The sequence below is a fragment of the Neopsephotus bourkii genome, unplaced genomic scaffold (genome assembly GCF_033783945.1).
Source record: "Neopsephotus bourkii isolate Nb327-2 ecotype Australia unplaced genomic scaffold, CSIRO-AGI_Nbou_v1 NB_1287, whole genome shotgun sequence".
NCBI classification, from domain to species: Eukaryota; Metazoa; Chordata; class Aves; order Psittaciformes; family Psittacidae; genus Neopsephotus; species Neopsephotus bourkii.
Window position 1 is genome coordinate 5,210,636 of NW_026901771.1, and position 144,179 is coordinate 5,354,814.

Here is a 144,179-nt window from a genome sequence, read left to right on the forward strand (position 1 = left end):
TAGTGTTACTGTGTGTTGGAAGGGATTTGATTGAACTGGCTGTTGCTGTTACAGTCAGTTCCTCAGCTGTTAGTTAATCTTTCTTCTTGTGGCATAGTCCTGGTCCATGCTTGGCAGGAGTTTCCTGCCCTTCCTCATTACCATTCTTTGGGCAGGGTCCCAGGTGTCCCTGTCTCCATCCTCACTTCAGCTCCCTATCTTCCCACCTGATCCCACCTGGAGCAGACCCACAGGAATGAGAATTCATTCCCTTCTTAGCTCCCTACTTCTGGCTTTAGCTTCCACCTCCCTCAGTTTCCTTACTTAGAATTACCCTAATCAAAGGGCAGCATATCCTTGACCTAGACTAAACAGATGGCATCTCCCTATGTAACATCCAGGCATGAATTTCACGTGCACACTGAAGGAGAGAGCTCAGACAGGTCTGTTCCCCCTCATTAGCTTTCCCTGACATCATGCTCCAAGTCATGGGGCACAGCAATAGTTGTGTGTCTGTGCAGAACTATCCATTTCACACCTGGATGCGGCCCTGGCAACACTCGCAACTAGCTGTGCCTGTTCTTATATACAGATCCCATGAGGCTGGGCCTTCTAAGATCCACAGTTTAATCACAGAGAGCTGACATGATGCTGAAAGTGATTTGTCGTGTCCATGCTGGCAGTTAAGTCATTGCCAGCAATTGCATCCAAACACAATAAATTGCTTGAGTGTGGACTGTTGATGGGAAAGTATCATGGCTCTCACTGCAGCACAGGCGCTAACAGCATAGGTTTTCACCCCAGCCAGGACTTTGAGCTGGGTATCTAATGGGCTTCAAGTCCTGCCTGACAAAATTCTCCACGGGTAGCACTTTACTGGGTAATACCTTGGGAAAACTTCACTCCCTCTTCTTTGTGAGAAATTAGCCTTAAAAGTAAGAACCTTCTGGTGGGGGAGAGGTGGAATTGTGATTCAGAGTATAAAAAGCAGATGATAGGTGTCTTTCAAAACAACTCGGTACTATAGGAAAGAAGAGCTGGAACAAAGAAGACTACCATCCTGCTTCCCTGCTCCCAAAAGTCTGGGAAGGAAATGTTCATAACCCAGAGCTTGTGTTTGTTTAAGAGTAGTTTGGGATTTACCTAACTTATTATAGCTTTAGTGCACAGCAGCCGTATCAGCAGCAACGACATGAAAAATATAAGACCCAGGCAAATAGAATGTGTCAATCCAAAGTGGTAACAACTGTCAGCTTTATTTATTTATTTGTTTTAGATCTAGCAGGGGAAAATACATATATTTTGGCAAACAATCACCCCCTTCCCAAGTAAAGCATGTTTTTGGACAGTACCTGTCACAGCAGCTTTCCCAAACAGAAATCTGGATACATGTTATTTTCATGTAATGGGATATTTTGACACTGCTTTCACATTCATTTCATTTCATGATCCTGGACATTCAGACTTTGTTCCAATGTCCACTACAGGTCACCTTGCAATTTACAGCCAAGGGACATGGATCGAACTTAAGTGTGATCAGGTGTTTATACTGTACTATACCAGGGGTTTTATTTGAGAAAGGTCTGCAACATCAGAACTGTTCATTCTAGAATAAGTGACAGAAAAATGTTTTCCATGAATAAAACCAATCTTTGACTGTCATGGGAGACGATGTTCTCTGAAGTTTGCTGGAGAAAAATAGAGCTTGCCTGGACATCACTGAGGTTTTTCAAGTGTGCATGGTTTCAGGTGAATTCAGTATTGTGGAAGGGGCCAAATGGAGGACTGTGAAGACTGATGGACTCATATTACCACCTACTAAGTTTCATATGAATAAACTTCCCTTCAGCCAGACCTAACCCTGCCAATAGGCCTTTTTTTCTCTCCAGTATGGTTTAGGGGCTAAGAAGACCTTCTGTCCTTTCAACTCCTTTACAATTCTACAAAACATGACAGCTTAACCGCATTGACTTCAATACGGTTGCTCGTATGTGGTACTTGGATTTAGTGAGCAGTGGAGTAGATCTCCTGAGCAGACCATGAGGTTGTATGTCAGCAGACTTGGGCTGATTGAATCCCTGATTTCATCACTGACCTGCAACATGATCATGGACAAGGTGTGTGCTGTCTACATGATTTGCTTCCTATATTCGTAGCTAATGGTCCTTACTCATGGCCAAATAGCTCTTGAAGTGTTGTCCCCTGTCAGTGTAGTGAATCTTATTTGTTAAGCACCAAGATGTACCTAACCCAAATGGAAGTATTTCACTAGCTGAAAATTAATTTCTTCACCTATTGTACCCATCGTGGTGGTTTCTGTGTGCTGCCCCATGCTTGGGCAGTCTGTTTGCATTCTGATGTCCAGAAAGAAGAAGCCAGCACCCCCTTTACATCCCACTCCTGGGAAGAGGATGTCTCAGATAGTTATTCTAGCTGGTGGCTTCCCCATCCCAAAGGACAATTAATTCCATTTTTCCCCAAATGCTTCAGCAGTTTTTGATATTCTCCCCATCTCTTAGAGTTTTTTTTAGTTTTATAGAGCTTCCTTTTCTTAACATAGCATTAAAAGGAGGAATAAAAAAGTAATGAAAAATGTGTCAGGGCAGAAAGAAGCCAGCAAGAGTTGCCTACTCTAACATGGGTGTCCTCTCCCCTCCCTGTGCACTAAGAATCTGATTTCTCAGTAGTCAGTTCCTTTGGGTGACCTACAGAGACCTGCCCAGTGACTTATATCTTGTGGTATGCTTCTCTTTCTTCCATTACCTTGTTGCCCCTGGGCAATGGGGAAAGAAAGAGGGGGATGATGTGATGTGAGGGCCTCTCCCACTCATGCTGAGGGAAACACAGCTCGGAAAAGCAGCTGAAGAGCAAGGGCAGCAAAAGCAATCTGGGGCAAGTGCCTTGTACCCAAGATAAACCTACTCTGAGACTGCAGGTCATCACTGGGAGGAAGATCCTGCTGTCACTGTGTAAAATAGGGCTTTGCTGGCCCTGTTTAGCCGCCTGATTTGATTCTTTAGAGTCTCCTAATCAGACACAACCTGATGACTGCTGATTGTTTCTTTACTAGTTCAGTACTTCAGCCCATTACTGTAGTTTGTGTTCTCTCTGCCACCCCTCCTCTGCTCCCTTTACCTTCCCAGAATAAGGCCTTAACCTACCTACATTTTCACCTTCCTGGGAAGTCCTGCCACCTCAAAACTTAAGCTCAATAACCCTTTTAAACTCTTTTTAAGCTTCCTTACCTAATCCTCCAAGCCAGATGTGCTTCTTAAAAATTTCTCACATGTAGATGCCATCTTTTCCAATTGAAAGCCAAGCCACTTCCAATTCCTTGTGCCACCTATTCGTAAAGGATTTAGTTATCTTACAAAAGCCATGCTTCTGATACTGGAAGTCTGGGATCCCAATCTCTACTGTGCGTAGACTTTGCAGTTTAGCTACTGGATTTCAAACAGATCTATATCATGATGATGTTCTCAATGGTAGGGTAATAATGTGTCCCTCCTTCAGCCTAGGAAATGGTCCTGCGAGGTAAACTGCATGTTTAAGTCATTGTAGTTTCCACAGGGAGCTTGGTTCCTTAGCTTTATGTGGATATCAATAGAAGGAAGGCTGTTAATTTTTCTGTATAGGTATGATCAGGGATGGGTGTGTGTGAAAGAGGCAGGGGAAGGGGCTGGACAAAGGTTTACAAAAATAATTAGCTTTTCTGCCCTCTCTTGCCAGCAGTGTCAACCCTTTTTATCACAGCTCAGCCACGTGAATAGTTGATTTCTCACTACAATGACAGAGGTGGAAGCAAACAGCAGGCTGGGGACAAGGAAGTGTAGATGAGGGCACAGTAGGGCAGCAGTATGGTTTTACAGCTGGTCCAAGTTTCAGTTCCACCAGCAGCCCATCTGCTTTGGGAGATTCCTGCACCCTTTCCTTTATTTCAGCCTCTGCTTTCTGCACCTCTGCACCTATCAGAGGCTTCTGTCTATCTTTCTTGCATTGCAGTACAACTGCAGTATGTAACTGAGGGAGCAGAAATCTCTGGTACAGTTGTGGGATGTTTTAAAATGTTAATAGAAAGCTTTTAACTGCTTCCCACCTAACAGCCCTAATTAGCAAGGCTTGTCCCAGATTTAGCAAGGCTGGGGACTGCTGCATCATCAGTGTAGATGAGGACTGAAGGTTACTTGTAGTCTTGGGGTTGTTGCTTTGTGCAGTGTCCTGTCATATGGGTGAGTTCCTGTGACTGCCAGCGCCCAGGGAGAGGACTGAGCTGCTGCCCTGTGTCTTCTCCATCCCAGGCTCCTTTCCTGTTGAGATGGAGTGTGCAATTTGCTCCGCAGCTGAAGATTCAGAGCAGAGCTTTTTGAAGAGCCTCTGTGCAATTAGTATGGCAAATTGGAGCATCCCAGGAGGATAACGGAGCATCATGCTCACCAGCAACAAGATCTCAGCTCCTCTGTACAAAAGGAATCTCATTTAATGTATTAAATATTTAATTAATGAACTGAAGCTTTAATGAGGTGGTGATGAAGATGGCAAAAAAGATACTGGGACAGGAATACCCCACCCCAGAGATAACAGTTAGCTACTATTCTCCCAGTAGTATTTTTTTCACTGGCAACACTACTGCCTGAGGAAGCTCTCAGTACCTTCAGGTCTCATTCTGTCTGGTTATAGAGAATTGCAGAGGTGGGATGTATCCCAGATGTGGGATGGAAAGCTCATTTATTGCCTTTTTTATTGAGCTGGAATAGATGAAGAAGCAAGAGTGCTATAACAACTGTGCTGCGTGTGGCAGCATAGGAACCGATAACATAAGCAGAGATGGCTTAAAAAATCACGTGTAGGGATGCTGTTGCTAGGTCAATGGAAGATCCATGTTTCTTAGAGAAGGGGAAGCAAGGGAAGGCATTAGGTTGAAAAGGAGTCCTGCTTCTTCCTTCTATTGGATTTACCTGATGTCACTGATGTTAAGTTTAGCATAAGTACCAAGATGCTAGTGATCTGGGCCAGATGTCTCCACAGAGGTGTTGAGAGTGGACCTGTCATTTCTGGGTTTATTCAGTGTGAAAGTGTTCATTTCTCCGCCTTCAGATGGAGTGCTATAAAGATTGTACCTAGCTCTGTCCTTGGGATGGGTTAGGCTCTCCTGCCTGGAGGGATAAGCACCAAGGGGCTAAGAGGCATTGAGGATCTTCTTCAGGCAGGAGGCACTAGAAGAGGAGGCCATAGGGAATACAGGTAACCTGACAGAAGAATGTGAGAGCCAAGAAAATTCTCACCATTTCCTCTTCTCTGCAAGAATTACTTTAGCTGATCAGCTCCTGTTATGGGAACCTTGGGATTTGGAAAGGAATAATAAAAGATTAATCGAGAAACTCCTGAATGAATTCAATAAAAATGACATATGGAGCGTGCACCGTGATGTTTTTATGATTAGGCTGGCAGATAATTGGAATGAGCAGATTCTGCCCCACGCTTGGTCAGGTCTGGTGTCTGGGAGATCCTTCTGGTTTCAGCGTTTCCTCACAAAGGAAAAGAAATTAGAGGAAAAGGGAAAGAATGAGAAAGGAGACAGAAAAATGCTTCTCTGTTCCCTTCAGGAGAAAGCTCTGAGAAAGCTGCTGGTTAAAATGCTTTTCAGATTTCAGAATACAGTCCTCTACAGCACAGGTTTTGGCTTGATTCACACATCAGCACCCTTGAAACCCAGGTCTGTGATCAGGGGCTTCTGAATGCTCAGCCTTACTCTCCTTGTTTCCAGCTGGTATTTGTGAGTGGCCAGGCCCAGCACAACAGCTGAAGGGCAAAATGTAACACTACACGCACACACATTTCAACCTCTGCAGTTGCAGATCCTTTCTCAAGCACAGCATCTCTAAGCCAGAGCCTCAGCTCAGAGCTAAGCCCTCTCTTCCCCTGGGTGTTATAGCACATTTTGCTTGGACATTGATGAAGACTTATCAGGATGCTGTGCAAAGTCTACCCTCTGCTGCTCCTCTTTGACAACCCTCTGTCCAGCTTTCCTCAGCCCCTTTCTAACACAATGAGCTTGCTTTTGATTCATGGCCCATTACAGCCTCCCTGCCCAGCCACAGCAGGTCAAATCTATCCCCTGGTGTATTCTTTGTGTTGGCACCAGCCACACGCTTATCAGGTTTGCAGAAGAGCTTCTTTCTTCTTACTACTAGTATCTGCAAAGGCACCTCTGTGTTCTGCCCTCAAATCCATCTTTATTGTAACACACATTCCTCGTCCCTCTCAAAGAAACCAAAATAACCCACCCCAAACCAAAAGCATAACTGTTGGGCACTCAGTGTATAGAGGTCTGTTTATTACTGTGACATGCATGGTCTCATTGCCTCCTTCTTCCCCACCTGTCTGTAGCCAACCACTCTCTTGCCTTATATTCAGATTTGAATTTGGGCAAAGACTGTCTTTTTCTTCTCTGCTTGTACAATAGCAGGTGCAACAGGACCTTGCTCCTTCCAAGACGGATCAGAGAGTGTTGCAGCTTTTGTGATAATAAGTGACAATAAAAGGTATTGACTGGTTCACACCATGAGGCTGTGATGAAATAATGAAAGGTTATATTATACCTTCTCTCTTAGAAAGACAAAAAGAAAAAAGAGGGGCAGAGATGCAGGATGTGTGGATTTAGTTTCTTTTTCCCTTTTTTTCCCTTGATGAACAGAATTCTCCAGGTGAGTTACTGAGCCCTAAGGATCCATACTCTCTTTTTAACCTATGTTAGTATCCTGCTATCTTTACTTTAAGGCCATCTTCTTAAGCAAATTCCTCTGGAAGATCTCATTTCACCCATCTGGGATGTGTCTAGGTCCTGTGCCTTGCTCTTGATCAGGTACAGAACCAGCCTGTGGATGACAAGTCCATATTGGAGACATGAATAGAAATAACCCTAACTAAATTAAAGTAGTGGCGAACTTCATGGATGCTAGTGTGGGCTAACAGTTTATTTACACAGCTTCTCAGGTGAACTTATACAGGCCTCTTGTAACTTCACTGCTACTCATATCAGCAGCATGTGAGACCAAGCTAGCTCATATATGCCCAAACTTCCTGCAGTTTACCCTGCATTCAGTTGCAATGAAGATGTACCCTCTGTGAAAGACAAGAGGAACATTTACCAAGGCTTTTAGCTTCCAGAACTCCCCTAGGCATGAGATTTCCTATGGAAATTATTTTCCAAGGGAAAACATGACTTTCTTTACTATCATAAATAAAGCACCATTTGACAGCTTTATAATGTTAGACTCTGAACAGAATGTTTTGACTTGGATTGCTTCAAACGTCTGTACTTGCTGAAGCGAATCAAAGCATTTGGCTGTACATTTATCTGACATTAAGCAGCACCTGCCCATGGGGCTGTGGTACCTCGTGGGAGTTGTAGTTTGGATGTGTTGTACGTGCATCTCTCTTGTGGACTGGTCTGCTTGTCTGAAATACACTGAGCTGAAGAGCGCATTCTGAAAATGAAGTGTTTGGTTTCAAGGAATGTCAAAAGAACATTGTTTGGATTGGAGAAGTGGAAAAATGGCTCTATTTTCAGTTGTGTTTTTTATAAGGTGTTCCTTCCGAGAAGTATGTATTTATTAAGCTTTTCACTCCAGCAAACGGTGGTGTTTTGCATGGGTTGGACCACCCAGTTCTATTCTTAGCTAACACAAGAGCTCAGTTTCACAGTAGGTGTAATGGGATTGATTCAGTCCCAGTCACCCCTGGGGTGGAGCTAAGCCAATGATAGTGACACAGTTAATGATTTTTACTCTCATTGCATGAAAAGATGTGTTTCTTTAGTATTTTCTTTTTGCGTTCTGGGAAGCAACTTTTTTCACTGGAATTTGGGAATCATTCTCGATGGACAGAGAGCAGACCTACTTTATGAGCAGTGTAACCCCAACCTTCTCATATAGATCCTATATGCAAAATTAAGAGAAAGAAAGCACCTTGCTCTGAATAAAATGTCTTGGGGGAGTGGGGCATGGATGATCTTTCCCTCCTTCTGTCTGCAGTGCTGCTGCCTCTAGACTGGTGCACCTACTGTTAAGCAACAGAACACAGCAGCATGTTAGTGGAGCAATGAAAACTAGTGTCTTCCCCAGCTGACACTGCAGGAGAGGCTTACAGGGAGATGAATTATTACCCCTGGAATTTGTTTGGGATGCGTAGGTTAAAATCTGGGGAGGGGAAGCAAGCCAGGAAATCTAAGTGTCGACAGGCAGGCAAGGCCTGAGTTATGTTTTCCATTTGAAGTGAGATACCTTTCCGGGGATCCCTTAGACATGGTCGCGTACAGGGGCAGCTCTGTGCATACTAAGCAGGGCTGCTTTAAGCCAGTGATTAGAATGCACCTATTTAATCCTCTGAAACTGCTGGATTAGAGTACGGTGCTCTGATTTATTTTGCCTGTTTGGGCTGTGTACACACTGTGTAAAGGAATTTGGATCTAATCTTTGCCATCGTTATAATTAATTAGATGCTATTCTCCAGCATGTAATGGTGGCGATAGAGCTCTTACATGGATCTGTGTGCTCCTCACAGACTCTGCTGCAAGAAGAGATCTGCTGGGGAGATATTTGCTAATTAATTGTTTAGTTCGTCACAACACCACGCTGTGCCAAGTTCAACCCCCTTATGCTGTTGATTTTAGCTGCCTGGCACCCAGGGAGGGATTTACCCCTGAAGTTTTTCTCCCTTTCATTTCCCTTCTAATGTTTTTTTGGACTGTGTTACAACTGGCAGCTACATGTGCATTTGTTCACGTGGGCAAGTGGCAGGCTTGAAGGGAAGGCCATCAGACAGCTATGTGCTAAGCTATTAGTTCAGCTGTGTTATTATTCTCTGAAAAGAGTTTCAGAGGGAAAGAGGGATGGAAAGAGCTTTTGCAGACAAAGAAGAGCATCAAGTTGGTGAAGAAGCTGAACCTCAACGAGAAGGGCTGAGTTCCTAGGAGTTAGGCAGACCTTCAACAACGAGGCTGTGATTTCTGGTCATTCACCATAGCAGTCTGGTAAGCAGGTATTCCTATGCCTACTACTGATCTGCATCCATTTGCCTGTGCGTGCATGGGTTGTGGCTAGGAATACCTGCAGAGGTAAATTAATCGTTCAGTGGTGTGTGGATGTTTATTACTGAGTCTGTGTGGAAACCTATCAGGAACAGGGTATTTGTGCTCATGTGTAAATCAGTCATTCTATATATGTGTGTTGGGAAGAGGGATACATGCATGCTGCTGGGAGCCACGATGTGTAATCTCTGTCACAGTGTGGATAGCTTCTACCATGAGAGTGGCTGCAGGCCTGAATGCCAGGAATTGTCTGAGTCTGTGGACATGACTGCATGTCCCCAGAGGTTTCTATTCACACCTGAGTTTATGATAACAGCTGCCAGGGTGCAAGTCTGGGTTTTGACTCTCTCCATTTAGGGTGTCTTTCTGAGTGTCTCTAGCTCCTTGTGTGCCCATGCAAGCAGTGTATACAGGGGTACCACAGGGAGTACCTTTGCTTCTGTACACATGTGATAGATGTGTTCTGCTCACTACTCCTGTGACTACACAGTGGTCTCTGTATGGAAGATACATACTCTTTCTTTCCATGGCAAACAACCTCTTTAAATCCCCTTATGTTCTCACCTGCTGCCTGCTTCCTGTGGTTCACAGACTAACAACTTCCAGTTACTTCTCTATAGCTGGTTATGGCTGGGTATACTTCCGAGCATGTAAGTCTTTGTTGAGACTGACAGGAAAGCACAGTGTATATAGCAGCAGCTGGATTTGCCTCACCCAGATTCAAATCTGAGTGGACCATCAGTGGACACAAGGTACCTAGGAGCCTTCCCAGACTAGACTAGGTGTTCAGTGGATTTAGAATAGGTTTGGATTTAGGCTTGGGATCTTTTCCGCCTCTGCTCCAGAGCATATTGTGAAGGCAGATTTTTAATGATGAGTTTCACACAGCTGTAGTGTCCACACAGGTTTTCCAAAAGGCCAGGGGCAGCAGTACTGGCACTTGCATTAAGAAGCTCTAACTGAGGGAGATCTGCTTCTTCCCAAGAAAGGGTAGCACAATTACCTGTTTCTACAAAGAAAGCTGAGAGAGAGAGGAAAAAGGAAAAAAAAGGGAAAGACACAGAAGTTTCATTCCCTTATGCTTTGGGTTCTTTGTAGTTTCTTTGCAAAGGTCAGAGTTGTCTGAAGAAATGGGAAATTCTCTGAATCCTTTAAATTCTAGTCCCTTTTCTTCTTAAAGTGGCCTAATTCCAGGGAGCTTAAAGTCTAACAAGGGATTTGATCCCACCTGGATCTCTCTCTCTTTCTATCTCACAGCAGGTTTGATGTCACTCAGATTGCTCATTTGTATTTTCTTTTGAGACAAAGCACTTTGGTTTCTCTTCCAGCTGTCATATATGTTCTTTCCTCTGCCTGTCTGGAAGACAACATTCCTAGAGAGGTAGCTAGCAGGAGAAATCTTTTCACTTTAATTACAGTAAAAGAGGTCAAGAAAAATGTATTGAGTTAAGCTTTGTTTGAACATCCCTGAGATGTGAAGAACTGATGTGTGAGAGGGCTGACCAGTCCACTGTGCCTCTGTTACAGCAAGAGATGCTGCAGCCCTTCTCCCCATTACAGCTATAGCTCTCCTCGTAGGGCTTTAGTGAACTTCATCAGGGGTATCTAGAGATTTTTGCCTGTGAGGTTTATGCATTCCCACAGTAAAGATGCCCAGCTTAGAAGGTTTCATCCTGCCTTTCCATTGATCATTCACTCCTATATAGTTGACATGCTTGTTTCCCCACGGCTATAGGAAAGCTAGCAATGGTCTAGAAGTCGCAGAGCTGTTTGAGTTTCAGAGTCCTTCGCCAGTGCTGGGGAAGAGATGGAGTCAAACACAGAGAAGGTTCAGCCTTGCAAACAGAGGTAGACAAAAGCCTTTAACAGAGGTGGGGCAGGGCATGGGATGAGGAAAGAAGTGGAAAGCCAAAATCGTGGGTACGTTTAGTCCTAATTTGGCAAAAAACCCCAAGCCCTCACAAAACCCAGGGAAAGAAGAGAGATAAGAATTACTGTAAATGTCAAAACGTCTTGAGTTTCAGTGTAGGTTCCTTTTTGAAATGCTCAGATGTTTAATTTTTCTGTTCTCTTCAGAGAAATGTCTTTGTTTTTTGAAATAGCATTAGCACTGATTGACATTAAGAAAAAACAAGAAGCCTAAGCAGCAGCTTGAATAACCCAGGGAAGAAACAAACCATTACATTTATATTGACCTAGTTTGGGATTAGGCCAAGATGAAAATGGTTGTGATTTACTTCCATTTTGTTGAAAACCTTCTCATAGTTTTGCTACTGTTTGAGTCAAACATTGGTTTTCTTACTGGGTTTTTTACTGAGACACTGCAAAAAACATGAAAAACCCTTCTTTGGTTCATTTGGCCCCTGGCTACTGCAGCTTCTCCTCACCCATCAGAAAGAGATGAGCAAACTAGAGGTATGTATGTCCCTGATGATATAGGGCCTATTAAGAAAAGACAGTATCCTCAAGTCATCCTTTCCTTAAGTGACACACTGTATCCAGTATTTTTATAGGACAGCACTAATTTTTCATAATGAGGCACAGCAAGCTCCAGCCCTTTAATAGACTTGTCAGGTCTCATGTATTCAGGATGAAATTAGCTCATTTGGTTCCTGTCTCTCACTCCCCTGTTGTGGCGCTGCTAAGATGCAGATGTACAGTGCCATGACCCTCTGCTGCTCCAGAAGGATGTGTCTGAATGTAGCCAGGAGGTCTGGTACTGCCATGAAGCCAAGGAACGCAAGCTGCTGCTGGGGTCCTGCAAATAGCACGGTCTGTGCAGTGACTGCTGCAGAATGACACAGGATCCCTGTCCATGTCACTCAGTGCGTGCCTATCTGTGTGCTGTCTCAGAACAGGAATGGGAGGGGAGGCCCTTTAGCCTGGGACATTGCTCTGCTTTGTCCAGTGTTAGAGAAGCCCCATCACTGTTCCTCTCTCCTATGGATGGTCCCTTCAGAAATGATGCTTACATCACCTCTCCTTCTTGAGGGCACAGTCTGGTGGGGCAGCCCCCAGCTCAGGAATTACAACAAGCACTTTGACTAGGGTGTCATAGCTCACCTCCTCTGATGGGGTCACCTTGATCCTACCAACAATGAGGGCTCAATGACAGCTAGTCTGTGAGGGCTCCTTAACCTAGAGACTAAGATCTAACAATTCACAGGCAAGCAGATGGCTTGGAGGAAAGGTGCAAGGCCAGTGGTGGGAAGGGATGTTTTGCAGGCTCTGGAGTGTCACCACACCAAGCAGCTAAGGGTGGCAGTGATGTTGGCTGGGAAACTAGCTGCTCTCCTGATGCTGAGAGGCTTATTGTGAAAAAATCCCACAGCTTTTAAATGGAATAATACTAAAAGAAAGAAAGATTTCCAGTATGTCACCAACACGCTGCAGACTGGCCCGAGAGAAACATTCCTCAGCAGAGTCTGTGACACCTACCATTAGTAATTCACAGCAGCAATACTCCTCAGAGACTCAAGCCCAAGCAGGCAAGATGTGGGCAAAATAAGCTTGCTCTTGTTGGCTCTGCTGGGATTTGCTGTGCATGCCTTCAGGTCCCTTCATCTCAGGGAAGGGCTGGTGAGACATACTCATCTAACACCATAGCATATTCTGACACCAAAGGAGGGAGGGATGAAAAGGAGAGGATAAAAATGGCTTTAGTTAGGGCTTGGTCCTGCTAAGCCATGCTCTTTGTCACCTTTCCCTTTGTGTGCTGGTAAGCCCATGCCACCCATCCTGCTTGCTTTCAGCTTTCCTTGATTCTGGCACAAGATCGGCTGAGAAAGTTGGGGCTGTTCAGCCTGGAGAAGAGAAGGCTGCGTGGAGACCTCATAGCAGCCTTCCAGTATCTGAAGGGGGCATATAGGGATTCTGGGGATGGACTCTTCATTAGGGACTGTAGTGGTAGGACAAGGGGTAATGGGTTAAAACTTAAACAGGGGAAGTTTAGATTGGATATAAGGAGGAAATTCTTTCCTGTTAGGGTGGTGAGGCACTGGAATAGGTTACCCAAGGAAGTTGTGAATGCTTCATCCCTGGCAGTGTTCAAGGACAGGTTGGACGAGGCCTTGGGTGATATGGTTTAGAGCGAGGTGTCCCTGCCCATGGCAGGGGGGTTGGAACTTGATGATCTTAAGGTCCTTTCCAACCCTAACTATTCTATGATTCTATGATCTTGCGGTGTAGTGGCAGAACACAGCATGCATGTGTGCAGTGAGGGAATGGTATGTGTGCTATGGGCACCCTTGCACCCAGTCTTATGTGAATGCCAGTCAAAACCCCATGCCAGTCCCCATCTAACAGCTGGCACAGCTTTGCCTGCCTTATTAACAGTCCACTTGTCTGGAATCTGCTCGCTGAGCAGAAACCGCTCCATAAATCCTCCCGCAATTTGCATTCCTCTCCGCTGTCGCTCATTACCACTGACCTCACTTCTGCTGCTGGAGCTGATCAGCCTCCCACCGTCCTGCCTGCGAGACGCCTCTCCATTACCACAACCTATTAGCAGCGGCAGCAGCAGTGCCTCCGCGAACGAACGCGTTACTGCTGAGTCAGGAAATGTGCCCGGCTCGACTCCTCTCTCTCCGCTCCCTCCCCAGGACCCCGGAGGAAGGCAGTGACAGCGAGCGCAGCTCAATTGCTCTCCCTTGTGCGTTTCCAAGGCCAGGCTCCGCGTCCTGGGGAGCTCAGTGGGATCATTGCTGGACCTGCACTCTTGCAGGCAGGGGTGGGAAATGAGGTGCATCGGCTGGCAGCATCTGAAACCAGCAGTGTTTGCTAATCAGCTGCGGGGATTCTGAGTTAGCAGCTCACCCACTTGGGACATGTGGATGGATGCAGGTTTCTAGTTTAATAGCAGACTCCTCAGCCCGCGGCAAGTGTGTCTCTTCTGCTTCCTTCCTCAGCAATGGAGGAGAAGCAAATGCCTACAGACACACACATCTCAACACAGGGTGCGTGAGGAGGCTGAAGGAGCTCAGCTGGGTTCACCTATCTCAGACCGAAGCAATCATCTATGCTAGGGGCTTGTGATGGGCAAAGAAAGCAGGGATTCATGCTAGTGCTCTCCTTGTGTGTGTGTGGCTCATGCTGCTTCTTTCCTTGCAGACATGGCAGCACCAGCTGAGAGTTGGGCTCCCAGGAAGAGGAGGCAAAGGCACAGCCATGCTCCTGGCCTTCAGTCCTGCCCCGTGCTGCAATGAGAGGCTGAGAAAGGGCTTGCATTGTGCTTGTGTAATGGACCTGTTGCACTATCCCTTCTCTATCATGCTGGGGCTCCCATAGCAAAGCACCATACTCATGGTTCCCAGAGCCTCAAAATAGTCATGTAATGCTCTTGGTTTTCAGTTCTCTGATCAGGCTTGGAATCCAGAGAGGCAGGAGATATGCATTGGCTTGAGTGCTTCAATTCAGAGCATGCAGAAGGAAAGGAGATGGCTGTTTTGTTTAAATCCATTCGAGAAGTTTTAGAAACTGAAACATGATTTTCAGGTGAGTTCCTTGGTCTCTGATTTCCTGTAAAAGTCCATGTGTGTTGTGAATTGTATGGAAATAGCTCATGTCACCCTTACTCTGTGAAGAAGGATTCATTTTAAGGGTAAGGAAGGGTTTTATTTTAGTGGGAGTGGAGGAAGAGGTGTGGGAAGAGAAAAAGCCTCCTGGTATTCCCCAAGCTCTTTTCCCTTCGGCCCAGACAAGCAAAGCCTTTCTTTGCAGGGGGAGAAGCATGTTTACTTAGTATAGCAGAGGGACCAAGATGCAGCCTTATTAAAACACAGCTCACGTATAGCCAGGGGTTTCATATATAGCTCTTTTGTTTTTTTTCTTAACCTTCCCTGTCTTGATGGAAACAAAAGGAGGAGAAGAGAAAGGAAAAAAAAGAGAGATAGAAAAGGAAGTGAATTACCTAATGGAGGTGCTCTGCCTGCATATTTAATACACTGATTTTATTGAATAGAAGGTGAAAAAGTCCACCTTGTTTGTTGCTTGCCTGTCAACCATGGCAAGAAGGCATCCTTTCGCCTGGCTGGTGCCTTTTATTAGTCAATGGTTTCCAGAGTGTAATTATACCATAGATCTGAGATGCATTATACACACAATTACAATTCCCCAGCCGAGCCTGTTATTTATTAACTGGGGATATACTTGTTCAATTGTTTTGGAGGGCTAAGGTTTCCCTTTGTTTCTTTCTCTTTCTTCCCTCCCCTTTAAACTGTAACACAGGTCCTTGCAAGAGGTCTGTCCTTTGTGGCTCAGTGGGGGGGAGCAGGGTGAATGGCCCATTTGCTGATAGCCCACCATGGCACCTAAAAAGCCTTGGCAAGAGGAGCTGCAGTGTGGGGCTGCATTTGCATGGACAGAGCAGAAAGCACTCAAAGCTCGCATGGAAAGTTTTCATTGCTGGAATCCTGGTTTGCTTTCACACAAGGGAAGTGACTTTTGGGCTTTACAAAGCTATTGTGGCTAAAAGGCTGGCACAGCCTTGCCAGAATCTGTTCCCTCCTGTGCATTTGTGTAAGTCTGAGTCCCATGTTTATGTTCGACTCAGTTTTGGCACACCTGGATACCCACTCAAAGCCTGTTTTGACTTCTTATGCTGAGACTACTTGAGAGCATCCCTTATTAAATTAGAAACCACGGCTTGGCCTAACAGTTGAAAAACAGATTTTAGGAGTCCTATGGGCAAACACCATGTCTTTCCAGATTTTGTGGGTTGCTCTGGGCATGCAGAAAGAACATATTGGCTTGCATTATTTCAACAGGTTCTGTTCCTTACCTCAGTCAGAACCCAAAGGGCAAAGGAGAATGGTGACAAAAGGCAGGGGTACAGTCTTGGCCACTTATTTTAGGGCTGCAGAGCACAATATAATTGGTTACCAGTAATTCAGGGCAAGGGTCCTCCTCACCTTGTCCTGTCCTGTCTCTGACAGCAGCTGGTATCAGCGGAGTAGAAAAGGAATAGAAAAGCATTGCAGCCCCTCTTCCCTCGGAAATATGTTTCCTGAAATGTAGTGAGCTCTGTTAAAAATGCATCCCATCCATCTATCATCCCAGGTTCTGTCCTGCTGGGATTTTTCCATTTCCACAATATCCTCGCTTTAATAAGGTGACCAGAACAGGGCGAGAATCATTTCCTTGTTATTAATTATTACCATGTCTGCTGTACAGCAGTGTGCTCAAGGGTGTAGAGCTATATTCCCAAGAACCTCCTCCTGAAGGGCATTTTATCTTCCCTCACACTCCTAACCACTGGTATGTCAGACCTGCCCTCCCAGCTTTCCTCTCAAGCTGTGCTTCAGCTCTTCTCCCCTTGACCCTGCATGTCCCCAGCTCCTCCTGTCATGTGCTTTATCCCTTCTTTAGACTCTGCCTGTAAGGAAACATCCTTCTAATATGACTGCAGAGGTAGATTTAAACTGATAGGGTTCACAGGTATAATCCTTGAGCAGGGTGCAATCTTTTGGCCATTAGAAGAGCTTGTTTCAGGTTAGCTGATGTCACTTGGTAAGCTCTTTGCAATACCCCAGCCCTCTACGCCTAAGCCCCCTTTCTCATATGGAGATAGTGGTGTCCATGCTGGGATTCATTCTGCTCAATTTCATATCTGCATCCCCACTGATATGACTGTGAGAGCTTTCTCTTGCAGACAAGACCTTAGATGGCACGTCAGGTTCTTGTTTCAGTGTGGCTAACAGCTTAATGTTTCTGGCAGCATTGGTATTAGGTGTTTGGCAGGTATTACTGCTACCACAGCTACTCCCTGGTGCCTGCCCCACTCTTCTGCTGGATGTATCCTGCCTCTGGAACCAAAACCAGTAGAGAGATGGTGTATCTGCTGCTTGCAGCCCAAGGTTCCAAGAGAAGCTGCTGGGGAAGGTGAGTTTGGTCTGCTGCTGTGTATGGCAGGAGAAGCTAAAGTAAGTTCTTCTGCAGGCAGCAGAGGCAAGCAGATTGATTTGGAAGCAGGCTGTTAAGAAGAGGTGACTTCTGAGACCATCACTACTGTTTGCTTATGTGCACCTGAGTCAGCTTCCCACAGTGCTGTCTGCTGTTAACTTACAGACATCCTGGCAGGGTTTTCCGTTGGCAAGGAAAGACAGCAGCTAACCTGGGAGAAAATCCTAGGAGAAACAAAGCAGCTGTTGTTTTCACGCGAGTCAGGAGCCGGGATCCAGTCCTTGCTTGCACGTTGTGAAAGTGGCTCCTTCTTTACAAGCCTTTTGCCCCTATGCAGTTACGATGAGTTAAGAGCCTAACTTTTGTTCTTTCCTATCAAAGATATGAGCCGCTTGGGGTTGGTTTTGCTTGTTTCCATTTACGCTGACAATACACTTGAAAGTGAAGCAGGAGGAGACCCTGCTATTTGGAAACAGCATCTGTATTTTACTCCCCTTCATTAAGTGAAATGCAATGTCCATAAACTACATTGTGCACAAAGGTCTCTTTCGCACCTTGATGCATAGCAGAGCATGGTGTTGATGACAGCTCGCGCATCTATTGGTTTTCCCTGCTAGGCTAAATCCAGTTGCAAAAAAATGATAGAAATAACTTTTAAAGGTCTTCGTTTCAAGTCCCAATACCTGCCCTATGTCTGAAAGATTGTAAAGATGAGATACTGGATGAAATGTGATGTGTGCACAGCATATGTGATTTAAGGTAGTGAAACCCAAAGAAATATGAGGAAAACAGGCCTGAATTTCAATGGCCATCTTTAAATGTCTACTTTGTGAGAGTTTCTAAATCTTCAGCTGAAGCCATTATTTAATAAGTCCATTTGTCCCTAGTGCCAGATTTTAAAATGGAATTCAGTAATTATACATCAGCCAGTGGAAATCTTCATACATAACCTTTTAATGGAGCAATTCTCATGCCTCTATACTAGGTCCCACAAAACCTTAGACTTGGGATTAAAATTCAGACTGCTAGTCAGTACATTCCACCAGATGTAAAGAACAAGCGAAGAACTGATTAAATTAGTAAATATTTAGGTTTTCATTTTCTTTCGCCAATCTCTATCACTTTCCGTCACCAGCAGTTCCTATCTCAGCTGAGCACACAAATAGTGCAAATTCATTTTGGATATGTTTATTTGTTAGGCATCCATTTGTTTGCATGAGTTATATGGCTTCCGTCAATTACACCCTATGTGGTTCATTATGTGAGATCATTTTGTAGTAGCGTAAGAGCATGAACCATAGTGTGATATCTAGTAGTGGCTGAGGGATAACGTTGCCACTACTCTTCAGAGAAAATAAGGGGTATGGGGAAACCTGCACCATTGTTGGCTTTGTAATTGTTACATGATAGTAGATTCAGTGTAGAAATTACTAAAAGTAATAAGGTATTATAGGGCTGGAGTCAGTGTTTTAGATACGAGTCTGCACCTCTCAGGGTATAATTCTTCCAGGAACAGGGGGACTGTGGTTTTCGTGGAAGACATTTTGCTTTTGTTACAGGAACGCTGCTGCTCATTTTCTTTTGGAGGCTTGCTATTAGAATGACTCCCTGAATAGCAATTACAGGAGAGCTGCAAAAAGTTCATAATTTTTGATTCAATGCAACCACTTCCCTGCTATTAAACATTATAGGAATACCACTACGTTCTGCATATACAACAATTAATTTGTCCTTGACCAAATCAGCAACAATGTTCTTAGGCACATATATCTTAGGAAGGAGAAGGTGGTGACTAATTAGCATGAGGAATATGATGAAGGGTTTATATCTTGTAGTGTCTTAGATCAAAGATGATGTGGGCTTGCTGTTCTCAGCCTGGATCCCTATGGGCATGTGTCTGTGTTAGGAAGCCACATAAAATCTGGCATAATTCAATATCATTAGCTGGTTCTGTTCAAGCAAAAGCTGGCTCAATAGGCAAGGGTCTCAGAAAAGTGGAGAGAGGCTTCAAATTCAGGGTAAGAAGCAGAAGTGTGTGAGGGGAGCTCAGGAACAAAAGGGAAAAAACAAAGAAAACAGGCACAGCCATTAATGGGGACCCCAGCTTTGGGGTAGAGAGAGAGCTGCAAGGAAGGAGTGAGGGGTACCAGGAGCACGGTGGGTACGGAGACACAGGGCTGCAGAGGTGGTGGGGAGAAGGGATGTCAAAGGAGAGCTGAGTGCACTATAATTAATGTTACGAGTTTTAAGGAGTGTGAAGTCACCTCAGCAGCAGCTCACTAGATGTATGGGATTAGTTTGTATAATAATGAAAGGGTAATAACCAGCATTTAATTGATACGGTTGGTGAACTGCCTGACCCCTCAGCCCAGCGGGCATTTAGATCATGTTCAGGAGCACACCAAGCCTAGCTAGTTCTTTATTGGGAGGGGAGGAGAGGAATGGGATGGGGGAAGGAGAGACTGGTGAGAAACATTTAATGAAAAGCAAAATGCAATAACTCCATGCTACATTCTCATGTTTCCCCTGATGTTTTGAATCAGGGGTGGGAATCTTTGTCATCCAGCACTGGCTTTGTGCATCAAAAGACGAAAAACAACTGGTACCAATCAAATGTGTGTGGGAAGAAATTCTCAGCTGAGTTGGACAGGAATGTATGCACCATGTCCAGCAGCAAAGAAATATACTATTATCACTCTCAGATTGTCCTCAGTGAAGGATGTGTTGCTGTGAAAGGCAATGATTTGTGTTTAATTAAAAATCCAATAGCAGCAGTGTGTCCAGCTTGGCACCTTGCCTTGTGACAGGGTCCAGTACTAGATGCCTGAGGAGGTACAAGAAACCCCACAGAGCACAGGTCCGGCTGCCTAAATTCAAGCTGCCTTCCTTCAGTGAGCGCCCAAAGACACCCGTAGGTAGACAAGCAGTTCTGTAGCTACTCTGGCTGCCTCTCTGGAGGGCTGTCCCATGGTTTTCTTCTCTCACATCACAGACATCTCAACAATCCTTTGGTATCTCAGGTAGTACAACAGGCTGATGTTTATATACTTGAGTCCTTCATGTTTATGGCATTACTTTGATGTGGCTATTTGAGATCAGCTGAAGTAGCAAACTGAAACAGCCTTCAGGAGTTTCTGTGGAGGTAAAACTGTCAGTGCCTCTGCCCTGCTATTGACAGACATTAGAATACTCTCTTCAATTAGTGATTTTATTCTAAACTCTATTTATTAGCTGTTGTCATTCTTGATCGTGCTTTGCAGCTTGCCCCACTGAGATCAGTGGTGCAGTGTACAGCAGAATACAATCTTACTGAGTGGGCTTTTTGGAAGCAGCTGAGTGGAACTGGAAGAGCAATTGTAATAAATGGAGAGAAAGGGGAAAGCTGAAGCTCCTAAACCTCTCAGGCTCATTTGAACTTCTTAAGCATAGTAGCACTGGTCCTTGTGTAAGGGTGCCGAGTTACAGATATTCCTACAATAGCATTTGAGTTCCACTGTTCAGCATTTTAGCATGTGCCTACAAACGTTTCTCTGTGCCTTTGCATGTGCACACAAACAAATTCACTATTAAAATATTAATATAAGGAATAATAGTGATAATGATTGCGGGACTGGGTGACCAGGTTGCAACAGCCATTATCTAGCCCTAGCTACAGACATTCTCTAGTGCCATTTATGAAATGACTGGCTCCAGGGAGCAGAGGCTGTGACCCTAGATAGTTTCTGAATAGAAGTGCTTAGGAAGACTGCCAGAAACAGCTCCTTGTTGAAGAACGCTGTTTTCCCCAACCATTGAAGCCTACATATTCTGTTGGAAGATAGCAGATGTTGCAGATTACTGAAGGAAGACTCCACTGGAAGTGGTTTGAAGCGTAGGCATTCTTAGTGTCTGGGACCTTGGTGAAAGACACTGAGCCTTCTGCGCAAAGTGTGTTGAGAGCAAGTGGAAACCTCAGCTTCTGAGCACCTCTTCCAGGCTGGACTTCTGATTGCCTCATCATCAGCTGTACAGAGGAAGGAGGAAGGGCCGATGAGTCTTACTGGGAAGCAATTGCTACAGCACCTTTTGATTGAGCATTGCATTATATTGAATTGAGGACATTATTATTCATGAAAAGCTATTCTAGAAAGCTTCAAAGAGGGCTGGAAAAAAATCTTCAGGTTTTAATACTAATTAGAAGAGCCTGTCTTCCAGGTGTGAGGTGTTTATCTGTGAAAAGCAGGAGATAGTGTAGCATGGAAGAAATGCACACTGGAGAATAGAAGATCCAAGAAATTGTTCAATGGATTAAATGAAAAAGAAAAAGAAAAGGAGAAGAAGGAAGAAAGAAACCCAGCAACAAAAAGGCAGATAAAAAAATGCTTGCACTGAATATGAAGGGTTTGCAAAAGAGCTCAGGGTTTATTTCCAAACTTGCAAAAACCCAACACTGAAAATCATATAATAACGTGGACTAATGAAGAGAAGGTTCTTTTATTTTTCTTCTTCCTATTAGCAGTGTTTGTCAACTTTATATTTCTCCTTCACATCAAAGAGCACTTGTGCCACGGAAGCTCAGAGCCAGCTTCAAGTATAGCCAAAATGGGCTGCTTCTGGAGCTGTTCCACTGCCTTAACCAAGCACTGACCTTAGTCAAGCTGCTTACTTTGCCCGTGGTTTTCCCTGGAGAATGTGGGTTTTTCCTCTCTTGGCAGCAGTGTCTACTCCAGCTTGAACACTGCCCAGCAGCAAAGGGCAGAGATGGACGCTGCTGTGCCAGTCTACCCTAATACATGTTCTTGGTGCCATCCTTCCACTGGCAGTGTCAGGAGCATCACTATGGCTCCAAGACCTCCCCCACTACATCTTTTTTTTGCCTCATATGGCTGGGCTTCTGGTTCTTCTAATGAGTTTGACTGAGGGGAGAAGGGGGGCCTGGGGCAAGAGGCCACTTTTCTGTGTGGTGCCATAGCTGCTGCTGCTGATTTATGTTCTCAGGCGTGCAATCTATACACAGCCATGGGGCTGCAGTGCTGTGACAGGTTTTTCTATACATGTCCTTTGCACTTTTCCTGCTGCTTTCTCTCCACTCTCTTGTGTGTTAAGGAATCATTACAGGTGCAGAAACCTGGAGAGAACGGATGTGCTTTCATAGCTGACTGAGTGACAGCTGGCCAGCTTTAATCACCATTTGATGTGCTCCTAGAAGGTAGTTTAAGTGGGGAAATCTTATTTTGCTCTCTCTATAGACATGAAATGTGGACATCTTTGTTTCTATGGTTCAGATGGTTCAGAACAGTACCTAGTTAAGCATCAGAAACTTGACCACTTATGATTGCCTACCCTTAGTCTCAGCTAGTGACAAGGTCACGTAAAGGAGCAGAAGGGAGAGCGGAGCAGGGATTTGACTCTTTCTACCATAGTGCTTTGGACTAGTCCTATCGCCCAGGCAATCCTCCCTCTCTGAACATCACTTCAGAGCAGAATTTAATGGAGAAAAAGAAAAAGCAAGGTTTTTTTTCAGTGTTTTTTTCCTTGTGGAGCATTCCCTTAGATGACTACAGAGAGATGCATTCAAATAGAACATTAAAGTTAAACGAGGCGGTACAAGGCTGTATTTAAAAATAACAGAAAACTGTTTTAAGTTCTTATTTGATAGGAGTTGGGCAGCTACATACCCTAGCAGGTCGCCATTCTAATGACAATCCCCAACAAGAAACACAGTCTGATAATGTGCTCTAAGACAGAAGATGAGAGCTGTATTCACAGGCATGAGGAACAGCAGGAGATAGCTGTTGTACAAAGATGCTTATTCAGAGAAGTTAGATCCCCCCCTCTTCCCTTGAACTTAGCATAACTAGATGCACAGAAAAAATATCTACAGCGTAGGACAGAAATTAACATTAAAGATATAATACCATCATAGACTTACTGATAAATCCTCACCTTTCATACTTAGTTAATTTCTCATCAGCTTCTCTTAAAAAAAAAAGAAGAATATAGCAGGACTTGGAGATAGGCAGTGAAAACCGTTTGGAGGTTTGGAAGGATTTTCTGATAAGGAGATACTGTAAAAGATGAAGGAAGATATTGTTCAGAGAAGAGATGAATAAGAAGGGGGATGTTAGAAGTATATAAATAATAATACTTAAAAAGGTTTCCGGCACTGGGACAAAAGGGTACCCTTTGAAATTAAAAGGCAACACAGATCTGGAAATGTTGAGAATATGAGTTTTTAATGGTGGAACCCTGTGGAACTCCGCTGAGCTTCCAGGCTTAGGGAAAAAAAAAAGGGGGGGAGAGAAAAGGAATCCATTTGTGTGGATAGTGCGAACATTCACAGTTACATTAGAGAAAATAAAAAATTTATAAGAAATATCAGCCCTTGAGATTCAGGGCATAAATCCAACCACTAACTGCCTGGGGTTATAAAGAAACTTCCCCAATGGACATATTAGTTAGTTATTTCCCATTTTAAGTGTTTTACATCTATCCTTGGTGCTAGCCACTGTCCGAGACAAGGTGTTACAACAGTTGGACAATTGGTTTGATTTGCTATGAAGGTTGTTACATCCTTGAAAAGAGTTGCAGCTCTCTCCCTCCTTTCCTGACCATCTCCAGCTGTGTCTCTGAACTGCTCTGTCTTGGTATGCCGCACACTGCTGACAGCAACACAACAGCTTCTCCTTCACTCTCTGGGTACTCTGATGTGTGGGTAACCCAGTGGCTGACACAGCCCTGATGTGAACATGGGAGACCAGGCACCCCACTGCCATCCTGGCTGCAGCAGGCTGATTCCAAACTGCTCTGGCAGGGACCTAGCCCACATAGACCTGCATCACAAGAGCTGTCCCACTGCTTTGGCCCCAAGGAGAACCTCTAGCTCCCCATTGGTACCCATTTCCAGCTCCCTTGCTGCAGTTTTAGCATCACTTGACCTCCGCACTGGGTTTTTTCTAGTTCACCACAATGTGGCAGCACTCATGCTAAAGCAAAGAAGCAGGAGATGCAGGCCAATGAGAAAGGCAAGGCAGATTACCTGGCTTGCTTTCCCTTCTCCCTGCCTGCTTAAATTTGTTCTTCATCTAATCTCCTCTGCCAGGCTATTTGAGATAATCACTGTGTCTTTTCTGCTGTTGTTCATCTATCCCAGTCTTTCTCATTTTTTTTTTACAAATAGTGCCCTTTTTCATTTACCTCATTTCTCTTCATGTGATACCTCAAATGGGTAAAGCTCTGTTCCTTCAAGGCAGAGGAGTGCAAACTGTTTGTAACCACTCTCAACAATCATTGGCCTGTGTTGCAGAATCTCGGCTGCTGCCAGCAATTAAAGCTATTTAGGAGTTCCCTAGTTAAAGTAATCATTTAGGGGAAGTAATTGCAACTTCTCACCCTGGAAGGAAGATGCTGTTTGCTTTTAACCTCAGGAATAGCTGTGACAGGTATACTAAGAAACGTCAGTCTATTACAGTGAATAGCTCTTTGTGTCTTTTGCAGTGGGTCAGCTGCAGCTGCTCTGGAAATGTTCTCACCTATTGTCCATCTCTTTGCACTAATTCAGGAACTGAATTGCTGCTCAGGACACTGAATTGCTATCCCTGTGCCTTCAGCAGCTGAAATGATGAGATGAGGAAGAGATGCAATAAATAAAGTATGCTGTTTCTTTCTAGAAGCAGAAAGACTCAAAAGGTAAAAGGGGAGAGGATCCTGGGAGCTAGAAAATAGGAGATGATATACAGGTAAATCCTGCTACATCCACTTAATCGTCCAATTTCACAGCCTCAGGGGAGCACTGTTTGCCTACATATTAATGCAGACACCCTCACCTAGAAGGACTGATCATACAGGATGCTGGTGGGTTACTGTGGTGAGTTAATTTACTCTTCAGACCTCTTTACTATGAAACTGTGTTAGTTCTTGACTTATTTCTGTACAATCACAGTATGACAGTGGTCATTGCTGGGAAGAGCTGCGGGGGCATACAGGCCTTCCAGCCTCCACCATTGTCATCTCTACATCACATTCTGCTTTGGTCCTCCTTCTAACATTTGGAAAAGGAGTGGAAGAGAAGTGGAGGAAAAGATCTTTGGTTTTAAACTATGCGTTGATTCCCTAGTTTCCTTCTCTGTTTGGCCAGGTCTCCTGACTTGGCACATTCATTTGTGCATTCAGTTCAGCTGCATCCTGCTGAAGCCTTCCTGACCTTAAGTGTAACCCAACATGTTACAGGCTCACTCAGATAAACACCTAAACCTAGGCTGAATAGCTAAGCAATTCCTCACCCCTCTCTTTACAAGCACTACTGAGCCCCAAACCTTGGGAACAAAAATCCAGGTTGATGCAAACACAGACCCACTGTCATTGAAGGAAGAGTTGGTGTACGAACTATTACAGGAGCTTGACCTCTACAGATCGATGGGTCCTGACAATATCTACCCAAGGGTGTTAAGAGAGCTGGCTACTGTCATTGCAAAGCTGTTCTCCATAATCTCTGAGAAGTCATGGAGATTGTGGGACATCCCAGAAGACTGGAAGAAGACAAATGTCACCCCCGTCTACAAGAAGGTCCCAAAGTTGGATCCAGGAAATTATAGGGCCATCAATCTTGCTTCTGTCCCCAGGAAAGTTATGGAATGAGTCCTCCTGGGGGCTATCACAGATCAAATGAAACACGTCACTGCGAAAAGCCAGCAGAGATGAACCAAGGGCAAATCGTGCTTAACAAATCTGTTTGTCTTCAATGATAAAATAACCTGCCTGGTTATTATGGAGCGAATGGTGGACATTGTCTACCTGGATTTCTCCAAGGTTTTTGAAACAATTTCTCACAGTCTCCTCCTGGAGAAACTGATGTGTTGTGGTCTAGACAAGTGGTGTGTGCAGCGGGTGGGAAACTGGCTGACAGGCTGCCCCAGAGGGTCCCCTTTTCAAACTGGGAACCTGTCACCAGTGGGGTCTCCAAGAGATCAACATTGGGCCTGATTCTGTTCAGTATTTTCCTAAATGACCTGGAAGATGGGACCAAGTGTACCCTGACCAAATTGACATGATACCAAACTGAGTGGGGAAGTGGACATTCTGGAAAGGAGAGCCACCTGCAGGAAGACCTGGGTAGGCTGGAAGAGTGGGATAACAAGAACCTTGTGGAGTTCAACAAGGACAAGTGTAAGGTCTTGCACCTGGGTAAGCACAATCCAAGCATACAGCACAGGCTGGGATCTGCCCATGCCGGGATCAGCTCTGTGCAAAGGTACCTGGGGGTCCTGGAGGACACAAGCTCAATAGCAGTGAGCAGTGTGCTGCTGTGGCAAAGAAAGCCAACAGGATGCTGGGGTACATCAACAGGGGCACCACCAGCAGGCATAAAGAAGCCATTATCTCACTCTGCTCTGTGCTTGTCAGGCCATACATGGAATACTGTGTTCAGCTTTGGTCCCCATTATACAAAAAACATGTGAACAGGCTGGAGAGGGTCCAGAGAAGGGCCCAAAGATCCTCAAAGGACTGGGAAGCCACGTGAGGAAAGGCTGAGAGAACTGGGTCTGTTCAGCCCAAAGAAAAGAGAGTTTAGGGGTGACCTCATCACCATGTTCCAGTATTTAAAGGGTGGCTACAAAGGAGATGGAGACTTTATTTTTACAAAAAGTCACATGGAAAGACAAGGGGTAATGGGTACAAGTTACTCCTTGGGAGATTCCAGTAGGATACCAGAGGAAAATATTTCCCAATGAGAACAATCAGCCATTGGGATAATCTCCCCAGGGGAGTGGTGGGATACCCAACTTTGGACACTTTTAAGATTCAGGGTTCTGGGACATCTTGTCTAGTCAGTGCTTTCGCCAAGAATGGTTGGATCAGATGATACTTGAGGTCCCTTCCAACCTGGTATTCCATGATTCCATAATTGGTTGAATTTGGCCTCAGATTTGGCAAAACCAAGGCTGGCACCTAGACTTCCACACAGCTTTTACTCTGCACAACCAAGTGTGGTAAGACTGGACCCAACATTACCTGTATGAGGGCAGCTAGACACCTTCCACCATACCTGACTGCATCCTCACAGAAGAGATTCAAAGAAGCCCCTGTTTTCCTGCCTTTTCCTGTCTCCTCAGTCAAACTAACATCTGAACACCTTGCAAATGTTACTATGTCCTTCCTGCTACTTCTGAAGTAGTTTATTGGCACTATTTCTCTCTCTTATGATTTAGGAAATGAAGATTTAGAGCCAGGTGGACTCACGTTGCCCAAGTCGTTCATAAAAATTGTGCCAGGGCTGAAAATAAATCCCAGCTCTCCAGTTTCTCTGCATAGTGTTTTGATTGCAAGACTGGGTTAGCCTTGGAATTTCTTATTGCCTGCCTTACTATAAAGGATGCATGAACTTAAATTCTCTGTTTAGCTCTTTATACTCTATCTGCCCTCTCTCATACCACAGTTTTCTGTTGGCATCACTGTAGTGGAAGATATTGCTTAAACGACATCCCTTTGAGTTGAATGAGCACTCTTCCACTCCAACTCTTTCCGCATTTCCTTAGGTTTGGTTTTGTTTTTAAAGTCCATGAACAGGGCTGTAGTGTAATGGTTTAACCTCAGCCAGGAACTAAGCACCACGCAGCTGCTCACTCACTCCCACCCCAGTGGGACAGAGGAGAGAATTGAAAAGGTAGAAGTGAGAAAACTTGTGGGTTGAGATAAAAGCAGTTTATTAGGTAAAGCAAAAGCTGTGCATGCAGGGAAAGCAAAACGAAGAACTCAGTCATTACTTTCTAGGGCAGGAAGGTGTTCAGCCATCTCTGGGAAAGCAGAGCTCCATCATGTATAATGGTTAGCTAGGAAGACAACACACTGTAACGCTGAACATCACCCCCTTCTTTTTTGTTCCCCCATCTTTATATGCTGAACATGACACCATATTGTCTGGGGCATCTCTTTGGTCAGATAGGGTCACCTGTCCTGGCTTTGTCCCCTCCCAGCTCCTTGTGCACCCCTAGACTACTTGCTGGTGGGGTGGGATGATGAGCAGAAAAAGCCTTGGTTCTGTGTAAGCACTGCTCAGCAGTAACTAAAACATCCCTGAATTATCAGCAGTTTCCAGCACAAATCCAAAACACAGCCCCATAGTAGCCACTATGAAGAAAATGATCTCTATCCCAGCCAAAATTGCACAGGCTGTTTTTGTAAAGTGTGAATCCTTTCTGAAGATAGCTTTTGTCTGGGATTCAGGCTTACATGAGAAGCCAGTGGGTCTGAGATCTTCAGTTTGGTTCTATTTTTGATGGCTCTCCATAAAAAAGGTGTGTTGTTGACAGGGCTATTGTTTATTACACTGCAAAGGCAGGAGCATGGTGTGATGCTATGATCTGAATCAGAACTTTCTCACTGTCACAGTCTCAGTTCTGTCACAGAGATCACCAGAACAACCCAGTACTGAGCCCAGCCATCTCCCTGTCCTTCCTTTTTCTCATACTGCAGAAAAGATGAGTTCACCTCAGTGTGAAGAAGGAAGCCTGAACACAGTGCAAAGGAGCAAGCTTCCAAGCAGGGCATAAAACCCCAGATTTGGCAGAATGCCCTTGCTTGGCATGGGTCAAAACAAGCATATGGAAAAGAGAAGTGAATGAGGAATGATCTGCTGGGAAGATTGGTACATGGTGTGGAGTCCTGCAAGACGGACAATTAGACAAGGGCTCACCGCTGTTTGACATGCCCTGTGCAAACCTGTGTGCTCCCATTCCCGAACTTTCCTCTGGACAGCGTTTACCAGGAGAACCCTGCAGGGAGCATCCTCCTTTCCCACCCTTCTTTTCACTCCCTTTTGCTTGTTGTCTGTTTTATACTCAGCCAAGCAGAATCTGCAGCGGTTGGCAAATTTAGCTGCTGCTTTGTTTTGCTTCCCTCCCCTCAGTCCATGTTTATCAGTTGTCTGTGCTCAGCCAGCAGCTGTTTTATGCTGTGGGTTTGCATTGACTGACCTGCAGCCTCAGTCTATGCTATTTTGGTCTGGGAGCTACCTGCAAACCCTTTGCTGTGAGTAGTCAATATTCGTGATTCAATATTCAGGTGGCACGACTGGTCAATGAGGTGACAGAGCCATGCCTTTGTTCCTTGATTAGATGACTGAACCTTTGTTAATTACCTCTGCCAGAAATGAAGTCTGTTGTGTGATTAAGTGGCTCTAAGCTACAGGCCTAAGATTTACTCCCTGTGAACTCTTGTTCCAAGGGGACTTTGCACGTGTGAGGGTTCTCTAAAGCAAGTACAAAGAGAGCATAGAAATGGCCAGAGTCACGTTCTGTTTCTAAGTTATTAAAAATGGTTGACCTGCATGTCTTTGCAGTACATTTGGCTCTAGTAAGGAAAGCCTGCCTTTGCAGAACATGAGCTCTCTTTTGGGACAGGTCCTCCCAGGATGTCTGCAGCACCAAAACCACATCATGCACCACAGTGTGGAACAGCCTTGCTAAAATCTCTGTACCAACGCAATAGCAGCACATAATCTTGTGCTGACAAGCAGATGGAGCAAGCTAGGAATAAAACAGCATCTCCCAATGCTGGGGCCATTTGTTCCATTTTTGATCTGGATAGGATGTGGGCAAAAAGGAACCTGTCTGTTGAATTAGCAAGAGCAGAAGCTACAGAGTCGAAGGTGGCTTTTAAGGGTTTTTTTTTATGCTGGCTCAATGCCACATAGTGGACGACAGATGGTATCTGATACCATCTACTGTCCTTTGGAGCAAAGTTAAACCACCAAAATATTCTGGACCAATTTTCAAGCAGCTGCATTAATTAATACTATGTTGGTTCTTTGTGTCATTTAGCTAGAGCATTTTTGACCCATTAATAAAACAGAGGATGCATAATTGTGTGCTCAGAGACACAGTATCATACCAGAGGAATAAATGAAAACCATATTATTTGGGTCAGATATATATTATCAATCATGCCAGTTGCATCTACTTTCTTCACTACGTAAGAAAGCAAGTAGAGGTATGCTGTTCCCTCCAAGCACAAGAAAGCTCAAATGCAACTGTTACACTTGACCTGATAGAAAAAGAAGCAATGATTTCAGTGTTTGCTTTGGGGTTTGTGAATATCAGTAATTCTCACCCCAATGGATCAGAGCAAATCCTCTGGCAAAAAGACACTTTCACCTGGTGTGTGGAAAACTTGGGTGATGGGTGGTTTATATATCCCTTGGAAAGACAGAAAGAACTGCTTTTTATTTAGCTCTCCATTCTCAACCTTTTTACTGGTTTAATGGAAAAAGGCCAGAATTAAGATTCGGAGCAACCATATATACAAGAACTGCCTTAATTTGAAACTCCAGTGTGATCTGAAAATGATGCATGATGGAAATTCCTCACAGACTGGTGCATTAGCATTAGTCACTGCAGTAGGAGTGGCTGGAGCATGTTAGAAGTCCTCGCTGTGATGGATGCGTGGCACACATTAGAATGAGAATCATTACTATGGACCAAGCAGAAAACACAGTAATTAAAGTTTCTGTGATGGACCCCTTGAAACACATTGGAATCTGAGTCACTGTGAGTCATGAAAGGGACAAGGACCTGAATATGCCTCATGCTTGCATAGGCATATTCAAAAGGATGAATGACTTAGCTGGCTGTTATATCACTTACTGGCAGTGCTGTGGATAGCCTCATGGATGTAGTAAATGGTGAGTCAGGATTCCTTGGCTCTGCTGCCAGCTCTGCTGATGACTCATTTTTGTACCCCTGAGTGATAAACTTCCCTCTCTTTTCCCCATCATGCACATGACACTGTATTTACCTCTCTTTATAAAGTAGCGAGACCTATTTCTGCCATGACTCTCATGTATGCCTAATATTATGCATTGGAAATACTCCCAATGCTTTTATGAATGAGTCTTCGGAGGGTGGAAGCTGTAGAATATGCAGATGTAAGGTGCCAAATATAATCACATCCCATCAGACTTATGTGATAGTTATTTCTGATGTTTGATGATGTTTCTCATTCTCAGCAATAGTTTAGTTTTTGGAAAGTCTGTGTGAGACTGGCCATCTGTTGAGGAACTCTTTCTGTTCCTTTCTGATGGACTCTAGCTTGGGTCCTAAAGATGAATGCTCCATTTCATGACTTTATCCACCTATCTACAGTATGTTCCCGAGCTAGTTAAAATTAAAATTAGCTATCAAAATGCTAAACTTGATAGCTCATTTATCTTTCTGTCTCCCAACTCTACACTACAATACAGCAGTGATTGATCTTGCGTCTTCAAGGTACTATATAGTATAAAAACTTAAGAGAAGATTAATTAAAAGCCGTCACATCCAGACAGGTTTTTAAATAAGTTTTAGATTTAGACAATATATCAGCCGAAGCAGAAAGATTCCGAGACCATAAGCCTGTAACTCCAAGTGAGTTTCGCTTTCCTTCGGGACATAGCAAACACCGTCTCGCCACAGACTAGCATCAAAGTCTGATTTGGCTGGGCAGACCCATGGCAGGTGGCAGGAGGCTGTCACGTTCGTGGACTCACTCTCCAGCAGTGGGGAACGTGATGTCCTTGAAGACTTCTGCTGGCTCAGGGGAGGATGTCAGGCTCATGGCTGGATAGCGAGTTGGAGACAGTGCTGAGGCAATTGGAGCAACTTGTCTGGGTGGCACATCAAAATGCAGTCGAGCCCAAATTCAATGACAGCTACATTTGAGCGGTCAGTGCCTGAGTGTGGGATCTACAGAACCACACAAAACAATCTAGTTTTATAGTATTTTTGGCCAAAAAATAAGACACAGGATTGCTGGTCAGCATGAGCTTTCTGGTGCCACTGCCTGCGAAGCTGAGCTACGCAGGGTCCTCAGAAGCCCTCAGCACTTGCACTTCTCGTGCGCGGAAGTCTGGGAATATCCAAAAACCTGGCTGTACCCTGAAGGGCTTAATAGAGGCTGAGTCCTTTGGAAAGACTCTTACTGAGTTACTCACTGGATGTCGGACTCCTGAATATCTGCCCTTCACACCACTGGGTGGAGTCCAAATGACATGAACTTGTCCCTTGCCCACCTTTAGCCTGAGATGGCAGACTCATCTTGAGAAAGACAAAATGGTGAAGCTCTTCCATTTTCATGAGTTTGCTTAAAGGGCAATATTTAATTCACCTGACAGCTGAAATATACTAGCGGAATGTGGGACGGTTGCCATGAGAGTGTTCAAGAGATCCCCATTTTGCTTGTACAGTGGCAAAATGCCTTGCTCGCATACGGCTGATTCAGGGATTTTGCCTTGGGGAGGACAAGGGAAGGGAAAAAAATGTATACAAGGTGACAGCAACAACTCTGCTTTACAAGGGGTCAGCAAAAATCCCTGCGGCATCAGCTGGGCCCAACTCTGTCCCGTTACACAATGGTGGTGTAACTCTTGGCAAAACAAAGCTCTTTAATTTACAGTGTTCCATTCATTGTCAGGTGTTAAAAAACCCAAAATATATCTTTTATCTGTTTCTTTCTCACTTTTTGTTTTCTTTCCACTTCAGTTATTTTCAATAAGTAGACAGTTTCTGTATTGTTTGGTCTATCCCTGCCACCGGCAATTAAATGTTTGTATGAAATAAGAGAACTCTTTTGAATTTGTACAGATTCAATATGCATGTTTAAACTTTAGTTGTCCAGGATACATCATGCTCTGGGTTTTGTTTTGTTGTTTTTTTCCCTGTGTATTTTGTAAATAGAATGTTTTACTTTCAAGGATGAAAAGCAATTTGAGTCAGGATGGGTACCAAAAACGCATCTCTCACTCTTCCACAACTTGGTTGTGTGGGGGTTTTATCAATCCCGAATTCATTGAATTTCCCTTAACTGAGCTGATGGTACTAGGTACAACAGAGAGAATCCTGCTGTTAGAAAGGTGGCTGTCAAAGAACTAATTGCTGAGGATATGGCAAACTTCTCATACTTTGTATCAAGTTCTTGTGTGCATCAGATGTGCACACGTTTTAATTCAGATGTTTCCTAGTCCTTGCTTCCCTTAGGAAAGAGCAAAGCAGAGAAAGAGAAAACAGCTATTGAAGAAAAAAAAATCAGGTGAAAAGGCAGTTGGGAATAAGGTAGAGTGAAAAACAAATGGAGTGTATGTGAAACACAGGATAGAAATGGGGAGAGGGAAAATAAAAAGGAAAAATAGACAATGCATCTGCAGACTATGGGCAATAGATCTGCAGCAAGTTGGGGATCTATGACATGCTAACATAAGAAAAGAGGTTTTATTAGTTGCCTATGGATGTGTTTCTTATTCTTCTCTAGCATGAGCCAGAGTCTCTGAGAACCATCTGAGCATCTCCTGACTTCTCTGCTAAGCCTCATTTGGAACTTAACACTTGGGCAATGCTGTCAGTCTTTTCATCTCTTGTCCTGTGGCTATCTGTAGTTGTTGGTGTGGTTTAGTCTTTGGTGTGGTTGATCTTCTGTTCAGTATAGTCTTCTGGAGACTTCGGGGGCTGTTGGTGTTGAAGGAGTGAAAATGCAGGAGGCGGATAGGAGGCTGGAATGTGTGTTTTCTAGAGCCACCCATACTTGCCACTTGTACATGCTTTGCAGGCAGTGCAAGTGCTTTGTCAGTGGTTTAGGTCCCCCTTTTCATTCTTCTGTGCCTATGTGCTTCTTCCTGCTCTAGCCTTTGTTTTTGCTGACAACTTTCTGCTCTTCTACCTCATCTCCTCTTTCACATCCTCTTTCTGCCTTTACTCTGCTAGCTGCACTTTCAAATGACAGTAGCCATGAACAAGGTCAGTGCAAAAACAGGGGACACATAATTGTTCAGGTCTTGCTTGCTCTGTTCATCAGATGCTGCAGAGATGTCTCTTTTCTCCCTTTCAGGGTCCTCTGGTTGCCTTTTGCCCTGGCCTTCCAGGTAGAGCTCCACTGATGTGCGAGTGTGGTTTCCAGAAGAGGTTGATGCTCTCCTTCTAGTAGGCCAGAGGAGGTTGCTATAGACTGACACGAAGGGCATCCTATAGAGGGCATTGGTAACAGTGATGCCTGCTGGGTTAGTATGGATGTACTAAATAACGAAATAGTTTCAAGCCCTGAATCTGTGCTGAGTGGTGATGACTCCAGCCTTCCTTTATGAGTTACATACTTTGCTTCTCCTGCAAACAAGTCACCAGGTTGGGGCTCTGAGAATCTATCAGAAATAGCAGTCATTCTCAAGTGTTCTCAGACAGATGAGTCCCAGACTATTCACAGTTTTGGTGGTCATCACCAGCATGTGGTAGGCACAGACAAGAGGTAGTGGCAGACAGAGCTGCATTATTCACTGGCTGAGGGATCAGTTAGGAAGTGTCAGACCTGGGATCCCAGGAGCTGTAGTAAATCCACAGGGCTGCTGATACAGGGGATAGTAGGAAATCAAAGCTTATCATCTGATGAATGTACAAGTCCCTTTCTCTGTTTCTGAAATCATCCATCTGCAAACAAGCACCAGTTCCTTGTTAAGTTAACAAGCACAGCTGGATTGGATCTTCTCTTTCAGCGCCCAGTAGAAATGAGGGGCCTGTGCTCCAAGCCCATAAGCCACATGTGGTTTCATTTAGATGCTAACGCAGGTCCACCTACTAAAGCCTTACAGGTTCCCCCCAGTGGCTTTAGTATTTACTCATAGAAATGCATACAGAAATGGAACTTCCAAGAGGAGAGTGGGGACTTGGAGGAATGGCTGTGGGTAAGTTATAGGCTATAATGTGGTATAGTAAAAGACCTTTGTACTATCTCTAAAACCTTGGGTAACAGAAAGAACCTGTCTCCTTACTGACTCATTTATTCCACTCACCATCACAGTTAGGTTTGCTTCTCTAACCTAAAGCAATTCCTTTCAGGCTGCTTTGTGTAGCTCTGCCTTGCTGTACATTGCAGGCACACCTATGGTATTAATCTTTCATTTGTGTATACTCCTGAGTGTCAAAATAATTTAACTCCTCTGAAAATCCAGAATAGAGGGAAATGGCCAATAATGTAAGCAGACACAAGCTCTTTATTTAGTATTTTTGACCTACAAAGGTGAAAAGCCAGAGAGCTTTCACTTAGGCTTGCTGTGTGAGACAGAAAGGAGACAGAGAGATGAAGTACCTTCTGCGAGGCTGGTTCTTATCTCTGTGGCAAAAGCTGCTTTTGGAACCCAGTTCCCCCTTCTCTCATTTTGGGCTATCATCTAGATCATGCCTGCTCTTAATGACATGCAGCAAATAAGAAGACAATTGTTTCTTATTGTCAAATGCATCTGAAACAAAAATCAGATTCAACAATAACAGCCTGGCTATTTTATGTCTGCCAATGGTTCAAAAGAGAACATGAGCTGTTTATGTCACTGATACAAGGCTCAAAGGCTGTGAGATTCCTAATGAACAAGGTTAGTAAAGAAAGAGAGTACCTTTTACTTGATCTCCAAAGGTTTATATAACAGGTTGTGAATCAGTTCCCCCAGTGCAGGTGAAGGTGACCACAAGACTAAATATTTCATGTTCAGGGAAGTTTGTGTACAATCTCCAACACACTTTTGGGAAATATTCACAAGACATCTACATAATAATTATTTTTAAGGTATTTTTGATTTTCAAAGTCATTGTAAAATCCTGTGCACATGCAAACGCAAGCACACAGAGGAATAGCAAGTGTCTGAAGTGAAGAGATAAACAGTAATGGAGGAGCACTTTGCCTGCTCTGCTATGCCAGGTTCTGATCACAGGCAGCAAATTTTAGTTTGGGAACATCTGATAATTCTTGCTTCCAGTTAAAACTTTTCCATATGTGGTTCTGGCTGGAAGAAAGGGAAAAAATGGAAATGATGAAGAGACCAAAAACTTTTTTAATTCCAAAACTTTCTAAAATAATTTCAGGTGGGCAACCATCATTTTTGACAAAGGTTTTAGTCTTATTTAATACAAGAAGTGCATTGTAGTTCTAAAATCAGTTTAATTTTGTCTTGTATCACTTCTGACATATTGGAAGACATGCTGTTCATTTCAAGCTGGGACAGTCCTCTGCAAAATCTAGATTTAGTTACAAATTCCCTCAGGGTACTTGCATCTTATGGCAGGTACGTCTACTAGCCTTGATGGGTTGTACCAACATCTCCTGCTCAAAAGGAGGAGCATAGGAGAGGTGTTACCAGCAAGGAAAGAAACTAAGCAGTGAAAAAGATGCAGATGTCAGTCTAGCCAAAAATTGTATTTCTGATGTCAGAAACTCATATGCTTCCATATTTACAAATTGCTATGAGTCTGCTGTAAGCTTAGAATGAAATCTGGATCCAAATTAGGGTTCAGTGGTGGTGCAGACATCTTTCTGGGTAGAATAGCAAGGATTTTGGTGCTCAGTGATGCCTTAAACCTTGGCTTCTCATGGGAGTCATCCAATAAAGATGCTGTTGAGCAGATATTGCGGTGATGTGGAAGTTACATTTGGAAATCTGCTTTCACTTTTTCTCTTCCATGCCCCTGGATTCAGAGACCAGCATGTTTGCTTCTAGATTTCTGGGAAATAGGACCGATATATGTAGTTATTTTTCCTGATCAGGAACAAAATAACCTCAACCAAAACCACCACCACCCCATCCCACCCCCCCCAGCATGTGAGGAAGGCAGGGATGACAGTGTGTGAGGATGGCTGCCGGAAAAAAAAGCCACAGTCTCAGGAAATTACCTTAATAGAGTGAAAATTAAGAAACGACCCACAATGCAGCCTGTCTCCAGGATACGAGCAGTATTTTCACGCCTTGCCAATTATTCTGTTTGCATCAGCTTGGGTTTATTTTTATTAAGTTGTCTTTTTTAAATGTGTTTTAAGAGGTGGTATAATGAATTAAAAAAAAGGATGAAAGCTTAGAAAATACTTAATATTTGTTTTAATAAGGAAGTAATTATTCTTTTTATTCTGTGAACAGGAAAGGAACCAAGCAGTTGGGTTTTTCCATCTTTTTCATGTTGTTTTATGCCTGTAGAAAGGTTGGGAACTCTATTTAAGTGGATTATCTTGCCACTGAAAGGAAAGTGGGAAATGAGTTAGAGAGGGAGGGTTAATTTCTTTCACAAATATATAAATGTGTGCACACATATATTTGCTGTGTGCAATTTGAGAAATGCACTTCTTCAGCTTTACAAGGTCACCTTAACCTTAAGGATTAATGGAACAGACCATTAGCTACCAGAGAATATAGAAGCAAAGTCCCCAACAAAATGTGTGCAGATAATGCAAGGCTATTCCCTGCTGGTCTACCAGGGCCCCATTTGTAGCTCAGAAAGGAAAGCAGGGGAGGACTTGTCTCAGTGATGGGTATCTACCACAAAGGTGTCTATGCTCTAGATACAACCCCTCCTAGACATCTCTATGCCATTATTGTTAATGGATACTGAGGAGAGTGCTTTAGCAGATAAAACATAGCTGTTTATTTTAGGATGCAATGAACTGCACCCTAAACAGCATTAGTTCTATTGATTAGGGCTTTACTGACTTACAAGGGAAGCTTAGGATGGCTTTCCCAGATGCAAATTTCTACAGTGCATCTCCCTGTATTTACTTGGGTAAATCCCACTGTCTGTGCTGTAATTAAACCTTCTCCTGGTCCAAAATGGTCAGCAAAGTGCAAGCTGCAGTGATTTCCCTGCACTCATTAGTTACTATGTATAGTGAGCAATTTTTTGTCCTACTGACTCTTCACTGATACTAGACCACTACTTCACCTGAAGTGAAACACTTCTCTCTGAAGATTAGGGGTATGATTCATTGCCACTGAACGAAGCAAGAAAGGTCTCCATGACAAAAGCAGGCAGTGGATTACATCCCTGAAGAGCCTTTCCTACTTGGCAATCTGTTGAGTAGGGAGGCTAGATCTGATGCATCAACAGCCCAAATGTTTCACCCAAGTGATAACTACCCAACGCAATTGCTGTATTTCGAAGTCCTTCATCTGCTGCATTGCAGCAGATAGGGATTACGAAGTTTGATCTTCTGCATTTTCAGCTGTCCTGATTTCCAGGTTTGATAGGCAGAGAGCTGCATTTGTTAACGTATTTATCACTCTCCAGAAATGTAGGCGAGAGTAACTGCGCAAAAGAGAAGGAAGAGTCATTTCAGTAACGCAACACAAGAGTTACGTGAGACACGCAGTGGAGATTATCCAGCAAAGCCAAAAAGAGCCATCACCCCAGATCCATGCTCATCCTGGAGATAGAGGAAGGAGACTGACTTTCAAAGGAAGCTGCAGTTATCAGCTGCCTCTTTCAGAGAGCTTTTCTCTTCCTTAGAGGAGGTTTTCCTTGGGGCTGCTCAGTAGCTGGCCCGTACAATTTCCTCTGCTCCTGCAGCACGGCAAGGCTGAGTGCAGTGACATTTCATCCTCTGTGCCCCATGAGGCAGCTGAGTGTTGGGGACAAACATGCTGCTCCAAATCAGAAACAACCAAACATTTCCAGTGGAAGTTTCACCTCATATAGTGAGTTCAGACGTAGCAAAACACACTGTGCTCCATGGACTCTTAAAGACAGGCTATAGACCTGTGGGTCACAAGTGTGAAACCAGATGAATTTGAGTTTGCTCTCTTGAGTGTCTGGTCAGAGAAACTGCTGAGATTGTTGCCACTCACACCTAGAGGGCTGTTTAGTGACACAAGTGACAGTGATTGTGCTTCCAGTGCTGAAGGTCAGAAACTCAATAGGAGATGTACTTGAGGGGTTTTTTTTGGAATCTAACAATTTTCTATTTGTAAAGGCTGATTCTATGAAAGCTTCAGGGTCTGAACAAATGTGCCCTGTTTGATGAAATTTCACTCAGAAAACACATTAACACTTCCAGTAGGTTGAAATGTTTCATTTAGGCTTTTTTATAACTTCTAGCTTGAATTCCTATTTTCTCTTTGAAACTCCAGTATAATGTAACATTAAAGTCAAGATACAGACAAAACATTCTGATTGACCTAAAGTGAACAATTTTCATTGGGGCTTTCTACATTTTTTTTTTTATTTTCTTTAATTTTTACAAAAGCAAATTTCAAATACCAGAACTTCCTTTGGCATAGAGATTCCAAATTTTGTTCAGGTCTATTAAATCACTGGATTAGACGTCTACACAACAACTCACGTTTGTTACACTCACATCTTACATGAAAAAGCTGCCATCCCACAGTGGTGGAGATTCACAATTGCCTTCTGGAATGGAAAAGATCATGGGAGCTGCAAGCATGTATGCAGTCAAGTCTGAGAAATTTCCCACGAGGAATGCTATTTGGAAATCTCCCTTTGAGGTGCTATAATTGACTTCTGCATCTGCTGTTCCTTGGAGACTTAGAAATTCTAAATACAATTTTTTAATGGCATGTTCCTGGGTCCCTATGTCCCTCTGTTATTTCTCCTATTCTCTCTCTTTTTTGGTTGCTGATTATGGATATCATGTTCCAGGTGCTATAGGAATGTAAGTTGGTTTCTTCACTAAACTACATTTCAGGACATACTGTGTCGTTTTATCCCTGACTTGTAATAATATCTTCTTCTACCAGTCTGTGAGGTGAGGCATCTTAAGAGAAAAGTTCTATTCCTTTTTCTCTCAAGAATATTTGTAATTGCCCTTAAAAATTCTCAATGTGCTAAATCTCCAGGCTTTTAGAGAAGCTGTTCAGGTTACTGCATACTTAGCTCTCCACATTATCACAAACTTATCTCCAGACCAGTTTCCCTGCTACCATTGGGCTTCACTTCTGTTCAGTGAAGTTTTATCCATGAGGGTTAGGTGCGGTTGTACGGCAGTGTTCCAGATCCATGATACTAGTTGAATGGAAGGTCCTTGAATATAGACTAGGTGAGGATATGTGCAGAAGGAAAGGCTGGCTGGTGGAGGAGAAATGGAATGGAGAACAGGCTTGCTGTACTTGAGACTGCAAAGGGATGCAGAGGATGCAATAGCAAGAGAATCTATCAATTCAAAGAAAAGGAAAAGGGTAGACATAGTTGAGTACACAGAGAAAAGATAAAGGTCATTCACAGTGAGAGAAACCAGAAAGACCTGCAGCAGAAGAATCAGCAAATGAGGACAGCATTCTGCCAGTTCTAAAGTCTTGTTGTTTTCCAAGGGAGCCACAGCAGCATAAATTTCTCAGTCCATGCACCTCTCAGAGCAGGCTACAGGGACCGTATAGAAAAGTATCCATAACGTAGAGCCTCTCATGCAGCAGAACCAACCCAGACCTTTCTCTTCCTCCTTACTCTGTGCTTGCTAGAATGACTGTCTCTCCTTCCTCTTCATTTGAGCTTCAACCCTTCACTCTTCAACCACAAATAGAGTGGTTGACCTTCATGCCAGGAGAAGTGTTGCTGCCAGAATCCCACCAGAAAAGGTCAAAAATACCTCTGCTGTGCTAACAAAAGTGCTCAGAGCAGTAAATGAAGCTCAGGTGATTTGCAGTGGGATTTCTCATGTGTACAGAGGTGGCAAGAGTTACGGGGTCGATCTTATTGGGAAGGTTTTTAGTAAGCCTAACCACTGAGAGGCATTCCCAAAAGGAGAGTCGTCCTCCAGGGAGATACATCTCCTCTATGTCGGAGAGAATAGTTTCTGACATTGAGGTAGCACAATTATAATGAGTGCTTAGTCTAGGAAACAGTGTGGAAGTTTTGGAGAGGCTTGTACAACATTTGTGCCTACATTCATTTGTTTGATACATAGATCATTGGGTAAAAGAGTATATAGCAACAGTTGGATGTATAGCAAGCAATAAGACATAAAGGTGAAGAAAATGAGGGTACAAATGTTGACTGGAATAGCAGTGAAACTACTGGTACTGTTTGGGGAAAAACTTGTACACAGTTTATGTAGAAAAATTGTCAAGATTAGATTGAAGCATCTAAGGTGCATTGACATTAGTTCAAAGAACATTAAACCCAGCAAAATACCTTTGTTATTAACTGGTTATTATAGGAACGTGTTAGAGTAACAGTCATGATTGGAACACAGGTATTGAACGGTATATTTAGGTTGAACGGTATATTTTAGGAAAGGCAGAAGCAAAGATTAAATTAGCTGGGATTATGCACATTAAGGGTGTAATGGGCAAATAAGTAGTAGCAAAGCTGAAGGAGAATTGACTTGGGTTAAAGTCACTTGGAGAAGAACTGGGAAAATGTTACTTCTGGGTGTCTGCTCTAGCCCGTGGGATCATAAAACACTTCAAGATGTATGAGAGAGAAATATAACTACGAATTGAGTCAGTTTAGAAGGCTGTATTTTCTGAAATTTAGATTGTAAAATAAGTGCTATTAATAAAAGTAGGGTCTAGTTATTCTTGAATGTGATAGCTGAAAGACTTCATCACCAAATAATCACTGAGCCTCATCAAAAGTGCTCCTATTGTAGCCTTGATTTCAGTTAGCAGAGAGAATTTTATGGGAAAGCTTTATGTGGGACCTAACAATAGATTGATCATGAGGTGGATAGCAACATGGTAAATAACAGGCAATTTGATTTTGTCAGGAGCAAATTGTATAAAGCCAACCTGATTTCCTACTCTGACAGGTAACAAGCCTTGTAGATAACGACAAAGCACCTTGACTTGTTAGGTTTTGACACAGCCTCGTGTGAGAATTCCATTAGCAGTCTGTAGTAATGCAGCCTGGATAAAATTACTATGATATGAATTCAAAACTGTTTGGAAAACTCTACATGTAAAACAGTTATCAGTGATTCACTGGATGACTAGAAGGATGCATTAAGTTGGGTACCGTAGTCATTGATGATTTAGGTTACGGAATAATGTATGCCCCTAATAAATGATAGAATACATTCTTGAAAAGCATATACATGGTACTGGGGACAGGATTCATATTCAAAATTATCTAGATGAATTGGGGAAATAATCTTCGAAGAATTGGATCCAAATCAATGACAATGAGTAGGAGGTGCTGAGAAGCAATCGATAATATCAGTACAAAATGGGAGAAGCCAGGTATAGTTCTGCTGAGAAGGATAAAGAGGGTTACAGATGATCACAAACTGCCTGTGAGTCAATAGTAGTAAATCACCTGTTGCAAAGAAAGCAAACATCATGCTGGCATGTAGAAATAGGAGTGTCATGTGTAAGATAATGTGAAGTAATCCTTTTTCAATTTAGCCTTTACTGCCTCAAGTTTTGGATGTTACATTTTAGGAGAGATGCAGGTTTCCTTGATTTAGTCCAGAAAACAACACCAGAAATGCTCAGAGATACAGAAACCACAACTAGTGAGGAAAGACTGAATGAACTGGGAGCAGCTTAGCCTGGTAAGAGAAGATTGAAAGGGTTTATGAGGAAGGAGAAAGCTGCCATGAAGACAGTAACCTTTCTTTACATCCATGGCAGAGAGGACAAGCAATAATGGCCTTAAACTGCAGGAAAAGAGATTCAGATGAGACATTGGGGAACACTTTTTGAGGGCAGGGAGAGTAATACAAGGAACAGATTGCCTGGGGAGGTTATGGAGTCTCTGCCAGTGGAGGTTTAAAAGAGCAGGTTAAACACATGCCTGTCAGGAGTGATGGAGATCTGGACACCTGATCATCCCTTGGGGCAGAGATGGACTACGTGAGCTCTCAAGGTCCCTTCAAGTCCTACAGTTACACAGTTTATTTCAAACTGAGCAGTTGGATAAATAAGAATAAATCATAACTGAGAGTTTCCCTTTATTTCCAAGAGGCAAACGTTGTGCAAGCAAAGAGATCAGTAAATCAGCTGGACTTGGGAACCAAGTCTTTAAAGGAGGAGGTATAGGGAATACATTTAAGTGGGTAATGCAAAATTCTTTGGAATTTGCACCCCAGGAAAAGGGAGCAAACTTGGAGGAGACCAATTTCTTTTAAAAGTTTAACTTGAGAAAATCTCAGCCACAAGCAGGCAGCCTAGAAGGAACAGAGGAGGGCAGGAGCAGCACACTGCCCCGATATTAACACACTTCTGGATGCAGCCATCCCTAAATGTGAAGACCAAAGAAGCCATTTGTGGTGGCAGTGCAAAGCAGATGTGAGGTGAGCGAAGATGAGTTAGGATGCTGCAGAGGACTTGTGAGAGTTTTCAGGGACAAACAGAAGTCTTTCTCTCTCCCTCCACCACTCAATACCCTTGCAACCACTGTTACCTCACAGTGCAGATCTGCCTTGGTTTCCGCACGAATCCACGACTCCAAGGGAGCTACAGAAGTGCTCTGTTTCTACTCTGAATCCAAAGCAGCTGCCCAACTGTGCCCCTTAGGCTACTGCTTGTGATGGCATGTGTGAAAGCAGGATTCATGCCTTTAGGAGAGGAAGCAAAGAATCAGGACTGGAGAGGGATGCGAGAGAAAGGTCTAACTTCTCTGACTGCCATTCTGGAGGGTAGGAGCAGCAGTTCCTGTTGCTCAGAGGGCATATTCCTGCAGCAGTAGCAGCCTCCCTGGCCCTGCCTGTGTTGGCAATTGCAGCAAGGCTAACTCAGCAGCGCTTGTCATAGGCCAAGAAAGCCATAGGTCTGTGGCCCTTTTATTACCCCCCAGCAGTCTGCTGAGCTTGATAACTGCCTAGTCCACCTGCACATCAAGGCAGCCTTGGAAAAGGGATTAAGCAACAAAGAAAGGTATGTCTTGGGAGGTCAGGAAGTGCAGGGATAAAGTGAGAATTGCCAGAAGTCAAACTGAGTTAGTCCCTGTGAAGGAAATGAAACAACAGAAGGAACCTTAACACTATAAATGAAAAAAAAAAAAGAAGAAGTGGAGCCTCTTTATGTAGTGAGAGAAATTTGCACAGCTTTAAAATGGGGGGATACTTTGCCCCTAAGAACAGAAATGCAGTGTGGAGGCAAAGTCAGGTGGACTAATGGGAATAAGTGTACTGAAAGTGCAATGATTGCATGCAAGACGGAAGCAATTCAGAGAGCTTACTGTGCTCAGAGTGGGGAGGTCAGGAAATCGCCCTCTCCAGCATGCTAAAAGAAGGGGCCCATGAAATCACAGGTCTGGTAGATGTGGTTTTTAATAAATCTGTCCAATACTGGTGGTTTCTTTGCCTGAATTATAGCAAATGTGGTACCCATATTTAAGAAAGGGAGGAAGAGCAATCTAGGCAGCTGTGGGCTTGTTATTTTGGCCTCAAGGGCATAGATGGATTCAGAGCAAATTATGTTGGGAAGAATAATTGAAGACATGGAATAGAAAATGGAATATAGTGCAATATGCCATTATCAAAAAGAGATTGTGCCAGACTAACTCAATATCTGTCTTTGATAAGGTAACTGATGTTCTAGACACAGGAAAAGCAGTAGATCTTCTCTATCTCTACCTCATTAAAATTTGGTTTGTTGCCACCTGGGAAATTAATAGTTAAATGAGAGAAGATGAAGATTAGTTCAAGAATTGTGAGCTGAGTAAGGAACTGAGGAAAGAGAGAAAGGAGGCAGCTGGAAGGAGGTTGCTAGGTAAGTTCTTAACCCTTGGTCTTGGGAACAATGTTTTCAGTGATGGCTTTCGGCCTAAAATTGGGTGTGAGTTAACAGGAAGCATCAGCAGTGCCTAGAATCACCAGAATATCACACAGGGTTTGTGGAGAGTGGGCTAATGTGGCAGCATGAAATGCAAGGGCACAGATTTGGGCACTGAGTGGGAGTTTCACCTGCATACTTGGAAGCTTATCAGTTTGAAACAACAAAACAGGAGACAGATTTGCTTGTAGCAGTCACTCACAGTACAATCGTGAGCACACAACTTGAAATGGCCATGCAAGAGGTAAATGAGATCTTAGGTTGTTGTGCCAAGGGAGGGGCACATGCTAGACACAGGGGAGTATGGTGTTTGCACAAAGGAGGTAGTCATCACCTGGAACAGTCAGTGTCAATCTTGTCAACCATTTTCAAGAGAGAAGAATTAAAACTGGAGCAAGCACCAACATGGAAAACGTGTATGATCAGGGGAATGGCAAGCCTGTCATGTCAGAGGAAATGAGCCTGCACTGTTCTGTTTAGTCAAAGGGAGACTGGGGGGGGGGACACACATAATTATTCTCTGTAAACACATAATTGGGTCAAACATGAGGGAGTGTGAAAAGCTACTTTAATTGAAGCTCACTGTTCTCACAAAAGTATTCAGCTGAAATTGCACTGGGAATTAGATGGATTCTGTCTCTCAGAGGAGAATAGTCAGAGAATAATAGCTTTTCGAGGGTTACAGTAAGGGCAGACAGTGCAAGGTGCTATGAGAACATAGGGTTGAGGGATAAGACCATATGACATGGTGAAACCAAGAGGCAGCGCTCAGTGCCTTAAGATTTCACTTTCTGCTATCATACCCTGTATAGGCTGGTGAGCAATTTCAGGGCAGTTGTAAGTAATGCCTGATTCCCAAGGAGCTGTACCACTGCCAGTAATTTCTAGCAGCATATATATAAAGTGTTATATCTATGTCTCCTCAGGCTGTGACACTCTCCCCTTGCCTGCATGTACAGTATGGGTTTGTAGGGACAGTGGGGTGGATGGTGGTTTGAAACAGTGCTAGCAAGGTGGGCACAACAAACAGACACCACAGAAACACTCAGAGACCCTCCTTATCATACTCCTGGGAAAGAGTCCTTTCCCTTGCTCATGGGATCCGTGGTCTTTAACAAGTAGCCATGGCACCTATTCCTCATCTCAGCCAGGAAAGGAATTGCTTCCTAATGGCATTGGAGGGCAAGGTGAGGTTGCAGCCCTCCCAGCTGGTCCAGTAAATTCTCCTAAAACCTATGCTGGTTTCTTGGGATGCTGTGCTTGACACATTGCTCACCCATGATGATACAACAGGCTGCATAGGGACGAGGGTGGCGTAAGCAAGCCGGATTTCTAAAAGGGACAAAGAACAGAGGTTTATACTTCTTTCTCTCCTGAAATGAGGCTCTGAGTGTGTGTGAACCAGTTATGGTGATAACAGAGCTGTTGATGGGAAGAGACCCACCACCCCTTGTGGGAATAGCAGGGAAAATATCCACCTCATTGCTTTGTGTACCCAAAGGGAAATCCTACCTCAGAAAAACTGCCACTACCAATAGAGACTGATGGCTCTCCTGTACTGGTTGGTGGCTCTCTGCTGAAACTAGTGTAAACATCACAGGTGCCATCAACATCACAGTTGCTCCTTCTATCCTTCCTCCCGCAGGGATATGCTCCTGTCATCCCCTTGTTCTAAGCTGGTGAAGAGAGTATCACAGCCGCTCTTAGTCAAAAGAGGAGGGGGTGGAGGCCCATCTGGGCCCTTGGTTTGATTTCATATTTATGAAACAGCTTAAATGTCAGCTTGAGTGAAGAACGACACCTTCCCAAGCTTCTCATATTAATGCCTGTGGCTGCCACTGGTTTCTTTAGGAAGGCAGCTTGTGGTTTTTCCTCTCGCTCTACCCCAAAGGCTGCAGGGGAAGATGAATTATACTGATAGATGAGACTGCAACTGCCGATAAACTGCTTTGCTGACAGGAGAGGGAGATGGGGAAGGGGTGACTTGTACTGATGAAGGAGAGAGAGAATAAGAGAGGGAGAGAGAAAGTGAGGAAAGAGAGATAGGGGAGGGTGGCCTATATTGCAGAGAGTCGGGAAAGTGGTCTAAACTGAAGGCAGAGAGAGATGGGGAGGGAGGATGGTTGGCTGTGAGGAGAAAAATAAGAGATAAACTGGCACATGCTAAGGCGAGGGAGATGTGGTGGGGAAAAACCCAAGTTACATCAAAAAAGACTGCGGAAGCATTAATTATACATGACAACGTATACATCCAAAACCGAATAAATAAAAATACACCCACCATCAGCAGAGGGACCTCCTCTTGGGCCTGTGCTAAGCACTGTGCTGGGTTGCGGGGGGCCGTAGACCATTGGAGAGCCTTCTTCTGCAGGAGCATTTGCATGACATACTGCTGAATCCTGAAGAGATGCCCAAGGCAGAGCTGAGCCAGGCAGCTCTGTATCAAACAGCTTAAATGTCAGCTTGAGTGATGACAAGCCACCTGGGTACCATGCTGCAAGCAGGGCTAGCTAGCCAGGGCCAGCCTCCCAAAAGTGCCTCTCTGGTACACATACCTGAGCTTGCTTGGATATAACTCATACTTTCATGGTGCAGGTGTGATGGGGATGGTTTGTTCTCATTTCCATCTGCCTAAAGCAGCTGGAACAGAAGATGTCCTCACCAAGACAGGTTAGGAGTTTTCTGGTTGAAGCAGGCTGGACAAGCAGGTTATATGGACCATGTTGGAGGCTGAACATTTCCAGAAAGTGAAGAATTAGAAAAGAGCCTTGAGTTCCTTGGAAGAAGAAGGTTACCTATTATTATTTCTGGGAGGAGTATATATTGGTTTCTTTTAATGATGAACCCAGAACCTGTTGCGTTGAGTCTCAACACTGGGGATACTGGAGCAGAGAAACATTGGGAAAGCAGAGAAAGGCAGACACCCTGTCTCTTGCACAGATATGAGGGGCCAGGAAGTAAAAGAGATGATTTTTGACCCTTGTGGACTAGTTCTTGAGGGACATAATTTGACCTTGACAAGAACAAAGCAAGGTGAGGACTCCCTGTGAGTACGTTGAAGTAAGGACAGACTCTACTGCATTTGTATCCCAGGGGAGGGACAAACCTGCCTTTTTCACCTGGAGTCACTGACAGCAGTCTCCAGAGTCGCCTGTGGAGTCTGGATCTCTCGTCACTAACGTCTGCTCCCTTTTCTCCTGTTGAAGGCTTTCAGTTAGTTTGTTGTTTGTTTTTAACTTTAACTGAGAGATGTCTCTGAAGTCTTATTCTGTCTGGGTTCATGATGCTCAGTACCTCTATCAGCTGTTACAGCGTTTTGAGCATTATTCTTGGCAATAGCATATCACTCACTTTTCAGCATCTCAGTCAGTTCCTGTCACTTTTTTCTCCCTGATTGAGATAGTAAAAAAGTCTGCTTCCATTTCATCTTTATCCCCCATGGTCAGCTCTGTTTACAGACTCACTTTGTGCTTTTTTTCTTTGGAAAAGCTTATTTTTCTTGTGGTCTAAAGCCCTTGTGCTGCTGGGGATCAGAGTCCCTCTGTGCTGACTCTTTTGTGACATTCCTCAGCTCTGTTTCATTTCCCTGTTTAATCATTCTCCTTCTTGCCATGGGTTGTGCTAGATTGGTTCTTGACATCACATTTATATACCATCTGCTGACTAATAACGTGCAAGGGCTTGGTTTCCACTAATAACAAGCCAGTCTACTTTAAGACTATTTAGAGATACTGAACCTTGCTTCCCAGACATGGGCATGAAAGCTGGAGCTGAATGTTCCTCTTGTCATGTCCATTCTTGCCACCCAGGCTCTACAGCACCCACTTTTAACAGCATAAGGGACTGAGATTATTTGTTCTGCTGCTAAACTCAACCAGATCTGTTTCTTCCCTCCCTGCTTGAAAGCCCTTATCCTAATACAGGAGAAGATCTTATACCTCTAGGGCTCAGTCCAGCTCAGGAAAGCCTGCCTTGGAAGAGGATTGTCCTTGTCTCTATTGAGTGGTCTTGAGCAGACTTGCAGTGAAAAAGCTTATTTCTGTACCAGGGAATTAGATACGTGGCAGGAAAGTTCTCTGATATTGAGGCTGCTTGGCTTCCAGTGCCCTGCTTCCATGTAACAAAGCTTTCCTTCCCTCCAGACCAAGGCAGCTGTGTGCAAGCTGCCTACAGAAAAGAATCACCAGCCCATGCTTAATCACAGGCTGTGCCCAGGAGTCCTCTGGGATGCTTCTGGCTGGCCTCAGCCAAATCCATGCCAGGGGCTGCACCAGCAATCTGGCAATGTGGACAGCTGGGTTCCAGTTACTGGGAACACTCCTCGTGCCCTATTAAGTCACTAGCCAGAAAGAAGAGGATCCATTTGCTTTGCAGCAACCCAGAACCCTGGGGCTTAATACCAGTTTACACCTCAGTCCTGGCACCAAAACGTTATACCTGCTCAGCACTAAGATTTCAAATACATCCCAGACAAGGATGGGTAGGCAGTTTCCGGGAGCTATGTCTTGTCTCCTTGTTTGTCCTGCTGTACCGGTGACCCCAGCAGCTTTCTTGGGAAAGCAGTCAGTTGAGACAATGCAAATTAGACAAAGGGGTTGGAAAAGGAGCCTCAAACTGGAGAATCACATCTGATTTTATTTCCTCAGAAAAGCCTTTTGTGCAGGTGCAGGGAACAGTGAGCTCCTCCGTTTGGAGATAGCACTATGTTGACTACTAGCAGGTTGCAGGATGCTGGAAGTGCTCAGTATGCGAGGGGCAGTGTAATCCTGTGACACTGGGTAACCGGCAGCAAGGCTGCGTGTGGTCCAGGTCCAAATGTAGCTCTGAGGCACCAGCCTTCTTCCATGGATGGTGGCCAGGGGGTGACAGGAGGCTCTGGCTCCAGTTCTCCTTCCTCCCTTAGCCTCCTCCTCCTCCATATCCCTGCTGCAGATCTGCAATTACTCACTGTTCCCGCACAGTATGTGCCCGGCTCCCCATGGGACCAGGGAATGAGAAGAGCTGAGTGCTGGAAGGAATAGAAGAGCCAGGGCTGCAGCCAGGGAGCAAGCAAGGAGCTAATTCCAGGGATGAGCGCTCCTGGGCCCCCTGTTTTCCCAGCAAATCCTCTCTAGTATCATCCTCTGTGAGCAGCCAGGGAAGCAGGCAGGCTCCTGCTGTCTCCAGGTGGAGCTTTTACTCCAGCTCCCGCAAGGCGCTGGCTGAGCTTGGGGAAGGACACAGCAAAGCTCAATGTGAAATTAGCTCTGTGCTTAAGCACACATGAGCCCTAAACAAACCCCAGCCTAATGCTCAATCCCCATCGCTCAAATCCTAATTAAACATCTACCAGTAATTCTTCTGTTAACCCTCCCCAGTCAGGGCTGAGTCAGGATCTTCTGAACTGAGCCTCTGGGCTCTTTACACTTCTGCTCTGGATCCCCTACCTACAGTATTTAATTAAAGTGACCCAGTTTATGGCTGGGAAGGCAACAAAGAGCAACCCTCTGCTGCTTCCCACATCGGGCCTTCTAATAACATTTGACAGCAGTGTCAATATTGCTCTGCACTTTGGGGAGGTGGGGAGAGCCTCTGGAAGAGGACCTTTTCCCTTTGCCTTATGCATATTTCTCTTGTTTTAACAAAAGAATAAGGGGATCTATGGTTTCTTAGACTAGGGGAAAGCTGGCGCTGGCATAGGAACTGATGAGGAAGAGTAAGCCAGTGCCTGCTGTCTGAAATTGGTTTACAGGTGGGAAGGCCCCCAGGGTATCAGCTGCCTCCTGTTTCCCCTGGGTAAACTAAGGAACACAGGTGTCTTCTGATAAGAAACAGGTCAGGTATTTTTGCCATAATAGCCTTCTGTCAGAAATGAGCTTTCATGTGATGCCTTGAAATTAGGATGTCATCACTGATGTTTTTATTCTGTTGTTTGGGGAAGGGAAATAGATAAAAGTTCAAATGAAAGAGAACAAAGACGGAAGAAAGAGGTTTAGATGATGTTTAAGCAGCACACGATTGTTGCCCTTCTCTGAAATGACTCGTGGAGAAATAAAAACCTTTCTGAGGAGAAATGAAGGCTCAAAATTAAATACAATTTCATTCCAACTAGTGCTCTTCTTGACCCAGAATGCTATATCTGCATTTTTCTGCTCTACTTCAAATCAACCAGGTTATGTTTTTACCCAGCTCCAGGCAACCTCTTTTTGTTGGACCTTCCTTTGTGGTGTTCCTTCCTCCTCCTTTTTCTGCTGCCCCTGTCTTTGGAACTGTTTGTTTTAGAAAGCTATTCCCCTGCTGTAGAGAACAGACCATGTGTGAAAACGTGTTTGTTAGGGTATTTGCACCAGCTAGGGGTGACATATAAGATGTTATACTAAAGCCTGGCTGGGTTAGCCCTTTGCAAGCATAGGGAAGGGAAGAGTACAGTCATGTTGGGAAAGTGGCAAAGAAACAGCCTGTTATTTTGTGACCTATAGGAAGGCCCCAGTAACACCAAGTCTCTGCTGGGGAGATTCAGCAGTCTTTTGGGATCTCTGTAATCCCTGGCTATAGGTCTAGCTAGGATCTAGCTTTGCAAGTCCACTTGCTGTGTTGTATCTCTTCTTGCAGCTGTGCACTGCATCCTTGTACACAGGCATGGGGCTGCAGGGGTGTGTAGGTTCATATGACTTGCTCTAGTAGTAATATCTTCATGTGCAGCAGTCATTGCAGTGAGAATAAACTGTTATTTTTTATTTTAAACGGTTAATATTTATCAAATGTTTATGAAAATACTTAACCCGTAATGATGACAAACACAGTGCGTAATAAAGATGGAAGTGAAGATCCTCTTTGTGAATATGTAATCAGAAGAGTAAAGAAAATTGCATTAAGAAGACTTCATTATGCCATTAAAAGTGTGAAATGACTTTTTCTTCTCCATTTTAATTTTAGCATATTTCTTTTTTTTTCTTTTTAAATATCTCTGCCACTTTTATGAGATGAGTACATAAAGAGGCATTGGCTGCTGTAACGAGAAGAACTGAGTGGCAGCATCCATCACTTTCATCCAAATTTTCCTTTCTTTTATCATTAAGAAAAATCAACTCCATTTCTACCAATTATTGTTATTTTTTCTCACAGTATCACAGTATGTTAGGGATTGGAAGGCTCTCCTTAGGGAGAGAGAGATCCTTATTACTGCTCTGAATGCAACACGTTGTTTCAAAACCCTCTATAAAGCTATAGGCCCAAAGTAGTTCCCCCCAGAGCAGGGGCTTACCGATATGCAAGTACATATGCACCTGATTTTGTATGACACCCTGAGGCTTGTAAGTGGCACCTCTGGAACTAATAGGGTGAAACTCTCCTCTCTGAAATAAGAAAAATAAGGGCCTTTGATAAACTCCTTCAGGGTTGTGTACTGAGACATGCAGCGAAAACCAGGTCAGACTGGAGGTGGTATGTTTTACACCCCCTACAAAGCTGCCCAAAACTTCACAGTACCAGACCAGTCCTAAATGATGTGCAAACTCCCATTTTGCTTATGCCCATCTTGCTGAATTGCACTATGATGGTAAATCTCAACAGCTTGAAGAAAGAAAAATGGTTACCTACATAGGGTCTGTGACAAACCTCTCCAGGGAACAGAAAGATGCCACTGAGCACAACTCTGGTGACAAAAGAAGGTTCATGAGAAAGCACAAAGTAAGATAAATCCAAAAGGTCTGGAAGCCTCCTCAGCTTGCAATGCCTATGTGGTCCAGCAATGCCTTGTGTCCCTACCTATGGCAGGGGTTGGAACTAGATGGTCTTCAAGCTCCCTTCCAACCCAAACCATTCTATGATTCTATGACCAGGCTCGCTGATACACTGGGGAGAAGACACTGTGCTTCCCAGGGGATGCTCAGGAAGCAATTATTTATGGTTTTCTTTTAAGAAACAAGGAAAATAAAAAAGGAAGTATTTTAGTTGCATGTTACTTACAGTGTTAATTTAAACAATTAATGCTCAGTTTTGGCAAGAAACTCTATCGACTGTATTTAACATGCACCTTTATTGCAACAGTGTTTCAAACCAAAACATGTTCTTTTCTATTTAGGCTCTTCTGTTGTACTCATCTCCATGGCAGCCAAGTATCATACACCTCTGCTGTATCACCCAAGGCATGTCCCATATTTAGAGGTCTATGGAGTACACATGTCTGCTCTTACGAGGACTTCTTCTGAGGTGAGTCAGTGCAGGAGCTCTTTGGATAAACAGCTTATGAAGAATGTTTGAAGAGTTATGATGGGGAGGAGGGTCCACAAACCAAACCTGTAATGAAGAGACTTCCCCATCAAAATGTGATCAAAGAGGCTGCTGCCTTCTCTCAGCCTACTCCTTTCCATCTGAAACAGCTGACAAATGATTATGTTGTGTTTGCAATTACAGTTCTCTGAAAGTGACAAATTATTGCGATTATTCCTAAATACAGAACTTCTACGTGTATAATTAATACATAGAAGAGAATATCTGATAAGTGGTAGGCCACATTCCAGTTCCATTTACACCATAATAGATGTGGAGTAGTTCCAGCTGTCCCTGTTCATGGAAAGCGGCTGTTAAATTGGGCTTGCACACTTGGAATACCTTGCAGAAGTCTTCCCTGTCAGAACTGCAGAGAATATAGTCCAGCTCATAGGTTTTAGTCCCAACATTTAAAAATCTCAGTTCTAAGGTCTCTCTTTCCACTGATCTTCTGACAACCTTCGGCAGCAATAAGAAGGGACTTGACTCTCATGTGTTACAGCAATAACAAGCCCTAACCTATTTGCTTCAGGCTCTGAGTGCAGTCTAGCCCTAAAATCACCCTTATTGCAGGGGAAAAACATGGGTATGGAGCATGTCCCAAATCACCTGTTAATTGTGCCAAGGGACAAGATGCATTGCTTTTGTGTCAAGAACCTGCCTTCACTCCTGTTGTCTGTCAGTACTGAGGAAAAGTTAGTCCTACATTTCTTCCAGCTGAGTGCTTCCCTAGAGCACTGTGCTCAGAGCTCAAAGCCTGTGATGTAAAGCTGGCACTAACAACAAAAAATACTCTAACCACAGAGCCAGCATAAGAATAAGAAAAGGAAATTGTACAGTAATATAGTCTCCTGACACAGCTACCCATTAATGCCAGCTTTAAAGGTTAATGCAATTTAACTCGCTCTCGGCTATTACTCTAAAATAACATACCAAAGCCTCCTCTATAAGCAGATAACAGATAAGGATGCTTTATGATAAACACCCACAATAAAACTGCAGAACTTTACAGTGTTATGCTTGCAGGAGTGGCAGATTTTGCCTTTTTTTGTGCATGTGTGTGTATGGAGGAAAGCAGAGAGAGGAGAGGAGGGAGCTGGAAGAAGAAATTTTGGCTCTTAGACTATCAGATAGCTTGATAAATCTGTCTCGTGTGTTGCTTCTTGCCAATACAATGGAAACGAATTGACATATCACGTGTCTGCTGCAAGTTGAGTTTCTCTCTCCACAAGCAGAAACAGTGGTGCAGGTCTACAGACGACCTAGGAGAAAATGTTGGGGATTTTATTTACTTATTTGTCTGTCAACAGGGCAAACCCCATCAACTTTACTGTAGAAGTGCAAAAAGTAGAGCTTTCTCCCGACCCTCTCTCCATCTTTTGCTTGAAAGTTCAGTGTTGAAGCCTTTCTTCAAAATAATAACAAAAAAAGGCTAAGGAAAGTGCGAGGCAACTTAGTACAGGGCTTACATTGTCTCCTTTTGGAATATACAGAAGATACATAAGCATCCACTGCCTGGGGATTATTGTAACTTCTCATTAATATTCTTCAAGCACTCTGAGATCTTCCATTATATTCTTTCACAGGTTAAAGGACAATATTTGCATGTCTATGGGACAGTGAAATATTTTTATTAAGATATATTAGCCTTAAAATTTTAGGGCTCAAGAAAGACACCGCGGGTTTTGTATGTCAAACACGTGCATGTGTTTGATGCACACACAAGCATGTAAGGAGTGCTAATTCTTCAATTCCTAAGCAAAAAGCACTGCACCCTGGAGAGACAACCTACCAGTAATGGTGCAAAGGGCCTGTTCAGGAATCATGGGACAGATTCATGCACCCTGCTTCCTTTGCACTCAGTTTCCCCCTGTCCCCAGCATGACATTGTCAGCCCTGTTTTTTGCCACAACGCTGACATTAGCAAGCAGTGCCGGAGACTTGCCATGAAGCTGAGAGCTCGTGCAAAGCCAGCTCACTGTGATTTTGTACAGATGTTCCTTGCCTCAGCTTTCTGACTTCCCATTATTCCTTTGAATTACCTTCTCTACAAAGCTGATTATGTCTTTATGTTTGCAGGGCAGCTGGGTGTTTTTTTTCTTCCTCCCTCCAGAATTCTCTGTTGCTCCTCAGGATGCTTTCATTTCTCTGTTCAACATCTCCCTTTTCTGCTTCACATTTTCTTTGCCTTTTTGCTGGAATATGACATTGCCTTGAAAAGGATTAATGCAATTCTGGGATGTATCAGGCAAGGGTATTTTCAGAAAGGGAAGTACTTTAGTAGTACGCTGCTATGAAGGACTGAGGAGGCCTCACTTAAAGTACTGTAGTCAATTTGGGTCACTTGTGGTCAAAAAAGAAGGGATGTAGAGTGAAAAGTTGTGAGAATGATTAGGTGAAGTGGTAGACATTTAAAAAGTGTATGTGGGAGGCTCAGTTAGGCTATCAAGATAAGGATGAGATGGAATACAGTTTTGCTTTATAAATACACTTCTCATAAATACCAGGATGGAGAATTGGTTCCGCTGAAAAAAAAGCAGTGCTAAAAGATCAGATGAGTATAAATTAGCTTGGAAATCAGAAGGCTTCTAAACTTCAAAGAAATAAAGTTTTGGCTTTCCATACAGGGTAACAAGGGCAAGGAACTTAAATAATTAAAAAGTAGAGCTTGCCGAGTTCATAGAAAGAATTACATTGCATTTATATTTTAATTAATTAACTTCATGCTTCAGAGCTCCCACTGACCACTACTGGGGTAAAGAAGGAAGTCCCTTAATTTCCTTATTCTTTATTCTCTTGGATGTGTAAGTAAGGGTGGGAAGAATGAGGAGTGGGGAGAGGGCAAATTGATCTTCCTTTGAAGCATTAAATTGCCCAAACAAGAAATTGGTCAGAGCTAAATACAGGATAGTAGCTGGGTTATGCTGGTGCTCCTCGTAGTGCTGCCTGACTGATGTGTCTTGAATTAAAAGCATTGATTGAGTGTGGGATCAGGAAAGAATTTTCTCCTGGACTGAAGAGCAAGAAATGTTTAGGAAGACTGTTGACGTGGTTTTCCTCTATAGCTATGTGGAGAATAATCCACTCTCAAGAAGTATCTGAGAGTGCCCATCTGTATGCAATTGCATGAGTCTAAGTTTTTCCCAAGGCCCTTCATCCATCCCACTGTCTTGGTTGGACTTATCGTCACTGCAGCATTTTCTCTTTTGCATCAAGTGTTGGAAGGTTGCAGTGTTTTCTGACTTAGAATTGGAATGGGAATTGAAACAGAGGTTATATATGTTTCTTGCCTTAATATTTATTCCATTTTTGCCTGTAGTATTTGGAGGCTGCAACTGATAACATATATGGGTGCCTTCTAGTCTATGTCTGATGAATATTTTTCTCTCCTCTTTATTTTTGCCATTATCTTTGGATTATTTGTGTTATTTCCCTCTGCTTTTGTTTTTTCTTTCTTTTTTCCTGCTTTGTGACCTTCTCTTCTGATTTCTTCATCCATTCTCTGCAGGTTAATCTTGTCTTGTCCTACTGTTTCTACTGCCCTCTTTCTGCTTATCACCACCTTTGTCTAAAGTTGTCTCAGCTGCAGCAAAAACATAGCTCCTGGAACTTGGTAGGAAGAAAAAAGACATAATTTTCATCTCCTTTTTTTCGCCATCCCTATGGAATAAGCCTTTTAATGTGTGCAAACTGAGCGGAAGCATGCTGCACCACTGCCATGTCATTCCTTTGACCTTCACATCTATCCTGGCAGTTCTGAAATGGGGAAAAAAGAAGTAATCTCTGTGTGTGTGTGTCCTGCCTAATGACAAGCATCAGATAGAGAAGACACTAGATCTCCTGACTGATATTCCTATGCCAAGAAGTTCTGCTGAGCAGCAGCAGGCTAGTATCATATTTATTCAACTCACATGCCTGCCAATGTGGTGGAGCTGTGGCTTTAGATGTACTAGGCTTCTGCAGATGCCCATGAACTTTGCTTTTCCATGCTAGCCCTTCATTTTGTGGAATAAATCCTTCTTCTGTAGAGCCTTTTCTGGAAGCAGAAGTATCCAAAGGACCCGCTGGCTATCTCGGCACCCCACTGAAAATACCTTACCTGTAGAACCAGTTCTGAATTATTCCACAAAATCTTTCTGTCATATTCCATAGGAAGTTCTGAATTTGTAGACATCAGATGTTTTTCTTGTAATAAATAGGGTTAAACAAAAGTTCTGTTTGGAAAATATTCTCAGGAAAGAGCTCTAATGCAGAATATCTATTAACCAAGTGCTTAAATGTGAGAGACAACTTCAGGTCCCCATTTCTTCCTGCTTCAGGCCAAGGACTCAAACCCTATGTAATTGCATCTCGCGTAACTTCCCCACTGACAGCGTTATATGTGAGTAGCTAAACGTTTATTCAGAATGACAAAACACATCAGATAGCAAGAAACTAAAGTTGTCATCTAACCACAGACATCTGCTTTAACCAAAGGTCTGTTCATATTACATTAGAAACAGAGCTGAGGAGAGAATAAGTGGAATGTATATTATTTCAACAAGAGGGCAAAGGAAAAATGACAAAAGAAGCACTTTAATTCGCACAAAGACAAGGCCTAGCAGTGTAACAGCCAGGAAAAGGCCATGAAAATGCAGAATAGCTTTCTGCTGGGAATCCAGGCTACAAGAGATGGTGAGGGTAGATGAGTAAGAGACGCTGAAAAAAGGTGAAGCCTTTGTTCCTTGATGGATGATACTTCCTTTCACCGTAGAAATCTGAATTAAAAATGCAGGGGAAATGTAATTTCAGCAGTACCTGAAGTAAGTTGTCTCCTATGTGTAGTCTTATCACTCCATCCCTTCTTTCTTATCAGATGATAGCTTCAGCTTTGTGAGAGCCTGGCTGCTTCAGGAAAGCTGTTTCCAGAGGTTTTCTCTAACTTAAATCAAGCAACCAGAGAAGAAATGCCCTAAGAGATCCCACGTTACATGCAGCAGAAGCCTTGGGGCTACTCAGCTGAAGCAGTTGATTCAGCAGCTGAAAAACTGGAGGCTAATCTCATACCACCCTGCAGGGTGATGGTTCATAAGGGGATTTTTGAGCTGGCCCAACTTCACATCTGCAAATGAGTGAGTCAGTGCTCCTACACAATCTGTGCCAACTCTGGCTATGGAGAGCTGACTGAGAAACGTCCTCTGGCTCTTTGTATTGCTGAGAGGCAGCATATTCTCAGAGGGACTCCAAACCTAACAAGACAGCCCAAAGCAATGTCTAGGGAAAAGACAAGTACAGAAAGTGCACTAAGCTCTGGAGTCAACTAGAGAAGATACAAAATCACATCCTTTCTATTCCTTCTCCGAAACATTTGTGCCTTCAAATGTCAACGTGGCTGCTGAGCCTTCAGCTTGTGCATCCTTTGGGCTACAGCAACCACCCCCGAGAGACTTTTTAAAGAGTTGAGTGATTTCTTAGAGCTGTTCTGAAGAAAATTGATTTAACTCCTTGGTGCCTGAAACTTAAACTACCTTAATTGATGAAACAGCAGAAAAAAAACTTCAGGTCAACTGAAAATTCTGACATTCTCTCTGGCTGCCCAATACCAAAAGAACAAAAACAATGGCAAGAAATAAATGCCAGGTATATCGTTCATTCCACTATTTTTCTGTCCCTTTGTCAGGTCTTTTTTCTTGTGTAGTGTCATGAATGAGAAAAGAAAACACTCTGGAGGAGCCAGGGCACACAGAATCACAGGAAGGTAGGCATAACTGGCAGATGAGGGTCAGGACAGACAGCCTTTTAGAGCTCCTCTTTTAATCTTTTTGAAAGCCCCTGGCTTGCTTTGAATTTACTCTTTGTGACAATTTCATATTTGTTCTGTGGTGCTTTCTCTGTCCTCTAAATCCTGTCGGTGACAGGACACCACGTATTACATTTCTACTGCAAATCAGGAGCTTAATGCCCTGGTGAATGAACTTGGGAATTTTTCTCTTTATAAAACTTTTCTTCTCTTGCATGGCCTCAGGTGAATTCCATTTTTTATTGTTTTAAGTCCTAGAAATTGACTGCTTACAGACTTGTAGCTTCCAACCACCAAAGTCCCGTGTGGCTCTTCTTAATTGTCCATATAAATTGCTTTCTATTTTGGACACCATGAATATCTCAACAGCATCTGCTTCTCCCTTCTGGGCACCACCAACTGTGCATGAAATTCCCCCCAAAGAGGCCAGGTAAGAACTCTTTCCCATTGTGAGAAAACAAAGAAATAAAGGAAGTTACACAAAGGACGAGCTGACTTCCCAGCACACTATGCAGGTAAAAATGCAATAGGGGCTGGTATTAAGCCAAGAGAAAGAAGATACCAAACAGGAGCAACCCATCTGTTCATAGCCACTTTCCAGACAGAATGAGGACCATGGTGCTCAACAGATTTCTTCACCAGGAGCTGTTTTGGTACACTGCCTAGCAGCAGCAACTGTGTACAAGGTATCAGCAGGAAATGAATAGCTGTATACGCTGAAACTGTGGGACAACACCAAAGGATAGCTGGGGGACTTATTTCTTCTACAACTCTTTTTAGCACCTTCCACTCTGTAATCCCGAAGCACATTTGCAATTGATATTAATCAGTCTAGAGTCTGCTGCCTGGGGCAGTTGGGCATCATTCACTTTGTTTTACTAATGAAGAAAATGAAACAGAGAGAGGAAGGTTAAGTGATAGCTTTGGTATCTCATAGCAAGTCACAGACAAAGCCAAGAATACTGATGATTTGTCCTGACTTTCTAAATTAAGTACAAGACCACCTTTCCTGGTGGAAAGTCTGACAGGGAGTCTTGAATAGACAGTGCTTCTTTGAAAATAATTGAAAACAACCCTCTGAGCACTCGCCACCATCAGGCACTCAGATGCACCACAGGATTAGGTCTGCACTGGAAAAGGCCAAACTTATAAGTGGTATTACATGAACCAGAGACTTCTCTTCCAAGCAGGAGTAAAGACTGAGCAATTCAGATTAGCAAACACAGAGTGAAAAGAATGTCTTGTTCTATTCTTCAACAGAGACATCTCTTTGAGAAAGTGCCTCTCCCAAATCCCTTTCTGGATGTTGATGGGTATCTCAGAAGATGTCCTACTCTGTTATTTTATCTCTTCCAGTCCTCTTCTGTCTGCCAGCTTGACCTTCTTTTAGGAGATATGGGAAAACCATTGTCCCACTGATATGGCTGTAGGCATGAAAACAAAGTGGAGAAAACTGCCAGACACAATGCCAATCTTATTATTATGAGTCAAAGCTCCATGTTCCGCTAGGCATATAATTGCGCTTTAGACTAGACTGGTATAAAATGAAGATTGGCTACAGCATAAATGTTCATTACATTGAAAGTAAAAAAAAGCTAAATTATCAGAGGCAGGGAGGGAAAGTGTTTTCCTGTGCACTGTGTTGGCAGTGCCATTTCAGTGCCTCTCCATTATGCTGTTCCCACATCTCGGTTTGGAAGGAAAGGGCAAAAAAACAGATGTGACGTGGAGAAAAGAGGTACTCAAGGTTGTTGGTTTTATTTTCATTAGACACAGTGTTCTCTCCTTGCACTCTCTCTTGGTATTGGTTCAAGCTCTTAATATTAAAGGAATTGCTGAGGTGGGGAGAGGTGGACCACAAGAGCCAGAAGAGAGGAAATTGGGTGATTTGCCAAGAATAAGAGAGACAAGTTGTGCTTGATGTTTTTCTTTAAGAGCCTTTCAATGCCACTTTTTTTCCAGTTTAGCTTGATTTTAGCCAAGGAGGTCCTCTTAGATTCCCTTGCTGCTCTTAGTTATGACATGGACAGGTTTTCTCTATTTCTGGCCAAGTAGTCTTCTTCTTACAATTACCTAACTTACTTTAATTCTCGAGAAGCAGCACTGATACACCCATTCTTTACTTTTGATATCTTTCTAGTTTTCCAGTGGCACAAGGTGCAGTGCTTCACATCACTTTACTGCACTATGTTTGCTGTTCAGTGTGCTGAGAACCTTCTTCCTGTTCCCTTTGCCCTCTCCATCACCGTTTCTATTGTCTGGTTTGATCCAGTCCAGCAGGTGACAATAGGCCACACTTGAAAAAAGCTTGTTTCCTTCCTTTGTCCCCCTTACAGCTTGAAGGTCCAAACCCTGGGTACTGCATGATGATCTAAGGCTCTTTGGGAGGCTGTGTTTTTATAAGCATCATGTGCTATGGCTCTTGTACTTAGCCAGGCACTCAACTAAACATTATTTTTGGGGTTGGAAAGGGATTATACTTTCTTCCTTTCTTGTTTTTCGTTAGATACTGTAAGAGGAGCTTTTATGAAGGGTTGGATGTGGTAAGTCATTTCAACTTCTATGTCTGTAGGTATTATTTTATGGCATCTAGTTACTTTTGTTATAGGTATTATGATATAATAAATAAATAAAATATTATGACTTAGTGGCTGCAATGCTGATTCTGTTAACAGGCTTATTCTCCCTCTGTTACCTGTATTTGTTTAAAGTGACTTCATTTAACATTTATGTAGGCTTTGGTGCAGAGAAAATGTCTTACAACAGGAGTTTGTCCTAAGGGATCCTTACGGTACTAACAGCCACATCATCTACCGAGGCAGATATTGCTAAACACTGATATGAAAAGGCATCATCTAGGTGATTTAAAATCATTTTTTACACGCTTGTTTTGCAACAAAACACTGTGAAAGTTAATCTGAGCTTATCCTGTTGCCTTTCTGTTGAAGGCAAAGAGGTACAGGCATTACCTGGGCATCGGGTGGAAGATGAATGCTATCACATTACTCTGATACAGCTCCAGTAGGAGAGATTGTGTTGCTCCCATCATGGTACCTGTAGAAAATTTACTTTCTTTGCTCATCTGACTTCTCTGCCCTGCTCCATCAGTGGCTTCCAGCCTGAACATGGGCTTAATCGTCTTCCACTCAGGTCAGGGAAATACTCAATGCCAGAGTCTGGGTAGGGGGGAGAATAAAAGGAAAATTGGGAAATCTTCTTTTCTAGTCTGCCTTATATTTATTTCTCATTATGTGGTTTTGGGCTTCATCTCACTATTTTTTTGTACTGTGCTTTCCCATCTGATAAGTAGGGTCGATGCTAATAATAACCTCCTGCATCCTGTGTAATGATAAGAACCTGCAACATGTTCATATAAAAACTGGAATTATTACTACAAAATATTTATTTTCTGATACATGTTCCTCTTAATGGAACCCTGCCTTAGACTGCTGTAACTACCTTCCCTTGGGATCAAAGGGAAATTCCCAAAGAGTAGAGCATGTATGTTCAGCTCAAGTTTGGGTTTCAATGTGCTGTCATGTTCTAGCAGTATTAATTTGAAGCAGGAAAAGTCACTTCCTGAAAGAGTGAAATTAGTCTCTATGTTCAGTCTGTTCTGGGGTCATGCTCCATATTCCATACTGGAATAAAGGGTACTTTGGAATATCAAGAAAAATTCAGAACAAACACAGTCTTTGGGACAATAACAGAAATCATTAGGAATACCATGAAAGTTAGAGTCAGAAATAGCCTAGAGATAAAGACCAGTTATAGGAGACAGTTGTGGGAGAACTGGGTTTGTTTAATTTAAAAATGGAAATCTGAGAGATAAGAAGCCTTCAAGCACATAAAATGTGGAAAAGACAAAGAGAGGAAGCTATTCCCCATGGCCATGATAGATAGGACAAAGACGTAATGGGATTAAATTGCAGTAAGAAAGGTTCAGGTAAGACAAAGATCGCTTTAGGAGGTGGTGAATTCTGCCTTTAAGGTCACATTAGAAGTCTTCAAGAACACATTACATAAGTAAGTTTCGTGAATGACATAGGTGTATGTGATCCTGAACTGAAGTCAGGAAGATGGACTAGGTGACCTGTCATGGTCCATTCCAACCCTCTGAATAAGACCAAGGAATTGAATACCTTGAGTGCAAGTAAGGTGTGATGGTCTATCAAGGCAAAAATCTTATCAGACAGACTGAAACAGGTCTTTTATTGGACTGATTTTAGACCTAAGAAAGACAATATGTCTTGCAATTTCTGCTTCCAACTTGGAAAAAAAAAAAGACCTCTATATCTTTCTCCCCATTTCCCATATTTTTCTCTATTTGCCAAATAAAATATAGTACCTTTCCATACAAATTTTGCCTTGCTTAGGCCATCCCTTGGTAAGAATTAAAGACATCTGGGGAAAGCTTTGACATTTCTGCAGTGTCTTTGTTCTCCAGAAGGATTGTAGGAATTATTTTTGGATGTTATTTTGAACAACCACTGGTCAAAATGTTCTTTTTAGAATATTCAAAACCCAAAGCATTGATCACAATGGAATTCTTGGAAAGTGTGTTTGAAAAATGGCCATGCTGGAAGACAAGATTTTATAAGAAAAAATCAGATATTTATTAGTGGCTATCTTTTTTATGCAGCATTATCCAGGCTTTAAGGATTTGCTTAACTGTGTCATTCCTGTTCTGGGGACATCACTTTTGCCTATGCTGAAAGGGGACCTCACTTGTCATTTTTATTTGAGGCCATTCTGTCAGGATATATTCCAGTCCTGCCATGCAAAGATCCATCTCTCCTAGAGTTTCTCAATGCCCAACTTTTCCTACCTACAGAACATACATCTTTTATCTCTCCAGAAAGACATTTCATAATACAGGAGTGGAAAGAGAGAATAAGCTGTCACTGGAAGAAGTCAGAGATGGTTTACTGGTTTCTACCAGTTTTCAAGACTGGAAGGTTGTCAGGTTGGTCTAAGTTGCATCTACCATAGTTCCATGTCTCCAAAATGACTCTTGTCCTTATGAAACAATCTGATATGCTTGGAAGCCTGGTATTGTGGCCAGAAAAGCTTGGACCAGAGAGGTAAGACTGGGACAAACAGGAAATTCACACTTCTCAGAGATACAAATTCCTTCAAGCAGAAGTGTATCTCATCCCCCTCACCATCAGAACCTCTTTACATTTTAAGAAAGGGACAGGACATATTAAAAAGCCAGAGAAAAAACCACCTTTTGTATGTTATACTTAAAGTGGCTTTGGACCTGAGCAAGCTGTATGTGTTGTGGGAAGGAGCTGTTTGTGAAGTTGGTGCTGTCTATAGACTTCCCTATGAAATCATAAGACATTGGCTTAACAAGTTGTGTTTATTAACTGAATCATGGTGACTTACGATGTACTCTTTACAACAAATGCCAGGTAAAGAACAAGTTTTTAAGCCTCTGTCAGAAGTGGCCTGAGCTAATGTGTTTTCCTTGCACCAGTAAGCTACCAGTCAAGAAGAGATACTGTGGAAGCAGAGATGTGCATCTAAGCACTTACTCAAGTAACAGCCTAATATCTAAGTATCTGTTCTATGCTGGTCTTCTGCTTCCATCTTCACTGCAGTATTTAGGCACTTTCTACAAAAGCATGCACTGGCATTATTAAAGCATGGGTTATTCCTGTGGATGGAACAGTGAATTTAGTGGTATTCCAGCTGATTTTAGGAATTTAAGATTCTTTAACATAAATATATTTTCACTTGGCTTTTTTTCCTCTCTTTTTAATACATGTACAGGCAGCAAATTCTCATTTATGCTAAAGATTAGCACTGTTAAAGAGATAAACCTGGTACCAGGAGTGAAAAGTCGCAAGACTTACGTTACTCTGTTAAAGAATCACCCCTAAAAATCACAGTATCAGTACTTGCCACCACATCAACATGTGGCACCAAGAAAAGTCCATCTCTCAACCGGTGAAGTATTCCTTTAATGATAGACTCTCACTATGGCAAAGAGCAGCATCTGCAACTGAGAGCTTTCTGAAGTGTTTTTAATGCCTTGGGCCCAGGCTATGAGGATAAAGACCATGAAATTTGCTGTGAGTTCTGTGGGGAGCCAGCATAGGCAGCAGAGGACAAGTAAGAGTTGTTCATATTGCTGCAGGGAGCTGTGTAAGCTGGACTCTCCAAAGGGTCATCACAATCCTGTAATCCAAACAGAAGGTGACAAAAGCTTGGCTACCCAATGCCAGGACATGATGTGCCAGGATTGAGTGGAGTGTTCAAGCCAAATGAGGATGGCAGAGAGCTCTGCCTCGGCATGCTCTGTCCATGACAGAGTGCTCTGGGGCCTTTCCTAGAGCACTGCCTGAACAGACTGTTTGTGGCTGTTCACAATATGTAAAGGCTGCCACAGAGGGACCATAAACTATTCAATGTGCTTTGTTTTGCCTGCCAGCATAATCTGCATCTTCCTTGGGTTCAGCTTGCACAATCTGTTCTTCCTCCATAGAGATCATCATGTCCAGGAGATGAACCACCCTGACCTAATAGGCTCACCACAGTGAAATTAAAGCAGACTTCTCCAGGTCTAAAACTGAGGCACCTGGATTTATATTCTACCAGATATTACACAAGAGTAGATTCAGAACTGCTCTAGTGGGTCTCTGGGTGTAGCCATGAAGGCTGGAAACATGCTGATAACTGCCAAGAGTTTTGGTACAGATCTATAGGCTACTTACTAATGCTTTGTAAAGGCTACACACACCATGCAATGTGTAGGTTATTCCCAAGATGAATATTCTTCTTTATTTTCTGATATTTAGGCTATATTTTGTCCATTTTAATGCTGTCCCATTTATTTTTAGCTGTATGCTTCTTCTCTTACCAGTTCTGCTGTAGGACCTTGAATTAATGTGATTGCATTTGCTGTGTAAGTCTCAGTGGCTTTTGTGCAAGAAAAGGGTGGGATTCAGATGCAGGTATGGGACTGGCACACTTCTACACTTCACAAGCTGCAACATGCAGATCCATCAGACATATGTGACCCCACCACCTCTGAAGTGCAACAATCCATGGCTTTCAGACCCAGGTCTCAACTGTCAGTATAATATTAGGAATATAAGTTGAATATAAGCCTTCATTTTAAACTGCCATGAAGAAGGAGGCTTCTTAGGATATGTGTAGACATGGTTGGACAGGGTTTGAAGGGTTACAATTGAATTTAAAAGAAAAAGTCAACTAATGAAAAGAAAACTTCTTGGTTTGGTGGCCAAGCAGAAGTACAGGGAGAAAAAGGTCTGGTTTGGATCAAAAGGGGAATTTTGCCATAGGTTGGGAAATAAGCTGTTGACTTCACTGTAGCTTGAGAAATATAATTTATGTGCCCAGCATTTCCCTTGAATGTCAATAACATGTTTTGTTTTATTTAATTCCATTTTAAAATATACACATATATTTTCTTGTTCCCTCTACAGGGTTGATCAATTCTTAAAAGAGTATGAAAAGGTTAAGGTTTGTTTAAGAAATGTCAACGTGAAATATTTCAGTGTATTAAAAACTTTCCTATGAAAATATCTCATTAGAACTCCTCCATTACCCACCTTTTCTGTTTATTTATTGCAAGGATTTTCCCCTAAGGACAGGGGAGAATGCTAAAAACCAGGTGGGTTAGTGAAAATTATTTCTTAATCAGGATGAAACAAGAAAGTATTCTGTTCCCCCTTGTCTATAGTTTTGAAAGCCATTTTACTGTCACTTGTGATGTTATTTTCCTCGTTTAAGGTGGACTGTCAGGTTGTCATTTGGGTCATTACTTTTAAAGCACTAAGTCCTAGTTACATCTCTGTCACGTACACCACAATTTAGTCCAGCCTAAGACTTCTTTTGTATAGATCTTCTGTAGCTCTAGGCAAGTCAGGTAAAATCTGACTGCAGGTTGCGATGTTTCGAAAACTCACTTGTAAGACTTGTTTTGTCCCAAAGTGTTTATTTCCAGGAGAAAGATAAATGGTAGAGACACAGGATTTTGAAGCTATGCCACTAGCTCCTTGAGTGACCTTAGGGAGAGCACTGGAAGGTTTTTGCATTGGTTCCCCATCTGTAAAATGGAGACAAATCACACTGAACCAGACCACTAGGGGGTATTTTGAGGCTAAATTATTTAATGTTTCCAAGGCTCTCCAAGCCTGTAGCAGTGAGCTCAGACGAAAAGCCTGCATGTTACATAAACCCATTACACAGGCCTATGCAATTAGAAACGATAATAAACTTTCTCTATACATGTGCAGGAGACAGGTTTGAAATATTAATGATGTGAGGGGTTTTGTTGATGCTGTTTTTCACAATGCCAGATGTGCTGCCTCTGCCTCCGAACCAAAGCAGGGCAGTGGGAGTTCATCTGAAAAAGCAAAGCCACTCAAATATTTATTTACGTGTTACATCAGTACAGTGAGAACTTCAGCTCACCATGAGCAGAGCCGGCAACCTCCATCACCAGCTCTGTAGAGACAAAGCAGTCACTGTTAACCCGTACTTAGCTTATGGAGGTCCCAGACAGTGTTGCTCACATGTGAGCTTCTTTGATACCAGACTGAAAAAGCTGACTCCAAGAGTGAGTTTTCCTGAAGGCAAATGCCTCATCTTAGTGTAGCACTAAGTCTCTACAAGGCTCTTCTCTCTCCCAGGGCAAAATGCTGCAGCCAGGAGTTTGGCAGCATCTCTTCCTCCCCGGGATGCTGCTGTGTACTTAAAAATGGAAGGCTGTAGCCAGAACCTGAGATAGCTCAATTCAAGATTACCCTCACCATTGATTTCTGTTGTGTTCTCTTGTATCCTTTGATTTACTGTAGCCAAGCACATTTTTGTTCATGAACTTTACATGAGTGTGCTGTCATGCAAACCGGGGATGGACGATGCTGGTGGACACTGGGGAAAATGATGGCATAGGGACAGGAGTGGTGCAGTATGCACATGCAGTGAATCATTTGGCTGCAAACTGGGGAACTTGGTCATCAGCCAGAAATGGAGCTACACATTTCACGTTTAGCCACCTCATACAGGCACAGAACAATGAACTTGCTTCCCTGGCCATGTCCTCTCTGTTGATCAGCCATGAAAGGAGATAAATGCCCTCCAAGTGTGCTGAACATGTGCCCAGAAGGTCTAAAGACTGCAGGATCGCAGAGGCTGTACAGTGCTCAGTCCATAATGAATCCATTCTTAAGTGCTTACAGGCAATGAGGACACTGTCAGCAATAAAACTCAGGCTGAGGACTTGGTCCAAAGTCTGCTAAAGTCAATGGATGTTCATTCAAAGACTAGAGCAAGAGCCCTTTTTATGGCCATGCTGTAGAAGGTAAGCAGAAGTGGGAGGTGCACTATTTCCCTTGAGTAATGCCATTTGCAAGAGAATGAGGCAATCACAGACAGCCAAAGTATTACACATGTTGAGAAGCTGGTGAACTTGAGCAGACCACGTCTGCTATGGTTCAGTGGAGCTGGCTGCATAGAGGTCTAATCCTCTTCCAGTTTCAGTCGGTGGAAGTGCTCACAGTGATTTCAAAAGGACTACAGGTTCGGCTCAGAGTGACTATTGTTACAGAAGCACAGCTTTAACTTACCCTAAGTGAGGGTGAAGGGAGCAGAAAAGAAAGGGGTGGAGATAGGGGGCAGAAGGACAAGGCTTAAAGTCCTCTCCTGATTAAAGGACCTGTGATGGCTGCACTTGGATGAGCTTTTCCAAAGCACAGAAACAAAATCTCCACCCTGCCAACACAGCATGAACTATGCTCACCCTGTAAATAGGAAGGCAGAGCAAGCAAGCCCTAATTGTCTTGCAATGGCTCTCCCTGAAGCTGCAGCATTCTTTACCTGTAGCCAAGCAGCTACTGCAAAAGCCTCAGCTCTTTCCCTGTTTGCACACATCAGAGAAATGACTCCCTGTATGATCCTTGCAAGCAAAGCATCCTAATGATCAGTGCAGGAGAATGGCCAATGCACCCAGCACCACTATGTAAAGTCAGTTTTGATCCATGGGGCCATTCAAAGCAGCATTAGTGGTTAGTAAACCATATTCCGCAGTGCATGACATAAGCATTCTCCAGTCGAAGAAAGGACTTAGTTGTATCTCTGAAACAAATGCTTTCATGAAATCTCCAGGCTATCTGTAAACCAGATTCTGTGATGAAATTTCTGCCTTAATCCCAGCCTCTTGTGGGAATGCGAAAAGGGCATAGCTGTATGTGTTATACCTATGCATATCTTTCTTTGCTCCTGCATCCAAGGTTTTTATAGGCTGTGTCATACAGTCTGTACCTTTTAAGACAGCAAGGCTGTCAAAACCTATTCCGGGAGAGTTGTCAGCAGCACAGTTTTGGTCTAATAAAGCCATATCTTTCATCTGGCATTCTGCAGGGATCTGGAGCAACTCTTTTAAAGGCACTGAGAGAGGCTGCATTAGGTCTCAGCCAAACTTTGTAAAAGATGATCGGCAAATCACGATCACAATTAATTAGTGAAATGTTAATTTTAATGGTCAATGGACATATCAACAGGCTAATGGTAGGATATGCTGTGAAACCCAAAATATTTACAAGGTCCATAAGTGAGCATGGATCCTGTAATAAGATACTAGTCCTGTCTTCTAACAGAAGTTTCCAACGTAGCTGTTCTGGGATGAAGATCTGCACTGTAGCTGCAGCCTCCATGGGCTTTTTTTTTGTTTCTCTTGGGGAACCTGGGCTTTTCATCCCACCTTGTCACCATTGTGACAGGGTGAATGGACACCCTGGAGACAAGAAAGGGAACCCAAGCATCTGGCTCCGGTGGATCCTGAATCCACCTGGGTAGTGGAATTGTATGTGGGGGTTTCTCTGAGGATCTTATTTGGGCTGGGGTGGGCTTTGTAAGAAGGCAGCATGTGCAGAGTCTTATGAATTATGGAAGGAAAAGAGTAATAAGGCTGTGAGATTAGTTTAGGGCTGGCCTCTTTAGGAAACTTGCTCCTGCTTGTGGGGGCAGTGGGAAGAGAGAGCTCTTCAGGAAGGGGTGAGAAATAGGCTTAGCAGATATGTCTTTTCTCTCTAAAAATATCATGGTATTTATTCTAGAATAAATGGAATAAATAAAAAGAATTATTTATTTTTTTTTTCTGATGGTCAAATCATCATTCTGGTTTAGCAGACAGAAGTCACCAAGAATATATGTGGGCTTCTATCCCAGCTGTGGTGTTTTCCAGTGGGCACTGACAAAAAGAGCTAACAGAGAAGGCTTTAGGCTTGTGCTTCTCCAGGTTATATTTCCTTCCCTGTGGGTGTTTGGTGCAGCGCCGTGGTTGGGGAATGGGGTCTATCAGGAGTGCTATACAGTATGATCTTTCAACTGAAAGGTATAAATGAGAAAGTGAATGGCAAGAATCTCAAAAGTTATTTATGGCTAGAGTCTCAAGTTATTTATGATCAAGGCTGTGATTCCAGTCTCTGTATTCTGGCATTGCTCCTCGTGGACATGTGATGGAGAAAAAAGGCAAGAGGATTTGGAGCTTTGTGGGTGATCCCTCCCATATCTTTTCTTACCCTGGTGTGCCTTCTTTCCAGATACAAGACTTCAGTGACTTCCAGCCACTTCTATATCAAGTGTGGAATGTACCCAGGCTACGAAAGGCTCTACTATCCCATTACCAATCCCCTAAACTATCATTAAAAATAATAACAATAATAGAGCTCAATATCTTCAGGCTATGCATAGGAATTAGCTGTGAATTAGCATCATATCAAGATGGAGCTGTAGTATCTGAGGTTTAATGCTTTAGCTATGCTTTCGGTCTGCTTAGATCTTGTCTGAGGATCTGGTTCTACCATCAAACATTGCAAACACAGAGGAAACTAATAAAAAAGAGAATCAAACCCCCAAAAGACCTCTTTGGGGTATCATAGAAGGGATATGAGGATAGGTGATGGTTTTAATTCATTTAGAATTATTATTTGTAGGTAGGATAGGCAAAATAAAAGAGGAACAAAGACTCCCCTTTGACATCATCTTGTATGGCAAGGACAGCTCTCTTACAGAGCAGGGTTACTGCTTCCAACCTGCTGCTTGGTGATGGTCCTTCTTGTTCCCAAGAAGGCAGTCCCAGAGCACACCAACAGTTCAGCATCATCAGGCACCAACGCTCTGGGCTGTGAACTTTGTGGTTCACTAGTGTAACTGTCACCTCCTAGTCAGTATGAAATGGTCTTTTTGCTTCTGTGTTCTAGCAAGCATCTGCAGAATCAAAGAACATGTAAGAGGTCACCTCTTACCAGCTTTCTGGCTGCTGTAGCTATACCAGGCTTCAACTGGCTTCAAAGGGTTTATAATCAAGGTTCTGATTTTTACAATTAGCATGATTTTATAAGGAGTGGCTGCCTGGTTCCCGTAAGTCAGGCACATTGTCAAAGGTTGGCTCTGGACTCTGGTAAGGTTTGTACTTGATGACAAGTCTGTCTATACAAGTTATTATTCTCCTTGCCGCTGTTCCCAGAGCATCTTGTCTGTATTCAGAGTCAATGTGAAATCTCACCTCAGAACATGATAGCGCTTTGTGGACTTGAAATCAGCTTTAGACAACTCTGAGTCTTGTAAATGGCCCTTGTGATCAATGAACTGAACAGAAAAAGCTCTAATCATCAGAAAAATATCTCTGAGGCTTGGGCTTCTAAAAATAGAGAAGGCATAGAACCTCAGCTATTTCACTGTGCATTTTGACACATTCACGGAAGGAATTGTGACAGCACAGGTGTAAACCCGGAGTTAAAACTGGTGATGTGAAGTCTGCAGTGTCACATATGCTAATTTCTGGAAGGGGTCTGAAGGGAGACTTTCCTGAACTGTACTTACTGCATTTAGTATGTGATTCTCCTGAAAAAGAAAAGGTTGGGGTTTTTCTTCTTCTCCTTTGCTTTTGAGTTCCTTTCAGGTTTCATGGCTTATTTGGAGCACATGAATGCTCTTGGGAAAAAAAAAACCACCAACCCTTTGGTTCCTACAGCCTTGCTTCAGAGCTGGAGCAATAATTAGAGGTTCAAAGAAAGATTTAATCCAACTCAAAGACAGGGCCTAGAATGGGCTTTTTTTTTTTTCACCTTTTTTCTCTTTTGGCATGTTGTGAGAGAGAGATTTTTAGGATGATGTTGTTGGGAGGTACCTTGGGGAGAACTTAGCCTGAAAAACCTCAGTGGTGCAGATCTGTGAACTATGCTGCAAGAAGTGACTGTGAAATACAAACCTCAGTAGACTTGCTACACAGGGGTCACAAATCTACTGCAAGGCACTGAAAATGTTTGTTGGAGACCTGTACACTTTATGTGCCAAGCTGTCACAATGGTCCAAGTTGCTGGCATCCTTGTTTCCATGCTTTCTTTAGATGTTTTTGTGAGGAATGTGAATTATACTTCAGGGCTATTAGTGCATAGGGTAGCATACTAAGAATATAGTAACATAATATATATTATATAGTATACTAATGCATAATATAGTATACTAAGAAAATACTGATTCTTGTGAATGTTTCTAAGTTTGGTATCTGGTGCCTGGTTGTCTTTGCAAGGCTTTGAAGGACTTGGACTCTTTATGCAGTGTATGAGCCTGTGCTATGCACTGTCATGAACAGACACCTGGTGTTGTAAGGGCGTAGTGAAGATTTGGTCTTGGGACAGCCATCTATGCTTGAGAGCATTCTATTTCATCTGGGAAGAAAATTTGATAAGCATACTTCCTCACTGGAGGTGGCCAAGAGCTGTGCAGGCTGGTGTGATGGTAACTAAAATAGCTAAAGAGTTAATGCTTTGCTAGTGAACATTGATACTCCTTACATTCATTTGCATGGGTGGGAGCAAGTCTGGACTATTCCTAGGGAGTTACTCAAGCTTTAGACTTCTTGCTCTTATCTGTTCTACCAGACTTTCTCTCATGACCCCATCTTTCCCTACTCATTCGAATTCCCTGCCAAAAGCAGTGTGTGTAAGAGAATGCTGTCTACTGCTTCTTGTGCTCTTCCTCCTTGATGAAATAATGGTTTGCCTTCAGGCTGGAGACTAGCAGTAAGCTGACACAGGAATGGTATCAGGCTTTTTGTTCCTTGTGCTCTCTTGTTGTCCATACTCATGATGCCCCATTGGTGACAGCAACAGTGGGAACACTAAAATAGGCAAGAATCCTCAAGCTGGGGAGTGTGCTTTGAAGTGGCGGGTGGCCTTGGCTGAATTGTCTGTGGTTAAGCTCCTAATGTTGCCATGGATGCAACAGTGGAAGCAATAAGGAAAGGAGAGAATGGATCTGTGATCTAAAGTAGCTTAATATTTTAGGCACAATCCAGCAGCAGCAGCAGAGGGGAGTTGATCCCATTTATCTGAGCTGGGAATGGAGCTGCTTAGTTCTTCTGCCTGTCCTTGATAGCAGAGGACAGTTGGTGTACTTGCTAGATGTGTAGGATCATATCTGCCTCCTCTGCCTAAGGGCATGCAGAATGGCAATATCCTTGACAAGACACAAGGTGTCATATCATTAGCCTGTAATCTGCAGTGACTTACTGTGTGCCTTCTGTGCTGTACTCCCCGAGTGGTTTAGGCAAAGTGAGAGTGCTCTCAGGGCAGCCAGTTCTGTCATCACTGTCTCCTGTTGAACTTAAATCAGCACAAATTCACTCTGTGTTGCAAATAGGGCAAATGGAGCAGGTTGGCCACTGCCTCCCTCCTTATTACTACATGCAATTGTAAATCACTGAGCTCTCCCATCTTGGAGGGTCAAAGGTGTACTAGATGCAAAGGCTGTTGGTGGTCTTTTCCCCGATTCACTCTGACCTGCCAGCATGTCCTGTGGAGAGGGCAAGTCCAATCTCTCATGCCATGTCCCTCGTCTCATGTCAGAAAAGCCCTGCATAGCTCAGCGACTCCTCCCCACATACTGCTCTTCCACCCACAGCTCCCTGTGCCATGGCTCAGGACATGCAAAGACACATGAAAGGGTTTCTGCAGCTCATAGTCCACACCACAGGGAAACAGCAGCTCTTCAGAAGGTACCCAGAGAGGAATAGTGCCTCTGAGTTTCCATAGCAAAAAGAAGAAATCCATGCGGCCATATCCTCAGCTCTTTTCCATCTCCTCTGCAGTGTAAGCTCATGGGCCTGACCCATAATACCCCAGGACGGGTCAATGCCAAAGCTGCATCTCACTGAGAACTGGCCATTAAGAAGGGCTTTGCTGAAGTCTTCTAACCACAATGAGAGGCTCCTTTAGTCCCGCTGGCCCTGCTTTTCTCTCAAGTCCAGTGACTGAGGAGAGAGATTTTATGGCTGACACAGAAATTGGGTTACTTCCCAGTGACACGGTGAGGGGCTATTGACTGATGTTCTAGTCTTTAGCCTTCTGTACTCTGCACACACATGGGAAAATGAGGATATACCCATTTCCATGGAGGAATGTGATCTCTAGCAAGACACTAAACAGCTTTTCCAGTTCTTGCTAGTGCTCACTGCTGTATGGAAAGAACAGCAAACAGTAGGAGCAAAGATGCTGGATTTCCACGTGCCTTCACTAAATGAATGGTTTCAGAACAAGTTGTTCCTGAGTTGCTGCATCAAAGGCTTCAAACTATCTGAAGCACAAACACGCCCACTTTAGGCAAATGAGCTTTTTGTTCACTCAAAACCAGGCACTTTAAGTATCAGCTCTTCCACATCCTACAGTCCCTGAAGCTATGGATGTGAAGAATAATCCTGCAATGAATGCTAAAAAGGCCTCAGACAAATGCTGAATCTCTCTTTTGAGCAATGTCTTAGCACAGGTGGGATGGCTCGGTTTGTTGCAACCTCAGATATTCAGATCAGGAATTTGGGGATAGAAAAAACGAGAGGTGTCCAGGTTTGTTGGAGTGGGGACTGGCTCCAAACCCTTTCTACACTGAGCAGCTTTCTAGACCTGCTTGTACTGGAGAGGCTTGATCATTCTCTAACTCTTGATGCTAGCCTAGGAGCAGCTCACACAAATGATGCCATGCTTAAACGTAAGATCATAGCTTTTGAGAAAAGCCATAGGGTTTGTGATAAACGAGATCCATTAGTCCGGAGTACTGGGAGGAAATTTATCTGGGCTTCTGAGATAAGAATCGGATGTTACAGAGGAGGCTTTGCACACAACGTGGATGGCTGAAACTGTCCCTTTGAGATCTCCCTGGACTTGCAATCTTTCTTGCTGGGCCAGTGAGAGTCATGTACTAAGCAGAGACCTATTCACATAATCTTGTGGCTGCAGAGAGCTAACTGCTTTGCAATCTCTTGTTTCCATCTCCCTTCAAACTTAATCTGAAAACACCTGCACAGATAACCCTCTCTTCCTCCCTGCTCTCCTTTGCTTGATGTATGAAGGTCTCAATTCTTTGTGTGAGGTTTTGATGGCACTCTCTTGCTGCTTTCTGTCACTCGCTGAGCACAGGTTGTAGTACATCACTAGGCCACCTACAGGAGACCCATCATTCAGTGTAGTACAAAACTAAAGTGTGCTGCAGCATGTTTTGTTTACAGGTATTGTGAATGAGTCATGCCAGGTCAGGTACAGAGAACAGGGAAAGAAAGGAAAACCCTGTTATTGCAGGGTGAAGTAACCATGGTCGCCTACACCAGGAGTTTGCAGACAGTTCTTGGAGAAAAAAGTCCAATGATAGGTGACCAGTGGGCTTGGACATTTCACCATGCTCCTGTGATACTGCTTGGCAGAGAGGAAGCAACCACCCTGCTAAACTTGGGCTCTAGAGTCAGTCCCCATCCCTTGGGAGCTGCCAGCTGTGGGGCAAGCAAGCCAGCCCCTCTGCACACCCACGCAGCCTTGCTTCTGGCACTCTATCTTCTTCTTTTCAGCACTACTGACAAGTGTGGAAACAAAATCCCATCCCCTGATAAGGGACCAATTCAGCTGCAGATTCCTTTGTGCCTCCGCCAGCAGCGAGCACCAAATGCAGAGCTTGAAAGAGTTGCAGCGTCCAAGCCTCTGCTTCCATTTCCTCTGAACTCACCCAGTGATTCTTCTTTTAGGATGAAATTGCTCACACTTAGTCTAAGCCCAAAGGATTTGTTTAGGATTTGTTGGATTTTTTCAACAGAATTGATCTGGCTATTGCTGACTTATGCCAAGAGGAAAAATACATTTTTTTTTTAAAGGAGGCTGAATATTTTTAAAAGGATTATTTTAAAAATCAACTTTGCCACAGGTTTACAAAATTAGATCTTGCTTTCATATATGTTTGCATCTATTAGTAGCCATGTTTTTCAGAAGTGTTGACTGCCCTTAACTAGTGAACTTAAAACGAACCGCAAGTACCAGCATGTAAGGAAAGCTGATTTTTGCTTCACAAACATTGGGGGAGTGAGGAACTGCAAATAGGAATCTAGCCATACAGCTGCTAGCTGTATCTCGGAAGCGTTTTCCACTAGCCATAATTTCATCAGCATCATTTCCAGCTTAGCTTCATCCACCAGCCCACACGTGTGTATGACCTACTCATACTCAGCTGGGCTTCTTGCCTGAGCATGCATCCTCTGCCCCTTCCTGCCCTTACACACCATTGCCTACATGGGTACTTCTTTCCAGACACAGCCTGCTCCAGTGTTCTGGAGGTCAGCAAAGAAGCCAGCACACATAGAGGATCTGTGTTACTGATTTCCACACCAAGCTGTTCACTCACAACAGAGCTAAGAGTGCCTGGACAAGCCAAAAATGTTATTAGTGAAAGGTTAAAATAAGAATCTTTTTCCACTGGGAAATACTAACTTGGGAAAAACTTTGTCCAAGGGATTGGTCTGAGATGTTTAAAGTTTTTAAGGAAAATGTATTTTCAAAAGACCATTAGAAATTTTGTTTTGGTCAAAATGAAAAGGTATGTGAACTCCAGCAAAGTGCTGATTTTTCACAGAGGTTTTAAAAGTGATTAAAATTAAGAGCATTCAATGAAACTTCCTTTGGATTTTTAAATTCTTCAATTTAATTTGAGAATTAAATTCCTATTCATTGTGTGCTGAGGAAAAAAATTAATCAGTATGGCATTTATCTTGCATGCTCAGAAGACAAATGGAGCATGCTCTGCCTGAAGAAGCTTTTGCTTCCTCTCATTCACCAAGAACTTTTCAAGTAGTTCGATTGTAGTGAAACAGTATGGAGAGAAAACAGATTTGGTTTTCTTTTGTTACTGAGGCTGCAATGTGAAGAACCTGTTACTAAAATTCAGAGAAGGTGCTTGCAGCTGAGCATAGCCCAGAGAAAACCAGACTTTACTGATCCTCATGAAATGTGGGAACATGGTGGCTACAAGAAAGATTTTGTACCCAGCTCTGATTTAATGTTTCAGCTATGATGAAGTTTAGGAGTTATAGGTAAAGATGACACTGCTGAAGAGATCATTGGGAGTAATGAAGTACCCAGGAAATACATCTCTGGTTGACACCAGCAGCGACACCTTTGTTTGAAGGTGCGCATTTGTAAGGTTGCAACCTCAGTAAATACATGTCTTCCACAAATAAAGCAGTGTATGTGACTAAGGTGTCTGTGCTGCTTTCTGCCTCTGCTTTGCTTCATGATCTTGGACAAGCTCTTTCATTTCTTTCCTTTTGGATATCTTTGTTAGGTGGCGTGGACTTCTCATTTGTGTGTTTATTCAGCATCTATCACAGTGGGAGGCCCTGGATGTGACTGTAATACAAAACACACTCACACATCCGTGTTTCCATGGTAGGCTAAAAAATCTCTTCCTTCAGTACCAAATAACGGCAAGGGTAAAAAATGCTTACTCTACATCCATAAATGAAAAACCTTCTTGAGCACTTCCTGTAAAAGCCTTCCTGTGAAGAGGCACTGACTTCCATTGTACTCTGTGAATTGGCAGTCAGTTGTGGTCTGAACTTCTATCTCCTGGATGCTAATTTTGTGAACACTGTCATTTTCTGTGGGAGGAAAGATGGTAAATCTTCTGCATACTTCTCCAAAACAATAAGGACATGCATGTCAGTTGCTGTGTCCAAGGATGAACATTTGCACTGAATTTTACACATTCCAGATCACATAAATCCAGTTTCCATATTCCAAAATTCAAAGGAGCTGCTCCACAGTGGAAGACCAATCCTTTGTGCTATATAAATGAGTCAATGTTTGCTAAGAAAAAGGGAGGGTAGCGTCCTCCTTGTGAATACAAAATGGCTTTTCCATTAACTGCATTTAGAGCAATGCTAATACATACTACATGTCCAAACCTTCTGTGATCAGCTGGAATAACACAGGTACAGCTCATGTCATGCCTCTAAGTCTGGTTCCTGGTGTTCTTGGGAGTGACTCCAGACCATGGTGTGGATCTGCTTCCACTCCACACATAGAGAAGGCTTCCAAAAGGGCTGCCCTTCGGTGCTGGACTCCACACACATACGTGCTGGATTTCGCACAGCACCTTCCTCTGGATTAAGTTGCTCTCTGTAAAAAGTATCTTGCATATTTTCTCATCAAATTCCTTTTTTTTGATTCCCAAATAGAAAGCAAGAGTTCCCAAGAGAGTCCTTAGGCATGAATATCAATGTGACAGGTACAAGAGCTTTGCAAGGCCAGCAAGAAAGCTGTTAAGTCTCACCTTTCCTTGGCTTGGTTAAGAGCTATTTATTTCTCTGCTGTGATGCTTGTTTGGGGCACACAGTGCTTTTTAAGCACTGCCATCAAGTTTGCTTAGTTTGAAGCACCTGAGTCTTGAGGGAAACATCAGTCTTCCAGGCCTTCTACTGTCTCTCTTTTGAACACAGGTTGGCAAACGGGTTTTTTTCATGACATCCTTCAGTAGTGTTGGAATGAAAATACTGCAGCAGCCTTTAGCATAAACCTCAGCTCATCTTCTTTTCAGCAACTTGAAACTCTCTCCTCATGCACTATCACATGTATATTACTGCTTGATCTTGATGCTGTTGCCTACAAGCTGGATGTCTTTTTAAACCCAACACAAATGTCACAGGCACCTGAATCAACAATGGGGCTTCCCTTGTAGCCAACACTGACTCTTAGCAGGACTTGACTACCACCACTCCACAATCACAGAGTACACCTTCTTTCCAAAGTTACAGTTGCCTCCATTCCCCAATTCCACACCTGATGACTTCACACATGCTGATTCTGACGCATGCATTTTTCCAGACCTTCAGATATGGGATGGCAGTTCTTAAAGCTCTGTGCATCCATAAAGGCAGTGGTGCTCCCTCTGGACAGAGGAAGAACTTTTGTCACTCTCCATGCTTCCTCTTCCTAAATGTCCCAGCTTGAGCATGCCTCTGAACTTCCTAGGGAGCATGGGATGACCCTTCTTGCAAGCTCTGCTTCCTCTTAGGATAACCCGTGACTGTAGGTGTCCCTACAGCATCTCCCTGCAGTGTTCCTGAGAAGGGAACCACGTGCTACTTTGACACTTATATTCTAGCTTACAGTTGCAGGAAAGGGCTGAAAGATCCATCTCCTTCTTGAAGCTGGATGGATGAACTGAAGCAGCAGACAGAGCCTAGAGGGAGAAAGGAAAGAACCGGTATGAATATTAATACATATAAAATATATACTATGTGATGCATCTTTCCTCTCACACATCCAATGATCATCTATCCTCTCTCACTTCCCTCCCCTCCCCTCTGCCTCACTCTGTCTATGGAGTAAATGTTGGATTTACATTTCCAGTCTATTTAAATCTCTCATTTTTGCTGCAGTGTAGCAGGGGAAAAGCCTTAACTCTCTGTTTACTGTGCTGCATCTGTCAAACAGTGGAAGAGAGCAGAGCTTTTCTTCAAAGCCCTCTAACTGTTTCTGCAAACTTTTGGTCTTTATTCCCTGCAATTCTGGCTGGGCAGAGGCCACTGAATCGGTCTGCAATTGTACTGTGCTTTTATAAATCCAAGACCTTTTTTCCACCCCTTTAGGTCTTTAAAATCATGTTTGAAATACCGCATAGCTATGAGCTACCAGTTCTTGGAAGCTTTGCAACAGAAGTCCATCTGCATCTATTGGCCTTCTGCAGTGTTGGAGAGACTTGATATACTCAAGCATGCATTTAAAGTAAGGAGATTCAGTAGCTAGGCTTGCCAGCTATTTGTCTGGGAGGCCCCAAGTTAAAACAATGTGAATGTATTTTGCCTTGAGCCTTCTTCCATGAGCTGTCAGGGTTAGCGTGCATGAACTGTAGACCTGTGCTTGCTCTGTAACTTCTTGTGCACTTGTAAATTGTGAACAAATGCACAAAGCCTTTGAATTCTTCCTGAGTAGAAATATTTGGTCAAAAATGCTGGTATGTCTGAATAGAGTGATGCATCATAAATCTGACAGTTATCTTGTTCTAGATGTGCAGGAGACCTCTTTGTCTTGTGGTCAGATATTTGTGAGTTCTTAGGAATAGCTGAAGGAATCAGGTGCAAGGAAGAAAGCTGGGGATAAAATAAGCTACAGTAACCAGGTTACCTGGGATTCAGGGTCCCTTTTAGATTTGACTAAGGAAAATACTAATCTAGTGAGAAGTTTGACATTGACTTCCATACTTCTTCTTCCTTTTACAAGCTTCCTTACAAACAAAAGCATGCAGAAATGCATGGATGCTCTTAGCCCACACTGCAAGATCTTACTTGGTATCTGGGGGAACGTTCTACCAAGAAAACAACAAGAAATATGACATCTCAAATTATCAAGCATGCGATAGCAACTGTTGAATAGAGCATACGTCATATAACACTGAAAAGCACGTCATGGGCCTGAAGGATTCAGTCAGCCACCATTGAACATTGACCCAACAGTCAGTGGTGGTACTTCAGGCATAAGTAATCTTTCCCATATGGACCTGAATGTAGAAAGTGGAGTTGGAGTATAAGGGCTGCTGTCTGATCACACGAGAGGTAGGGTCTTTGGGCTAAAAGGAAATAGAAGGAGATCTTCAATTTGTCTCACACCTCCATATTTTTCTCCATATTCCCGTCCTGCCAGAGTTTGCAGTGAACACTTTCAGCAGGTGCTGTGAGTTTAAGATATGATTTTGGCTTGCTGGCTTGCATCTTACTGTGACTCTTGTGGCTGCACCCAGCCTTTGTGTGCCGCACTGCTATAATCGCTTTGATAGACATGCGATAGCAGGTAGGTTGCAGATAAAGTTGCAAGGCAACCCAGTGTATAACTGAAAAACAAAATAGATCACTGCCCAATATGTGTGCTGAGTGTGGAATGGACTTTCTGTGCACTGCTGTAGGATAAGGTTATTAGAGGCCTTGGTAAAATACACATGCAAAGTGAATTGTGGTGAGGAGGGAAGAAAAAGAGGGTGAATTAAGGTTCCCCAAACAGGCTTAAGTCTAAGTGTTTGCTAACAAACAAGCAACATTAATAATATTCTTTTATGGTCGGTTTATATATGAGCAAGAGGGAAGATGAATCACACTGCAGAAAGTCAAGCACTCACGATGCTGAGAATTGGCTTGGCTGGTTAGGGAAATAAAAGGCCCTTCAATCAGGGAGCAGAAAGCTAATTGTCTCATTAGCTTATCTGCCTGGGTTGTATTCCCCTGAGAAGAGGGTGGGAGATGGAAAGGAGACAAATGAAATAAATGAAGCAGTCCTCTGGGAGAAGGATTTTCCCTGAGAAAAGCAAGGGGCTAGTGGCTGTACAACAGCGTGCTTTGCTGTACTGGCTCCAGTGCTTGGCTGCTGAATGATGAACCTTGGAATGTGGTGGGAAATATGCTGGAGCAAAAGGTCTATGGAGGGGTAAAGGAGCATGAAGGGGGACATCTCTGCTCTCTCTTTCTTCACATGGTTTTAGCATCTTAACATCATGGTACTATGGTTTTCATACTGAGAAGTATTTAGCAGACTTGAGAGACCAAGCTAACAGCAATACCTCTGGAACTATCCCAGAACCTCTTGGCAAAGCCACTGGGGATCAACTTGCATTGCTATATAGCATCCTGGGAGCAATATTACCAGTCTGGTATTTCTATACTTATATACATAGCTCTAGGATTTACCATTCATATTGTGCTTGATCCTGCAAGGTGTTCTAACACCACTTTAATGCAAGGAAGCAGTGTAACACAAGGGGCTTTTCCATCAACTTTAGACTAAGATCTTTGCAACAGCAAGTTTATATTCAGCCAGACATATCCTCTGTATGCTTTTTTTTCAGCTCTACAAATCTACTTGCAGGCTTCAAATGACTTCTTACCTTTTTCTTTTTTTCTTTTTTTCTTTTTTATCATTTTGGAAAGGGAGTATTTCTAGAGTTGCTTCTGAGCCTCCGGAGGTGTTGAATGCTGAATCACAAGATCTATCCTGCCACCAGATCTAGCAGCAGTGTCTTTTGGAATAGCTGCTCCTGTGAAACTTCCTTGCAGATGCTCTGTTAAACTGGAAGGAAGTGAATTTCAAGGGCTGTGCTGCTCAGCTGGCAAGCCCCAGGGCTTTGGGCAGAGGAGCTATCAGGAGATGTGTTTTAATCTAGACCTTCGCCTGACTTTGGTGATTTGCTGAACACCAGCCTGCTGAAGTTAAGCTTGCTCCTGAGATAATATGGCATTAGTCCCTGTGGGTATCGTCTCACAAGCTTATAGGGAAATACAGAAATAAAAGGAACTTTTGTAGATACCATTTAACATGAATGGCTGTGAGTCAGGTTTCCTATGAGTCAATAGATGCTGACTGCTGAGATAATTCTCCGACCTACATGCTCGCTGTGGAACGTGGAACTGCATCCAAGCTGAGTGTTTCCAGGCAGCTTCCTGGTTATTATCCACCACCATCATTAAATAACCCAAGATCATCCTGAAATGAATGAGGGTGTTGTTCGCTAAACCCTGGGCTCAGTGACATCTTGCACGGTCTCATTGCTGAAATAACACCTGGAGGAGGATTGGCTTCAAAAAATCATCTGATTGCAGAAAGAAAAAGCATTTAAACTCCAACATGTTATTTTTGGCTTGAAATACCTTCCTGGGTTGGTTAAAAAAAAGCTGAGAAACCAACCCATTTCCCTTGATAAAACATGGTGAACTGCTTGTTTGATGTTCTGATTTGGGGTGGGAAGGGTAAGGTGGGGATCCATTCGAATCTAAGGTTGCTCACAGCAAGAAGTCATTTGCTGTCTAATTCCACTCATTTTATCATGTCTGGAAAAGGCTTCCAGCCTTTTAACAGCTGATTTCAAAAAAATCTATCCAGAAGATGATTCTAACTGCTATTGGCCACCATGGAAAAATGTGACCATGGTCTCAAAGGAAAAGTGCTTCGAGACAAGGGCTTCTTTGGGGATTTCCTCAGAGATGTCATCCTCAGTGATTTTGCTTACTGGGATCTGGTGTTTATGGAAGTTAGGTTTTGAAAACCATGTTGGCCCATCGTATGGATATCTATTGACTGGAAGGGTAACCACAAGGTAAGCAATAACCGTATTGTCCTCTCTTCCCATGCTGACAGCTTCTTAGAGGAATACATACCTGTTTCCATGGCATCTGCCATTTTCTCCCTACCAATGTCTGTGTCTGTCTATCTAAATCCCTTTACCTTCTTCAAAGAGGAAAATGTCATGATAACAGGGTGTGTGTGGGGTAATACAGGCTTTTGGAGCCTGCAACCATATTGGGCTGTCATCCAGCCCACCACTGATCTCAGAGGGAATGAATTCACCATCTGTAAAGAGTCCATGTCTCACTGCAGCCATCTGTTATGCTCCTCAGCCCACTTGCACTCTGAACAATGGCAGTGCCTTCCAGAAATACTGTAGGAGAGCATCCCTCCCTCCTTTGGGTGACACTCAGTGCACAGCACTCCTCTGAACACAAGTATCTGTGGTTCTGCCAGAGAGACAGCTTTTTGAGGCAGAACTATTTGTGCTCCTAATCTGAGCATCGTAAAGAGCATAGAGACTTGGGAAAATAGCTGCTTTGAGGCCCCTGAGACTCTGGGTCTCCTGACTTTCTCATTGTCTCAGCTTAGCATAGATAGATGGTTCTCCTCAAACGCCCTTTTCAATGAGCAGGACAAAACAACGTAAATGCCTCCAGCATCAGCAAAGGTCCTACACTCCTTTATGTGAAGGCACTGCAGAAGAAATCTTGGCAGCACCACACCATTGACTACAAAGTGAACATGATGCACAGGTTGTACCTGCCAGCCCTATGAAATTCTGGTCCATGCTCATCTATTAACCAATCTCTTCACTCCTGCAAGCACTCCCATTTGCCACTCATGCTGTAAACTGCCAGGCACCAGTAGAGCAGACTTTAAGCACTCACTGTTTTCCAGCATCACAAAGGCAATCTAGATATTGCTCTTATTAAAAGGCTTAGTCTATCACAAGATCGTGAAACCAGGCTATTCTTTCCCCCTACATCTTTAGGGATGACTTAATCTAGGCATCTCTTTTCAAATGTTACTGCACTGACCAGTCGGACACATCACCTTGATAGAGCTAAGTCAGAAACTGAGCTAATGGACTGGTGATGGCTTCTCTCCAAAGGCAAGGACTTCAGCTGGACCTCATACCAGAAAGCTGAAGCAGCATCAGAGCAGGCTGGCTAATTCCCCTACTCCCACATGTCACATTGGCTTACTTCAGCTGCCTCCGAAGAGCAGCTGCTGCAACTTCCAAACCCACGTGATCCCTGGGATTGCAGGGTATTTCAAGGTAGGTAATTCCTGTTTTCCTCCCACCCCCACATACATCACTTGCCAGACTCCAAAGGAAGGAAAACTTCTCAATTTAACATTAAAAAAAAAGACACTTGCCTTTCTTTCACAGGAGCAGGAATTTGCCCTTTTTGCTATTATGCCACCACCTCCATCCTTTGGTGGAGGCAGAGTGGGAAGAACCTCTCGTTTTTCACTGTCTTGCTGCTCCCTAACCTTTGCAATGTGTGTATCAGCCTTAAGGCAGCTGTCTTTCCAAATCCTAGCTTGGGAAATAAGGTGCTCACAGAAGATAACACAGGGGACAAAACTTGGATATGAAGTGAAAGAGGGAAGGAAGATCTGTTGCCAGCTGGGAATAGGGTTTTGCTTGCAAAGGAAGGGGTGCCTCGATAGAGATGTCTTCTGCCATTGCCTGCTACTGTAAACAGGGGAGTGGATGTTGTGTCAAAAAGCTGTCAGGGAGTCAGACAAATATTTAAAGAAGCAGATTTCCTCCTGAGGGTGAAGAAACACTGCTCAGCACTTGACAGTGAAGCCTGGTAGCTCCTCGCCCCAGGAAAAAGTATGCTTGCAGCCCCTCTATCCAAAGAGAGGGCAAGGAGATGAAACCAGAAGCCAAGTAATTCCTACATGCAAGCAATCATGCATAGATGAGAGTCCTACAGCTATGGTGTGCCTACACAGAAATGGGCCCTTCTGTGTAGTCTTCCTGGGGAATGGGGGTGAGTGTCTGAAGAGATCATACTCTGCCAGCCACCATCTGCAGAGAGGCAAAGGTACATATAGAGAGGAACTGGAGGGCTGTGGAACGTGCCCCACTGCCTTGGGAAGTACACAAGGTTGTGTGACATCTATTTACGTGCAGATTTTTCAGTGAGAGACACTCAAAGTAACTCATACACATGAATGTGCACTCTGAAAGGTCTCTTCCTTTGGGAAGGGACTGTGTATAAACAAAAGGGCAGCATTTAATACCCTCGAAGAAATGGGTTTCTAAACTTATCTAGGCAAATAGGACAAAACAACTGGTCCCAACAGACCTGCCAGGTAAGTAAATTGCTCTGTATTTGATAAGCAGCTCATGCAGCCTAAGCGGCTGAAATCCAGGTCAAAGCTACACCTATGCCCTTGCTCAGAGATGCTTGTCTAGCTCTTGTCTACCCGGGATGTGTGTGAGCTTACCAACTATCTAGAGAGGCAAAGATGCTTGCATGCTCTGCAAATATCTTTCTGCATGAGAATTCCCTTCCCCCAGACACTTAACTGAACCTCAGCCCTTGCAAGAGAGACACTGTGGTGAGTCTGGGCTCTCTCTTCTGTGAGCATCCACTGTGGAGCCCCTTTGGCTATGCTGTCTGTGGAGATTAGTAATCTTCTCCCTTCCCCGCCTCCCCTCATGTGGGAGCTTGGCGCTCCATCTCCTTCCAAGCCAATGACCTAATTCTCTCTGTCCCCAGGGCCAGGCTCTGCATGCAGGTCCATCCCATGCCAAAGGCTGAGCCAGTGCAGGGGCAGGATGGACACTGCCTGTGGATTGGTAATGCAGGCGGCAGCAGCAGCACAGCGCGCACAGATTGAAAGTGGATTTGAATATGGGCTCTTGAAAAATATGAGATAGCACACAATATGTTTTCCTCAGCACTGCAGTGTATTTCAAACAGCTCACTTCCATCTCCTGCACTTTAATTAGCATGAAAATTGGCCAGTTCCACAATCCCTTTAAATACATTCGGTGTGTTACCAAATATATTTCAAAAGCCATTACACACAGGGAGGCCAGGGCCTGGGGTTGGGTTACAAATCACCCCCATTTTGATCCAACTCATTACTAGCCTGTCTCATGGCTTCTGTAAAAGGAGGCTGCTGGGTCCAGGTTCAGTTTTTAGTGGGCAAATGTCACTAGGAGAAACCTGAGCATGTCAGAAAGTACCTTTGGCTGTTGGGCTGAGGTGTTACAATGGTAAGGCAGGGAGAAAAAGAAAACCTCCAGCAACTCCTGTCCTTAAGGGGACCAGCTGTCCCCTTAACCTGAGAGAGGACTGAGGAAGAAGCTGTCTGTTCAGGATGCTCGCTGGTCCTAGAGATAGGTTACTCCATGAACCTTCAGCTCTCAGTCCAGCAAGCAGGACTGCTAGAAACACATCTGGAGGCTGTTGCAGGAAGGAATCATTCATCAAACTTATCCTTGTTTCTTGTCAGGTAGTGAAGAATAACACAGAACTAGATGATCCTAAGGCCCTTTCCACCCATAACTATTCTAACTTTTCTATGAACCCCAAGCTCAGACTGTCTCTAAGGTTGCGACCTCCAGTTGCACTAAGATTGCTGGCAGATAGTTCCTACCTCCCTGCCCTATACACTGTGCCCACAGCCTTGCTGGCTCCCCCAGTGTGAGGGACACCGTGTGAACTGGGGCTCCTGGGCTCGCCCAACAATTCTGCGTGTGCTGACGCATCACATCTGTAAAGGGCTGTGCTGAAATGTTTTCTGACAGAAGTCCTTTGATCAGACGATTTATAGCTGAGGTTCCTCTTTCTTTGTGATACTCTGGGGACACTTCTGCTGCCTGGGGATAAAAGCCAGTATTGCCCATGCCTTTCCAAACTTAACTTCAGCTCCAGATGGAGATCTTCTCATCTCTGTGCTGGTCTTTTCCCTTTCCATGCACTCCTGAAACCCCTAGAGCTTGTCATTTCTACCACCACACCATATTTCCCTCCTTCCCCGATCCACGATGTTACACAAGGTGTCAGTGGGTTGCCTTGCCCAGCTCCAGGATGCCTGTTTCCCCCCCACCCTGGCAAGGACTGGAGCCAGCTGGTGCTGTGAGGACTATCCCCTAATCGCATGTGGTGAGGAAAAGGGACAAGAAGGAGGAGGACAGACTTTCTTCTACCAGCTATATGTGGTCCTTGGGACTACCAAGGAGAAGAGAAAGAGAGGGGTAAAGGTGAAAGGGAGAGAGATCTCAGGGACAATTCCTGAAGCTGCTGCCCATGTCCCTGGTCAGACAGGAATTTCCACTAAGCTGTGGAGAAACCCCAGCAATTCCCTCCTGGATTTTCCCAGTGTCTTCAGAGCTCAAGGGTAGCAAAATTAATGCATTGCTGGGCTGGTGGGAGAAGCCAGGATTTGAGGAGTCTTGGTTAGGAACTGCAAGTCCCTTGTAACATCAAGCATCACTGTATGCAAATGCAGGTAATTTCATGGAAATGTATGTAATTTTATGCAGATTTAAAAGCTATTGACTTTCTGTCACAAGATGTTGGCAGCTATGGTATTTGTTTGAGTCTTTTTCTTTCCTTATTTAAGCCTTTTTTTTTTCCTTTTGGAACTTAAAAAAAAAAATAAATTAAATATTCATGGAAACATTTCAGTGAGTCACAGGGAGATACTACATCAAAAGTTCAGATGTGTATCCAAACTTCCTCAAAGTGCTTTGGGATCGGAAGTGGGATTTGAGAGTGGGCAGTCTGCAGAACAGCCTTTCCCATCACAACTTATATTTGGGCTTACAGGTGACCCAGTAACTTTTCTAAAAATAAATGAGTTTTCTTGTTAAGTCAGAAAACAACAGAGAAATATGAAATGGAAAAGCAGAGATTGATCCAGCTTCTAGCACAGAAGCCGGTCCCAGCATCAAGTGAAGGCTTTGCTGTTGCTTTCTGCAGCTTTCTTTGTATTGCCTGGAGCTGGAAGTGGTCATTATCAAGGCATGGCACAGCGAATAAAGGAATAGAAAGGATTTGGTTGCCCATGGACAAAATGGGTGTCAAAGCATAGGTATTCCAATGTTTTATTTTATGCTCTGGTGTGTTTGCAGGGGTAAATGCCCTTCTCTGGAAGCTGTTGAGTAAGGCCTAGACCTCTGAATATTTTAGGTCAGGTTGCTTTGTGCAGCATTAGATAACCTATAAATCTATGACAGTAGCTTGTCTGGGCAGGGGGAGGTGGGCTAAATGGTCCTCCCGATTGCAGGTCATTGTCCAAGAAAACATGGGGACCTCAGGGAGTGAGATCCCTTACTGGCTTGAAAGAGCCTGAATTTTATGGTTTGATACAACAGTCATGTATTTTTAAGAGGTGATTTGGAAAGGGGTGAGATGGCAGTAACAAGAAAGAGGTCTTTGCAGCTGGCTGAATTGATATGAGTTCATTTGCTCCCATCTGAATGTTTGTTTTTAATGATGCTGGAGATATTATTCTGTTGTACGACTAAAGTATTAAGCATGGTGAGAGAACTCTTGCCCAAATTGCTATTTAGCTGCTAACTAAGTCTAATGAAAAGTAAATCATGTACACCTGGACCTTAATAAAGCCTGGCTTTGCTACATCCTTCTCCTCTTTGTTAGAATATCATGTACTGTCTGGCATAAACCTTGAGATTAAATAACAGGAAAGACTATGTTTCCTTTTTTACCCTCTTGATTCAAGAGGTGTCTGAGCCCACACACTGTAACATTCATCCTCTTTTGACTTCTTCACTGGTGAGACCTTTTAACAAGTTAAGCAATTTGCATCTGGATCCGAACTCATGGCTGTGGGAGAAAGGTCTCTGGTGAATGGTGTTGGGGTAAAATGAACTAAGTCTGGACAGAGATTTTGGCTTAATTTTCAAACATCCCAAGTCCTCTGCTTTCTGACTGAGGAAACTCCTAATTTTTTAACTTTATAATAGACAGGAAATGTTCTAGCTATGGAAAAAAAAAAAAAACAACTACCTTTTATAAAAGCTCTTAGCGTTTTTTGTCTCCATTGCATGGAGGTTTCCACAGAATTGACCTCCTGTCTCTGAATTGTCCTTAGTTTCAGTTCAATTTTTAAGGCCTTTTCCTGCCATCAAAAACTCTTCAGACAACTATGAGAATATTAGTTGAGAATAACTTTCTGCTCCAGTGTTTTCCAGAATACAGCCCAAACTCAGCAGTTGTGAATGGTATGAGCCTCATCCCATACCCTAATAAAGGTCTAATTCTAAAACGTTCAGATGTCATCTTCAACGGCTAGTTTACTCCAGCTTTTTTGTTGCTGTAAATGTCATGAAATCCTTTGTCTGATTGAGGCTGGCTGCAGCTGCCCATTTCCATCTGCTGAAACTCCTTCAGTTCCTACCAGCCCATCACACAACTCCAAATACAAAACAAATCTAGTGTCATATTGAAAATGTAAGAGCTACGTGTAGCAATTATCTATCCAGAATGTCATAATGCACCTTAGATATTCCAAAGGATATCTGATATCTGAGGTGTTTTCCTACATGTGATTAAGAAACAGAATCTCCTGTATTCAAAATTAATTTGAATGAAAATATCCACTTAAAAAAAAACACTTTTATTTTTTTCCCTCTCGAAACATGTACAAGTTTCTATAATTCTACATACGCAGCAGCGTGACAGGCATCTGTGTCCTGTCTTCCTGATAAAAGTCAAATCTGAGAACTTTTGCCAGAGCTCAAGACACAGAATGTCTTCCAAGAGCAGAAAAGCCTTGTGCACATTTACGGTTTGGTCTTTGCATGGGGTAGGCTAACACAGAATACATCTGCGAGAGACAGGATCCCCCAGCACCACAGGGTACGTGTGGGGAAGTGGAGAAATGTCTGTTTGAGAAGTGATTATGAAGAGACTATCAAAAGGAAAGGTAACAGTGAAATAGAAAGTGCACACTCTGTGATAAAGACTGCTTGAAGCAGAAATGTCAAGGGTTTTGTTTTTTTTTTCTTTAACACTGTTCTTCTTGTCTGTATTTGAATACATGTTAGTGAATGTGGGTTATTTGTTTTAAAGTCTCTTTCTTCCTTATCAAAGGCTGTCTTCTGACTTCACTCTGTGTTTTTGCTGGAAAGCTGCATTTAGTAATGTAAATGTGATTCTTCCCTGAAGCAGCTGCAAAGAGTGGCACAATTCTGTCTGTGCTTGCATCAGTAACACACATTAGCACAGAAAGAGACCGATTAATGGATGGAAGGGATGCCTCAGAGGATTTATACCAGGCTGTGGCCCCATCCCTTCAGCTCTAGCTTGCATCCAGCCCTGGGTGAATTCCATGCTTTCCAGCTAGAGGAGCAGAGCAAGACAACACAAAGCTAGCGGGAGCAGGTGAGAAGAACATTAGGACAGAATAAAAAGTTGGTGAGTCTACTGTAGCCTTATCAAACCTTGACAAATAAACTGCACTCCTCTTCACTAGGTCTTAGTATGAGCGTAGTTAAATGCATTGCCAAGCTCTTCCCTTGCATGTAGTTCCTTGATGTGCGAGGATATAATAGAATTTAAATGATGGAGTCAGCCTATCAATCAATTTTTGAAGCCTTATTTATTTGTCCACTGGAGTGATTCTTTAATGAAACAGGCCTGTCAAGTATCACAGATTTGAAGAAGACTCCTCTATCTACATCCATCCCCATCTCATCCCGCACCTCATGTGCTTCCAGCTCAGTATTCTGCAATGCCTCCATGGCTGCTCTCTTGCTCTAGTCTGGGTGAGCTGATTTCACTATATAGAGCCAGGGAATATGAAGGGGGTGTTAACGTGTGGTGGTGGTGTTGTGCCATTAGGACACATGATCCCAAATATATGGCCCTGCTGCACCATTGCAAGACCATGTATGGAGACCATTTGAAACGGGAACTCTAGATACTATGAAAGATGTAGGAAAAGCCTGGGAGAACCAGAGACTACAAGGGTTAAAATTCCCTAGTCTTATTTCCCTGCTTCTTTTTCCCAAAGGAAATCATAGCCCTAGGGTTTTTTCAAGGCCTACACCTGACTGTAAGAATTACAGGGGTTTTGTTTTCCCTCCAGTGGGGGAATGGAAACCATAGTATGAACCAATGATTAATTACAATAAACCAGCCGTTCATGGCAAGAATACTAACTATGGAATACACAAGTGATGCTTTTGTGATCGATCTGCAAGGGTGGGTTGTTTTTTTTTTTGTATTAAATGGGGAAAAAAAAAAAAGCCCTGCCAAAAATGTGTCGAGTATTTTCAAATAATGAGTGCATTCGAGGAAATTCTGATTTTGCTCAGGGACCATCTGCGAGCAGAGAAAGGGCCTAAATTCTTTCAGCAAATTACTGCCTGCAAATTATTTTCTCAGCACTAGTTATGAATGTTGGAACTGCACAGCTGAAAATGTATTATTAAGCCGAGAACTGGGGATTTAGGGACCATAGACTGTGAATTCTTTTCTTTTAGGTGTTGGATTGGGTTGGGGTTTTTTTTCAGACAGCCCGTGGCACAAGAGACACCTTCAGCTGGAAAGATGAGGAGGTTCAAAGGGAGCACCACAAGGTAAAGCACCCCAATATGATGAACAAGGATCAATTTTAGAGCATATTCATGTGGGACCATCTGCAGATGTGTAGGGGGCGTGTTTTGGTTACAAAAATGAACTATCTGCACTGCTGACATTAACAGATATTGTAGTAAAATCTGCCTAATGGATTTAAAGCAAGAGAATACAATGTTTACGATCTCAGCTGGTTGTTCACCTCTGGGGCTGCCATGGCTAGCAAAGCTCGATGGGTACTTATCAAAGGACTCATCCAAAGGTACAGAGTGAAGTGGAAGTTTCCTCACTCATCCTTGTGGGGGTCAACCATTTCATTTCACCAAGGTGGAGGAGTGAGATGAGCAGTGGAATTTCAACATGTGTTCCATGGACCATTGGCATGTTGGAAGCCACTCTCAGGCTGGATGTAGCTGAATTACACAGTGGATGCAGCTGAATTACACAGTGGATGCCTCCTGCTAACCCTGTGCTTGGCCTTGGTGCTGATCCTTATCTCCAGAGGCAGTAACCAGCAAAATAAAACCCATGACCATCCATAGCCAGGATTCAGGATTTTGAAATATGGGCTTGACATGGAACTAAAGCCCCAATTTTTGCAAGATGTTTTCTGTTATAGAATATTCTAAGGAAGTGATTTTCTGTGTGCATTTAACACATGATTCAGTGTGTGGTTTATTTTCATGAAAATGAAACGTCTTTTGTATAATGTGCCAAGGAATACATTTTCAAGAATTGAAGGATCTAATAAAAAATAATCTTATGAAGGAAAACCAGAGATATTTTTCCCCCATTCCCAATTCTGGTTAAATTGACCTAATTTCATGTCACGTTTTCATTCCAGTGAACAGCAAGGCCTGCTGTATTAAGCCCTGTAATCACCATTTGCTTACTTCACTGTAACCAAAAAAAATCTGATTGCATGTTGTGAAATAATCCCATTATATTTCTGTTAATTGGATCCAGGAATACTTTAATCAAGCTGTTTGTAGACCAAAATGCCTGCCTGAAGACCTCAGAGATGTTCAGATCTCAATACAAATTTTGCATATTAGAGTCTTGGAACATCATTTCCAATTCTTGAAGCATTGGCTGAGCCCAAATGAGTAGGGAAGCATAGGGAAAATTATCTGGTCCGTATGCCTTTCTCTCATGTATGCAGTCTGTCCACCATCAGGGACAAGATCCTGTACCTGCCATAAGAGATCAGACTCAACACCGATTTCCTATCCTAGACAAGTCTGAATTGGTCTCCTTTCCAACTTGGAGGGATAACTGGTTACAGACCAAAATGTGAGGACAAATCCAGAAGTTAGGCTAATTAGTAGTCCTGTGCAGGTGATGGAGGGAATGACCAGAGACATTCCAAGGGTTGCTAGTTCAGCCTGAGATGTGAGACTTTTTTGAGGATAATATTAATTATATAAGGTTTTCTAGCCGAACTGCTTGTATTTACAGTCTGATATCCCCATCCTGCCCAAAAGTCAAAAATACCTCTTGGCATTTTGCTTTTATCTTCTTTCTTCTCTTTTCTCTTTGTCTCCTCTCTGTTGTGCTCACTCTGTTTCTTCCTTTCTTGCTTGCTTGCAGGAATGGGTCTCTGAATTTCCTTCCTCCCTACACTGGATTTCAAGTGCTGAGAGTCTTCTGATCCATGAAAGACTTCATGATAAGACATCATTTACTGATTCAATGGACATGTATATAGATAACACTGATACCAGTAATAGTTTACTCATGGTTTTGAAGGATACAATAATCCTTCTGGGACCTTATATCCACACCCCAAAATGTAACTTCACTTCCGTAAAACAATGTGAAGTCTCCAAAATGAATGAGGAAGAAGCAGAAGCTAAAGCAATGAAATAAAACAATGTGAACACGCTGGGAAGAGCAGAAGAAAAGGGAGGAAGAAATAAGCAGTTGTGAAGACAGAGGGACTTCGGGGGCAAGGGGAACAGGGAGAAAAGTGATGGGAAAGATCAAGAAAGGAAGGGGAAAAGGTGACAGCGTGGGCACGAGAAACAAATGTAGAGGACGAAGAGAAAGCAAAAGGGTGTGCATATGTGTGGAGGGAGAAATTAAAAGAGGCAGTAACAGAAAGAAGTGAAGTTGTCTAACATATAGAGATGGGAAGTGACATGTTTGTTTGAGTTCTGGGGCTGCTCAGCCCGACCGCACTCTGGTTCCTGCCTTTGATCAGCTGCATAGCAGGCTGGTGTCAGATCAGAAAGCAAATGAGATGATAAAGCAGCTGAAGCTGCAGTGAGTTTAACAGCAGCAGAGTGGCAGGGGGCGGGAGGGAGGAAATACTGAGGGAGGCGAATGCTCCCTGTGCTTTAATTCAGAGTCTTGGCAGTGAATGCAGCTGCATCCCCTGATGAGAGGTTGCAAATGGCCAGAGCAGGAAGCTCTGTTGCACTGGTCACTTGCAGAAAAAGGCCCTGTCTCTATGAGCGGGTACTGTTGTCAGCAGTGCTCCTGCCAATTGTAAGCCTGGTTGAAGCATCAAAGAGAGTTAGTGGGCTGATGGAGTGATTAAAATATTGATGCCTGCTTTAATTCTGCCTGCTTTCCAGCTTTCAGGTTTGCTGTGGCTAGCAGAAATGTAGGCAACTCTGAGAAGCTTCCCTGTGGCTGGCACTTACCAGCTATGGGTTAGGAGTAAATGAACAGATAAAGGGATGCTTCGCTCAGGTGAGAAACAGTGATTGTCTCACTGCCACCTCAGACAGTCACTGGGATTGGTGTCACTGTCTTGGGAAACCCCTGTTGTCTTGGAGGAGGGAGAAGTGGGAATGATTGATCTGTGGGTGGAAATTCAGGACTGCAGAGGGAAAACAGAAAGGACAAGGATCCCCTTGATTCAGGCACACGCTGCTTGTGTTTTCTGTTTCCAGTAACTCCTGGTGCAGTGTCTTAGAGGCAGAGTCCAGGTCTAGGATGGAGTCAGTAAAGCTAATGGGAAGAGTATGGAGCTGGAGGTAATGTCTTTGTCAAGGTGAAGCAGGGGGCAAAGCTCATCCTGAGCACTCCCACTTGACAAACCGCAGGGTGCCCAGAAGGCATTACCATGCTGGTCCACACAACCCCCTTTCCTCTAGTGCTAAGTTACTCTGCTGTTTTCTGTTCAGTGCCCTTGGACTGAGTGCCTAAAGGTGATCCATGAGAATATCAGCCCTGTTGCAATGAGACTCACGAAGTCCTACTCACAGCTGGCACAGGGATGCATGGCTGTGAAAAGAAGATGCTAGGAATTAGGACTGCTTGCCCCACAAGATTTCTCCTCACCTTGAAAAAACACTTGCCTCCTCCCAGAAGGGGAGAACAAGAGCCTGCCCTGGTGTGACTACTGATGTGCCAGACAGATGCTCTGAGAGCAGGTAGCTTCATATCTCTGCCTCATGTATCTCAGCTTATAAAGTGGGCTTTAGATTTCCTATCATTGCTCCTCTGCAGAGCATTACGTTGCTTCATTTTCCTGGTATCAGAGTATATTCCAGGGAAGATGTGTCCCGATTCAGGAATCTGAGAGCTCTAAACACTTCCTGGCACAGATGCTGGATTTTTGACAGCTCCATCGTGCCATTCCCAGAGTGAGGATTTCTACAGCAGTGTTCTGGGGGTGGAGGTTGAAAGAAGTTTAGGATATCACAGAACTAATTAAATGCAAACTAGGCTGCCTGCAGAAAGCCGTGTGTGCTGGTTGCTATGTTTCTGGCAGGAACAGACTGGGAGAAGGGGGGCTGAGGGGGTGCTGTTTGTTTTTTCAGTTTCAAATGAAGATGCTGGTAAAGTTCTGGTTACTCACCAGCCTTTGAGAGGTGGAGGAAACGTGAGTCCTCACAGCCATAAGAATACGAGATGTGAGAGGAGGAGGTAGAGTTAGAATGGATGAATGAATGGATGGATTACATTGACAAGGGTAGTAGGGGGTTGTTTCTGCTTGTATTCATAGTTATCTCCACTCTGATATATGTTTTGCATTCTAGATCACCCCCAGTTAATATGGGGAGGGGTAGCAGGATTTGGTTTGCTTTGTGAGGGGAGAACTGAAAGAACCAAATGAGCATGCAAACACATGTGCATCCAGACTCACTAAATCTGTCCTTATTTCATTAGTCCTCTGCGGGCAATCAGAGGACATGTTAAGCACAGCTTTCAGCTGCTTCACCTGAGCAACACTTGGGGGGATAATTAAGGACTTGCCTGAGAGAGCAAAGAGATGCAGAAGAAAGACAGAAGGACTTAGAGAAGGGAATGAATAAGCTAACTAGGATCACTTCAAGAGTGAAGTTGGCTTTGAAGAACACCACTGAAGTTATTCAGCCTTCTGGAATGAACACATTTCTCACACCCCCTGTGGTAATGGATATTGAACTACCTGGCACTGATTTCATGTATATCCCTAGGAAAAAGACCAGTTCAAAGATCAGGGCTTCAGTAATGCCATGCTCTAAGTGTCATCTTGAATCTTGGCACAACCTGGCCAGTGAAAGAAGCCACAGAAAATAGCAACTGTAAGAGGCAGCATGGGACAGGGAAGATGTTGCAGGCACCACTCAATCAAGTATTAAGCTCAGGAAATCTGGTCAAGTACAGGACAAGTTAGAGCTGTGAGAGATGGTTTGAGGTCTATGAGAGCAGCAGCTGTAAATGTGGATGACAGGGTGCCAGGTCCATTGAATAGGATGACCAGGATGCTTTAGAGACAACTTGCCACCCAGTCACAAGCAAGGGGTGTCCAGCTGGCAATCTCTGCCATGACATCCCAGGGCAAGTGTATTAAGGGTAAGTGCTTTGTGCCAGTGATGAGGCAGGAGGGCATTGCCAGCAGGCAGGGCTGCCTGCAAGCCAGTCCAAACATGGTCAGGGTGTGCTGGCATGCTGCATCTTCTTCCTCACAGTGCTGAGGGGATGTGTGCATTGACACATTGAGGATGCATGTGGCAAGGGCAGGTTGATGGTCCAGGACTTCACCCAGCAAGAGTTTTTGTTCCTCCTCTTGCTCCATTTGCTGCATAGCTCCTTGCTTTCCCCCCATTCCTGACTGCAGCCCTCTGCTGAGAATGTGAGAGCTGGCATTGTCCCAGCAGGGATCTGGGAGACCAGAAGAGGGAGAGAATAAGGTGGTTTAAACTCATGGTTGGCACATCCAAATAGTCCAGGGCATAGACACAGCTGCAAAGGGCTGCTGGCCACATGCAGAAAAATGTTATGCTGGCACAAGATATTTCAGAGGGTGGAAGCATTTTGGAAGAGCACAATGTCTCCTGCCTTCCCCATAGTCCTTATCAGAGAAGGCAGTAAACTGTCTCTCACCATCATGCAAAGGCTGTACCAGCCCCTCCCTGCTGGAAACCTCTTCCCCTTAATGATACTGCTTTAAAGAATGACAATTTCTGTGCCAGCACAAAATAAATGGGGAACACTCTCAATCTGAAGTTTGTATCGAATTAAATATTACAGCATTGATTGGGTTATTCATTTAGCATCTCACTCAATAAACATCTCTTGCAGTGCATGTTTCCCCATTTATCTTACCTTGTCGTGGAACCTGCGCTTTACCCACCATGTTCAGCACTGCTGCTGGCTGAAGCAGGGAGGAGGGAGGATGCATGGCCCAGGAAAGCTGCGTTCAGCACTTCTTCCAAAGAGTGAGAGCTCTCCTTGAGAGTCCAAAATAGACTAGAGCTCCGGTCTGTTGGAGAGAGGTACTCGTTTCTCTGAGAGCTGGCTAAAGGCAGCACAGACCTCCAGGGTCTCTGCTGAGCTATGACTCAACCTTAAATCCCAGGACAACTGGGACACTGGGAGAGCAAGGAAAACAAATGCAGTGCTGAGGTCTTATCTATAACCTGTGCACGTGTTTCTCTGAGGGCTTTTATTTTAATGCCCCCAGTAAGTCATTTCCCTAGCTGAAAGAATGCAAAATCTAGTCTGATCCTGTTACTTAATCAGGAATATTACAAGAGGACCAGAGCTATTTTAAACTTCACCCCTTAGAAAACACTTGCGAAGCTAGAAAGCCCCATAAAAAAGTCAATGCAAATGCAAGCCCTCGGTGATTTACGTGTAGGCAGTGAATCCACTCTCGTAGACACAGAATGGACATAGCCTGTAAAATGCTTGGCAGGCTTTTGGGCTCCATAAGTAATCCAGGAGCCATTCTGGGAGATGGAATGCAATTACTAGGACTAGTTGATACCAATTTATTTAGTGAATTTGCTTTCTTCTGCTCAAGATCTGATCGCGGCTGCCCAAATTTGTTTGTTGTTTGTGTTTGTTCACTGAGTGATTTGTGCAGGTAAATTATAGCCTATTAATCATGTTTATTATGACAGTGCCTATGGATTGACCAAGAATGCCCCCCCTGCCTTTTTTCTGGGTAGTGTGCAAAGGCAGAATAATAGGCAATCCCTGGCCTCATTTATGTTTGAATTGAGTGCTTTGATTATTCGCTATTTGTCAGTTGTTGGCCGTTTAAGTTGTTTCGCGTCTTTGTTTTCCTTAAACCTCGTAAGGCAAGCTCTTCAAGTGAGAATTAAATGTTACAAACAAATCACTGGCGCGTTGGTTTGCTCGGAAGGTGGGTGGTGGGTTGGGACAGTGGAGGTGAGAAAATTCACTAAGAAGAGAAGAAGAACAGTTGGACCCCAATTTTTCCAAAGAGCTGTGTGCCTTGCTAACTGGGGGAGTGGGAGAGCTGCACGCAGTAATGACCTTGTGTTGCTTTTTCTTCCATCATGCTGTTTTGTTGCATGTACCCGTGTAAGAGTAATCCAGCATGTAGTAGCTTAAGTTGGATTCTCTGTTATTTGGTTGTTTAAATAAAGGGACTCAAAGCTAGTGTCTTATCCTCAGCTCAGCTCTTACTGTTTCAGTTATGACACTCCGATCTCCAATCGTCCACATCAGTCCTTGGTGGTACACATTTTCTGGAACACTCTAGAGCTAGGGTTTCTCTACAGGTCAGATATGCCTTTCCCAGCTGATGAGACGTGTTCCTACAGCATCTGATGGTCTGGTAAGGTCACTGTCTTGTTTCTTGTATTCCCTGTTTCCAAACTATTTTGCAACTGATTCTTTCTCTGAAGTCTGCTCTCTGAAATGAGCCTTCATCTTTGCACCATGTTAGACCTTATGCCTTCTCTGCTGTCCACCTCTCTTCTCTTTGTTCTCATCCTTTTCCATGTCTTGTTTTCTAGACACTTGTCACCTTTCAAACATGGGCAGACAAATCTGTGCCCAAACCCCTTTTTTTTTTTTTGCAGTGGGTAATTTAATCTCATTTCCTTCTGTTTGGAAGAAGATTCTTAAGCTAGAATTCTCCTGAATGTCAAAGGAGCCCAAACAGCTGAAACCAAGCTCGTGTCCAGTGAGTTCCTGTCCACACAGGTTTTTTGCATAAAACTGACCCCGAACAAGAAGATTTTTTACTAAAAAAGGATAAAAATGAAAGACTTGGCTGTTTGCAATTTCAGACTGGATCTTCACTTCTCACTTAAAATGCCACACTTATTTTTTTTCAACCTAGCAAAGTTAGAACTTACTATGATTCTATGGTGACAAGTGCAGTTCTTCCGACCTTCATCTGAGGACCCACCTGTAAGCAAGCCCTATCCCAGAGAAGAAGGGAGGAAAGCTCAGTCCCCATAAGGCCCTGCAGCAGCTTCCAAGGCATAACCCTGCTTTTCACCTCCATTTCCCTCTTAAATGTTAGTTAGTAAAAATACCAAGGCTCTGTTCAAGGAAAACAAATGATCCTAGTGAGTGTTTTTGACCCAACTATTACTAAAACCTTTGACAGCCTCTTGTATTCAACACCAGAATTCTGCTGGGTATAGAAGGCAGATCCTTAAAGCTTGCTTTAGCTTTCATTCTTCTCTTTAGCTTTCATTCTTCTCTTCCTCTCTTTTTCTCTTTCTCTGACATACAAATGACCACAATGAAGCACTCTTTGACAGTTTGCTCATGCTTGTTATCTATCTCCCCTTGCATGCCTTTTAGCAACCCAGTTTGTTTTTCCAGATATACAGTGATCCTCAGGGAAAACAGAGAGTTGGAGCCGAGAGAAGCAGAGGGAGGATTAGTCCCAGAGGATGCCATGATCAGCTGAGTTCTCAGTTTGAAGTTCTGGAGCTGGAGGGCTGTATTCCCTGGTGGACTAAAAGCACCTGCAGGTGTGAAGGTTGACATTAGTGCAGTGTGGTTCAAATCCTTTCGTGTTCACAAACCAGGAGTCACTGTAGCTAGATGGCACAATGAATGTGTACACTGAAAAAGTAAGTGCTCGTTGTCTGGAGAAGGAATAGGAGCGTTTCAAATTATCTCTTTGAAGAACAGTTCTTCCTGGTGCTTATTTGATTTTGTAATACATATACAAAGTATTCAAGCTAAATGCTTTTGCTAGCTCAATTACTACAGTTTACTTACCAAGGCTCTGTTAAATGCTTTCAAGCACAAGTCCCTTCTGTACCATTAAAGAAGCTTTCCATTTCTGTGATACTGTGTTAAGCTTCTCACTTCCACTCCCTAGTGGACTTTGGCTTATAACTGGATCTTAATACATCCTATTACACAAACCAAAGCGATTGTGGAAGGCTGTGCTACAGAAGGACTTCTAGGTTACTCTGTTCTGAATTTCTTGAAGGAGACAATTATGTGCCACTCTTCATGTCCTAAATTTTCCAAAGGCAGCAGTAAGCCTGGTTATTTTACGTGACACTGCTTTCATTTGTTCAGTGCACCTCAGTTAACATGGTGGCTGGGATGTGGAGAACCACAGTACAGTCTCCTCCAAAGAGAACCTGACCCAGTTACTGTGCAAGACTTTGTTCCTGCAGTCTCAAGCAATACCACTGGCACAGTTGTAGTTGTGAGGGAATATTGTTATTGTCAGTAGGAGGAAAGGGGGACTCTTAATTCTTCTGCTGAGTCTGTGACAGAGAGCCCTCCCATAACACCCATGGCTAGTTCTCCCCGTGTGAAGTGAAGAAGAGCAAAGAGATATCCCCCACTGCCCTAGAAATCTCTGTTGTATTTTCCCTAGTGCCTCAGGACCTGCTGGTGTCTCAGAGCGTTAGCTGTTTGCAATCATGATGCTGCCCACATGTTTACTCACAATTGTCCCAAAGGAATATCAGCATATCCCACAGGCACTGCATTTTTTAGGTTAAGATAAATTACATGGAAATTTATGCAGGTAAAGACACTAGTCACTGTGCTGTTGACAAGAACTGGGCTGCAGTGTCACTAATGACTAACCACAATGGAGGGAAGCCAGTAGACACAGTGCAGGTGAATTGCTTAGTCTGCGCTTCCTAAAATATAGTTTTCCTGTGTGGGAGCCCTCAACGTTTTCTAAAGCGTGGGATCCTTCCTGTTTGAGAAGCAGCCTTAGAGAGATGCCTCCACTTCCATTCAGAACCAGGGTAGATGTGTTTCTTCTCCTTGGCAATTTAATAATACCCCTGTGACAGCGCCAGCGATCAGTTGCACCAGGAAGTCATATGCTGGGGGTATTTTGTGTATTGTTCACATATTTAAATGTGATTCAGCAGCTGGAAACAAGGAGAAGCTGGAACCTTAAGACCCTCAGATCTGCATCGCCTTGTGTTTAACATCTGTGAGCTCAGAAATGGAGGGAAGAAAGAGATTATCAGAGATTCTCACTGCTAAAAGCCTGCTACAAGACAAATGAGGGGCTGTGGCAGGAGTGCTTGGATAAAGTTGTCCTTTTCTGCATGCAACTAAATCCTACCTACCTATGCACAGGTATCCCCCTGGCACCGAATAAATAAAAAAGCAAGATAACTTCTACTTGGAAAGAGAAATATGTTCTGTTCATAATGCAGACTTGATGCATTTGCCATGTAAGTCCCTCTGAAGCATTCCCTGAGGCAAAGAGGCTCTAAATGAACAATAAGCTCTGGACTACATCGCAGACAATGTAAGGCAGACCGTGCCCTTTTCAGGGAGGTTCAGTGTGCAAAGTAGAAATCTTCCTTGGAAAGTCCAGGCAAAAAGTCCAGTTTTACCAGAAAATAATCCAAGCTAGGAGGAAACAAGCAGAAAAGGTGAACCTCTTAATATGGGACTTCGGCCACCTTAATAATTTCTTCTGTTGAGTTTGTCCTCCTGTAATACTGGGATAATCAGGTAAGTGGAGAATATTTCAAGGGATCCTTCACTTTGGCTGGTAGCAGCCCCCTGACCTCTAAGATATTCTTACTTGAACTACATGTGCCCCCATCACAGTGTTATCTGGATGCCTTCAGGAGGGAGGCACAACTGACCCCTGCTTTGATGCAGCAAGTGAGGTGTGAACATCACAAAGAAGTACCACTATGGAAACTGCAGCCCTCAGCTGCAGTCTGACACGCAGCATACTTGTACAGCAGGGCTGGGAAGCCTGCAGCATGGTTCAATAGTAGGCTGAACCAGCATCTGGGATCTTTGTACCTGAATGGCAAATATGCCAGTTACACAGTGGCAAGCTGCTGATACAGTGCAAACTCACACCATTAATCAGAGCATGGTGATGGGAGAAATGTTTCTGCAAGCTTCACGCTGGCACTGGGTTTGCCTATCCACATTATTTTAATGTTAAACCAGATCACTTGGTGTCCTGTTTTCTCATAACTGGCATAAGGCAGGCATGCACTCCTTATTGCATGCACAGGAGATGTGGCATGTGTCAGTGCCTGGTTCAGATCACATTTACACGACTGCATTCACTGGTACTGTATGGGTATGATACTGAAAGGCTTGCAGGTGCACAACTTGACACACTGCAATTTTCCCCCTGCTCTTTACAAACACAGCATTCTCGATATCCTAAATCTGAGAGACAGGGAGACAGCTTTTATTTTTACTGATATAGCAACATTTGTGATAGTGGGAAATCTCTGCCTTAGGTATGCTGGGGCTTTATGTCATTGCATTGGTAGAATAAACCTACACTAGTTATACTGGTCTAAATTATCCAGGCAGAGGCAAAATGTCCTTGCTCATGCTTCCTTCAAATTACACCCCACACCTCAGTTCCAACCCTGGTCTTCCTGTTGGCTGTTGGATGTGCATGAAGTACTTGCCTTTTGCCACCCGTTGTTGGGTATGGACAATCACAGGAAGGCACAAGTTCAACTCCAACATGAAGATTTCCTCCACACAGTGGAAGGCAGGTGGCAGTGAGGATGAGCTGGATTCCCAGGTAAGTGATGAGCAGGGCAGGGAGGCAGCAGGTCCACACGAGGTCCAGTGCACAAGCCGTCTCCTCCCAGCCAAGGGACTATTGGTAAGGTGCTGTTTAGCCAATACATATTTTCCTCATTAGTACATAATGGCAACCTGAATAAAAGGTTTAAATTACAAAGCAGGCTCACCCAGCACATTCTCTGTGCAATGACTGCCATTTGTGTCAAGAAAAGAAAGAAGGAGAGAGCCAGCTGGCACACGTGGGCAGGAGTGACTGAGAGTAAGTCAGAGTGGCAATCGAGGCAGTCGGCTGGAAGTAAGAGCCTTACCCTGCCGAAATGAAATTAAAGCAAACCACAACGACAGAGGAAATCTGATTTTTTAAAGAAGTAGATTGTTATTATGGGGAAGTCGAGTGCTTTGTTCCAGCCACAAAGCAGTATCCTTGCAAAAGCCTAATGATTGCTTTGCTTCCCCTTTCCTGCAGCTTCTCACCTGCCTTGCCGTTCCCCATAGCCAGCACCAGAGGAGGTGCGGGGGGCTGGCAACAGGCTCTGGGGTGGGTGATCCATGGAGCAGCCGCATCCCACTGTAACTCACCAAGGACCTCATCCTTCCTCTCCTGCCACCTCTCCCTTCAGTCCCTTTGTCTTTCCCTTCTCTCCTTCCCTATCCTTCCCTCTCTCCTCCTGCCTCACCCTGTTTTCTCTGCCCTCTCTACCTCCTCTCCCTTTTCCTCTTCGCTGTCACTCAGCTGTGCCTCTCCTTTCCCCTCTCCCCCCTTCTCTCCCAGGCTGTGCTGTGTTACTAATGTGCAGTAATGGTATGGCTGGAAAGTCATTTGCGCTACCCTTCTCTTTATTTTTTTCCTGCAGTATTATTAAAACTGCTCCATCACTGGCTGTAATGGGAGCGTCTGTATTTTCTCCCTCGCCCGTATCCCTGACATGACATAATGCCTGCCCTCACCAAGACGCTATAACACCAAGGTAATTGAAACATAACTCACCGTAAATTACAGGCCGTTGTTCCAGGCAGGGCCCTGGCCATGCTTCCTGGAGCTCATTCCAACTGGAAGCTAAACATTGCTTTAAAAGGGATGTTTAAGCAAAACAAAGCCATTTAAAGAGCAACACAAACATGGAGAGGGAGGGGAGCACTGAGTTGGTGTCACCTGGAGATGTGGGCTCCTGCCTGCATGGGACTGAGCAGTCAACAGGAGCTTGTTGGTGCTCTCTGCTTACTGAGCTGGGGTGATCAGGGCTGAGCTGTCCTTGCAGAAGTAAGCGTCAGCATCAAATAAGCATCTCTGCTAGAGAGACTAAGGACAGAGCAGGCCATGTAAATGACTTCTTAGGTAAAAAGTGCTTTCGGCAAGTCAGAGGTACAAGGTGTTGAAGGGATGCCTGCAGAATCGGTGTGCCCCAACACTCATCGCAGATGTGGTAACCTGAGGCTGATCCCTGTGGGATCTGAGTTCTTCTTGCTGAAAGTGATGAGCAGCCTCCAAAAGGCTCAAATCAGTGTGCGCTGCAGGGTCCTAAGTGCTGCAAAGGACACCCTTCTTTCCCCATTTATAAAACTAGCAACAGATAACTATATTCAGAGTTGAATATTTGCTGGCCCTGAGACTTGAAAGACCTTGGGCTCTTGAAAGTTCATTGTTTTACTTCAAGGTGTCCCACTTGTCTGCTGAATAACCTCATGTGAGTCACTTCACTTTCCTCTGTGCCTCAGTTTCCCCTTCTGCAACCCAGGGGACAAAACCTATTCATCAAGCAACCTGTGACATGATATATGGCAAAACCTCAGAGAGCTGTGACCCTGTGACTGCTCCGGTTTTCTCTGGAGCCCTTTACAGTCAAAACTATTACAGTCAAAACCATTACAGTCAGCAACCTAGCAACCACTGTGAACCACCCTGGAAGAGCCCATAGACACCATAAAGGGCTGTTTTTCCAGCACCAAGAGAAAGGTCCCCATGGTGTGATGCCATATGGGTCCACCAGGGCTGGATGCTCTGGGTGATGCATTGGCTTGCAGTCAATTACTGCACAGGTGACAGAGGATGTAGCTGCAGAAATGAAGCCTTGGTAGCCTCTGCTTTGATATGCTCTCTACAACTACCTGACGAGAGGTTGTAGTGAGGTGGGGTTGGTTTCTGCTCCCAATTAACAAGGGATGGGACAAGAGGAAACAGCCTCAAGCTGCACCAAGGGAAGTTTAGGTGGAGGTGAGGAACAATTCCTTCCCCAAAGGGTGCCCAGACATTGGAACAGGCTGCCCAGGACAGTGCTGGAGTCACTCCCTGCAAGTGTTCACACACCGTTTAGACAAGGCCCTCAGTGCCAGGGGTTAGTGATGGCCTTGGCAGTGCTGGGGAATGGTTGGACTGGATGGTCTTAGAGGTCCTTTCCAGCCTTGTTGATTCTTTGATTGATTCTATATCTGAAGCAGTTCTGCTAACAGAGGACTACTTGCTCCTAGGGCTACAGGGTTGCTCTATGAGTGCCCCTTGCTCCTGCCCACACCCAGAAGAAGCCAAGCTGCAGTGCAGGGCAATATACTGTGTGGAGGGTCCTGCAAGAGGCCAGGTCCTCTGTTTTCTGGCATGCTGTGGGCCAGCACCTAAAGCAGGTCAATGCAGCATTCTCTGCTGCCCCTGTTTGGGCAGCTGCAGCAGCAACAACAACGTGGAGGTGCCATAGGTGTGTGCTCTCCCACCCTTTGCTTTCCCTGGTGCCTGGTTGGAGTTGATTGCTTTCTGTGAGGCCTGCCACATGCCCCTTGAAAGTGTTTCCATCAACCTTCTTACTGTAGCTAAGGTTTCAGCAATCTCACCCCTCCTCTTCTTGACATTATTGGTTTATCTTTGTCCACTGGCAAAGTTCCCGAGCAATTCAACAATAACAGTTGTTTCGCTGTGGCTGAAAAAGTCATCTCTAGCACTGGCTGTTATTGATCATCTTACAGGAACCGGACATTTTCTTTTCCTTTCCCATTTTTTTAAATACATATTTTGAGTCTGAGTCAATTTTAGTGCTCATGAAAGTGGAAGACTGATGGTGTTGACTAGAGCTAAACTTAGCCCTATATGGCTTCCCCTATGCAGACATCTCTACTAATGTACCGCATTACCAACTTGCAGTAACTTTGGCCCTCACTGCTTTGTGGTCCCTTCACCAGTGTTGCCAATGCCCCCTCCTGCCTTGCAGCCTCCCTGACCTCTTCAAGCCCACAGCTTCCAGCATCATGCCCTCGCTCCTGTCCGGTGCAGGGCTGATCTGCTGGCTCATGATTAGATGAGATATTGGGCTCAAGTAGCTGCTGTGCCCCAGCTGACAGTGGGAGATGCTGTCAGACTTGCCAGAGCAGAGTGAAACAGGGGCATTTCATTGCCTAGAGTGACAGGTCATCAGCCAGTCTATTTCTTAAGCAGTCAGACTTTTCCAGACCCGTATGCCTTCAGCTCCGTGTTCTGTGGGCACACAAAACCAGAGCACACATTCTGGCATCCCGCTCTGTTCTCAGTGTGCTCTGTCCTGAGAAACTTGGCATAGGACTTTAGGACAAGGTAGGACAAATAAGGGGAATATGTTTTTCCCACTGCACTCTTCACATAGCTCCAGGCTTATACAAAACTCAGAATGAGCCCTTATTCATCTCATGATAGTTTCCTCCTCTCTCAGCTTCTGCACTTCTCTTCTACTCTGAGGGTAGTCAGTGTGAGGCAAACTGTGCCTAACATGCCTTCTGTCCTTTTGCCCCATCATGGGGACAAAGGGACATCAAGCTACAAGCTGTGCAAGCAAAAGGACTAGCAGAGGCAGATGACCCATGTCTTGAGAAGCCCTGGTACCTTCAGCATCCCCTCTTTCCATCAACCCTCTAGAAATCAGGTGCTTGCTCCCCCCTAGGAAAGTACTGCACTGTAACTGCCATTGCAAATCACCATTCCTTTATGAAATCCTGAAAGGTCTTAACATGTAATTTCATTTTGAGGGTATCATACCTTTAAAAAAAAATCCAAACATATATTGAAGCCTTTTTGTTGGGGGGACAATAAAAGGCATTTGAAGCTCAAACAAAAATAGAGGGTTTGGTTTTGAAGTATTGATTTAAAACAAAGGAGAGGAATTAATTTTGAATCAGTTCAGAATTTCTGGTGAGAACACGCTATTTTCCCTTGTCTTCTTTCTCCTTTCCTCTCTCCCCCTACTGTAGTCTATGTGGTAAATTAGGTAAGGAAAAATAACATCAAGCAAGGACACACATCAGTGATGCCAGGGTTTTCATTAAAATGCTTTAGGTTTGGGCAATGACTCTATCCATCTTCCACCCTCCATGGGAAAGCACAACACAAATGCCTCTCCTGTAGTAAGCCTGAGAACAAAATGGCTATTGTCTCAGCGAACCAACTGAGATGCTCAGTGCCCTTAGGTAGCTGCGTGGAGGGACAGATGTGTGCGGTACTACTAGTACCACCACGGCCGCTCTGCTGTGCATGGAAGTTTGCCACTTGTATCCCACCCGATGGCTCTGTAAAGACCAAGCTCCCAGCCTTGGCCTCCCCAGGGTCCCTGACCCCACAAGCCCTTGCATTTTATTGTCTTGCCTTCCTGAGCTTGTTTTCAGCCTGGATCCCGTTTGTCCTGGATCCCTGAGGATTGCTGTGGGCTGCTCGGTTAATTCAAATGGCTAAAGCTGTGGAAGGCAGCTATGGAGGTGAGGGGGGATGTTGGGTTCAATTTTTGCTGCTGTTGAGAATCTCTTGCTTAGTTTAATAGTCGTTTGCTATTAGGGTGAGATGCTTGTCTAGGTACCTGTGGAAGATTTCTGAGGTGTCCCAGGGGACTGTGGAAGTGATGGCAATTATCTTAATCTGTTCTGTGGTTTATTATAAATAGTGGTGAGGACTGTGAGAGCTGGGAAAGAGGGGAAGGAGGTAAGGCTGAGTGAGAGGACATGATAACAAGGTGTATGTTGGGAAATGAAGGGGTAAGGAGCATGATTAATGGGAATGCAGGGGGAAGAATAACAAGTGTTCTGGCTTAGTCTGCAACAGAGGGTAACAACCAGGGACAACCAGGAGGCTGAGATTAAAAAGAAAGAGGAGATGGTTTATGGGATGGGATTCAGGTGTCTTGTGTGAGAAAGACAGACAGGAAAAAGGCACAGTGGAAAAGCATGTCTGTGTGTGTGACACAAAGGAAGAGGAGAGACTGGGTTGTATGTAATGATGATTTGGTCTGCCAGGAGGAAGGAAGAGGCAAGAGCCCACAGAAGGCAAGTGTGCGGGTGAGGCAATTCTCAATTCTGGAGTCCAGGAAGGCTTCAGCATTTAGGTTTAAACTGATGACACATCTTTCCACTTGGGCAAATGGACGGATTCCCTCTCTAAATCACTCCAGTGTGATTTTAATAGCAGGCAGAGGTGGCTTTTGGATAATAAATGGGTACTAAACCCTAAAGAGACACAGGCTGTGTCATAGAGAACAGATGGTAAATTAAAAAGAATAGAAGCCCGTAACTTTGCTTAGCTCTGCTCCAAGCTGGGGAGCTCTCACTCTTGTTATGCTGAGTATTTAGTATTTACACTGCAAGGTTCCTGCCTCACCTACCCTGACTTGGAAGATCACAATTATGTATAATAGCAGCGAGATCACACTGATTAGAGAGGTGGCAGGAAAGGCAAGGCTGGATGATGCTGATGATAATCATCATTCTTCTTAGCGATCATCAATAATTAATAATTGCATTGTTTATTCTTCATCAGTGGTGCTAAAGACGCCCAGACATGCCAAAAGGTTTAAAAATCAGCTTGCTTGGTTTTGTTTACTGACAGAGAAAGTCTTCTTTTGCATTTGCTTCTCACTTGGCTTTTCCAGGGTCCTGGGTCCTTGCTTACTTTCCAGAAGGTATTTAAGCCAGTGCTTGGTACCTTTTGACTTCTCTAAGATGAAAGCATGTGTTAAGAGCTAAGCACATACATAAACACAATGCAGAGCAGTGACTGAAGCAAGCTTGCCTTTGGGGCAAGGCAAAGCCTTAGGAGCACTGGAACCAGAAAATATATTAATAAGCAATGACAGACCAGAAGTGAAGCAGCAGTAGAAACCCTCACTATGAATGCCATGGGGTTTGATGTGGTCCTGTGAGGATGCTTGGGTGGTTCAGATCCAGCTGTTACTGCCTGCTTTCTCCTGCTTCTCCCTGCTCACAGTGTGGGGCTGACCCCTCAGGTATCCCAGGATGAGGTGCTGCAGGAAGAAGAGACCCTTCCAAGCCAGGATGTGCATCCTGGTGGCAGTCAGTCCCTCTGGAGGGGGGCAGTGAACAAGCTATTGGACTAGCTCTGGCTTTGACAGCAGTACTGCAGAGACTGTAATGCGATTGTCACAGTGTCAGCGTGAATGAGTGCATATTCATAAGCGAAATGTGTGTCATGGTACTTCTTGGGCTATTTCACGGCCCTGTGAACTGGGATAACTGGGACTGTGTGATAAAATCTAGCAAGGCATCTCAGTAAGAAAGCATGGAAATGCATGAGCTCAAGAAATCATTGCTTTAAACACAAAAGCAGCCAGTTAAGGCAACACTGTGATTGCTTCTCTGTCTGATATACATGAGAGGGAGCAAATCCTAAATGCAGCTGAAGCCATAAAGGCAAACACTTACCAAGGCCATAAAATATTGATCTTCCCCTATCTGAGTCCTGTCAGGCTTGCATACTGGAAGATGTTTGTACCTTTTAAACAGGTATATGATGAAGAAAGAGTGAAGACAGCACTATTAAGTGATGTTGCTTGGAAGATCTAAGCGAAAAATCCTTCATCTTCAGGGACCTTAGTTCTGTTACAGCTTTGCTGGAAAGGAGCTTTAAAGCCAAGTACTGCTGAGCATTTTGAGGGGGAGGGAAAGGAGGAAGATGAGTGTTTTTATGCTTTGATTGCAGTTCCACGTATAAAGCATTTTAGGCCCTAACTTCCCTATTGTGCAGACTCTTGATCCCCACTAATTTAGGGCAATATTCCTGAATTTGCCCAGTTAATAGGTACATAACCTCACATGCTGAAGTTTGGGTTTATTTCTCATCACCCTCAATTTATGCACTTCTTTTAAACATTTGTGATTGTATAATATGTATATGTATTTAAAATAAAATTATCTTCATAATTTAATAATTTGTGGAGAAAAAACAACCTAAACAATAGGTGAAGGAATCCCTGGTGCTTAAGCCAAATTATTCTTCTCTATTATTAACAATGAAGATTATAGCCATTGGTAGTGACCCACTAAGAAGAGATCTTCAGTATATTCAGCTCCATATAAACGTGAAGAGCAGATGTTCCCTTCCCCTATAAGCTTATCATCCAAACAGAGAAGAACTTCCGAGTGTGAAATGGGTCAGTCATACACACTATACTGAAGTGGGAGATCCAGGCACACTTGCAGGAAGCTGAGCATCCAACTACCCTGCTAATGGAATAGTACAGTCTTATAGGATGATTGATGAAATCAGAATATAAATACATGATTGTTTATTATGTCACCACAACCACCACTATAAAAAGTCCAGGCTTTTAAAGAGAAAAAAGAAACTAGGAATAGTCCAGTGAGTGGAAAAGGAAGTATGGAAAAAACAACCAACGAACAAAAAACAGCCTTGAAAGTAAGAACATTTGTGGGGGTTTATATTTTGGGGAAGTTGACAGCAACTCAGCAATGCAAAATCAGTCTGATTTTCTGGTGCTTACATTCATAATTTTCCACACTTTAGGTTTACTAGTTTTTGTGAAAACAATTACAGCAAATCCGTATTTTCTCACTAACAATTTCAGTAGGTTTTCTGCAAATGATATGTTTGACAGTGAAAACCAATTCAATGAATAGATGAGAGGGCTCCAAAGAAGAAAGAGGACAAAAATATAAAAATGAAATGGAATAAAGACTAAAACTGGAAAGCAAACAGACCAAAAAAATATACTCTTCAACCTTAAATTTTCCACAACTCCTGGTTGTGGAGGGACTAATTCTAATTTAGACTAATTTGGTAAGCTCCTACAAGCTCTTACTATTAGGCCTTTAGGTAAGTACCCTTTTATACTGAAGTAGCCAGCAGCAAGCATTTGGCATCTCAGAAGGGCAGACTGATACAGGGGCTTTAATGCAGACTGAAGCATCTCACTATGGTTTTCAGTCCTATTTGTGGACCTCTAAAAATTGCCCGGTAGTGTAGAGATCCCTTTATCACCAATGTCGTTTTGGAGATGTTAGAGTGATTTTTCATTACCTTTTGTGTTTCCCTTTGACACAACCCATAAGCCATTAGCAGGGCTGAATAAGTTGAAAACCACTGCATTAGATATCTGTGCTTGAATAGAGCCTTTCCAGGCCAGTTCTGCACAGGAGCAACAACTCCCAGCTTTAGCAGTGCAGGAGTTGCCCATGAGCTGACATCCCAGGGTCTGTTTGTAGAAGCAGACTGCCGTGTTGGTGGAGTAAGATGTTAGTCAAAGCCAGGGGAAGTGTTAGAGTCAGCTGAGAAGGTTAAAAAGGCAATGCCTTTAATGATTAGAAGTATTTTTGGGTGGTAACAGCACTCAGGCTTTCCTGAACTTTCTTAACATGTTTTTTCCCCTGAGGCTGTTAAAAATACATCTCTCCTTTTAAGATGATGACAGAGGTGTGCAGATAGCTCTGGGGAGAATTTTCTTTTTTTTCCCAAATTTCAACTTTCAGTGTCATTTCAAATTTCAGAAAATAAGTGTGGAAAACAGCCTGATGACAGCTTTATGACATCCACCCCTCTACCTCCATGTGCCTTGTATTCAATGGGAAAACAAAACACTGCATGAAGGAAGACTGAACAAATTAAAATGTGTTATCACCCTTTTCCCTCCATCCGTTTCTCAACCACCCACGTTTATGATGTTCGTACTGACTGGAATTTTGTCACCTTTTTATCAGTCTTAATTCCAGACTGTTTTCTCTGTGGCCCTGTAAGCTGGGATACGAGATGGAGGGGATGGGAGCGCTGGTGGTGTGGGACAGAAGGAGAAAAAAGCCATTGCATTAAGCTGCAGGAGGACATGGTTGGGGGGAAGTTCAGGTTAGATGTAAGGCAGAAGTTCTTTACTGTGAGGGTGGTGAGGCACTGGCACAGGGTGCCCAGAGAAGTGATAAATGCTCCATCCCTGGCAGTCTTCAAGGCCAGGTTGGACAGAGCCTTGGGCTTCATGGTCTTTCGCATGGCTTCCCTGCCCATAGGAGAGGTTTGGAACTGGATGATCTTAAAGTCCTTTCCAAACTAAACTATTCAACGTTTCTATGAGTGCTCAGCACGGCACTCATTCACCTGCACCACAAACCCACCCACTCCTTACGAGGGCCTGTTGCTTCATGATGGGGAAGGGGTCATGCTTTTGTATTGCAAAGAAATCTTTTGACATTGCTTTGGTAAAAACATGAGGCAGAAAGTTGAATGAAGCCTGGATGTTATGGGTGAAACTTTATCTCATCAACTCCATCTCATCTCCTACCTGTTACCTGCAGAGCACTGAAACTCACACACCAATCCCATTAAAATAAGGATGAGTGCCTGTTACATTACAAACAGCCTTGATTAGTGACAATGGTATTTTCGCATCAACAACAGCAAGTTCAAGGCAACTGCTGTTCACGTTCAAGTGAACACAGCTTTGCAGCGGTGTTCACGAGCATAGAAAGCATGCTGCCATCTGTGCTTAATTACATTTGTATGGGGTCTGGCTTTTCAAGTCATTTTGGAGAGTCCGGTACTATTGATTTTGTAAAAGTTACATAAATCTGACTGCCATTGCTGTTATTACATTTCACCAGCCGCTTTACTGTGGGACCTTGAGATCTCTCTCCTGTTACTGCTGCTGGTACTGGATTATACAGGGACATTTCTGTGATTTTATTTGAGGGACAACATTTTTAGGCTCGAGTTAGAGTGACTGCAAGGCAATTATGAAAAACAAACAGCTGCTCTCAGCACGTGTGGAAAAGAACTGATCTCAGTCAAAATAAAGGGGAATTTTGCCATCTGTGAGACAGAAGAGGTGCCCTGGCTTTGCTCAATTGCATCAGAAGTCCCAGCTCTATTGATCTGGATAGACGGCTGCCCTGTTCTTTGAGCAGTAATCTACTGGATTTCTATACAAATGGCTGCTGTGGCTGTAATTGCAGATCAGTGCACAGGGGAACCAGTGTGCAATGGATGAGACCTACTGCTTTTGCACCTACCAGTGTTTTAGCTACCAGCATGCCTGGTCGTTGGCTAGGCTGATTGATTAACAATGCAGTCTGCAAAGGATGTGGGAACATAAGAGCGTGTACTGGTATTTTGCTTCTCTTTTGGCTGGTTCATGAGGACTGGAAACCAACCTGTCTTAAGATACTCTCCTTTGGTCACACCAGATCCATTCAGCAGCCATGACTTAGATGTAGTGTCTCGGTCTCCACTGTCATCTGCTGATGTTTGTTCCTGCACATTCAGTGGCCGTGTGCAGGTTTATAACAAGAGAAATACTGGGGGCTTTTTGCACTCTACTTCTGGTTTGAGGGCTTTGTCGATGATCTCAAATTGCTTTCTGAAGCTTTTCCTTACAGCCTTGTCAGCTAAAAGCCTCCCGTTTTTCCACTGGCATTTTTCATTTTTTCATTGCAGGCAAAGCAGTCTCAGTTCAGGGAATTTCACTGAATTTGATTTATTTACAATTAACATAAGCTTTTATTTACTGATTTGGTTGTTGGAAAACAAAGAAAACAGAGATAATTAAACACCAAGGGAAGCCCCTGTTCCCCAGGTTCAGTCCAACCAGCCCCGCTTCCTCCATTTTCACTGCATTTTACACTGAGTCCCTGCCAGTCTCTCAGGTACGAAGATGGGCAGTGAAGGCAGTCTCTTTCTTGCTGTCACTCCTGTTTTCTCACTCTTCCACTGCTCTTCCCTTCTCTATGCCCTGCTCCAGCATGGGTCCCCACAGGCACAGACATTATACACATGCTCCCCCAGCATGGAGTCCCTCCCTTCAGGCCCCCTGCCCCAGTGGTGCCATAGTCCCTAAGTACTGCTGGAGGAGGAGATCTGGGGACCCTCTGGCTGGGGCCACAACGCTGGGGTGCAGTGGGTTGGTGCCATCCATTACGGAGGCAGAGAGGACAGACTGGGACCAGCATGGAGTAGCTCCTCACCCCTCCTATGTCAGGTAGCCCGTGTCCCCTCCACTGCTAGCAAACCCCTGGCAGTGGTACCCAGGGTGTTAGAGAAGAGCTTCCTGTGCTGAGGCAATCCCTATAGGCAGGGCTTTTGGGGGAGAAGAAATCTCACATTACACAATGCAAAGCTTTGTGTTACACTCCCAAGAGCAACCGTGGGCTGGAGCAAGGAGTCCCATGCCTTGGACCTTACAGGGGTCACCACTGGTTTCTACACAGGGATGCCAGTGAAAGGGCAGACTAATGATGGATGTACTTTTCCCCCCTCCCTGAGGCACTTTTTTTTTCCTCTATGTGCATCCTGGCCTTCCAGCACATGGGGGTATTCAGAGAGAGAGAGATTAGGGGGAATTTCCACCTTGTAAAATGTCTCATCCATTTTCTTCCCAAAAAGAAATCAAAGTTGCCAAGCTTTTGGTACTGGTGAATTCTAGTGGGAAGAGTGTTGGATATGAAGCCACCACAAGCCCATGTCTGCTCCCAGCTCTGCTGTTGGCTTGCTGGATCCAGCACTTCAGCTTCCAAATGCTTTTGTTTTCCCCTAGACTCCCCACACTGTGCCTGTTACGGTGTGTTTAGTCTGGAAGCCGTGCAGAACAGGGTCTGCGTCTCACCATGTGTGTGTACCAGGCACAAAGGGGACCTGACTCCTGCTGAAGCCTTGAGGCACAACAATAATGCAAATAATAAATGATAATAATAGTGTTAGCAAGAGAACATACATATTGATATGAAAATGTACTGATGCAAAGTGCCATTGATTGACAGCAGTGCTCAGCACACACGCAGTGATGGGATTACATTAGAACTGTGGCCATTATGCACAAAGCCCAGCCCCTAAATTAAACCTGAGCTTCTCTCTCAGGTGTCTTCATTCATTGCTCTCACAGGGTGTCACACCAATAGCATCTCACCAACACATGGCCCTGGAACCACCTGGCCTGGGTGAGGGACAGGTATAAGAAGAGTCAGGAGAGGGGCTGTTCTATCTTATGCATCCAACTTCACCATACAACAACTGGGGCTGCTTCCATGATGTGTTGCTGAGGTATGTATGACAGGTCAGTGAGGAATAATCTTCTCCCTTCCTTTCTTCTTCACTCTTTGTCTCCTGTCCTCAGTCTGTGAGGACATGAACATGCTGTGCTCCAGACTCAGGGGTAATGCACCACCGTGTGTTTTCCCATGGGAACTAGCATTGTGTACAGACCCATTCCCTGCCCTTTTATACCCTCTTTCTCTAGCAGGGTACCCTGTGGCTGAGGGCCAGGGAGCCGGGCACCAATGCAGAGGAAGCTCTGTAGAGCACACACCAGCACCAATCCATGCTGAGATCATCCACGTCAGTGATAGCGTTTCCCTGCGTCATAACCATGGAGTGTGCTTCAAGCGGCTCTGCATAAACACTGCCTTCAGATGGAGAAGGGAAATATTTTAACTCACCCACATCCCATAGATGCGATTACAGATCTCTTGATGGCAGCAACAGAGCTGTCATCACCCTCAATAAATAGACAGGGTGTTGCTTGTTTTTCCCTTACTTCTTTCCCATAGCCATCTTCCGCTTAGTATGGGGGTATGTCAGGTAAACCGGTGCCTTTTCCCCCTCTCTGGGAAGTGTGTGTACACGGTGGGGGAGGCAGTCTGCCTGTGTACAGACAGCTCCATGGCTCCTGTTGGCTTCCAAGGGGGAATCACATAGGCAGGGGAGCGATCGGGTCCCAGATGCTTCAGAGAAAACGGCATAGTAATTCTCCACTGCTGCTCCCCTGTGCTTCAAAAAAGACATTAGAAAAGAGAGAAATGCATAACTGAAAGGTGCTGAATAATTTGGGGAAATGGGGTCACACCCACCCACCCATTTGTAGAGCTTAGAGATCTGTATAAAGATGCAAATGAATACATCTGTTGTGTCATTAAACGCAACTGCAGCAACCTAGATGAAAGGGAAAGGGAGAGAGGGAGAAGTGCTGACTGGTATAGCAAGTTGACAACCACCAAGTTGATGAGGAGCTGCCAAGTGCAAAGCCCTAGGCTAGTACTGCAGGTCCCAGGTCAGCACTCGTTTATTCTCTCTCTCCTCCCCTGCTGTTTCTCATAGTCTCATGGCCTAGCATTAACCAGAGTCCCTTGTGTGCCTCCTATGCAGGCTGTGGGAGGTGATGGACATGAATCTAGTCATTTAATCCCGTCTTTCACCTCCCTGTGGAGCCTGGCTACCTTGGCTTGTGTTTTTCAGGCAGGAAAGAGGACAGGACAGAGGCACCGGTGCCTCTGATGGACAGCAGCTCTCTGCTGCTGGAAGCACCTCTGCCTCTAGGAAGGGACTGGGGAGGCAAGGTTGAGTGACAATGTGTGTGCACAGGCTGCTGTGAGTAATTGAATGTGGGAGTGATCCTGACAGCATCCCTGGCCCTGCTTGCTGCCTGGGTACAAGTCAGCTGTGATGCCGGGGTCTGAAAAGGCACTGTCATGAAATGTCGCATCCAGAAGCAGCTGTTAGTGTGACATCCAGAATCACACTGACACCCAGCACACTGCTTCAGCAATGGAAGGGGGCAGAAATTTCCACCACTCCCTCAGCAAAACAGAGAGGACCCCCCTGAGGATCCCCTTCCCCTCCCCACCATCCTCACATCACATCCCTCCGGACTCCCTCTGTCCCGCTAACATTCCCTGTCTGAGGACACATCATGGAGACAGGTTATACTAGAGCCCCACTCCTTCTCCTGCAGCTTCCTGTGTTCTTTTGTGGCAAGACTTTGTGTAGCCGTGGCATTATAATCCCTCTGCTCCTCCTGAGGGGCTTCCACAAGATTGCTGCAGTGGACACAGGTTCTGAACACTTGGTTTGCTGGGGTTGGAGCTTTTGTCACTAAGTTCAGATCTGGTGTCTGAGTAGAATAATAGAATGGCTAGGGTTGGAAAGAACCTTCCTCCTGATTTCCCCAATACCAATGGCTGCCAGTGGGAAGCTGGCTGGGCAGTTGCGTATGCCCTCAAATTCCCTCATTGTGGACTTGCTTGCTTGCTTGCTTACTTTCTTTTCCATTTTAGGGCTAACAACATAAATGAAGGAAGCCCCAGCTCCAACAAAGTCAGTTTTATGTACACGTGTTTTCTTCTGGGACAAATTCAGATGCAGCATTCACTCCTGCACTGCTCCAGAAAGCCCTCTGCATTTGGTCAGGTTCCTTGCAGGTCCTTCCTGCAAGGGGCATCCCAAGTGTAATATGGGATGACTTCACTTCTTCTACTTACTGTCTATAAAAAGGCAAGGAAATAAAATATCTTTAGGTTCCTATATAACTACTTTTAACTTCAATCTTCTGGTTAATACTGGTTGTTTCCATTTCCCCTATTTTTCTCATAATATGGTACGTAAGCATTCTGAATTTTACACTCTCTCTCTTACTGCTCATTGCTACTGAGCTTTCCTTCCTTGTCATCATTCTATGTGATTGTGCCACACTGGCTTCTGAGACCTCTGAAAAACTTCCGTGAAGGAGATCCCAATTCTCATTGATACATAAATTAGTATTTATACAAATATATACATATATGTAATAAATCTTACTTTTTACATTTGGGGAGTTAGCCTTTTCAGAGGGACAAGTATGTGTGTGTGTATATATATTTATATATACATTATCACTTGGCATCATACTGCATTCACTCATATTCAGTGTAATCAAATCATGATCACTGGTGCCTGTAGCTGCTTCCAGGGACTGGCAGCTCCTGCTGCAACAGGTTTGAATGAGCATCCAGAGAGTATAACCTTTTATTAACTGTCAGCCGGGTGATCAGTTGGACAGGCAAGTGTGAGCCCTTTAGTGCAGGTGCAGGGACACTTGCAAGTGCAAAAGCAATCTTTCTATCCTTTTTGTACCTGTTTGTTCTGTTAATATTGTCCAAAAGCTTATGCAGGTGCACATGTCTGCTATTCCCAGTGACATTTCTCCACACTGTTATTAACCAGTCATACACTAATCATGCTGTTAAGCATGGATCACTGAATAGTTTCTCATGCCAATTTGCAATCCAGGAGCTTATCATTCTTCTAAGTTATTTATAATCATCCTCACTGTTTCTCTCTCTTTATTTATCGCTCCCAGACTGCTTCCATTAAGCCTGCACATATCAGTGCAATGTGTTCTTGAATACATTCAGTGAGTCTGACTTCTTACTTCGTACTCATTTCCACATCTGTTTCAGCTTGCACCCCCTTTTGACTTGAGACCTACCCTCCAGAGGCAACCAACAAGCTTCCTGGCCAGAATTTCATTCTTCTTTGTCCTTCCTAATGAGAGCAGTAGTAGACTTTTACTTCAACCTGAATGTAATGTTTTCACAGTAGGAAATAATCATCTCTAAACTTCATAAGCATCGGTGATGCTTCCTGTTGACTGCATAAAACCTGTAGCACCTTTTCAAATCAAAATCCTTCCATAATAACTGTAGTTTGCATTTCCATATGCCACAGTGATGAGCAGAATCATTATTAAATTGTTAATTTTGTTGTGTCTGAAAGGCCCCAGTAGCCTGAAAGGTTTTATTAGGAAATATAAGGCTCAGTCTCTGCTCTGAAGAATTAAGTAACTGGAAAACACAGTGGCAGCTTTCATGCAGAGCATCACCCCTATACATTTACCCACTGTTTTCCCTTAAATGTTTGTAACTACACTGTTTAAAAATTCCAAGTAATGTGACTAATCCCTGCAGGTTTCTGCAATGACAATAATATCAAATTCTCATCAATGGGAATTTCCATTTCCAGCTTGCTTGCTCCCCTGATGCCTAGGCTGCTGTATAAGTAATAGGAAAATCTCTTTTCTTCACAACTTCAGTGCAACAGCTCAATTTGTTTGCAGCATGCTGAGCTTGAGTTCAGATTGCATTCACCTTCTTAGCACCTTCCCTTTGTGTCGTTAGTCAAGCGACTGCCTGGCTGCTCCAGCCTGTTTCTGACAGAACGTAGTAGCTTTGAGGTGGAGGCCATTCTGCTCATGTGTGGTTGCATATATCTGTGAAAGACCGAAGGCAGTGTTATGAAACCTCCAGCCACTCGACTGCACACTGCAGCCACTTATTTTCCACTGACACCAGAACACTCTTTTATTTCCTACTTGCCAGCTGGTGAGAAGTGTCAAGAGACAATGCCAGTGGATTGCAGGAGGAATCATTGCCTTCAAACGTCAGACTTCATTAGCATGGGAACAACTGCATCAACCCTGCTGCTACTGGTTCTTGAAGGCTCTTGCACCCAGAGTACCCCTGTTACTCCGTTCATCCCTCAGTAGCCAGCAGGAGGTGAAAGAAAGAGCTCACATAAACCTCAGTGTAATCAAATCAGATCTCACCTGGGAATTTCTTCCTCAGCAGTAACACCTTGTGTGCCAGGGAATTGTACAGACTAACTAGCACTCCTCCTTCTCTGTTGTGCTGATCTGGCTGTCATCTGTCATGCTGACACAGTGCTAGGACAAACCAGCATGGTCTGGTCAGTCAAAACTTCTGTTGCTTGTTCTGGTCAGCCAAGAGAGTTCATATCCTCCTTACAGGAGACTGGCATAAACTGAAATTTGATGGCCACAGAGGAGAAACAACCCAAAATGTTTCTGTTGGCAGCCCTGGGCTGGAAGTCAATTATTATCAAATATTATCCAATTAAACAATGAAGACCAATTCAATAAAACCTCAGTTTAAGGGAGTACTTGAACATGTAGTTTCCGCTAATCGTGTCTCTAAGATGTTCCTTGTCTAGCAAAAGATGTAAATACAGGCAGCCTCCAGCAAGTGCTGAGGTACCCTGAGGTAGCAACCTCAACTGTGTAAAAAACTGGTTGCTGTACTATAGAGGAAAATGATGACATAAAGCATTTCTGCAGGCCTGCCTGGCACTAATGACTTTAATACAGCGAGTTGAACAAACTTATGTGTCAGCAGTGACTGTGAAGGAGGACTTTTAACTTGCCTACAATAACTACCTTGCTAGGAGCTGAGTGTTTCAGTCAGTGTGATGAATAGTGAACAGGAACCATAAGAAGTCTGGCATGTGGAGGCAGTGCGCAAAGTGGATCTGGATGGGGCAGGGTGTAGGACACAGCTGTAGGAGAGCATCTCTGGCAGCATTAAAGTGATGTGGTGAAGCATGTGCTTCATTCCTAAAGCTTGCAGTAAAAAGCTTGGCTGCACGAGGAAGGATCTGCCAAATCAAGACTGGCAATGCAGAATAATACAGTTAAAGGTGTGTGCATGAGTGCTTGCTTCCCCCAGGAAATATACATGTGGGTAATGGCTGGGGGGTGCTGGCAAAGGGCCATAGAATCCATAGAATATTCAAGCCTAGGAGTATAAGTATGAACCACTGCGATGATGGTATGGGTGGGTGTCCTAGCACTGCTATAACACAGTCCTTCTGCACTAACAGAAAGTGACATAAGAAGCAACAGTTGCAGGAAGCAGTGCTTATGGAGCTGACGGAGGGCTGAATGCAGAAACCTTCTTGCTTTGTGATTCTGCATCCATCCCAGGCTGATGTTTCAGCAGCTGTAGCTCTCCTCCTGCAATCAGTCTCAGTACTGTTCACCTGACTGAGCCGTACTTCCAATTATATTTATAGGCCTATTAGTAAAACCAGTAATCTATTCATAGACAAGCCATGAACACATGAAGGGAATCAAACGCAGCCAATAAATTGCCTGCAAGAAGTAAACTGTGCCATCAGCAAAATTTTGTATCTCTGTTGTTCTCCTCTTTCTCTTAGATCGTTAATAAACATATTGAACATCCCTGGTCCTGATGCTGATCCCTGGAGCATCTTGCTATTAACCTCCTTTCATGCAGAGAATTGGACACTTATTCCCTTCCTTTGTTTCTTACCTCTTATCTGGGTTTTAATCCATGTCAGGACTTTGCTTCCCACCCTACGGGTAACAAATTTCTTTAATAGCCTCTTGTGAAAGACTTTATCAAAAGGCTTTTGAAAAGTTTAAATAAATTATATTCCCCCCACCCTCCCTTATCCTCAGACCTGTATTTCATTAACTCTTCCCCAGCATCCTAATAGGCTAGAGAAGCACAAGTCACACTTACAGAAGCTGGCAGACAGGTTTATCTCTATCACGTTAGACTCATCTAGAAGCTTTCTAACTCTATCTTTAATGATTTTTTTCAGTGTTTTCTCCTCGTTCTGAGGTAAGGCTCTCCGGTTTATAATTGGATCACCTTTAGCTTCTTTGTAAAACACAGTGACAATAATCACCCCCCTCCCAGCCCCTCAGTCCCACAGGCATTTATACGAAAAGCTATTTGAATAAGCCACTGCCTGCTTTGGCTAAGAGCTTGGCTACTCTGAGCCCTCCTTCCTCAGGTGTTTGAAACCGCTTATCATCTACTTGGAAGTTCACATCTTTATCTGCTGTGCCATCTTCTCATGCTTCTGACCCTTCTCACTCTGGGGAATCCACGAGTTATTCTCTACTGTCACTCTTACCCTCACCTCCGCAGGTGAAAAAGCCCAGAGAAGAGAAATACATTGACCTCTATGTGTTTGGGCCCCCTCTAGCCATGGATGAAGTGGTGAGTTTCCTAAGGCAGCTAATTGTTGGGTTTGGTGAACTGGTGTTGGTTCTTCTACGTTTTCAGCTACCAAAACAGGTTGTGCTGTTGGCACCTCCTCCCTCCTGCTTCAGCCTTCTGGTTAGCTGGGCTATCCTAAAGATAATATTGATGGCCATTACCCACGTGCCTATCTCTGCAAGGCAGCATCTTCCAACCGCTTTCTTTAAAAGAACTGGTAAGCAGAGCTCTGTTAGTGATGGGCACAAAAAGTAACACACACAGAGGGAGAGCTGATTTCAACCCGTTGGAAAGAAGCAGTCAACATCCCCACAGTACGTTTCTGCATAGCAGGGAGTAGTGTTTTGCTTCTCCCTGCACACACAGGCAGCTCTCCTGCTGTAATGAAGTAGTTTCAGTTTCAAAGTGTGATTCACCCAGTCACCAGGCAGAGAAACACGTGGCCAAGCTGTGTCTGTCATAAGAGGGGAAGATCAGGTCTGCAAAATGTCCATTTGGTGTTACAAACACAAAGGTCTCTCTGCTGACCCTCACAGCTGCTGCACATGTGCCCAGCAGCAGCTTAGCATAATGCTTTGTAGTGTTAGGCTCAGAGGTTGTCTTGTGGAGTGGATGACATGTATAGCTCTCCACTATGTGCAGGGACTAAATTAAAGCCAGGACAAGTTACACAACAAGTTACAGCAGTCCCTGGATCAGACACATGGAAGAAGAAGACTTGAAAGAGAAGCTGAGCATCTTGAGTGCCTGCATCTCACCAAACCAGGACCCCTTCATCCTTATTCTTCCTGGAATCTCCCAGGTGCTGTGTGTTCTATCCCAGGAGGCTACCCTCCTTCATGGCTCTTATGCCTAAGATGCTTTGGATTGTGAGTTGCATGTTGCCCTGGTGCAGATGGATAAACTGCTGCGCATCAGCTGGTGCAAGGCAATGTGCTCCTGGTTCTTATCCTTCCCATTTTGTTTCTATGAAAGTTATCTCCAACAAGCTTCTTTCACAACACTAAGATGTCATGAAGTCTAAAAAATAAGTCAATACTACTGGAAAGTAGGCAACATTTAGCCTCTGATCACAATCACCAGCCCTACTGTGTCACTCTCATCTCCTTCATAGGCAGAAACCATCACCCTAAGCAGAAGTCGGAGGCACAGAGGAGACCAGAAAGCTTTGTGAGTTGAATTTCCTCACGTCCCCATCCTCATGGAGCTGCAATGCTGTCAGTCTGAGGAGGCTGTTTTACTGGAATAGCTGAAGAAAATTTAATGTACCCCAAATGCCTCCCTGGGGTGAGCCAGCTGACAGCTCACTATGTTTGCATCCTGCACATTGTTATGAAGGCTGCCTCTGTGGGACGGCTCCTGCACTGTGGGAGGGATGGCTCTCTACCCTGAGATCTCCTTTGTAACCAGCTCTTGTTGTCTTATTCAGCAGAACAGCGGTGTTTTGTTCCCAGGGGGAAGGCAGGTGCCCACAGAGTTTGGGCATGGGTTTGCCACAGTATGATTTGTTCAGCAAAGCTCCTTATACCCTCTTTAATCTCCATTTTATATCTCCCCTGCTGCACTTTGCAATCTCTTATGTTACTATAATTTGGGCTGGATTTCCATATTTTAGAAAATGCCTCACTAAATGTCTATATCTTTCCCTTTATCCATGGTGTTACTCCTCAGCATTACTTCCCACCTGTGGAGAGAATGTATATGCATCATATGGAAGTACCTTATGGCTGTAGTAAATGACCTCATCATCTGGCTGTTCACCACTCTCCTGTGCATGCGTAAATTTGCTTTAGAGACACAACTACAAGAAACTAGTGTTTCTTCATGCAAGCCCTGAGGCTGCTCTCAAACCTGACTAGCCTGTTGTACCTACAGATATCTCTAGCACATCTCATAAGGCCAGAACATGATCTCCAGGCCTTGGGAGTCTAAGCCTATCCATCATCACTCTTCCAGGCTTTCTTGTATGGGCTGTCCCATAGGCTCTGTGTGAAGCAGCCAGGGGGCCTACAAGGATGCTGGAGAGGGACTCTTCATCAGGAACAAGGGGTGATGGGTTCAAACTGAAACAGGGGAAGTTCAGGTTAGATATAAGAAAAAAGTTCTTTACTCTGAGGGTGGTGAGGCACTGGAACAGGCTGCTCAAAGAAGTGGTGAATGCTCCATCACTGGCAGTGTTCAAGGCCAGGTTGGACAGAGTCTTGGGCAACACAGACTAGTGTGAGATGTCCCTACCCATGGCAGGGGGGTTGGAGGTAGTTGATGTTAAGGTCCTTTCCAACCCAAACCATTCTATGATTCTATGCCTCTATGACAGACACTGTGACCAGTGCTTATAAATTCAATGGAGACTGCTATTACATTACAATCACGAATCCCTGAGATCCAGGACTTGGAACCTGTGCTGCTCTTGTGTTTTTTGCTCCTTGAAGTTTCGCATATTCCCTGTTCCACATGAGTCATTAGGAAGAGTTATTGACAAACAGGAGCTGTTCAAAGGAGAGCAACTGATATGATCAAGGGAGTGGAGGAATTGATTCAGAAAAAAAGATTAAAAGGATAAAGTCTGGAGAGATTGGTTAAACAGCAACTACTGTGAGCATGATAACCTACACATACTTAAAAAGTATTTCAGAAACAGGAAAACACTAGTAGCGTGATACATGGGGAGACAAGCAGAAACAGGCAGAAATTGAGAGTAACTTGAATTTTCCCTTCGAGATTAGCTTTCAGACAATAGGAAAGGAAATGTTGACTGTCAGTACCCTAACCTGATGGCAGAATGTAAGAAACAGTTGCTTTCAATTTTATAAACCTTAGGACAAAAAATGATTGTAAATGCAACGTAAGATGAGTGTCCAGGGATGGCACTGAATGGTTCAGCCATCCTGGTGAGAAGGCAGCTTTAGGAGAAACCGTGGGCAAAACATCACTCAACACAATCTGGGGAAAGCCATCTTCAACAGCAGAGCTTGCAACATCACTCCATGGGAGTCTGCTGTCCTCAGTTTACAAGTGGAACAGCTTGTGGATGAGACTGAGGCTTCTCCTGTCAAGACCATACGCATGGGTGAAGTTCCTGCAATCCCCTCTCGCCATCTGGTCCATGAGCTCTGATGTGCTACAGTCATTTGTTAGTTTTAAACTTGACTACGTCGCATGCCAGAGCGTGCAGCTGAGCAAGCCTGACCAGATGCTTATCAAGAGCAAATCAGTGCAAATGTCTATTTATATCGGCTGAAGCTGTGCACCACTCTTTATAATGATCCATGTGTCCATTGTATATTCATGGAAACACAAGAGTTGAAGGCTAAAGGGACTACTAGATCATCCGGTTTGACCTTCTAAGTATCACAGGCTGTTAATTTTAACCCAGTTACCCCTGGACTGAGCCCAAAAATTTGCCTTTGATTAAATCATAATATATGTTTAGCTAACAAGTAACTGTTGAATGAGGTCTGTTGTTGACCTCAAGATGTTCAAACATGGCTAATCCTCTCCTTCAGGTGGGAGTTTCTTGTTGTGGCTAATTACCTTTGTTCTTTCATAAAGAGCTCACAGTTTCCATTTGAACCTGCTTTGAATCCATCAGATGCTGTTATCTTCTATTGAGGTCACAGTTTGCTCATGCTCAAGCCACAGTGTTCAATACTTTGTCACTATTTTTATGTTCAGTCAGAGATTTTCAGGCAAAAATGTTTTGCAGTGTGGGTTGAAAAGAGTTTCTTTTGAGAGTCACACGGAGTATTTTATATTATCCATGAAAATCATTGTATGTTAAAAGTATGTGTATATTCCTTGACTCAGAGGAGAGTAACTAATCAACTAATCAATTAACCTGTTTGTCTCATCAATCATAATATCCCACTTACCTGAATATTTGAACACCTGCCTGTGATATCAGTTGCAACAGCAAAGTCCCTAATGGGTTTCTACTGTGCCATGCTTGCCTTTTAGAAAGTAGTTGCTCCATTCACACATTTCCTTGAATTTCTGCTTGTGGCTGCTGCAGGAGACAGTAAACTCTCCTAGGTGGACCTGTGGTCTGAACCAGCACAGTTACTTTTGCAACCAAAACCATGCTTAAGAAAAGATGTGGAAGGGTTTTGCTTGCTATCGGTGTTCTCCTTAGCTACTAGGGAGGGTTGGGATACAAACACAAGCCTACTTTTAGAGTTCCTTTCTTCTAGTGGAAATGTTTTTTTAATGGAGACAGTGAAGAAACCTGTACTAACACATCCAAAATGCACTTTCTGCAAATAGTATGCAACGCTGACTTAAAATTTGCCATGTCTACAAACATCCTTGCCAGTGAACTGATTTGTGAGATTGTTCATGGAAACACAGCAAAAAAAGGGGAGTGAACTCAGCAGAAAGGGATTAATTAAAAATTCAAAAGAAGATCTGTGGGTCATTCCTCAGGATCTGTGAACAGATTTAAGGCAGTTTAACAGAGAGCTGGTTTGGGGAGATGGCTTCACAACCCCAGGCAGTGCTGTGCAAAGGTATCTTCTCTTGCACTGCTTAGGGTAGCATGGGAATCTCTCCCAGTGCTCACAGGAATTCCCTTGGTGACTTGTGGGCCAGAGATCATATAATGCTTCTGACCACAACAGCTTGCTTGTTTATTTAGGCACTGCTAGAGGCACCGTCTCTGAGAGTGATCCAAGTATAGAACAACAGAAATAAGAAAACAAGAACCTTTCTGCTTTTCCCCTCGTCTGTAGGGGAAGTGCCTGTTTAGTTGATAGTGTGAATTGTTGGTTTAGACTTTGTGTGTGCTAATGAGTGGGGGTGTGGATGTATTGTGTGTTGTGGGTGGGTACAAAAAGCTTATTGATAGAAAGCTAAGTTTGGGAACCGAGTTTCTCCATGGAGAGGGCAGAAAGCACCATGGTGGCTCTCATTATTCCTGGGAGTAATTGAATTCATTTGAAGCCCACAGCAATCCTGTCTCCAGCATACACAGAGATTATGTGCAGCATAGTAACCGTGGGGTTACGCAGAAAGGTGAATTTCTTCGTCAGCTCAGACAAAACCTGTGACAGGCACGGAGTATTGGGGCAGACACGTTGAAGGTGACTCTGTCTTCAATGGTGGCCAGTACAAATGAGGGAGCAGCAGGGTGATGTTCTCACAGTAATCAGTGTTGCTAGGGAGACCAGAGACTATGTTTTGTCAACTGGAGATTTTCCACGATGCTTGGCTTCCTCAGTAGATATTAGCTGCAATAATCAGTCACGAGTGCCTGGATCACTGTGCTGAGGCCTGTGTCTGGTAGGATAGGACACCATCTTCTGGCAGGTTGCAACTGAAAGTAGAAGTGTTTTAATAACATGGTTGTCTGGTAGTTACATAGCAGTAAGGTATGCAAAGGGACTTCAAAGCTACAAGTGGACGTAACAGTCCAGGGCTCATGCCCTCAGTGGCAGGTGGTGAGATGGAAATGCAAAAATGCTGTGAAGTGTTCAGTTTCTTTTTGCAAGCATCAGTTTGGTTACCACTCTCCTGCTTTCTCCTGCCACAGCTCTTTCTTCGAAGGCTCCTTTAATGAAGGCACAGTGTACAGCACCTCACAACAAAATATGCCATTCCCTACCTATGGAAGCATTTCCCCAAGAATAGCTGCTCTTGCAGTGTAACCCCAAGCAGGTCTGGAATCTGTTCGTGCTACTTAGGTTTGTTTAACTAATCAGGGATACCTTCTTGCTTCAATTTAAACCCTCTCACAAAATAAGTGCTAAAAAAACCCCAATTTATCCCAACAGACAGTAGCATTTATTACCCAAACAACAGACAAAAAACCTGAAACACATGAACTGCAAAATGCAATTCCATATAAAAACATGGATCTAAGGCCTGCAAGGCAAAATTAATACAGTTCAGGTAAGCAAAAATAATCACCTAAAACCATCTCTCCAGAATGATATGCTTCTCTAAAAAAAGCCTTCCAAACCTATCGGTCACTAAAAGCATAAGAAATTCAAAGTGAGTGTGAAGGTATGGGACTCTCTAATAACGGTAAATGCAGAATTGCATGGTGAAGCAACCTTAAGTCTGACTCCAGCAATGATTTGAGCAAAATCAGACATTCTGAGGCTAACCTTGTCCATCCATTACCCACAGTGTCATCAGATCAATGGCCACAAAAGTAGAATGCTTTATTCTCCATCGCTCTGAGGTTGTGCTGACTCTGGCCCTTCTTTACTACCATGCACTCTCTACAGAAAAACACATATTTCACAAATTCCTCACCAGACAAATAGCACATCGAAGTCATCACTCTGCACTTGCCATTCATATTCTATTTACCCCAATTAAACACAGGACTGCAAAACACAGGCTTTTGCAGAATCGAATCTGTTCGGCTCTGTTCCCTGCCTACATTTGCCATTCAAAAAGCACTTCATCAGTAAAACAGAGCATGGGAAGTGCTGGGCAGGGGGTGATTCTCACTGTCTAGCACGTCCCCAGTACAGGGACCAGCATGCCAGCAGAGATCCCTTCTCATGTCCCCCAGTTGTCTGAGCCTGCCTCAGCTCTAACAGTCCCACAGAGTGGAACTGGTGCTGCCATTCACACTCCCTGACTGCCCAGGGAAGCCCTGCTCAGTGTTACAGTGTGCTCTGCAGATACTGGTTGAGTTTTGCAGTGGAGTAGATGCTTAAAGAGGGCACTGGTGCTGCTTTGAAACTTCTCTCTCTTACCAGAATGCCATAAAGATTATGAGTAACAGGACAATAACACTTTTACACATCCATAGTGTTTGTACCGAGCTTTCTGCTATGCATCACTTATACTGATATTTTTAATGCACTGCAGTAACTACAGCTTCTCTCTCTCATTTGCAGGCACTGCAACAGAGGGGAACGGGGAAGTTGATGACCAGAAGCTGGAAATATGGACTTTGAGGCCCTGGGATCAGAGTGATGTCTCCTTTCAGGCAACTGTGTAGTGAAATTGCATAGAACGGACAGATCCCTGCAATAGGCCTGAGACAGCTCTGCAGGTGTCAGTGAGCAGCTAGAAACAGAGAACCAAGCCCAGTGCTGACACATAAGGCTATGTCTGGATCCAAAAGACACAAAACATTATTTCTTAGAGCTTTTGAGCAAAACAGAGCTGTGGTTTAAACAAACCTCGGTCAAAGGAAGGCTGCAACACACCACAAACACAAAAGTGCTAGACTGTGCTTTGCTGTGAACAACATTTCATACTAGGAAACACTTTTCTAATATCACTGTTTTTCTGCCTGAGTCTGATGATGGCACTGCTTGTTTTCTTCACAGTTCACAGAGAAGGCCATCAAAAAATAGCCAACTTTTCCTTTCTCTCTGCTGAAAGTCTCCATAACCTTGGTGTGAATTTATAGTCTGTCGTTGCCTTTTGAGATGCCATATGTGCAGGAGAATGAGAGGGAGGGAGACATTTTGCGTCTGAAAATGATGCCACGCTTAGCACTCTTAGAGCATCACGGACAATGTATGTCTTTTAAAGTCACAAGGGGTGAAGGAAGACTTTGTGGCAGGCACTAATGTCTCTTGTCCTTGGGGGGAAACAAAAATCCACCCAAGCCAACCCCCCACTCTCTGCTAATCAATGTAATATATTCCATTCCAAAAGGAAGAATGTTCTGAATTGGTTTTTAATTATTTCCCAAGAATAAATCTTCTCTGACAAGAAAGATTCAGCAGCACCCAGTGAAGGGCAACTATTTCTAAGGAGAAGAATTCATTGCAAGCTTCTATTCAGCCTGAGGGTGACATCCAAGCCAGGAGATTTATGGAGAAACTATCACCACCCTGAATTTTTTGGGTCCCTTTACTTTAGTTGACCCTAATGATTTGGTGTCACCTTGTGGCTTTTGCTAGTCCTGTCTTCACTTGCTCAGAAAATGAACTCCAAAAGAACTTGCAAACACCTTTGCCTCTGCTTTTGCTATTGCTCTGTCTAGTAGTAGCAAAATGGAAGTCCCTTTGTATCTCATGGACTAGAACTCCACTTAACAAACACAAAACAAAAGTACACTTTTCTTGACTTGTAAACATTAGGATTTATTTGCTGGCATCATTTGGACAAATGGCCCATGGTGAAGTGGCTTAGCCTTCACATCCTCTGAAGCTGGATGCTACTTCTGAGATCCACTGCCTTATGCCTGCAAAGTGCATCACCATGTAGGCAGCATCTGGGGGTGTGTGTTGGTAATGTGCCTCCCACCTCACCAACTGTTCAAGCAGAATCAGTGGTGATGGTGGCATATAGCTGATGGCTATGTCAGTGCCAGAAGGGTCTTCACCCTTTAGCCAAACACTCTTATTTGTTATTGTCCTATTTAAGGACCATGTGGAGTCATCTGGAAAGCTGTATCTGCATTGTGATGGAAGGAATTTGACTACGTTGGACGCTGCTGGTCCAGGCAGTCAAGCAAGCTGTTTTGATTGTACCCAGGTCCTGAACCAAAGGATACAGGCTGCTTTCCATGCTTCTTGATCCAAGAGCTCTAAACTGATTCAAAGCTGCATTTATGTGTCCCTGGGACTGATGGCCAAGCCGCAGATCCCTGCTGCATGACAAGGAAGATGAGCTCTGACTCTGTACTCTGCTGATGCCATCAGTTCTGAGTTAGCTTTTTTTGTTTTCTATCTGTCCCACTCATGGTACAGCATACCATTAAGTGATTAGGTTATTAGACTTGCAGTATAGAGTGAAAAAGGATGACAAAAATGAAAATTAAACCAAAACAAAGAAATCATGGCACGGTGGTAAGTGTCCAATGGAAAATAATAATAATCAGTAAGGGTAGGAATACTACTTTGTTCCTTTCATAATTTCCTGAAATGCTCTCAACCATCAATGCAATGGCAATACTTTACCTTGGTATTAGCATTACCAGCTAATTGCAGCTTTGAAAGAACATGTTTTTCCAAGAACCTGAATGCTGATATAAATGGTCAAATCACTATGACTCTTCTTTAGAGTCTTGCCAAGCAACTACAGGTCAATTATGACATTTTCATAGCCATTAGTCATGGTATTATTTACTGTAGCAGAACAACTGTGGGTTTTCTCTCTGAGGTTTTCTGATTTTTGTTCTGCACTCTTAAAAAAAAAAAAATTAAAAATCCTTATTTAAAAAATAGAAATTATTAAATTTTCCTCCCAAATTATGCACATTTGTTTTTTTTCCCTCCCAACTATCAGTTGGGGGCTTATTTTTAGACATTTTGGACAGAGCCTTTTGAAGTAACGTCTGGGCTATCTGCTGAAAGCTACTGGAATAAAACTCAAAAGAACCCTGGAAACAGTCACCCCTGCCCACATGTAAATATGAATGTCTTTGTGTTTCGCATTGTGCTCAGCACAGTAGGGAGCTAGTCCCAGCCTAGGGCTTTGAGGTGTTATCACAATGACAGTAATGCACAAACAAGTAAAAATAAGACAAGGGGCGGTGGAAAAGAAGCAGATACAAGTCAACAGGGAGAGCACAGAGTAACAGCAAGGTGATTAATGAATGAAAATCTGAAAAAGCAAGGAGTTCATCCCCTCTTCCAGGCTATTAGAAAATGATGTCGTTTTTTAAGGTACTCTTCTGTGAGGTCATCCTCCCTTCATACTGGCAACTGACCAGTGGTTTTCATTTAAATACAGAATACATAGAAAACAAGGCACATAATTCCATTTAGCAGGTGCATGTATAAGTCTAAGTCAATCCATCTGGCTAAGTAAAATATCAACATAGAATCACAGGATGGTTTGGGTTGGAAAGAACCTTAAGATCATACAGTTCCAACCCCCTGCCACAGGCAGGGACACCTTCCACTAGACCAGGTTGCTCCAAGCCCATCCAACCTGGCCTTGAACACTGCCAGGGATGGGGCAGCCACAGTTTCTCTGGGCACCCTGTGCCAGTGTCTCAGCACCCTCACAGGGAAGAATTTCTTTATATCTAACATAAATCTCCCCATAACCAACTCAGAAGAGTTCACTGCTTGTATGAACAGGGTTTGAATCCCTAGCCACTAGCTGGACAATGCCACAGTTCTTTGCAGGATCATAATACAGAGGCTGTGATTCCTAAGGAGGCACTACTGGATATGCCTTTGTGGTAGCTTTTTACATGACCTTCAGTAAGCAAATCACCCCATTCATTGCAGGTGTGTTAAGACCTGCTAGATGCTAGAAACATCAAGTGCCCTTTAAGCCTGCAGGGAAGATGCTGAGGGTCATCTCCATCAGGTGCTCTGTCTAGAGAGTGGGGTCAAAGCAACTCACCTGTGAGCTCCCAGGACTTCAAAAAGCCTGGCAGGGTCACACAATGGGGCTTGCTGTGTTTTAGTGTCTGTAGGAAGGGTTACGGTGAGCTTCAGGGGTCTGTGTGCTGGTGCTCCCTGGCTTTCAATGTTTATGGCTTGCATAGTGTTCTGTTGTTATGTTAAGGAGATGGAAAGAATCAGTTTATCTTTCCCAGGCTGCAGTCAAGCTAGAGAGCTATGAAGGGTCTGGCTTGCAGCAGCTGTGTTAGATGCTTTCAGAAGTGCTTACAGGCTAGATTCTAAAACTGAGCTAGGGAAACAAAAGGGAAAGACACAAAAAGAACCCTAAGTGTTAGGTGCTGGGCTTGTGGAATGGAAGCAAGACACTTCAGCTCCCAGTGCCCTGTGCGGATGAGATGTTTCAGAAGAATAACAACCTGCAACTTCCTGCTGTTCTCCCTGGAGAAAGAAGGAAATCACCCCCCAGAAGTAGTGTATGAGGTGGGAATCTCCCTGTGCTGATCTGTATGAAGAAATGGTTTTAGCCTACTGTTACAGCCTTATGGAAGAGGAATAGGGGGTGGATCCTGTGGAGCATTGCTGTTGCTTGAGCTGTGTGTATTGATTGAGGGAGCAGGTTTCTTCCATATATTCATAGAGGCTGGTTTAGCCTGAGCTGGGACTCAGAGACTGTGTCTCTCTCTGCTTATGATTTATGACTTCAATCCAATTTATGGCCATTTACAAGAATGCTGAACTGGCTGTAAATCAGTAAAAGACCATAAAATACTCATGAGAACTGCTGAAATCATCTGAGTGAGCTTCCTTCCCACCCAGAGCAGCCAGATGAGGGCAGGAAGATGCAGCCCTCCCATCAAGCCCACTAGCAAATGATGGGGGGGGGGGAGTGTGGGTGAGATGCAGTGTTCTGCAGGAGCAAAAGGTGAAGGCAGCAGATGCTTGTGTTCTGTGAACATACAGGAGTCAGATGAGCCATTGCCTGGGCAGCACAACAGCGATAACAGCAGCTCTGTAGGGCTTCCACAGAAGAGCCTCATCTGAGTGCAAAGCTTAGTTGAAATCCATCGTTTCAGCCACCCAAGGGGAAGCAGTAAGTGAAGTCAATTTCAGTGTTCTATGACTAACTTTCACTGGAGCAGTGTCTTATTATGTCACTGATTTTTGTGGGTAGTTCATGGGGAGCACAGACATAAACTTCCTGTCTATTTTTATTCCTACCAGCTACTTCAATGAGAGATTTCTGGGGTACACTGGTTTGGCCATCACAAATAAGAATTGCAGTCCTCAGTGATTTTGTAAGGTAAGTCTTTAACTGCCTATCTTGCATAAAGATAGTGTTCAGAGTGTGAGGAAGCCCTCCAAGCAAGGGGCCTGTTTGTGCCAAATTGCATGCTTACCCAAGCAACGTGAGATAATGCAGTGCGCTGCAGAGCCACTCAGATGTATCTATTAGGATTCAAATCCTATTTTCCCCTTGTCTGTAGACCAGATTTTCCCTTCCTACCCTAAAAATGCCAGGCAGCAGGTAGAACTTGATGTAAATGTTTGCAAGTCTCCATTTTCCTTTTTGCTCTAGTGTAAGTTGATGATCAGACAACAGTGGAGCACAGGGCTAGAATGCACTGCAGGGGTCAGCAGATCTTGTTGTGCTCTTGCTTTCCCTAGCAGCAATGCAGTTGTAGAACAAGATCGGTAGACAGTAAGTGAAGGATCCAGGAGTATCCACCCAAAATCTCACTCTGTAGCAGAGCACTTCCCAGTGCATGGTGATGTTCAGTTCCGTAACAAAGGATCAAAACCTAAAACCAGACTTCTCTGTGAAGAAATGAAAGCTATTATGAAATCCTCCACCTCGTCAGCGGGGAAATCAGGTTCTTGGGTGGAAGGGGAGCTTTGATGATGCTCTGATTTTCTTTTCTTTCCTTTCTTCCTTCTTTTCTTGGTGAAAAGAGGACTAAGCTTGCTCAGGTGCCTAGGCATTGAGGTCCAGAAGGGGGTACAATCTTGCTTCTCCTGAGTAGTGGGCTTTAAGGCATTGGGTTCACCTGCTGAATGTCTGAGAAGTTTCAGCGTGGTAGCCAGCTGAGATAAATCAATTTGCTTTGGTTTCCATTATGATGGAGGGTAATAAAGAGGGTAAGAGTGCCTAAAATACTCCACTGGCTCAAACATGGAGGAGCAATAAAGAAAGCCTTCAGAAAATGCATGGTGGGGTGGTAGTCCTTTATAGTCATCACCCCCACTCATGGTCTTTCTCACATCATGATCATTGTGTGATGAGGAACTCCAGATTAAGGGGCTGTTTGGTACAGGGTGCTTTGTAGGAATGGCAAAGGAAGACCTTGTTTTCATTGACCTCAGTGCTATGGGTTAGCTCTGTGATAATTCCTGCCTTAAGCCCTGGGTACTGCATTTGGACCACAGGCCAGAATAATCTAGGCTTGATTTAAAGATACCCCTGCAAGGGAGCCTCCCCACAAGCCTTGGCATGCTGTCCCAGAAGGTAATTACCCTTGCTGTTGAACATTTCTAGCTTGAATCTGCCAAAGAAGCATGATGCTTCACCTCTGAGCTGGTGTTTCCGACTGGGCTGGCTCAGGAAGCTGCTCACCTCTGGGATAGCACTGCATTTTGCCAAGAGAAATGAACCCTGGCCAGTGCTGTGTGTCTCTTTCTTGCATGCAATGCCTTGGGGAGAGATAAGCGATAGTGCTGTCTACACAAGGCCTGTGACCCTGCAGTGCCCTGAGAATGAAATTGTGGCTCCGCTCTACCTCACATTCAAAACAACAGCAGAAAATAACTTCCACTTTCTTCACTTCTGTGGGCTCGGGCTCATGGACAATGATAAGGAGAAATTGCAACAGTCGAGTGGCGAGTGAGCAAGCAAGCCTGAAGGATGTCTCCTTTATCCCTCTGGCCAGCAAAGGCTTAAACAGCAGTGCTGATCACCTGGTTGCTTGGAGAGGGCTAAATCCATGCCAGAAGAAACCCTGCTGACAGTGAGGGAAAGAGGGAAGCAAGATAACTTGTGATAAGCTGTGGAAAAGCTGGAAGGACTCTACACCTCCATGTTGAATGGGCTATGCTTTGCCCACCTCAAGTAGGATGCAGGCCCTGTGTTGGTGCCTGCTGCTCTGTACATCATTCAGCTGGTGTAGATGCAATACTTGATGAGGGGTAAATTAGGTCAGCCAGAGCTATGAGGATTCTTCTCTGCTATGGACTTGACTGGCCTCCTTCCAGGCTGCCCAGTTAAGCTCCTGAAGTCCAGGTCCCATTTTCTCCAGTCTATTACCTACTTGACAAATACAGTCTCCCATTATAACTGGGTATTTTTTCCCCTGAGGAGAATTTCCTCCCAAGGTTTTCTTTAAAGACAAGCCAGCAATGTCACTATCCCATGAGAGAAGCTCCCAAAGTTGCCCACTTCCCTCTCACTCACATATGTTTTCCTTTTTTTGTCACCGAAATTAGATAACCATCACCTCACACACCTACGTGTGCCCTTAATGCTCAATGGGAAGCTCAGCTTAGAATGAGGGTACCTGAAAGCCAGTGATGTTATGAGTACGTAACGCTACTGCTAAAGGTTTGGTTACACTTAGGGACGTACTATAGTAAATGGTCCTGTGTCAATGGGATGCTCAACCATGCCTCCCATTGCTTAATGTTTTGAGGCTCTGCTGGTTTGCTCTTTTGTTTTGGGTTGACTCTTCCTAGATTTTTTTTCTCTTGTCTTTCCCCACACCTCAGGGTTTTTTATCCACAAACATCTGTCAAAATTGACCCAAATTCACTTGGATCCTTGCAAGTGAAATTTTCTTTCTGCTCAAAAGTGTTACACACAAACTCTCCTCATAAGCTCAGGTTTGTGATATGGCAATTCCAGTGAGTTTGTAGAATTCCACATTTATTTCCTCTCGGTACCAAGAGAGCAAATACTATCTACTTGAATGAGATGCAGTTCAAAACATGTTCTGCAGCACTCAACTGTAGTTTCAAAGTCAAGCCTCACATAAAGCAAGATTTTCTGTGAGCCACAATGAGGTGCACTGGAATGCTGCAAGCTTCCTTGCTTCAGCTCCTTTACTGATTCAAATATAGTAAATAATTTGTTGTATAGGTGTAAACTCCTGATCTTTCTTCCTGAGCTGGTGGTGTAGGACAAGGAAAGTTACTTTAAGTGAATGCACCAAGTTTGATTGTGATGCATGCACAGGAAACAGATTTGTTGAATGTGAAGAGGCAAACCTGCCATCTGATAGTAACTGGGCAGGTGGTGATTTGTGATTACTGTTCCCAAGTAGTTGAGAATTATGCACATCCTATTATGTTTGTTAACCCATCTGTCCTGCTTCCCTTCCACTCCCCCGCTTTTATTCTCATCTCTAAAGCTCTTAACTCTTTCTGTAAGAGGTTGTCATTTAGTCTGTATTTGTACAACTAATATTACTGAATTATGTCACCACTGTGTCCCCAGGTACCTCACATCTTAGTGTGTCCTCCTTGGTCCTGACTGATTATGAGCAAATATTCAGTCTTTGGAAGAGCTGATTTTTCTGTCACTTTGGTTGTACTGATTTGAGGAAGCAATCTGAATAGCTGGTTTATTTTCCAGATGAAGGCAATTTTGAAGTCACAGTTGTTCTTTGGGAGCCAGGCTTTGGGGTTCAGTGGAGATACCTAACAAGGAGATACCTTTGCACATTGTTGGTAACTGATGTGTAACAGGGGGCTGGGGGTGCTTGTGTGGGGAGCCATTTGTTTGGAATATGCTTGGGTAACCAGTTTTACTTACACTAGAAGCCAAACTTTAAGGTCCCATCTATCGACTACCTGTGAGCAGTAGTAAAAATATACGCTTATTCCAGTCTTTCGTTAACAATTCCCGATGCTACTATAGCAGTGGTCCTACGATCAGAAAGATATGTGATAAAAGGCTGTGGATATGCAGCCTTTTATCTCTCATCATCTGGAAACCTGAGGTGGCCACGTATGTCAGTGTGGATAGGGAGGCCCAGGAGAGAAATAAGGGCAAAGATTATTCAAAACTAAAAGGGAATAACAGTGTAGGATACAGGAAAATGCAAGGCCCAGGATCCAGCCAGAATTAAAGAGGCCAACTTTGTGCACAGTGTCTAAGCCATTAGCAACCAGCAGGGAAGAGCTCCTAAGGTAGGTTCAGACCTGGCACGAGGCAGCTCACAATTGGCTCAACTATGTGCTGGTGCAGATGGTGGCAGCTGCTGTTGTTGAGGTTTCCCCAGCCCACTCTTATTACCTGTTGCCAAATAGAAGGGTGGAAAGAAAAGCAGAAAGTGGTGTGGCTTTTCTAAGCCTCAGCCTTAAGCCAACCTCACCCAGCCATGTTGCAGCAATTGGAAAATGGCACTCAGGGCAGTGCATGCAAATCGTCTGAAACAGGATCAGCTCTTTTCCATCCTGCTCTTTTGCACTGATTTCCATGTTAGCTCTCATTTTTCCCTTGCCTGTGTTTTCCCCTTAATGTTTGACCTTTCCTCCCCAGTCCCCTGGCCTTTTCTATTCTAAGCCGATAAGAAGAAGCTCAGAGTTGATATGCAGGAATCCCTGGACACAGCTATTTTTTTCATCAGTAGTTAATTTTCCACTTCTTTTATTTCCTTTGAGATTCAATACATCTACTTTCATGCTTCTGTGATTCAGTTTGTGGAGGAGACAGACAAGGAAATGCTGAATAAATCTCTTGCCTCCTCTCTCTCTCAATCCTTTACTCCCATTTCTGCATTGCTCCCTCTCCCCGTCTTTCTTTATCCACTGCTGTTTTAACATCTGGGGTTTTTTTTGCTCCCTTGGACTCTGGCTTAGGACAATTACAGATGCTGAGAGGGAAGTCAGAGATAGTCATGTTTGGTTGACTAGAAGCTGTTGTGGCTCCAGCCCTCCCAGACTTTCACTGTGTGCGCTTTAAAAAGCTACCACATAGCTTCGCTCAGAAGTTTTCTCTGTCCTGCAGCATGCCAGCTCCTGAGGAGTATGCTGTGAAGGTTAGAATGTTCTCCATAAATACCACCCCTTTCAAGGCTTTCATCTTGATGATAGAAGGAAAAGTTTATTAGAGAGGAAAGGCTGCATGCTGTGGAAATGTATCTCCACCAGTAGAAAAATAGGAGGAGGGAGATAGGAGTGAAAGGGAGGGGCAGAAGTAGGAGAGAAAATGATCAACATGCCTCTCCTGCAACATTAAGCTCAACCCTTTATGTCTAATTTATCACCTTCGCATATGCTCTGAAACTGAGTAAACACAGTTTCTTGGGCTACTACATCCCTACTATGTTCCCTGCTGTTCTTTCACTTGGTGCAGAGGCAACAGTTTTCTATTAGGAAATAGTTTGCCTAGTTTCTCTAACAGAGAAAATTACCATCTCATTACTGATAGAGGATTACTAGCTAGCTCAATGCTATTTTATACTAAACCCATGTTTGTAGCATCTGACTGTGTTAAAATAGCTGAAGTCGCAGGCTAACAGTACCTGTCATGTCTGAGGGGAACACGTGTTGATTTCTGAGCAACTGTCTAGTTGTGTGATTTTTAGGAGGCATGTCTGAGGGAGCACATATGGGCAAGGAACTGCCAAATGTGTTTCAAAGTCGTCTGGGAGAAGTCTGCTCAGCAGCCAGACAGGACTCAGACGCTGCATCCAAATAAAAGGAAGCAAATATCATTCAGATTATTAGCAGAGCATGAGAAGATACAGGATTGTTTCATGCATGTGCTAGGAAGATTTGTGGATGCAGTAGTCCAAATGTCCCTCTTTGGAGCCAATGATGATCAAGTCCACAGGGACAGCACAATACGGTAAAGATTAGCATTTGGGCTGTTCAAGAGCTAATAACTTCTCTCTGATTTCTCTGGTGGTCAGACAGTCTAAGAGGTCAAAATGTAGTTGTCGAAGTGTTCACTCAAGCTAATACAAACATAGCTGCTTTCTTAGGACCACAGAAAGAAACTGGTCTTACCCACCAGCTGGTAGGAATATTCACAGCAGTCTCCAATCTACCATAGTGGGATGTTAATACTGTGTTTCATAGCATAAAACAATCTCTCATCTCTTTGAAGAGGAGTTCATGTCTGGTTTGGGTAAAATTTAACAGTGACTGCATTTGCAGGACAAAATCAATTTGTGTGTGTGTGTGTGTATATATATATGTATAATGGAAATAGATATCACTTGAGATTTTGCGCTTCATAAGAAGAGTAGCAAATCCTGGACTGGCAAGATGGGGACTGCTATGATTGGCAGTAATGATGCTTCCACTCAGACAGATCTGGGATATCTCAATGCAAGATGAGTCCCAGGGATGAAAGAAATGCAACAAATCAACTGTGAGGTCTCATTGATAGTGATGTAGGGAAACTGAAAGTAAGCAAGAAGCGAGTATAACCTGACCAACCCAGCTAAGGTATTAAGATTCCTTACAAGCTTTTAAAGGATTGGAGAAATTAGAGACATGCAGGCTTGCTTTAGGGTGTAGGAGTAACAAAGGGATGTTAGTTAGGTTAGCTTAAGGATGTAGGAATAATAGGATGTAATTTATATTGCTTAAGGATGTAGAAGAAAGAAGATTTACATAGCATGGTTTAAGGCTCTAAAAGAAATAGGATGAAATTAACCACATGAAAAAATTCCCCGAAGTCTTGCAGAATGGTTTTCCAAAGGAAGAAATGATAGTAGCATCAGACCAATTCTCTGAACTAGGCAAGTCACTTTAAGCTCTTGTAGCATCTGGTATGCAGAGGTGGAAACAGGAAAAGATGATAATTAGCAGGCTTTGATTGATTTAGCCAGTATATATTTACTAGTTTAGTTTCTGACCTTTAAGAGTCCTCTGTGTGATGTGGGTTTTTTTGCTGCATATGGCATGTAGTTATGTGTAATGTTACGGGTGAGAAATCAAGCACACAAAAGCCTAGAAAGTAAAGAAAGTGATGATTTCTCTTGCAACATTAACTTAACTGTGTTAAAAATATGTATCAAAGGCCCGTTGAAAAATTGGAAAGGGTTCAGATAAGAGCCCACTGGAATGATGCAAAGTTTGGAAATCTGCCTCAGAATGAAAGACCTAGTAAACTCGGTTTGTTTTAAAGAAGGCTGAGAAGGATCATCACCATAGGCCCTGCTCACCTGTTTTGGAAGATTTCAGCTATTCTGGCAGAAAAAAGGCTGACAAGAACTGATTTGCGCAAAAGAAGGGCAAGGAGTAAAGCATTCAATGGTGAGGATAACTTTCCATTGGGATGGAACAACAGGAGAAATGATAACTTGCCCATGTATCAGATTTCCAAATTAAGACTGGCCTGGGGTCTGAAAGATTGATTCTAGCTCAGAAGCAGGCACTTCAATACACAAATATTTAGTTGAAGTTCAATGTTCGTTGTTAGGTAATCAGTCAAAATCATAAGCTTTCCTTCTGCTCTTGATGTATGAATTTGTGCTTTATGCATATGGTAATTCAGGAATAATGTGGGTAGCTATCAAATTGGGAAGTTTTCTATTTTCTCACAAAGCTTGGCAACTGTTTTGTCTTCAGGGGTTAGGGTGAGAATGCACATGTAAATATGTTCCTCCTTAGAGTCCTCTTTCCATCGCACCACAACTTCCAGTACCTGACATCAGTATTTCTCTTGCTAGAAATGTCTGTCTGGTCCATGTGCAAGGACAGACATCATCTTTACTGGAACTGAAAGCCCATGCTTTCAGGACTTCCAGGAACATGTCTTGAAACAGAAGTAGTGATACACATAGGGCCTGGGCTGTAAGGAATCTTCCACTGGGGACGGGACTGCCGCAAAACAGAAAGGTGTTTGATGTCTAGGAGGTGCTGTGCCTCAGGCACAGGGGATAGTTTGTATGAAACAGGCCACTATATCTCTACAGAGTGGCTGCTACAGAAGGTAGAAGGATCAGGGGTAAGAAAATAGGGTTTGTTGTGTGAAAGAAAGCACAAGTACACCAGTGTTCATGCTGAGGTAGCGAAGTTGGAGAAGTGGAATTGGAGGTGAGTTAGGGTACCACAAAGGAAGGATGTAAAATTTGAGTGGTTGAGAAATGATGCTGAAATACATTTTTACATTAAGAAATAAGAAGGGTAAGTGAATGGGTGGGAAAAAGTAGGAGGTTGTCGAAGAGTGTTATTAAGGAAGTCGTGTTTTTCTACACAGAACTTGTCACTGAATTTAAAACACATTAGTCTCTCATTTCTCCCTCTGGGTCCTGTGTGTTTCCAAGGTCTCTGCTACCTCAGCAGGAACCTTTCCAAATGCAGCTCATGTGCTGGGCCTTCAGAGGAGAGCAAAATCATTTTGCAAAATGTTCCTCTTCTATTAAGGCTCTGGCTTTCCTCTAGGTCTTTTACGTAGAGGTTCTTCCTTTTCCCACTCAGATTAGATGATGACCTGCACTGGAAAGAAATAAGTTTGGAGAAAGACATCTGGCAGTGGAGAGAAAGCCTGGACACGTGCCTGTCAACAGGAGAAGTGAAAGATCACTTGTGGAAGGAAAGCAAGTGCTTTCAGAATAAGGGCTGTGCTTTTAACAAGAGATGAATGGGACACTTGGTCCTTGCAGCCTTCCTCAAGGGCTAAATCCTCAGGCTAAGAGAAAATGGAAATTACCTTTCCCCGTTTCAAATGGCTCTCTCCTGTATTGGAATAAAAGGTTAAAATACAATTTTCACAGCAGCAGCTTGAGGCGCTACAGGGATTCATGGGAACTCCAGTTTTGGGCATCATTTTTCTCCTGCCTGCCATTCTGTCCTCTGATGCCTGTCCCATAACTCCAAAGACTAGCAGCTGGTGTTGCTCTTGGGCTGAGTCTGATCAGTCTGGCTGTCTTTACTCTGATGGATAACTCCTGGACCCATTTAAACTAGCTACCATTAATGCTTTGGACGTGTCATAGACATGCACAGTGATTTGGGGGACTTCTATCATCCTTCATTTTTGTTTTTAAAGCAGAGTCCCTAATTTTAGGATAGAAATGGTACTGTCACATTTATCCCTTTCTGACAGTGGTCTGTAAATTAACGTATAAGAATATGATCTCTTATCCCAAGGCCATTTCTACTTTCCTTACAAGCTCTCTCTGCTGCAGAGGGACAGAACATGCCCAGCAGCTGAGCCAAGAGGGATGGTAAGATTCCCTCCTCTCCTTTAGAAAAGAAATAAAAGACACATCGTAGGGGTCCAGAGGAGGAGGGGGAAGGCTCTTTTCTCACTAGCACAGAAGGATTGGCATGTGAAATAAGCTGCCAGGGCAAAAGCTGCTGTTTCTGGGTGATAAGCCACCCAGCTAGTCAAATGGGAGGGTGTCCTGGAGAATAAAGGCCTTTCTAGTTTGGCATGCTGAGAGTCAGAGTGATGAAACAGCTGGCAGAGTTATTAAGAAGCCCATGCCATACCCAATCAGAGCTGGCAGGACTGTAAGTAAAACTGGTGTGTATATGAAAAGTATAGGTCCTTCTGTAGGGAAGAGAGGACTATGTGGGGCTTGGTAGAATACAGAGTTGAGAAAAGGAAAGCTGAGTGTACATATGGGGAAGTGAATGGGAGAGGAGAGGAAGCATGCGATAAGATGGGATGAAACTTTACTGCAAGTGCAGGTGATGTCAGTGTAAAGGGAAAATAGAAAACCGTCCCTTAGCTGTGACTAAATATCTTCAGTAAGGTATGCAGCTCCATTCCCTGCTTCCTTGGTTACTCATTGGTACCACCTCCACATGACTCTGCTTGGCTCATAGAGCTCTTTTCCCTCTTGGTGAGGAGGCAAAGGAGAATCGCGGTCTCTCCCTGCCCCGGTGGTGCTCTCACCTTCTTTAGCTGTATCACATTTGAGTGCAGCTATAGGACAGACCCTGCAAACGCAAATGTCACAACCCCTTGTCAGAAGACACTCATATTCCTTAATGTGTCTGCTCCAGAATTACTACCTTTGGATTGAATCCTAAAGGCTTTATTCATTCAAAATTTTCAGCATCTTGGAATGATGTTTTGTTTGAGTAGCAAACTGCAGGATTTTGCCCATTTTTCATCTTAAGTAATTCTACAGAAATGACATTATTTAGAGTGCTCAGCCATGGCTTGCATACATCCCTACCAGAGCTGTGATTTTTAGCTACTCTTACCAAGGAGTCATACCAGAGGATGGTAAACTTGTGGAGGAGAAGTCTCCACAGGAAAATAAGAATCTGCAGAGAATGGTGATGGATTTTTCCTGCTTACAGTGGGCAGGTAATCCATGAGGCAGTCAGGCAAATAGCAACATGGACATAAATTTGAATGTATTTTTTCTTTGCTTCTGACAGGAATCCTTGTATTTACAGTATTAAATGAGTTTTCTGAAAGCAGTTAGGTTGGAAGGAATATGCAGTGCCTTCCCTATCTGAATGGATGTGTAGCTCAAGTCCTTCAGTCAGCTGGAGAATTACCAAAGGAAGTGAGACACGGACTTTGATAGCTCTGTATCCTGCCTTGAACAAAGGGCAACACAGACTATTTCAGCAGAAATTGCAAGAACATGGAATAATCTACCAAAAAGACAGTTGCTGCTTGACTGGTGGAAGAGCTATGTGAACTAGTAAAAATGTCATCTCCTCTCTAACCTGAATCGGGGTGCTTTTACTGGCAACATCTAATATCCTTGTAATTTACTTGGTCCTTGGCTTTGTCCGGCAGCGAGTTCTAGAGATAATACACCGAGAGCTGGCTTTTTTCATATCAGCTAAAAATCTTTATACTTGTGAACTACTGAGAGTGTCAGGGAATTGGTAAGAGATGAAGGCTGCGATACACCAGTTTGCTCTAATTGTCTTTCTTGGTGGCTAGCCCCAGGAAAGGTGAGAAGTGGCTGATTATTCCCTTAGCTCTAGTGGTTAAGGGCTTAGGGCAAAAGGGTCAGCTCTTGACAAGCAAGTGTAGGCTGCAGCCTACAGTAGCTACACTTGTGCAAGTGAGATGTCTGGCAGGTCTGTACATAGGTTGCAGCAAGAGACCTGGCAACTGGGAGGCCAAGTAAAGGAGGAACTTTCATATTACACTGATTTACTGCAAACTACCAGGATGCAACAGTAAACTCTTTCACTCTTTTCACATTACTCTTATTTATTCTTAACATCCAATACTTTGGCTGTCATTCTTTAATCAAGATTTCTTCTAGACCTGTCTGAATTGCTTGGGGAAAACCCTGGGTAAATATTGTTATTAGTTAAGTAATAAGACACAACAGGGTATGAAATATTACCCTATAACTCATGCCTACTCTATAGCAGTATGTTGAGTGGCACAAGGCCAAATGGCTTTGTGTGTTATATTTTTAGTTAAATCAAATTAAAAAGACACCAGCGAAGTGTCTGTGGCTGTTTAAAACATGGCCATGATGGTAGGGGGAAAA

The 144,179-nt window shown here is 43.8% G+C and overlaps 2 long non-coding RNA genes across 4 annotated transcripts; both read left to right on the forward strand.

The window, feature by feature from the left end:
- The first annotated feature begins 34,575 nt into the window (after positions 1-34,575).
- LOC133218829 (uncharacterized) lies at positions 34,576-91,588 on the forward strand. Of its 2 annotated transcripts, none has more exons than XR_009727274.1 (3): positions 34,576-34,640; positions 52,504-52,631; positions 91,384-91,588. It is a non-coding gene; the product is annotated as an uncharacterized LOC133218829 (long non-coding RNA). The 2 variants fall into 2 exon arrangements; XR_009727273.1 differs by lacking the exon at positions 91,384-91,588 and adding an exon at positions 64,964-65,292.
- A 23,304-nt stretch (positions 91,589-114,892) lies between these two features.
- Positions 114,893-123,234, forward strand: LOC133218830 (uncharacterized). Of its 2 annotated transcripts, none has more exons than XR_009727275.1 (2): positions 114,893-114,938; positions 122,589-123,234. It is a non-coding gene; the product is annotated as an uncharacterized LOC133218830 (long non-coding RNA). The 2 variants fall into 2 exon arrangements; XR_009727276.1 differs by lacking the exon at positions 122,589-123,234 and adding an exon at positions 115,135-115,421.
- Positions 123,235-144,179: the final 20,945 nt, after the last annotated feature.